This window comes from Epinephelus moara, chromosome 19 (assembly GCF_006386435.1).
Source record: "Epinephelus moara isolate mb chromosome 19, YSFRI_EMoa_1.0, whole genome shotgun sequence".
Lineage (NCBI taxonomy): Eukaryota > Metazoa > Chordata > Actinopteri > Perciformes > Serranidae > Epinephelus > Epinephelus moara.
In genome coordinates this window covers 13,416,615-13,558,942 of record NC_065524.1, presented here as the reverse complement: position 1 = coordinate 13,558,942, position 142,328 = coordinate 13,416,615, and the positions used below count along the sequence as shown (strand labels likewise).

General features: G+C 41.4%; 1 protein-coding gene across 2 annotated transcripts; it reads right to left on the bottom strand.

Moving 5' to 3' along the window:
* Positions 1–78,765: 78,765 nt before the first annotated feature.
* wdr11 (WD repeat domain 11) lies at positions 78,766–141,035 on the bottom strand. 2 transcript variants are annotated; one of them, XM_050070508.1, is made up of 29 exons: positions 140,840–141,035; positions 139,650–139,761; positions 136,236–136,389; positions 135,856–136,029; positions 135,306–135,507; positions 129,037–129,202; positions 124,937–125,039; positions 124,055–124,253; positions 122,898–122,998; positions 119,325–119,501; positions 111,912–111,996; positions 106,123–106,229; positions 102,228–102,303; positions 99,586–99,694; positions 98,687–98,808; positions 96,925–97,072; positions 94,462–94,568; positions 94,055–94,169; positions 92,572–92,743; positions 92,236–92,344; positions 89,854–89,916; positions 89,461–89,526; positions 87,968–88,157; positions 85,991–86,086; positions 84,455–84,620; positions 83,955–84,052; positions 83,467–83,612; positions 82,564–82,643; positions 78,766–80,897 (listed from the first exon to the last, which is right to left on the bottom strand). In XM_050070508.1, the coding sequence occupies exons 1-29, from the start codon at positions 140,923–140,925 to the stop codon at positions 80,695–80,697; spliced, it is 3,732 nt and encodes a 1,243-aa protein (XP_049926465.1). In that variant the 5' UTR covers positions 140,926–141,035; the 3' UTR covers positions 78,766–80,694. The 2 variants fall into 2 exon arrangements, with proteins under 2 accessions (XP_049926465.1, XP_049926466.1); XM_050070509.1 differs by lacking the exons at positions 78,766–80,897; positions 82,564–82,643 and adding an exon at positions 80,919–81,754.
* Between the last annotated feature and the right edge of the window lie 1,293 nt (positions 141,036–142,328).

Below are 142,328 nucleotides of genomic sequence, written 5' to 3'. Positions count from 1 at the left end.
TAGGAGAAAGAATTTTGCTTATATGCTTTGATAATACTTACTATATGAGGAAAGGGATTTTCCACCGTATCTGCAATTAATTCAGAGAGTGTACGACTCTGCAGGGGCTCGGAAAGTAGATAAAGAACTTTTTTTTTTCTGTATTTCAGTTGATTCTGATAGGAGTGGCATTTATATAAAAAAACTTCTTACCTACGTCAGTTGTCCTGATAGGCCAAGGTTTCATGAAAAACTGCAAAGATCAGCACAATGCAGAATAAATGTGATCAAGTTAGATACTGAGTTTATGTCACTGCCCAGAGCAATTTTGTTAATGAACAGGGAACTCATCATTGTCACGATAGTGTGGCTCTGTGTCTCGTCTGGCTGACTTTGATCAGAGTCTGTTAGCCTCCCGGCAGACTAATAGATGCTCTGATTAGCTGATTGATTTCCCTTTTTCTTTCTTATCAGAACAGATTTAATTCAACATAGTGGGTAGCTGATTTATCTGATTTGTTGTAAGTTAATCAGAGTTGATCTATGAGCGACGGTGACTGACAGTGGCAGCCATGGATGTGGTCTGTATGCAGTAATGGTTGTGGCTTATCAACCATGTGGCAATAATGTTCTCAGGGCTTAGTGCAACAAAGATAGAGCCACCCAATAGGTCACGGCATAGAGTGGTGCAGGGATGACGTTTAATTGTAGGCCAACCAGGAGGTTAACATCATCCTGGTTCCTTCGACATAAAGCCAATGGTACTTTTCCATTGGATTTTGGATTACTGCAGGAAATGAGTTCTGTGGTGAAGGAAACTTTGGAATACTTACACATTTTGTTAGGCAAGATCATTTTCAAAAATTAATGCCACGTTTATAATTTTTGAAGCGTAAATGCCATCGCTAATGTTAGGCTTTAAACAAACTACACCATGGTCACATAACTTCTATGTCACCACCACAAGGCTGTAATGATGTGTTTGGTGTGATGACACTCTGTAGTGTCATTTAGCCACTTGTTAGCAATTATCTTTTTTTTAACACATGTAAACTTCAAAATTCACGAGTGGGGTAATCATTGACATCAAAACATGAAAATCTCTTAAACTTGTGTTAACCACAGACCACATTTCAGGCACCTAACCAAAAACCCATAAAAAATCAGAAAAACACATTGACTTCAAGACATTGAAATTGTGAGTGCTAAAATGCTAAAAAAAAATTCGGGTTTTAGGACTCATTCCTGTAGCCCTCTATTAAGGAGAGCTTTTGAAGCAACACAATGATTTACATCAACTGTCATTATAAGGTTCATGTCATAAACGGAAATTTACAAATCTACAGTCATGCTAGCAGCGCTTTGAGGCAGCAGTGCTTTATGCTAAATGCTAATGTCTTGCTAACAGTGACAGTTGGTGACATTGGTCATCGTTTTGGTGCATAGGCATGTTAACATGTTTATTAACGCTAAACACAAGTTGGGGTTGATGGAAAAGTTATTAGCTTTGAAGGTATTTGGTCATAAACAAAAGTTCTGTATAAATTAAAATGTTGTGGTATCACCACAGTAATTGCAATTCCTCCCGTGGGGAACATGAATATCTATATCAAATTTTAATGGCAATCCATTCAACAGTTGTCAAGACATCTCAATCAAACCCACATATGTCTAAAGGTAAAGTCAAGGGATTCTCAAAACCATTACAATACATAATCTGGGAACATGAACTGCTGAGCGGGCCTACCAGGCACAGGCCTACGGGGCAAAGTGTTCGGGGCCATCTGCAAATGTCACTCAGATCACTGTAACACATGCCGACCAGGAAGAGAATCAAAACAACCACAAAGAGATGTGAAGGAACCATAGGAAGGAACTGCAAAGAAACACAAAACAGCCATAAAAGACACAGAATGATCTCAGAGAAACACTTAACCACAAAAATATGCATATTGACCACAAAGAGATGCAAAACAATAACAAAAGTGTCTTGGGAGAGGTGGTGGGGCCTTTTGCATATCTGTGCCCAGGGGCCGATTGGCTTATAATCCACCCATATCTGCCATGAATGTCTGTGGCAGTCTAGCACTATAGATGTTGAGATATTTCATTAGATAAGGAAGAAGCTTGACCTCCTGGTGGCATTAGATGAAGTCAGGGGACCACCAAAGTCAGCAGGGTTTATGCTCTGGGCACCATGACTCTACAATCCATCCTATAATAATTAAGATATCTGAGTCTGCACCAGAGTGATAGACAAACCGACAGGCCGACCAACGTTGCGAGCTAGCTTGGAGGAAAATAAACTGAAGATAAGAGCATGCTGTGGAATAACTGTTGAATGGATACTAAGAAATGATAATCTGGAGGTCAAACATTTGTGCTTAAATATAAACTTAAACCAGCAAAATGAGAGCAACAATAGTTGTTGGCAAGGTGAGGATGTTTTTTTAAAAAAGTGTTTTTAACGTAAATCTTGATCTCCTCCATTACCAGGTTTGAACTTGTTCTGAATAAACACACACACCAGTTCCAAGTCTTCTCCAATAGACGTGTCTCGTCATGTCTCCGGAACCTGAAAAGGGATTGGAGGGAAAAGTCAGTCAGAAAACATTCCTCTTTTTCCATAGAATAAGGGGGGCGGAGAGAAAACAGCTACAGCCCTGGAGGACTGGAGGGGGATTGGAAAGAAAGAGTGGCAGGATAAACCACAGCACCATACACCCTCATTAAAGCGGGGAGCGGAGAGAAAGGCGGCCGGATATCCACACTGGCTATTGCACACTTTTATCAGAACGCTTGTCTATTGTGCTGTCGTCCGATGGCACACACAGGCAGGCAGGGAGCAGGGAGGGGTAAACTCCTGGGAGACCAAATAGAGGATTAGTTTGTTCCATCTTGACAAAATGCCCACTGAGCTGCCATTGCATTTATGTGAGACGAATACATTTTATCTGATGTCAGTAATGTGACGCAATGGCTCCTAATTCAAAGCTCTTTCAAGAGGCACATTATCAGTTCTGTTTACATATTGATAATGATGGAGGGGTAAATAAATAGATGGGTTACCTATGACCTCAGTCATCAGTCAGTGACCATGTGAAGGCAACTAACAACTGATTTAAAACAGACAGCTCTGAGTAAAGCCCTCATTTTTGGTGTTTTTGCTCCAGCAAAACACAGCATGAATTCAGATCATAAACATTTAAATTACCCTATAAAGGTGGTTATACTGTATTGCACAATCCATGAATCCTCTTTATATGCTCCACAGTTCCCACATGTATTCAAATCTAATTTCTAAACATGTGATTATGCTCTTGCATCGTTTTTCATGACTTTTATTGCCAATAAATAAAAACTAATGCAACGTGAATGCATTCTGATGTATTTTTTTTTACCCCCTACACAAACGCCCTAAGGATTCATGGAGCAGTGACACTTTCTTGCCCTCTTCTGATAAACACGACCCACCACGCTCAGTCAAAGCCCTAAATGAGTTTTTCATTTGGAGGGGTTTTTACTCCATGGTTTCCTAATGCCCTCAAGATTAACCCAATGACCCTCAAATATTAGCTTTGACTGACTTTGGGGAGACAAGGCAGTAGCTGGAGGAGACAAGAGGAACGCTTTTTGGACAGTAGCGTATAAGTGACGGACGAGTATCAGCTTTTTGCTCAAGAAACTTTTGACAGATTTGTCAGAGGCTGGGAGGACATCTGGAAGTGTGACACGCTGATGAACTGCGAGGGTAACCTGACATTCTACTGCTAAAAGTGATTTTCATTCTGATCCGGCTGTTTCTTCCTGTCCTTTCTCGTCCTCCTCTGCGTCCTTGGTCCTAGCCCTGTCCTCCCTTGCCTAGCCATCTGGTGGGGCCTGGTGTGTTTGCACAAGGCTCGGTCCTCTGGAATGTCAACATGAGGCTTTGTGTGAAGCCAGAGGAGCCTACATCCACTGGAGATAAGACCCCACCAACCCCCAGGAGAGGAGGAGGGGTCAGAGGGTGGGAGGCTGGTGGGCGTAGTTAGAGGGTGACTTGAAGTTTAACAAAGCTGCCAAGTGACCGCTGTACCCATGGCTTAACCCTGAACATCTCCCCTCGCCGAACTTCGGCCTGGCCTAATAGGCGAAGCTGTTACCAAAATCTCATTTCTGGTTTAAAGACATCTGGGCCCCCCCTCCCCATGTTAATCTTATTTTCTTTCCTGCATTTGAAGCAGATATTTTTCTAAACTCTTTGCAAATGACCAATGGGGTCAGAGTATGCATCTGTCAAGACTGCGCTCCTCAACCTACCATTTGCATTGAGTAGCAGATAATGAATGGTTCATCGCTAGGTCAGTGCTCATGAGAAGGAGGGGTCTACTTGTGTTTGATTAAGGGCTTGCAAGGCACCGTGTCTGGTTGTGCATGGAAGGATAAACAACTCGAGTGTGTGTTTGCATGTGGGGCTGTTGTGCATGTGCGAGCGACGATGTGTGTGGTTTGTTGCCCCGTGGGATCTTCTAAACATTCGCTAATGGCGCAATTGTGTCTGAGCAATTGTAATTCACAGATTCCACTTCCAGTTCATTTATATGCTGACTTTGCAATGTCTGAAGGTCTGAGGTAACAGCTCTTGGCGTGTAATCAGTGGAAAGAGAGGAGCTGAAACTAAACTGTTTAGAGGAAGATAACAGGGTAGGATTGCCAGAACATCTTTAAGCAGAGTTTAGACTGCTTTTGTTTGTCGAAGCAAGGAGTCAGTGGAGTAATGTGCCCCATTTAATAGTGTTTAGTTCAATTTAAGTGGGTTAAATATTGAACACAAGAGCTAGTGTTGATCTGTGCACACAGAATTTGAGGTTGCAAAATGATGTAGCACTCTAAGCTGGTGAAGTTTGTTACATTGGGCTAATGCGGCATGTTTTACAGCTCTGGGTGTGTTATATAAATGAGCTTAGTCATAATGTTCCCTGCCCAGTTATGCCAATCACAACACTCACCCCATCGGTCAGCCCTATTCCCCCGAGTCTTGTCTCGCAAGTGATGATGTCACTGGTGACATCAAAAGCCATAAACCCTGACGCACGCTAATGATGTCCTGCCAAGGTGTCAAACTTGGGTTTTCCAATGGCAAGATTTCTTTTTTATTCACTGCACAAACAAGATGTCTCATGTCATAAAGATTTATTTGGGCTTGTGACCGAGCGTGTGACTGAGGCAAAGTTGTGTTTTATGAGAAACTGAGCTTAAAAGAGCAACTCTATATGGCACTTTCAAAAAATTAGAGACAGACTGAGCAGTCAGAGGTAATGCAGCAGAGGCCGAGATATCTACAATGGGTTAAAGCCCCCAAAACATGGGCTCCCACATTTCCCACAATGTCTATCATCCCTGCCTGGTATATTTGTAACAAATGTTTGCATGTGTACTTGTTTGTGTATAAGTATTGTTTAAAGGGACAGTTCACCCCAAAATCAAAAATATATATTTACCCTTGTTACCTGTAGTGCTGTTTATAAATTGTGCCTCTACTGCTAGCTCACCTGGCACCACTGAGCTATCTAACATTACAGCTCAGCCGAGGAGGACGCCATCAATGTTTACATCTCACACTGTCACGACACTTGCCACTCATCCTTGAGTAGATATGGTTAGCAGGCAGCGTTGAGAAGTAACTAGTTACATGTAATTTAATTACAAAATTGCTAAATTAAATTACTCTTTTTTAAGATTATTTTTGGGGCTTTTTCCCTTTAGGGACAGAGTGAAATGGGGTGAGAGAGAGAGAGAGTGGGGGTTGACATGCTGCAAAGGGTTGCAAGCTGGAGTCCAACCTGTGACCACTGCAGCGAGGCATCACCTCCGTACATGGGGCGCCGGCACTATCCACTACACTATGATGCCCCCGGTACACTACATTTTTAACAGGGTAACTAGTAATCTGTAGCCTTTTACATTGCAAAAGTAACTTTCCTAACACTGTTGGCAGGTGTAGTTTGGTAGAGAGAAAATAGTTCCTACATGAAACTACTCACAACAAGGTCTGTGGATTATCTTGAGTAACTGGGTCATGATTTCTGGAAAGAGACATTGTCGTTGAGTGTTTCAAATGTTTTTTTTTGTTTGTTTTTTTGGCTCGTTATGTGCCATCTAGTCATTTGACAGAAAGTGGAAATCTTAATATGGTTGATATCTCTAACTCTCTGCAACTCACACTGAAACAGTCTAGGCTGATAAATAGCACTACAGGTAATAGAAAAAATATGTATTATGGATTTGGGGGTGAACTGTCCCTTTAAATGTTAACTTTGTAACGCTGCAGAGCCTGTCAGGAAGAGATTACGGTCCCTCTTGTTTAAAAAAAGAATAAACTGAATAAATCAAACACCAATGTGTTTTGAACCTTTCCCGGCCATATAAATTTGCAGTCACAAGTGCAGACTAAGATACCATGTTGATGTCACTTGAGTAATTTTCTCAGACTATAGAAAGCTCCCTCTGGCTTTATACAGCTGTTTTCACAAGCTGATAACTACACCATGTGATTGTTAAAAAAATATATATGTATATATATATATATATATATATATATATATGTGTGCGTGTGTGTTTAAACTGGTGGAGTACCCCTTAAATTAAAAAAAAAAATCTGTTAGCTGCAGGGATTTACATTTGAATATTTGTTACTTTAAAATGACTTCATTTTTTATGCCTTAAAAATAGTGGTTTATTCCATGATAGCATGTATATTAACATACTTCAGGGCTTATTACATGATAGAAGTCATTTATTTATTGTGTTTTATGTTTTTCTCTCTTGCTTCACTGACAGCTGTGTTTGCAGGGACACCCGACCAAGCCAGAATCACAGCAGAGAGTCTCTGCAGTTTATTTTCATTATTATGTTCCTTGCAGTTACTGTACTTTGAAATCACATTTTAAATGTGAAAAAAGCAGATAATAGCAAACAACAATCAGAGACAAGGCTTAAAGACAAACTGCAGTTCTTCCCTCACACAAGTTCAGCTGAACTGAAGCAGTATATTACCGACAGGCTGACAGTAAGGTGGCTGTTAGTGCGTCGTTGACAGTAAAGAGTCTGTTGCCTCCTCTGGCCTCATGTCAGGAGACAGACTGGATGGAGATATATGGCACTGTACAGGCAGGACAGTTAACCACTCCAGCACTGTTACTGTCATGAGTAAACACAGTCCCAGGCCAATAAATAAACGCTTGTAAAAAAAAAAAAAAAAAAAAAAAAGAGTGCCCATAAATGATGTTTAATTGAAACTGTGCAGGAGGGCAGTTAGCCAGAGCTACAGCTCCCAGGAGTCCACATACACACACATACACACACACACACACACACACTGGTGCTGGGGGAAGGGGAGCAGGGGGAGGAAGAGCAGGAAGTGGAAGAAGGCAGGTTAGGATTGATTGAAAAGGGAGGTTAGGATTGTTTTGGTCTCCCAAAGTGAAAGCAGAGGAGAGAATTGTCAAATGCATGATTCGTGGCCAAAACTGCTTCCTGAGGAGGCATTCAGATTTTAATATTTAACTTCTTGTCATTCTGAACAAGATGGACAGTTTCCTGGTTACATACCATAACGCCATGTTCTCCCAACATTTCTAAGCAACGACAAAGTTAAACACACTAAATAAAATTTCCCACCAGAGTTCAGGAGAAAAGTTTATGCATGCTCAGTTGCAAATGTTGGCGCCTACCTTTGTCAGGTGGACTGTTTTCACAGTCTCAATGACGAATGATCACCATGACAATGCCATGGTGACAGACAGGGGGATATAAATCACATGGGAAATAAATCACCGCAAGACCCTCCTCCCCTTTTTCACCTGCATCACTCTTTCCAGCTAACAAGAAGTCCACTGTTTCTCTGAATGCCAACACAGCTCATTTCCCCTTCACCCCCCTCTACTCAATTTGTCAATTTCAAATATGCTTTCAGCATTTTGTTGGTTCTTTCTCTGCCTGTGTTTGTGTCTCCCCGCTTTTCCCCCATCACTCTTTTTTTCCCTGGTCAATCACACCGCCCCCCTTCCCCCTCTCTGACTTGAATGGCTGGAGTGATTGTGTGCTGCTGAAAGTTTGCAGGCAGGTAAAAGGAAACTTTTCTCCCTCTTTCTCATTCTCTACAGTAAGGAGGTCATTAAATAAAAGTGTGCAGTGAGTGACGTGCCTCTATACCTGCCTGCCCGCGCAGAAACAACAAGAGCCCGCTCTGTCCTGCCCAGGCAAGACAAGGTAATTATAGCTCCTGACTTAATCACTTACCTCAAAGCCTTTTTGGTTCTACAGCTTCTTGCCTCTGCGCCTCTCTTTTTCAGGTTTGCCGCCACCTGCTAATAGTGAAGTGTTGCAACATTATAGATTGTAACTTTATTTTTCACTCAGGGACAATGATGGGTGTGGGCAGAGTGTTGCAGTGGAGGTAGTTTGTACATGCACAGAGAGGGCCAAACAGTTCAAGGTGTGCTGCAGGCTTAGACTCAGACACACTGTGAGTTTTGGGTTCACTTGCAGGTTACCATCCATCTCCTCTAGGCTTGACACATTTGTCCATTTCTCACATTTTCCAGCAAAGAGTTTGAGCTCTTGAGTGAGTTAGAGCTGCTGCAGTAAGCCTCACTCTGTGTCCTGAATCAATGGGACTGAATCAATAAAACATTGCTGCTGTGCTTCTACCTTCTGCACACTAAACTTATCTATATTCTGATGTTATGTATACATAGGCTGTGAACTGACTGAAGTTTGTCTGGTCCTCTTCATCCATCCCAGCTGGGAACATATGAATCGTTAGGTTGAACCTCAGCCCATTTGTGCTGTGAATACACTCCCCCCCACGCTCCATGAGGTGGCTGGCCCCTGGCTAAGCAGTGAGAGGGAGGGGGGAGAAAAGGAGAGAAGGCCCCTGAAAAGGTGCTTTGTGCTGGTTAAGAAGGGCTTGAGCCTTTAGCCTGTCAGAGGTTGTGGTTCTAGGCCAGCAGCCAGGCCTTCAGACCCTCTCGCTGGCAGGGACTGAACTACCATCTGGAGTGACGGGCCCTTCCTGAACTGCTCCGTGAGCTGCACAGAGCCAGGCTGGGGGCTAAGCTGCTTCGGCCAGGCTGAGACACACCACAGAGGGCTGCAAAAATAAACCATTGGTGCTTCGCTGAAATTCCTTGGCTCCGAAGTCTTAACTCTGAAGATCATTCCCATGGGAGAGTAGCAGAGTGGCCTCACACTGAGCAGCACAGTACAGGACAAAACTTCTTTAGCAACCTCTCTGCATAGAACAAAATCCGTGAGTGTGATCTGGCATGTTGATGATTATATTGGATGATTATGATGAGGATAATGATGTTTGAAACCTGCTCAGGTTGCATTTGGCTGCTCGTGCAGAATGCCTTAACAATTGAAGAAAAAAAGGGGGGGATAAAAAGAATAAGTGGTGTGAGATGAGTCACTATCATCAAAAGTGATTTATTATGTTTATGGAAGTCTGTGCCCTGGCTGTCATCAGCAGAGGCAAGTGGGAATGATCAGCGCACTATGTGGTGCTGCAAACACAATTAGGTAAAGAGGCAGAGACAGGCAGGCTCCTGACTCACCCAGTTCTTTCAAGGGGTTTGTTTACATTTTGGATCCAGACCTATATAGTGCAGGAGAAGTATGTCTGCAGAGGGAGTGAGAAGTGTGGCAGAGTGAGTGGCCTGGCCGTCAGACTCATATAGAGTCAAATTTAGTCTTTGGAGTGCACATGCTGTAGAGCTCAGTGCTGCATTTCAGCCACACTGCTGCTACACATGACATGAAATCAAAGTTTTCCCCTTCAACTGGAAAGCGAGATAATTCATGGTACATTTAGTACGAGGGAGAAAAATGTGAACCATATTGTGTCGGGCGTTTTAGTGGGGCAGGTTTCTGCTCTCCCCATCCCCCAACTTCTGCAACAGAATAAAATTCCTCTGCCTTTCTGGAGCTGGCCCAAGCCAAGCAAATTATGGACCAAAATCTTTTTATATGAACCTCTGTCACGCAAAAAACATCACTAAGCCCCATCTCTAGCTCTCCTTCTCCTGGAATGGGCCTTGTTTTATCCCATTCCTCTGAGTGAGGCCATTATGTTGAATCCTTGAGGCCTCCCTAATCGAAAGGGAGAGAACACAAACAATAGAGCGAAAGCCCACTCCCTGCGAAGACCACTTCAGAGAATTTGATGCAAAACAACAAACAAGCAAGTCACATCGATAGGCCTGGATAATGTAGCCCAATGATTGATCAATATATCAAAAAACTCTCCATCATCTCTCTGAGGATTTGGAACTGAGTCACAAACCTCCCAGTAATCACAGCTGGGACCATCGTGGGGTCCAAAAAATGTCTTCTCTCATCCATTGGAGGCTCACACAAACCATTATTAAAGGAAAATTACATTTTATTTTATAACTTGGGCGTTGTTCTTGTCGTTATAGCCACCATTACTATAAATATGAATTACATTATAAAGAACTGGAAACAGGGCATCACTTAAAAGAATTGTGACTGGGCAAAAACACGAGAGGTCAGACGATCGGACGGGTTTTAGATGAACACTGTTGTTAGTTAACCAGTTTTGAAGGCGAAAAGGACGAATAAGGACATTTTACCCAAACTGCACATTGTAAATATCAATTACGGATTGGGACGCTTTCAAGGGACACCCACAACTTGCAAGTTTACAACTAAGATTCCCAAGCTTGCACCACTGCTAGTGAGCTAAAAGGCCTTTACACACCGGGATGTGATGAATAAACAACACAAAAATACAAAATACTCGCCTGGGAATTTTTCACATCAAAACTATTCACACCAGCAGTGATGCAAATGGCCGAATGTGCAGCAGTCATGTGATCCTCGCTATTCAGGTTGTAGCAGCTCCTCCCATCACAGTTTATGAACCAACTTCTTGCTTCAAGTTTGACCTTCTGTACTAACTGTAGTTTTGCGGTGTGGTTAAAGGTACTCATCTGTGGTTTGAAATGGTTCAGATAATTTATTGGCTGACTTGTTTACACCTCATCTGATCATCTGATTGTACCTTGTATCAGTGTCATTGTTTTTGCAGACCTCAGCAATTACTGTGGTGAGTATGATATTATCTGCAATACAAGACAAAAAAAATAAGACCTAAGCAATTATCCTTTAAAACAAGAAAAGCAGCAAAACAAAGTTACAGCATTCCGGAAAAAAAGGATACTCGTCCACCTCAACACCACTGATTTTCTATTTAGTTTTATATCAGTAATCTTCATGAGACCACCACAGGCCCCTCTTTGCAGTCAGATTGTGTCCCCCAGCTTTCACCTCTAAAGTTCAGCCTGGTGTGAACCACTCAAATGGCCCTGTTGTTTACAGTAGTGTTAAGTGCGTGCCCCTCCAGGATCAGTCAGAGCTATAATCCCCTCTTCATTCCCACTGAGGCCCAGAGTGTGTGTAAGTGGACATGGGTGATGGCAGACAAGGAACGGCTCACCAGCCCACCCATTCAAGCCAGCCACGCAGCCTCAAACACACACACGGAAAAACACACAAGTGAACACATGTATTCATTCACACACACAGACACAGACACACACACACTCGCACACAATGAGAGAGCACAAATAATAGAAAAAAAAAAGAGCAAATGAGAAAGGTTTTTGTCTTTTTTTTGTGTGTGTGTCCAAGATATTACCCCCTTCTTGCTCTGTTCTCTCTGCGTTTTTATGTCATCTCACCTTGTAAAAAGGCTTTATGGTCTTCCCAGGCCTCATGGCTATGAGTGTGGTGAGGTGGATTGTGGGAGCTTTAGAACTCCTCCAGGAACAGCACTTAGTGCGAGTGACAGGAGAGCATCTCCAGAGAGCTTTAGCTTGCGAACTGGGAAACTCTTTAATCTGACTTCCTTTCCTATTCTTGAATTTTTTTCTACTCTTTTTTTCCTCTTTTATGTAAGTATTGGCTCACAGAATGGCAAAGTCAAAGAACTTCAGTGGCTGTTAATCAGACATGTAAGGTAGAGCCTCTGGAGCAAAAAGTCACAGAAAGGTAATATTTTGTATTTAGCTGACACTAAAATTGAGAAGAAACAAATGTTCTAAGTGATATTTTTAATTCCTAGTGAGTCTGTTATCAACATCCCAATAAAACTGACTAATGGCTTCCCAGAAATAAAAGACTACCTTGAGGTTTTTGTCACAGTCGCACACTTGCCAGAGCAGAGGCAACGGTCCAGTCTTATCTGGTTTACACCACATGGATGAAAAGTGAATTCACCTGTGACTCTGAATTGGTTTCCACTTGCTCTGCAGGTCACACAACACAGGACAGCATGTGCTACTGCAGTCATTTATATGACGTGCAATATAATAAAACTGTTAAAAGAAATGGGCATGAGGGACTAAATGGGAAATCCACATGACATAGAGGAGAGAGAGGAGAGAGAGGAAAGGAGGGGCTTTGGTCGTATGTTAATCTAATCAAGTACGTGTTACCCATTAGCACTGAGGTCTCATATCAGCAACTGTAACTTCTTCACACCCCCACCTTCATCTCCTCTTTCCTCTCCCTCCCCTACTCTCTATCTTCCGGTCCCTGTGCAGGTCTGCCTGTATAATGTCCACACAAAGCCAGTGTGGGGCCTCTCAGAGGTGTTCAGCAGCTATGCTTTAAATCATGCAATTAGTGTTCAGCTGGGGGATTTATACTTTCTGGCAACAGCACCTCTTTAGCTTATATATGGCCGTGGGGAGATGACCCTATAACAAGAATGCAACAATAAAACTATTATAAATTAGATTTCATATCACATAACATACATTGCTTAAAGGTCCAGTGTGTAGAATTTAGCGAGATATACTGGCAGAAATGGAATATAATACAATAAGTATGTTTTCTTTACTGTATAGTCACCTGAATATAAGAATCATTGTGTTTTGGTTACATTAATATGAGCCATTAATATCTACATAGGGAGCAGGTCCTCTTCCACAGAATTCACCATGTTGCACTGCCATGTTTCTACAGTAGCCCAGAATGGACAAACAAAACACTGGCTCTTGATAGGGCCGTTTGCATTTTTGTGTCGGCCACCATAGTTAGAAGTTCCTCCATGACGAGCAGCAACAATAAAATACTGTTTCTTTAACATGAGAGCTTCATTCAGTGTTTTTACTGGTATAAATCAATGGGTCCATTTGTTTTGAAGAGGAAGAGACCTCTGTGGATAATTCGGCTCCCGGTCAAAACCTCCTGAATGTCCGGATCCTAAGTCATCAGAGAAAAAAGGTGAGCATATTAGCAGGTGCTGGGTGAACGTTCTGTCTCCCACAAGCCAAAACATGTAGGAGAAATAACTGATCTTTAACTTGCAACTGCTTTATTCAGTGTTTTTACTGGTTTAAATCACCAAGTCAGTTAGTTTTGGAGAGCAAGAGATCTCTGTAGATAATCTGGCTCCTGGTTAAAACCCCCTAAGAAATAAACACAGAAGGAATTCTAACTGAGAAGTATCAGGTGGTTGCAATCCTCACTGCTAGATGCCACTAAATCCCCCTAAATTTTTCACACTGCTCTTTGAAATAATTCAGCAAGCATATTATTGTATGTTTAGTCATGTATTTGTAGAGAACTATATTTGTATCAGTACATTTGCGTGCACACGTGGCATGCATATGCGTGGTGTACATTGTAGTTGCTGGATGAAAACCTTTTGCATCCAATTTTTGTCATTTTTATGTGTAAACTTGAGTTGAAGGATAGCATGCTTCTCTACCCAGTCTCCAAAAAGCGACTGGATAATCTCAAAATTGCAGGCAAGCTTAAAAAAGCTTGAAACATTTATGGAGATACAGGGTTTTTATGTAGTAATATTGGAATACATGCTGTAAGTCAAGTTTATGTATAGCTCTGTTTGTGTTTTGCACCCCCAGATTGTCTTTTGTCTGCACCCCCGCTCTGTGTCCCAGGCGTCAGTCTGACCAGTTTAATGTCTTTTCTCAGCACAAATAAACAAGCTAAAATGAACATAATGAAGAGCGAGCAATGACTCCACTGCTTTAACTGCCTTTCCCGACATGAATGTCGTCACAAAAGCAAACAGTGTGTTACTCAACTTTGGACAGACATCTAATTTTTCCCCCTGTACCCCTTGCATTTTAATCACGGATATATCTATATACACACTCAAAACAGAAACCAAATAAACACTGGGTAATACAAACACACGCTGCCCTGGCTCCTCATGGACGTCTTGGTGTGAGAAAGCTCCGAAAACTTGTACATGTAACAAAAGAGCTGACCACAAATTCCTGACAGTGTCCAGTTCTCGGCCACTGCCTCAAGCCCAAAACCAATACCACGAAACATGCAAGACCACAGAAAAGGGAGTCAGTTTCCTTAATGGCAAACACACACCACACATGATACTGATACTGCACGCATGTACACACCACCTACCTACAATAACAACTAATAACTCCACACATACAGGCGTATAAATGGATTCACAGTGCAGAGCCACAGTGCAGGAGACAGAGACCCTTTCGTGAAGACAAAGGCGGCTGTCATACGAACACATTTAGACCAAATGTAATCATCATAATGATCCTCATCAATCACAGTTGAGGTAAATATGAGTTTGTGTTGGGGATAAATCACATCTGATGAATTGGATCCATTTAATTGGGCAGGCGTCCTGAAGATGAGCAATGAGCTAAAGACATTCCCCAGATTTGATTTCCCATTAGCCTGGTGAAGTGAAGAGGGGCAGTTGCAAACACCACGCCATCCTCTGTGATTGATACCATGTTTATTCATGTGAGGGGTGATGGGCTAAAAAATGTGTTTTGTAAACAAAAAAGAAAGAAAGAAAGAAAGAAAAAGGTTATCAATTGAGTGTTTTACATACCGACCATTTCATGATAGGAATCCTTTCATTAGAGTGTTAAAGTGTTAAAATGGTAAATATTCTCTGTTGAAATGAAAATCTTCATTTGTGCTTGTGATATATGTTGCTCTCTTTCCCCTCCTTTTCCATCCCATCCTGTGTGTATGTGTGTGTGTGTGTGTGTGTGTGTGGTTTCCTGTGTGGCACACTCTCCAGGTTGTGCTCTGGGAAATTTACGATGGAGGATGTTTGGTCTTCCTCTCGCTCCAGGGCAGGAAAAGTTGTGAAATATGTGTAGGCAATAAAAGAGACCAGCATGTTGTGTTTAAACTGTGCAAATAGTAACACATAGGCACACACTGTATCCATACAGACAGGCAGACACACACACACACACACACACACACACACACACGCATGGCTTACGATTCTCAATGGTGAACCACAAAGTCAAGGACAAAGACTGATTGACTCAGATGTGAGATGAGGGAGAGAGAGGGTACTGCTCAGTGCGGAGAGAGGTGAGAAAGAGAGAGAGAGAGGTACTGGGAGATTGAGTCTGTGTAATTCTTGGCGCTGTCTTCGCACCCTGTTACATTCCTTCCATGAAAGAATGCACAGAGTATAAAAGCCATTAACTGTAGAGGCTGTCTAACAACAGCCTGGCCCATTTACTACGGTATAATTTACTGCCTTGTTAATTATCTGGCTGCATTAAAATACACCATTTTGACCAAAATTGGGACGTGTGTGCTCGAGTGTGGTTTTAGCTATGTCTGAAAGACTTATTGTGCAAAATAGCTTGTTTTCCATTGGTCAGATACACATTCCTCCTTTTGGGCGTCAGGTTGTGGGTTCTTTTACTTTTTGTCTGTGTTTTGCCAGACAAAGGAACAGTGGGAGAAATAAACTGCTGAGTAATGCAGACAAGATATGACCAAATGGCAGTTTTAGTGTGAATAGATAATGTTGCCCGATGTGTGAAAACGTACACGTGTGTGCAAACATTTATCACCCTGCTGCCCAAACTTTGACGAGGTAATGCCTGCACACTGGATATATTGTTTCTCTCAGTAATAAGCCAACTGGATGGGCTCCAGTGAAAATAGTATGAAGGACGAGATGGTAATCTATTTACCCATTTTCACATTCTTGAAGCAGTAGGGCTCACCTCAGTGGGGGGAAGCCATTAAGCACTTTCTACAAGCTGATGGCAAAACCATACTTTCGAATTACAAACTGCAGTCATTGGGGTGCTGCTCTCAAGCAGCTATTGATCTCAAACCACTGATCGTATTGAAGAATGCTGACCTGCACTGAAACACAGCATTTGTGGGTGAGTGAATGACAATGTGAGCCCAGAAAAGCTGCTGAAATCCTTTAATGGGACTTTTGGAACCACTGTTAAACCCCTGTTCACCCCTCCTGCCTCTCCCCACACAGGCAATATCTCCACACTGTGGCATACAGTAAAACTATGGCCTAATTAAGTCGGGGGGTGAGAGGAGGGGGTGCTGGTGGTTAGGTTTCAAGGCCTGACTACTGCTGCTCTTGGCGCGATGCTATCTGCTCAGGCTCAGGGGAGCACCAACAACTAGCCTTCACCCCCCCACCCCTCTTAGAAACCATGGGTGCAGACAGTTTGGTGCCATGAGGTCCGGAACCAGTAATGGACCAAGTGGTGGCTAATGAGCCACTGCTGCAAATGGTAGTATGTGGTGTGGGCCACATCCCCCTGCGCCTTCTGCAGGGCTCACTGAAGATCAGTCTGGGATCAGTTTCACATGATGCAGGAACTGGTGCTCAAACTTGTGAGGATACATAATCCATTTTTTATTTAACCAGTAATATATTTGAATCAGGAGAGACGGATTCTAAATGAAATAATATTATTTACATGTGCACAAAGGGATGAAAAATATGAATAGTCTTTGGTGATTAGACCCTATTGCATTGTTGCTTAAAGTGTAGCCCACGGGTCAGTGGCAGCCCTCAGAAACATTTTGTGCAGCCTCCAAACATGGCATGAAATGTATGCATAATCATTTGTAGTCCATTTCAATACCTTGACTTTCAATAGTCTACATTTAACCCATTGAAATCTGGAGCGACATTACTTTTCTTGTACTACTTTCAGAGACCCTTTGCAAGTATTTCTCAAGCAAATTGGTGGTATTTCTTTCAAAAACATGGGAATAAAGGCAATGAATAACTTAGTAAGAAATTTTTCACAAATTGCAGAAGAAAAAAAGATTTAATTTTTTTTTTTTTTTTAAAAATAGGGAAAAACTATATTAATAATAATTGTACACTTGCATTTTAAAATCTTGTTACAGAATTATTTCAATTTTTAAGCACTTTTTCCAAGTCACCTTTTCCTTGTTTTTTGTTTTTTTGTTGTTTTTTTTACAAAATTTCTGTTTTTTTTAATTTTCTCTTTTTGTTTATTTCAAACAATTGTCTGTCGGGTTAAGAATAAGAACTAGTAGAGAGCCACTGGTGACATGGCAACTGGTGGCACCTCATGAGTGTCACAGGAATTACATTCAGTGGTAGTGCTCTTAGCTAAAGTTAATGATTTCAGTAAACACCTCACAACTGTACTTTTTCTGTGTGATCCTCTGTCTCTCAGTCAGGCTTCCCAAATTGGCACCCAGTCATCCAAACTTTGAGCACCCCTGCTCCACATGATGTATTATATTCTAAATGGGGTGGTGAAGCCACAGCAGAATGAGGAACTCCCCGATGTAGTCCAGACGCTGCTGGTGGTGGTGGTGGTGATGATATAAAAAGCATGCGATGCTGAGTGGACTTTTTTAAGCTGGACGTGGGCAGTGGATATGAAGACTGGAGGTGATGGAGTGGAGGAGGGCATGAAGATTTCACCTAAAATGACAGCTGACAGCACCAAAGAGAAAAACAGATTGAGTTTGACAGCAGTGACGTGATCGGTTGATAGAGATTGTGACAAAATTTGATTTGGTTTAACTGGAAAAGCTGATTAGAAAGAAGCGAGAAAAGTGATATAGAGAGAGAATTGTGAATGAATGTTGCATAAAGATAGTCTTCTTGCCTGGACTGACACTGAGCTTCTTTTCTTGCTACATGGTGACGTTGCACTCCATGAGGATTATTTAACAAACAGTGGGGTTAGTGCCTTGGACATCTTCTTCCTTGGAATTTCTCTTCCTTTTTTATTGTTTCTGTTGCACAAACAAAATAAATCACGTTCTACTCACAGGATAAAGTTCTAAGAACCAAAGCAGACAATGTCAAACTTTCATGATAAGAGTATAGCTTGATCCACAGCTGTGTTACATAAGTCATAGAGCTGCAAAAATGACATTTATTTATATGAAAATGTTGTGCATCATTAAATGAGAGAGGTCATTTTCTTGCCAAATGCAAAGAAAAAAGTCCCTGATCCTCCGCTCCACCACTTCTTGGCACCCCTCGGGCCTGTGGTTGTTAGGGCTAACGTAAACCTAGTTACAAAGGGATGTGGACGTCATGTAAGTGTGTGTGAGCCATTTGTTTTATCAATGACACCCACAACAAACCCATGCCATCATCATCTCCTCCCTCTTAAATGGATGCTTTCCACAACCCCAAACACATCAGTTCATTTCTGACATAGTCATGACAAATTACAAACCGTTCCCGTGTTTGGGGTTTAGCCGGGCCGCGTTGGTGGGAGCGCCACATGCAGTGTGTTTGGAGATGAAGGGCTGATGAGAGCCAAGATGTTGTCAGAAACAGACTGCTCACACAACTAACAATGCAGCTCTGAGAACCACCATTGACCATATGGTGGCACTTAGCTGAACTCTTTGTCAGCATTATATTGTTTAATTTCATATATGCCTGCTTAAGAAAGAGAGAAATATGTTTATGTTTACTTCCCTAATGGAATTTGGATTTGTGCAATGGATAAATATTTACAGCCCAGATGAAAAGTCATTCATCAGGTTTATGATGGCTTCTCAGAGGATGAGGCGGCTTGGATCGGAGCAGTTGGTGGGATTTTGAAAAGAGAATGGTTTATGAAATAAAGTTTATCTAAAAGAAAGTGTTTCAACTTCTCTGTTTATTTTCAGGCGACGTCACCATGTCTTCATCGCTTTGGTGGGATGATGACCCAAAGTGCTGCCATACGGTATATACTGCTATACCTCTGAACTCAGGATATGCATCAACGCAACTCAAATGAAATGCAACATCCCATTTTAGTCTCAGTTGAACCAAATCCAGCAACAGGAGCAAACCAACAAGCGGAGGTTTATTGAACCTGAAGCAGTAATATATGAGGTTAGTTTTAGGTTACCGAGTGGATGATTGTCCACTCAAGTAACAGAGAGCTGATTCATTGAAAGGGTAAAAGGTGATCAATGGTCCATTGCATCAGATAAGCACCTGACTGGGTGGCTGGATGGATCCCGTCTCAGGAGTCGAGGGTAAACAGTGCAGTCCCAGAGTCACCCAAAGGCACCTGAAAATGAAGGGACAATTGGAGCTTTTCAGAGCGGGCAGCGAGGTGAGTGGGCAGGTTTGAGGAAAGCGGCAGAGGCAATAAAGGCTCTGTGATTAACATGAAAATAACTTGGTTGACGGATGTGGTGACAGTGATCGAGTCAATGTGTGTGTTTCTGTGTTTGTGCAGCGAGGATGTTGGAGCAGGAGTATTGCTAGGTTTGCATTAGAAGGCAAGAAGACAGGCACTGTTTGGAGTTATTGTTGATGGATGATGTGGTAATGGATAGAAGATGAGTTACAGATAGAACTCCAGATGGAGAAAGTGAAAGATAAAGGATGAGGAGGAGGAGTGTGGAAGAAAGACACCATCTTCGCTACTCAGTGCTGTAATGTCTCCCTCTGAAGCCATGATCTCACAAGCGTGAGCAGGAACACCTGTTCGGAGCTGGCTGTCTCTGTGGCATATTGATATGTAGCTGCAGAAAGAGACGGCAGGAATAGTTGTACCAAACATCTGCTAAGCCAGAGGCTGTTGAACCATAAAGCTCAGTGATGTGAAGTCACATTGAAATGGCATTGATTAAACACACGAATGTGATTGAGCTGACACGGCAAGTTGGGCGCATGCAATAAAAATAATTTAACATTTCAGGTTCATATAGTGAACTGAAAGAAAGAACATCATTCCTCCATATTAAAGAAATGCTTCTCTAAAAACTAGATATCTTTATGAAATCCTAACACTGTAGGCTTGATTGGTGGCTCTACAAAGTTTTTAGTATCCTTATAGCCACATGGATAAGGTGCATACCACACAAATGCAAGTACTCCTCTCTCTTCCCTTGTTTCCTGTCTCCCCTTTTCATTGTCCTATCTGATAAAGAAAAAAAGCTTGTTGCTTTGTGGAGGACAGGAGCTTGTAGTTCTAGGTTTGAAATCTCAGAAGTAACAGTGAAAAAAGTGACTCTGAGGATGTAGGCCACTTAGGAGGCCTTTGCATCAGGGCCACAAAGTCCATTTCATTTGAGTAGTGTGAACACTATGTACCATACATGAGCACAGAATGGTACATCGATCTGTGTCCGGGTAAGTGCGGGTCATGTGCATTCGGGTACAGTTATCATCAGGTGTGAAAACCACCTGTAACCACAGAAGTGGGCTCTGTTTAATGTGGGTAGCAGTTGGTGAGTAGAGTTGAAAAGCCAATTCTCAACACTGCTGGTGTCCCCTCTACATCTCCTTATGCAGGCAGCATGCTCTGATCTCTTCCTCAGAACTGCACAGCCACAGGTGATACAGTAGGGAGGCACGTTTGGGACATTGTCTCCAAAATATAAACCATAGGCATAATGTAAAGGTCGCTTCCATTGTATGGGCATGGAATCTTGTGATTAGCGCTGTCACAATGTAGCAACAACATAAACAAATGTCAAGTACATGATGGCGCAAGTGTACCCCGGTATGGAGTAATATTACTAATGTGAAAGCTGAGTGGTGGAGGAGTGGGGAGGGGGGCAATCATACTGAAGCACAGTACAAATCAAACATGTCTAATATGAAAATGTTTTCAGAGACAGCAATGCTTTGAGCTTACGGCTAACATCAGCATGCTAACATGCTCCCACCGACAATACAAACATGACACAGTGATACAAGTAAATACAAAGTTTTAGCATGGCAAAGTATTGGACAAAGTCAAATTTTGATCTGATAATGGCACTCAATGGAACGTTACAATAATGATTAATGAATAATTGAATAATGATTGTAAGAAAGGCATGAATGTCTGTACCAGATTTCAATGCATCCAGTAGAAACATTTCACTAAAGACACAAATGTCAACCTCATAGTGGCACTGGAGGAAAGGCCAGGGAATGACCAAAGTCAGTATGATATATCCTCTGGGTGCCATAAATGCCTGTGCAGAATTTCTCCATCCATACATCCATTTTCATCCGCTTATCCAGGGCCGGGTCGTGGGGGCAGCAGGCTGAGCAAAATACTCCAGACATCTCTCCTCCAAGCAAGGATTTCCAGCTCCTTCTGGAGGATCCTGAGTGGTTCCCAGGCCAGATGAAATATATAATCCCTTCAGCATGTTCTGGATTTGCCCTGCGGCTTTCTACCAACTGGATGTGCCCAGAAAACCTCTAATATAAGGGGGTTAGGAGGCATCCTGATCAGATGCCCAAAACACCTTAACTGGCCCCTTTCGACGCAAAGGAGCAGCTGCTTTACACTGACACCAAGACAATCCAGCGCAGTGCCCACATCACTTAGGACGCTGCACCAAACTGCCTGTCAATCTCATACTCCATTTTACCCCAACTTATGAACAAGACCATATGATACTTGAACTCTTTTGCTTGGGGTGTAACTCTCTCCCAACCAAGAGGGGGTAATCCACCATTTTGCGGCCTCAGACTTGGAGGTTCTCACTCTTATCCCGACCGTTTGACACTCAGCTCAGAGCCAAACACAATTCTGGTGGGTACAGAATTTCTGAAATGCTACAAATATGTGTCACAATGTATCAAAACATCCACAGAAAATATTTAAAACATTCTTGCTGCTCCCATGTTTAAATCTGTCTGTGTTTTTGCATTTGTATATAGTAAAGTGATGTGTGTATGTTTTCATAGCTATTCAGGAACTTCACTTTTTCTGTTTTTATTTTGACCCCTCATTACCTCATGCTGTGAGATCACACACATCATACAAACACTGTATTTAAAGCCTGCCACTAAAATGCTAACACCTGCTCTGTAGCCACTGCCACCCATCAACTGAATGAAATTAGCTCTCACTTGTCCTGTGCAGGATTTAGAAAAAAAAGTCTTAGTTCCTCTTGTTTTTGGATCAGACAGGAGCTCCGTCACCAGTTTCACCGCAAGGTGTTGGCAGGGTGAATGTGTGCACACTGCCCTGGGCTGGCCAGAAGACAGTAGTGTGTGTCATGGTGTGGCCTCAGTTTGCATTCCTTTGTATTATGTCCTCTTAGGCCTAAGGCAAACATCTCTGCACTCAGTGACACACAAAAGCACAATAACATGTCTTAGAGTGTCCCAGCTTGTGTTTTCAAGTGAACTTGAAATTTCGTGCCCTCGTGTGAGAAAACAAATCCAAGAACCTAGGCCATATGGGAGGGGTTAGAGGAGGAGGAAGTTCTTGGGTAGATGAAGAAGAAGAGGTCAAGCTGCTTGTGAACACGGAAACTTGATCTTTAATCTTGATAAAGGGGTGACGGCTGGATTGAGTTAAGTTAAACCAACAGCGGCCTGATTGGAGAACAGCTTTATTCACTTCACCACATCACTGCCTTCACGTTCCTGTAAAACTTGCATGTATTCCTTCCGTGCCGCTTCAATGAATGCCCTTTCACTTTCAGGACATGTTTTTGTTTTGTCTCCCAGAAGGCAGCCTCTCTGTGCCTCATGTAGCTCTGACCAGAGCCCTGATGTTTCCAGTTAACCCGCAGTGGAAGTCTCTCATTTGACAAACAGCAGTTTGCTCCGGGAGCTTTGGTATACCAAGAAGAGAGCCTATCCACATGAAGAATGATGCTGGCAAACAAAACTTTTACTGATCCCACAAAACACACGGACTCTCTCATACTTACAGGACTAGTGATTTATGCCTGCCTGCGTAGTCAAGATGCTCCAAACCAGCTGCACTAATTGATAACAGTGTAGTTTATAAATGCAGATCATCATTCATGCTTCTGCAAGTGGTTTAGCAACTCTCAGCAGGGGTGTGTGATGAACACACAGGCCTGCGTGTTTTCCCATTGTTTAATGTTATTGGGTTTTGTGTACTGGACCCCATAAATTTAAAGCCCTCTTCTCTGAGGGTGATTGAGGTCAGCAAGCCCTTTTCCCAGCACTCTGCCAGTTAAAATTTACAGTATGTTTGTAAATCACCAAATCCTGTGGCAATTGAAGGTATGTGGAAAATACAAGTAGTTGATGCTGTTTCCTGTCAGGATGCTGTGAGATCAGAAAGCAGGTGATGTGGGTAGATTACGAAGCCAAGAAGGCAAACAAGAGGAAAACAGAGCTTAGAGAAGACAGCCAAAATGATTTGTTTAACTTTGTGGCTCTGCAGCACAGTGATAGATGTGTTGCTAAATGGTTAGTCTCAGCTGTGCTGCAGTGTCCCAGACTGCAGTGGTGGGTTACATTATTTGGATGGTACACAGTCTCGTTGCTACTCAACTGCTGTGTCATGTGACAAAAAGTAACAGAGTTAGTCTTGATGCTTACATCCTTCACTTCCGACACCAGGCATCAGGATACAGCGTACTGCATTAAACACACGCGCTTATGCCAAGTGCTGTTGATGAAAGGTATGTCCCTCTGTATGAGTCAAAGGTACCTGGTTGATGATAATAACAGACAAGCGGAGGTGAGGGATGGAAAAAGAAAAGAAGAGAGTAAAGGGGACAGAAAAAAAAACATTTTTACAAGCTAACACAGTAGATCACTCTCACCCAGGGGTGTAGTCAGGAAAGGATGGGCTGTTTTATTGACTGCTTGGCAGCTCGGTGTGAGAGGAGGGGAGGGATGGAGGATTTGATGGTCCTCTTACCTGAAACAGATAGAATCCAGCAGGACTTAATGCAGCTGCCAGCCTCATAAGTGTAAGTGGCAGGTGAATTTCAACTGTGAGTCAGCGATTGGACCAGGTCATTCAAGTTAAAATGCCATGAAAATCAATTGGTTTGAAAGATAATCCTGGATGTCAGTGTTGTGTTGCATGAGAGTCTTGGTCTCGAGACCATATCTCAAAGCCTCAGTTCAGTCTTGTCTCCAACTGTATACTTAGAACTAGTGCTTGAATGCACCAACAAGTAGAGTTGCATCACTAAGCGACGACTGCATTCTGTGACAACACAAGAGAAAAATGATGTTCAGTGGTTTGCAACAATCATCTAAAGCAAGTTTCAAGTCTGCAAATTTATTTTCATGGTGATAATAAACATAATAAACGTAAGCTAATGGCTGCAATGTGTCAGCAGTAATGTAAATAATATTTTGCAGCTTATGGTATGAGGTGTGTAAAAAAGTCATCATGGTCATAGTATAACTGTTTGAAAGAGCAGTTGCTGTATGTTTTTCTTTTTGTCTAACATCTGTCATAATATTAACACTGGAATAACTGTCACTGAAACATAGAGTTAATTGCCCTTTTACCTCCTGCAGCCTGCTTTCAAAGTCATTTCATAACAGTTGATTTGTTAGAGTTACTTTAATGTCACTTTATTGCTTTTCCTTCTCACATTACCTCACAGCTTCCATATTGTTTCTCAACAAGTCGGCACATGACGGCTCACCTTCCCACCAGGAACAGCAGCAGTAATAAAATACTGCCACAAGACAAAACTGTAGCAAAAAGCTGCATAGTCTTTATTTTAAATGCTGGAAAACTAATAAAAAGGGGCAGCCTACAGCCTGGTTTTGAGCATGAGTCAGGACATTTTTACCACCTTCAGCTCAAAGATTACGGTGTTTCGAAACGAGAGGATTTATTTGTTACAATAAAACTGCTTCTTCAGCCGTTGGGTAGAGAAGAGGATTAGACGAGGAGTCGGTGGGAAGTATTCAACTCCACACCTGCTCACTGTGCATCTGGAGAGAGGCTCTGTTACTCAACTCCTTGGAACAAACCTCGTTAGCACCCAAAAGACACACACACGTACACACACGCTGAGGTGTTCCAACTTGTCGGAGGACAAACAGAAAAGATTAACACTGAATAGTTGCTGCACACAGTCACTGCAGGGTGGGATAATAACCCTGCCAGACGGGGACACTGCTAAAAAAAGAACTTGAGTGAAGCTCCTCCAACTTGTGTATTTATTGTCTTTAATTCTGCCCTGGAGCGAGTGTGTCTTCCTGAGAGCGGAGCCCTGTCTCTCTCCACTGTTTGGGACCTGCCAAGAAGTCCTAGAGCAAAGCAGAGACAATCTGAAAAGCCTGCCGGGCTTGCCAGCACCCAGGCATAATGAGAACAGCCACTGATGACATGAAGTCATCCTGCAAGACTACACATGCAGCCTCACCGGCAAACACTCAGAGAAGAGCAATACTTTCTCTTTCCCACTGATTAAAAATGCTGGAGGGGAACAGGGACACTTGGCAGAATTGACAGGAGAATTATCATCGTATTGAATTGTCACTGAATAGTTGTGTTTACTGTGTTAAAGGGTCTCTTCACCCAAACCAGGAACGCAGATTTTCCCACTCTGTTTTCTTCACAAGCATTTTCAGCTCTAACCTATGCTAATTTTATTTTTGGCAAAAGCTAGATGAGATTAATAGATACAAAAAGATAGCTTGGCTCTACCTGAAGTTAACAAAATAAGCCTAAAAGCACAGTTTGCACAATCCATACAAAAAACCCAAGTGTCTTTATGCTAAGCTACAGTAAGGTAACTGAATGCTGGATGTGGCTTTATGTTTAGTGTCCCTATATATATATGTATATATATATATATATATATATATATGTATCCTGAACTTTTGTTTAGTATTCATTTTACATTTTTTGTAGCTATTTGGGATCAGTAGGACCCAATGAATATAAATAAAAAACTTAACACATTGTCAACATTGTCAACGATAATTAAGTCCCAATTCCTCAAATGAGATGATAATTAAGTCAAAATGTCTTCAAACAAGTAGTTTCTAGGTAACATCTTAGCTTGTTACTGTTGCTAAAATTGGTTTAATTTGTTGCCATATCAAACTACAAACATTATTAATCATAAATAAACGAGCACGGACTATAAAGTTTGATCAGGTTTCAGACCATTTTTGTGCCAGGATTGGCTGCAGACTGACTTGGCAGAGATGACTGCCATTTTTTTTGGTTTAGTGTGATGTGGTCTGTTGGGGGGGGGGCGCGTGTTTGGCTTTTAGCAATGACACTGGAGTTGAACCCCATTTCACTAATGTGAAAGTACCACTACCAGTATGTTTTTGCTTTGTCATTGGGAAAAGTGTAAACCCAAATGGAACATCAGTCAACTGAGTGAACAGATATTGTGTGGAAATGTATGGGAAGGTATTTCCAAAGATGAAATTAATTAAAGTAAAAAGTGAAAAAGTGTGTGTCTTATAGACGACAACTCAGGCCTATGTTCTCAACTTATAAGAGCCGTGAAGTGCAATGTACTTTCTGCAACCAACACGAAGCTATCGTTAAAGCAGGTGAAGTTAGTGGACAGTTAGGTTTGGATGACTGACACTAAAAGCTTTAACGCAGGTTCCGATGACTGACGGTATAATGCTATGCGAGTGAGGGCAAGGCTCAGCAGGTTCCGTAATGCGTTGGCCTGTGGTTAATGAGAGTTACCTGGCAATGTCACGTATCCATGATCACGATCATTCGAGTGTGCATGGGTGTGCATATCCATGAGTGAGAATGTTCTTCCTCCTCTGCTGGTGAGAAGAGAGAACATCACGCCCTGCAAAATCCCGCGAGAGGGCGACAGGAGGGGACAGACACACACACAAACACACAGACAGAGAAATCGTGCTTTTATAGAGACATGTCTTTCAAAATATCAGTAATATCAGGTCTGGCTTCAGGAGGAGGCCCCAGTGTCCCCATACAGGGCGAGGTACTCTGCTCACGAAAAGGTCCATTTCATCGAGGTCTTTAAATTGCTCTTAGTCTGGTCCCTTGGATTTGTAAGTAGTTTGTCCTCAACAGCTTCCACTTCAGTTTGGTTTGTTGATACCGACATGAATACACAAGAGTGGCAAGGACACATGTAACAGTGTGACAGTGCAGACTGAATGAATGTGGAGAAACTCAGACATATTGTTGTTTCTTTTCCCTTATTTCACTTATTTTTCTTAATAAATCTCATGCTGTTCATTGTCTGTTTGTAAAATATATTTGTACTTATTTACACATATAAACACACACACACACACACACACACATACACACACAAAAACATCTGGAGGTATTGTTACTTATATGTACAAATGGTTTTGCCGGTCAGTTGAGATCAAATTAAGCTGTATGTGGCCCATGGACTAAAATAAGTTTGACACTTTGCTTCATATACATATATGTCTGTGCTTTCGACTTCTGAGGTAAACTAGGCTAATCCGTCTGCATGTGTGTGGGTGGAAATCACTTCACATGACAAGGAATCTCCAGTTTCTGCACTTTACTTTGGCAGGTGAGTAGTAAACATACAGCCATTTACATCAATGAAGGCTCTCGCTTGGGCACAGAACAGCAAGTTAGCGCTGTCCATGCCATGAGCCACGTGCACCATTCAACCTTTACTTACTGACTCCTGCTAAAACTTGCTGTCTTTATACGTAATCTTGTCACATCAGCTAACCAATTAAAACGTTACATCTAGCAATAAGGAAACATTTGTAAGGGAAGAGAGGGGGCACAAACTTAACAATTGTGAACTGCCTTACAATACCATACAATTATCGCCTACATCAGACCTAAATGACATGGCCAAGTTTCATGTCTTTAGTTGCTTTTTTTTTTCAAACAGCAGATAATGGCATGTTACAGGAATACTGTAGTCACAAGCCAACTTGACAGTCAGACACACCACAGAATGCGCTGCAGTGCTACATGAAATAATACACCATGTCATAACTACCTGGGTGCTGCAAAGCTATTACTGTACCACTTCAAACACAGTGGGTTTTTTTCATCTCCCTTCACACACTTCCTATTGTGTTGTAATAATCTGGCAAAATTTAAAAGCAATCTGATTCTATGTGTTTACCAAAATGCAGAAGGAGACAATGTTGAGAAAAGGGTGTGACGCCAGTGTGTGTGTGAGTGTGTGTGAGTGTGTGTGTGTGTGTGTGTGTGTGTGACAGTGTGTTGATCTGTATGGAAGGTGACCCGTGTTAATCACCTCTGCGGGTCTGTTTGGGTCACATGGGGGCAACAGGCGTCTGCTTTATGGCTGGGTGATGACAGTTTTTGTAGACTATGGAGTCGCAGGGGAAAAACTCTACACAAAGAAACAAGGACACACACACATACACACATTCACTCGCTCATGCACCTACATGAACAAACACTACATTTCCACTCAAAGAAACACATTTCACACCAATCTAGCACCCTGAGATTGCGAGAGACTGTGACAAGGTGGAGGGGAAGAGGAAGAGACGACAAAGACAGACACTTTTATTTTCAATGTCCTGTAATCAATAAGGTCATGGCAAACACCTTAAACACACAATGTACAACACAAACTGCACACATAGTACTTGCACACACACCTCCGTTACACAACTGCAGCCTCCTCACTGCAATAACAGATGAAGAGAGAAACCCCAGCAGGCCCAGTGTGCAGACATAACAGTAACAGTATACTAATACACAAACATGACAACATACCAGACCCACCAATGAAAGTCTGATTCAGCTGAAGGCTGACACCAGTGGTTGTGTGGAGATTTTAGCCCATTTACCCTGCTGCAGACCATTTTGCAAAGCATTCCACATGTTTTTAGGTTGATAACTTTTTATTCATTTCATGTAAATCACCAGGCTATCTCTCCTTATCTTAGCTGGATAATTCAATTCAAGTAGAGACTATTTTTGAAAGCTTTCTTCATGGTGCGTATAGTCAGCAGCTGAAAAGCCTCATATCTGTCAAGTAATGTTTTGAGAAAATCTTAATCCAGAAAAGCAATCAAGTATATTTCAATCTTCTTTTTTCATGGAAAGGGCGGCTAGAAGGATTCCAAAAAATGCAAACCAAAGGTGGAAATTCACAAAACAAGCAGAGCTGGCAGCTGCTAATGATGGGCACATTCACACTTCGAGCTAGCTCATAGTTCAGGTCACACAGACTAAAATGAGCTAGTTCTCGTTCATAGTTCAGAATTTGAATATTTGAACAAAGTTCACAATCACAGAAATGAAGTAGTTTAGATTCATGCATTCTATTTTTTTTTTAAGTAAAATAAAATCTTGTGATCATCATTCACTGGTCAGTTGCTTACACTCAATGTGTCGTTTCAAATTTGTCAACAATGTGGCTGATGTTCAGACTTGTTTTTGCAGAGCAGGTAGGCATATTGGCATTTAAATGTGAGATTTTTTTGGTAACACTTTCTATAAAGATCACATCTATAATGCATTATAAGGGCATTTGTGGTGAATTACAATGCATTTATAAAGCTCTATGACTACACTCAAAACCACTTAAGTAAAATGAAGTATGTATTGTATGGATGCAACTATAATAATGCATGCTTCATCACAAGGCTTCATTGTTGGTGCTAAGTAAAGTTTGATGCATATTCATGTGTTTAAAAGAATCTATGCTGCATCATAAGTGATTGATGTCTACCATACACTGAAATACTTTGAAAAGATTTTGAAAAGACTTAAGTCTGACACCCTCTCACACCTAAAGGCAATCGTCATGAGTCAGAGAGTTTTTAGTCACAGAGTGAAGCATCAGGAAGCATTATGTGTGTTTATGAGTGTAGTCGTAGAGCATAATAAATGCATTATAATTCACCATGAATGCTCTCATAATGTATTATAGATGTGGTCTTCATAGAAAGTGTTACCATTTTTTTCTGTTTGAATCTTTATCTTACTTCAAATATCTATATGATATATGGCTTCAGCAGTACCTGTACGTGCTTTGGATGCCAGTGTTTTGCTGTGCATTGCATAAGCATGACGGATGCTGTAAATCCTAGGCTGCTGTAAAACCAGCATCATTCCCCAACTGTTGCTAGATTGCTGACAGTCACGTTGAAGTTCATGACTCCAAAACTATAATGTTCAGTTCAGTGTTTACCAAAATGTATTAGGGCATTCGTGCACAATACTAGCGGCTGCAATTCAATATCATATCAAGTAATTTGCTCTACAAGTTAATTCTGAAAGTGATGATACAGTCAGTTGGCAAAATCAATGTAACTTTAAACCTATGATCGCCAATCATATGTATTTTATGGCTTACCATCATGCAAAAGCACCAATGATACACAGTCAAAGCTCTAAATGCAGCCTGTAGTAATAATCATTTTCAGTCCAACAGCACGAACACACATTAAAGACTAATGCTGAGCATAATAAGGAGAGGTGACACGGTTACATTAATCAAACACACAACCACCAGTCTCAGTTCATTCCAAATATAACCCCACGTCTGAGTCCACTTTACAGGCAGAAAAATGTCTGTTGCCCTGCACTGATCTTTTGGGTGGAGACAGCTTATAGAAAAACAGAGACATAAAGGAAGGGAGATGGACAAATGGCACGTCTGGCATGTATAGTGTTTCTGTAGTCTGCTCCAGCCAAATCACTGATGAGAAATCTCCCTCCGCTCAGCCACAAAGGGAGCTAAAGTTACCCCATGACTAATGCACTGTCCCTCTCGTTTCCTACACCTTTTCCAACCTCTTTCACTTCCTCTCATCTCATCTATTTTCCTGCTCATTTAATCTTCCTTTTGCTTTGGATCCTCGCCTCCTCCAAGTTTCTATCTCTGTCTTGTGGAGCTCTTTTCCTTATCTCTGTCCACCCTCTGGCTGGATTCAAGTAGACACCAAACTTTTACGTCATTGGCCACGACGCCACGCTTACAGATGGAAGTAAGCGGAGCTTTGCACCTGGTTGGCAATGAGCGACTGTGAGGCTCTCAGGAGTCACCGAGGGGGGTTCTCTGGAGTTCAAAGGTGAATGAGATCTCTGCGCTGTGGGACGGAGTGATGAGGTGAATGGGAGTGCTGAAACAGACTCCAGACAGAATCAAGTATCAGTCCAAATCCCTGCTTGTTCAGATCCATCAACTCTGGGTGTCTGGTGACGTCCAAAACATTTAGGGATAGTAAATCTTGCCGATGTTGTGCAATCTCTCTTTTCCCCCTCTCTTTAGTTTTGTCTGTCTCTTTAACACACACACGCATACACACATTTTTCTATGTATGTGAGGATCATTCAGTTGCTCACCTCAAAACCCTACCCAGAGCCCACTTCATAACTTTAAACAGATGATGAAGAACCATATACAGATACCAAAATGAATATTTTTTATTTAACACATCAAAAGAAATAATAATAAAAACATAACAGCTATGCATTTTGTTTAATTGCATTAAGTGTATGAAAAGGCCCTTTAGTGACTGTTCATTGTTTATCAGAGGAGGGAGTGGTGTGTGACTATTTTTTTTTATCTTGACTCTCCCTGAGGCTACAATATATTTCACTGAGCCTCCCTGGGTGATGGGGGAAAAATATATGACTCTTCCTCCACAATAACCACATTTTTTTAATATTCACATCAAATATAGATATTAGAGCCGACGCAACGAGCAAACAGCACGGAGGGAAGGAGAGTTATCACCAAAACAAACAGCCTTTTTCTTAAGCAAAATGCAAATTTTTCTTACAAATTGTATCATCACACAAGCTGTGTGTGCATGTTAGCAGTGAATGGGTGCAGTGTTTTCCATTTTGGCTGTTGTTCATCTGTCTCCATCTTGTTGTGTAGTAGAGGGTCTAATAGAACACCAGGGACCACGATGGAAATGATCATGAAATTTATCGTGTCCTGACAACGTCATGTACGCCTGTATTTTTTTTTTCTTGTCAACTAAACCAAACGAAAACAAAATAAAATAAAATGAAATAAAGTAAAATAAAATAAAATGAAATAAAGTAAAATAAAATAAAATAAAAATAAAAATAAAAATAAAAATAGAATAGAATAGAATAGAAGAGAATAGAATGAAATAAAATAAAATAAAATAAAATAAATGAGCAAAAATTAAATGAAATTAGTTTTTACAGTTTCTGGCTGTGATATTTTTAAAAAGAAACAATACCATACAATTATCCCCTTTAAAAAGAACATGCATTTGAAACCTGCTGGTTGGTTTAGGGATTCAGAGGGTATCTAAAATAAATACAAAATACAACCAACTAAAGTTATATGTCCCTTCCATAAAACAAAATTAAACAACTTAAGTCCCTACCCGATGCTTAAACAATTATGTAATGTGCCTCCCCTCTCATAAGTAACGAGTCCCTTAATTAAAGTTGTAATCATGCACACTGGCACTGAATTTGTCAGAAAGAGTTGCCATCTTTCTTTGTTCTGCAATTTCTTTAACACTATTAGTGCACAGTGAAGATATGAATATACTTTAAACATACAGTAGGTCCTTACCCAAACCAGACTGTAATTCTACAGTAAATTAAATTATATACTTCAGCCAAAATGACCTCACTTTACAAAAACATCCTTTTTCTGAAACTTAAAAGCTCAAACTGTTTCTCATCAGTACAGTAGCATGTGCACATACACACTCCCTTACTTTTGCTGAATCCGGCCAGGCACACAGATAGCAGCAGAAATTTGATTCATCACACTGTCTTTTAGTTTTTATGCCAGTTCAGACTGACAGTAAATCAGCACTCTTGGACGCTGTGTGCAGAACTTTGATACAAATCCCCTCATTTTCTATAAACTGGTCCACATGGTGGGGTATCTGGACTGTAATACCACTGATCCCTTTCTTTCTATTGGTATGTTTTACCAGTTGTATCCACTTTCACATAGCCTACTGCCTACTGGACTTTTTTGTTCAGTTATACATTAAAACATAAAATTGATTATGCATTATTCATTAAAATGCATTAGGGTTGAACCGAATATTTGGATGAAATTAGTATACAGTACAGATAATGTACTTTTTATGAGTATGAGTATAATCCCAGTAAAATGTGTCAGTATCTGTACTTGTGATGAAGGCAAATTCTCATTTAGGTAGCAGTGTTCAATCTCTTACCCTTGTGATAAAAATGCTCTGATACTCAATTCTGAGGCTGTTCTGCAAATATTTTTCTAATTGATACTAAATTTAGTAACTTCTTATAAACACATATCTCAGGCTTAAAATAAAAATGTCTTGTCAGGTTCCACCCACTTCCAGTGTAAGTCGCACCCACTCTAAATTTAATCCTTGCTTGTTGCGAGTACAAGGCTGCATTCAGCCCCAACAAATTGTAGCAAAACATTTATTCAAACAGAAACGGTGGTGCGTTGAATACCCTGTTGTGTTATGCAGGCGCACTGCCTTTTAATACATCAGAGTTCTATTCAGTTCAGTCAAAAGGGGCTTTGTTGGCATGGGAAACACATGTTTACATTGCCAAAGCAAATATGAAATAAAAGCAAAAGTTGTACCATTTCGAAGAACAACACAGAAACCACACACCGTTTGGAGACTGAACGTGCCCCGGATACCGATACAGGTTATTTAGTGCATTGAACAGATGAAGATACAGATACAAATCATGGTGCACTCTCTCATCCCTAATGCGGTATAATTCTGCTGCTGGAGTAAGATTTTATTCCAGCACAAACCAGCTTGTTTCGAGAGACCTACCTGCCTGAGAGTGAAAAGCAACTCCAAAGCAGCAGCAGCTTAGGTGACAGTGTACATTTCCCCTGGACACAGTTGAATGCACTGCTTCCATACGCTGAAAATGTGCTGCTAATGTCTGATAATTGCTTGCATGTGTATGAATGTATTCAACATTTTTTGGTCATGTCAGCAGTTCAAATACTATTTTATAAGCAGGGTATTTGTGCAATCACTTTAAAATGTACTTGAGAATGTGCCTGACCAGGCAGGAAGTTCAAAACAGTTTAACTACCTGATAAATTTCAGATAATCAAATCTTGTCCTCTTCTAAATTACTTCTTTAAGAAATATAATTGGACAGTTTGGGAAAGCTTATTCACTTTTTTTGCTGAGAGATAACTGAGAAGATCAACACCACTGTGCTATTTGCTTGTTAAATATGAAGCAGCTAGTTAGCTTAGCTTAACATGATGACTGAAAGTAGGAGTGAACAGTTTTGCTTAGTATTAATGTATAATGTAAAAACAAAGCCTTCCAGCACCTACAATATGTTTCTTCACATTATGTCATTTCATTCTAATTAAATGGCTGCAGGTAACGTAACTTGCTGACTTACCATTAGCATTAGAGGAGACAACTACCCATACAGCTGCTATAGCTCACGTTATGTGACAAATTCAATCATGGTGTAGCTTCGTGCTCAAAAAAACCTTACAAAAGATAACTTTATGAGTGTTGAACTCTGTTGCAACAGAGCATTACTGTATGCATTAGCTTGGTGACTGGCATGAGCCACTTCTGGCACACTGTAGTATCAATAAATATATCAATAAATTAAGTCTCTGGATTGGATTACTGTGTTGCAAAATGGCTTGCAAGTAAGGACAACACTATGCTGTGTGGCAGAAAAATGCTGTATTACTGTTATTGAGAAAAACTGTGATTTTTTAATGATTTACAATGTTGCCTTAAATAAAGTAACAGATTCCTAAAGGTTTGACCACTGTTGGAAACATTTGGTATAATGTAACTACAGAACTCAACAATATATAACCCAGGTTTTAGTTGTTTTTAACATTTCATCGGAGAAATATTTTGTATTGTATCTTTAAATTGTGCTCAGACCCTCCACAGTGACACATTTTTTCTTTTATCCCTTTCATTTCTATACATCTCTGTTCCTGGAGCCAGAGTGAGCAGTAAATCCCAGCTGGCAGAGACTCCGACAGTTCATCTCGTGTGGATCTGTGGATAATTATCTGTGTCTGTACATGAGGAAGACGTCTGTAAAGAACTGAGGTGATTCAGGCCAAAATAGACAGACCAAGCTAATAAAATCCCCCTACAATTATGTTTATAATGTATGGAGGGTACAAGTCCACGCTTCTTGCCTGGTCCTGATGTTAAACCAACAAAGGTTAGGGGAAGGCTAAGTGCTTGAATGGGCATGCTAACTGTCAGAGTCAAGAGTAATTACTGCAAACATTTGCCGGGTTGATGTGATGAAAAGCAGCACCACTTGTATTGAATATATTCCACTGCCACCGGGTGAAGAGGCCACATACAGAGCTAATAGTCAAGAAACACAATGTCGGAGCGTGCGTGTGTGCACTTGCGCGTTCCTGTGTAGGGTTTGGTGGTGTGGCCGTTTGCTGAAACCAGTGGAGTAACTTGATAACGAGTGTATGTGTGAGGTGTGTGTAGTGTTGGGTTGCCCTGTTGTCTTGGGAAAGCGTCGTGTTTCAATCTTCTCCAGGAATCCGAGAGTTTAGCTCGGTGAGCACGTGGAGGGTTTGCCGGGAGGGAAAGCCTGCGATTGGCTTGGAGAGTGAAACGCATCTCTACAGCAGCAGCTTGGGTGACAGTGTACAGTTCTCCCTTGACACAGTTGAATGCACTGCTTCCATGCACTGAAAGTGTGCTGCTAATGTCTGGTAATTGCTCGCATGTGTATGCATGTAAGAACGGGGTTTTCCAGTTAGCTTGAACACCGTTTTTATAGACAGTCACTCTCAGGTGTTTTGTCAATGTGTTTTTGCTTGTATTTATGTATCCATGCATCTGGGTCTGACTGTAACCCTCTCCGTGTGACTGGAGCAGGTTTAAGCTGCTGGGCCGGTCCTCAGGTGAGCCACCGAGGCAGTATGGGTAAGGCGATCCACCTGAGAACTGCCCAGGGAATTGTGGGCCATTGTGCTGAGGAGAAAGGCAGGGCCCTCCAGCGTGTGTCTGCTGAATAAGAGCCACTTGTGCCATTTTGCACAACATACAATAACACCACCACAGGATGGACCAATCGAATCAACAGGCCATTCTTTTCACTCTTTGCTGTTACCTTGTGTACAAATACCTGCAATTATCACCTCCCAACCCGACTTAACCACACACACTAAGCAATAAAACAGCATATGAACACCACATGCTATTGTTCCTCTCCATGAGAAGATGTGGCCTTGAAAATCTATATTCTGGCTCATTGTATAGTTTGTGTGTATGTGTATGTGGGGGACAGCACAATAGATTCTCATGCTTGTGTTAAAATACAGAGCCAAAGAGAAGATGCTGCTCCCTCAGAATAAATTGAATAACTTAGGAGAGATGCAATTAAGTTGTTTTCTCCAATTTACTTCCTTACCATAGAGACTACTTTTAATTTGTCTTATTTTCAGCTTTGCAAACTTAATGACCTGCTGCTGTGGGTGGCCCTGTTCAGTCCTCATAATGGCTTTAATTAAACTAATGTTTACCTTCACAGAAAGACAAAAAGACTGTGAGATTAAGCTAAAAAAAAGGAGAATGAGAGATGAATCGCTCAAGGTGGAGAATTTCTATATAAAGCTGGTTCTTCTCACGGTGTCTCTTTGGGAAATAAAACCAAGAGAAGCAGGGAGGGAGGCTGCACAGCCATAGGCAAGCACATTCTCTGCTATTGAATTTCACATGTTTCCATTTCACATTCATGCATACTCAAAAGTGCCTCAGATGCATTTTTGGTCCGTCTTGTTGAGACTCTTTCAGGTGTCAGGAGGAATGCTCGCTCTGATGATTTACAATCAGCTTAGAAATGACAGCTGGGATCTATGAGGGTCTTGGAGAAGAGTAGAGGGGCGTGGGGTGTGTATATATATATGTGTGTGTGTGTTTGTGTGTGTGTTGGGAGGGGGGGGTCTGCAGGCAAGACCAGGCAGATGTGGGCGGAGGTTGAGAAGAAGTCTTGGTAAAATACATCTTTGTGTAGGTGCCAAACACCCCACTGACGCCACCATCACACACCTCATGATGCTCTTGAGATCCTCTCTGGTCCATCCCACCTGCCTCTACAGCAACAGGGTAGAGTTGGTGGAGGGGGCACACCTTCTACATACAGACTGACCTTTGTTTCACGCTTATACCTGCGCAAAGTGCCTGTCACTCACATAAACACACAGCAGAAAGCGAAAAGATGGAGGGAGAAGGAGGGGGCGCGCCTTTAATACCTGCTGTCAATCTCCCCTCTGACCTCTCCTGCACATTCCTCCCCTTCTTTGCTTATTAGTCGTATATTAGCTTTTCCATTTGTCTCTGCTCACCCCTGACAGGCTGTGTGTTGTCATACGAGTGTTGTGGACGGCCACATGAAACCATTTGAGAGGTGGGCACAAAGGTAGCTCTGTTTTTCCAGACGTGAGGCAGCCGTGCAAATTGAAGCATCGGTTAAGACTGTGACAGCAAAAATGGGCTGAGAGCAGGATGTGTGTACGTCTGTGTATGTGTGTGTGTGTGTGAGTGCTTGTGTATGTATGTGCATGTGTGAAACAGTTACCCACTCCATTCCCCGCTAGCTATCCAACCCCCACTCCCTCCCTGCCCTCCCCAGCTCAAACCCAAGCCAGCCAACACCTGAAGCTTATTAAACATAAATCTCCACAGCGCCATAGATGTAACTTGAAACCCATATTGACTTTTAGGGGGAGCTTCATAAATCTTTTTGCTTCTCTCCTTCCTCTCTCGTCAACATTCCTTATATATCCCTCAGAATGTTGTTTCAAAATGAAAACATTTGCCACTCTGCTGTTGACAAAATATCTAAACTCTAGAGGCGTGCTAAACAAACGTAGCACATTCAGAGAAACAGGAAAATGCACAAATATTGATTCTGTGTTGAAACTGAATCTGTATTCATTGAAAGTGGAGGGGACAGATGTCATAAGTACTTTCATATGGAGAAAATATTAAACTCTTCATTTTGAAGGAATGCGTGAAATGTTTTTTGTAGTGATGACAGAAACAAGAGTTAAAGGGATATTACACCAAAACTAGTTGCTGTTTTGGCTGTTGCTCTGCAAGCTATGAAGTCGTTGCATTTTTGAAGTTGATGCTCTGCAGAAGTTTTTTTTTGGCTGTAGGTATCCATTTGAAAAAAGTTCCTTATGTTGTGGAAAAAAAGGGAAAATTAACCTTAACCTTCAATGCTGTTTTTTGTAGGCCACATGGAGGCAGTGGAAACCATTTGTGAACACAACGCTGACACATCATCACCTTTAAGTTATTGCAAACCTTTTAGCTGACTGTTCAAATTCACTTGGAGTTGTGTTTCTAACAGCCTGACGAACATTCGTGCAATATTCACTCTGTTTTTGGTCTACACTAACTTCTGAGGAAAATATTTGACTCATTAACTGCTAAATGTTCCACTATGTTCACCATGCAGGCAGTCACTAAGGTAAGGTAAGGTAAGGTAAAATAAGATAAGATAAGATAAGATGAGATGAGATGAGGTGAGGTGAGGTGAGGTGAGGTGAGGTGAGGTAAGGTATGGTATGGTGAGGTAATATAAGATAAGATAAGATAAGATAAGAATCAAAAGTGATATTGCACATGATTTCAATATATATGCACATGATATTATTGATCAATATCTAATAGTAATAAACTTGCTGCAAATTATAATGATAATTCTCTGCAGAGTCATGATATGAATGACTCCTAAGTGATGTTAAAGCAAGGTAAAGTAATTTTAAAATTCTTAGAAACATAAATGAAAAAATAAATAATAATCATCAGGTGACAAAATAGGTCCATGTGTGTTTATTTTTATAGTGAAAAAAATCACACAAAAAAACTCAGTTATACATTGGATAAAAATATAATTCATATACACCCTGCAACCTTATGTTTCTTTCGTTTTATAATATATTTTTAAATTATTTTGAGAGACCCTGGAACATAATCGTCGACTCATTTGAGATTGCTTTCAATTTTTCCCTTTTCTATTACCACAAGCATAATGCAGATCACCTCATTTATAGTGAACTGTCTTGTCTTGCTGCAGAAAATGTAACATTTAATGTGTGGGGACATAAAAAATGGGCAGAAAAGCAATCTGTTTAAACCAATGTGCTCTGAAAATTTTTATACTGTTGGTGAAAAGAAATTACAAGTATTACAGTAGCTGTACAGTCCTGTGCTGCAGGTTCTGCTCATCTGCTGAAATATAAGTGTGAAGCAGAAAGAGAAAACTTAATATAGTGACTGTTTGTATTTGTGGATTGAAGGCAAATAGAGAGAGTAATGAAGACAGACCATGGAGGTATTAAAAAAAAAACTGGATACCACTTTCCATTATGTTTACCCATTCATGCAATGAAAGTGGTGTGTATGCTTTTCAGGCTTCTGTGGTTTTGGGCATATGGAGCATGCAAGCCTTTCTCTGGCTGAGCCAGTTGAGAGCATGCATGTTTAAGACTTCCTCCTCTTGAGCTTGCTGACTTTCTGTGGCCACCATGCACACATGACTGTATTAAAGTGAATGGTGAACGCAAAGAATAAATGTGTTTATCATTGGTGTTAATGATGCTTAAAAAATGCATTTATTGTCTTCAGCTTTTTCCAGTGGTTGTGTATAGGAAAAAGTCTTTTTGGGCTGGTGCGCATCATGTGTGGCTGCTATGCCAAAATCACCTCATAGACTATTAAATATTATCCTTGGGGCTTGATATAAAAAACATAAACACAGTAATCATTTCTATGCAGTACTGTAACATAATATTTCCATGGTGTAACCCCCTTTGGCAACATCACCATTTCACACCAATGAAGTATCTTCACATTGAGTTGAAGTGAAAAAGAGGAGTATGAAAATAGTAGCAGGAAATACAAGAAGTGATGATTGGTGGGGGCCTGGAGGTGCATTTAGGTTACCTTTGAGATGAATATATCAGCAGGGAAAGGGAGAAAATCGATACCATGATTTGCAAGCGCACCAAAGCATTATAATAGATCCGAACATCTGGGTGCTATTCCCATCTAAGCAAGAGACACAGCAGCAGGATGTTCCAGACCAGGGGGACCCGGTTTGAATTTGTGGCTGCATCACAGGCCGCCACTGCCAGAGCCCTGGGCTTAGAGCCGCAGAGTTCACGACACGCTTCCCTCCCTGGAAAGAATGAGCGATCCCTGCCTACAATAAAAAACGGGCAGCGGTTTGATGTGTGTTTATATGTGTGTGTGTGTGTGTGTGTGTGTACTTGAAAGTGTCAGTGGGCAGGATTGGCAGCGGCTGCAGAGAAAGGGAATGGCGTAAAAGGAGAGCGGAGTAGAGAAGAGTGGAGGTGTTATAAACCAGGGACGTGCACAAAGGGCCCTCTGTGCAGGGGTGGCCGGTGGGTCACACACTCGCTTTCACACACACACACACACACACACACACACCTTCCTCAACCTGCCGCCACTACCTCCCCCAGGGGAACCTTCCATTCTGAAGCTGCCCAGCGTGAGCGGGGTGAGCTCATATAAATAACACGACAAATAAGGAAAAAGTGAGTGCAGAAAAAAGATGGAGAGAGTGGAGGAAAGACATGAGAGGGAAAGAGGGGAAAAATGCAGCGACAGCAGCAGCCTGTTGAATAGGGATTTCTTCTCTCTAGCGACAATGTCTCATTGTTTTTCAGAGGAGGGTGAGCAGGGAAAAACCACTGGAATTGTGGAATGTATGAGTCTCATTCATTACCCCCATTTTCTCCTGTTTAAAACATCCCCTGTAATAATAGCTGTGCTCACATACATAAATACAACAGTGATTTCCTTTGGCAAGCACAGCACTGATGACATCTACCCCCAACAGGGAAAAGAGACACTGAGACTGTGTATATGTCTGTGTGAGAGAGACGTGTGTGTTTATACGCTCTGGCATGCATGTGTGTATTTGTGTGTCTGTGGAGCGCTGACGGTTTATACAAGAAACTGTACTCTTAACCCCCTGCAGAGCACAGACCATCTGACAAGCTGGTTGGCACTCCATGCCTACTTCACTGCTCCTTGCCAAATCTGCTACCCCACAGTGCTGCTTAATGCTAATAAAAACCTGAAGCACTAAACAAACATTTTAAAGAGAAAATTGTAGTGGGGAGAAAAAAAACAACAAAGAATCCAGTGGAAAAAATGTATTTATCACCAGTTGCTTGTTGTTTTTTTCTTATTCTTGTGGGACTGGCAATGTCAGACTCCTTATAGCTGTGTTGTTTTTTTCTGTGGCATTGTTTTTGAGAGCAGAGCCCCTCCAGAAACCACACCAAAGTGAGACTCAGAATCCAAACATTATGGCTAGAGTTACACACCAAAGAGGACAAGCGTCCAGAAAGCAGTGTAGGCCAACTAAACAAACAAACAAAACACAGGATAAACCGCAGGAGAGTGGGAGGCAGGCGTGAAGTTGAAATGTCTTCTAACACTGCCTGTCAGGACAGGCAGAGCTGAGTCTTTTACTCTGCCAGACAATTTTCCATATGGAGCTCCGCTAACCCGTAAAGATTAACTATCTGATTCTCTCATGAGAATCCAGACAGAATGCTTTGTGATGGGAAACACACATGAGAGGTGAGATTAATGGAGCATTATCCAAGGACTGCAACAATCCAAATAGGACTCCATTTACGGGGCTCCTCCTCCCCCCACCTCATTTTCCTCTCTTCCGATACAGTAGGCCTCTATTCAAGAGAGGCGGACATAAATATTTACAGTAATTTGATGCATGCATGTAAGGACAAGACTTTCATCCCCAGAACTCAAAAACAACCACTATTAGGGGATAATGTACTGAGACAGTAATCGCTCTGGAAACTGGAAAATTCCAACCCCCCCCTCCATATCTCCATCTTAAACTTCAACCTGAAATATGTGAATCGATTGGATGAACTCATGTCATTCACATCCTCTTTTGTTTCCAGATTTATTTGTAGTGAAGGTTGTATTCTGCTCAGGAGTCCAAATAGATGCAGGTGTAAATTCCTGGCTTTGCAGGAGTCTCACGGGTAAAGACATGCGTTCGCTTTGGTTTAATCAGTTGTTTTTCTGGTTGAACACACCATAGACTTGTCGGGTATGTCTCTCTCCTGAGCTAAGAGGCAAATTGCTTCATTGAATTTTTAAATGAAAGTTAACCTTTGACCCTCAACCAAGATGTTGCCTCACATTCCCCTGCGGTGCTTGGACTCAGATTGCTCAAAGCAAGCTCTGGTGGAGCATGTAGAACCAAGTGCCTTGGCTTGATAAAAGGGTTGACATGTTACGAAACAGAGTGGTGAGACAAGAAGTAACTAGGCTCTGATGTCTTACTTCATATGAAAACTACCCCGGCTACAAATCAATGCTACATCTCATCACAGGGGTCCCTCAGGCTGCAGCTCAGGCCCACAAAGGTTGACATGAGCGGAGGAGACAGAGGGTATGTACTTTGCCTCTTGGGGAATGTTTCTCAGTGCTCCTGAATAGTCCAAAATACACTCAGCTGTGGTGGCGAAGCAGATGGCTGCCTGGGTTGATGATTGCTTTTGTGCCACGATTGATTTCCTGCTGCCAGCGCTGACAGGAAGTGATCTGGTGATGCCGCTCCAGGATAGAGTTCAGGGGCTCTAAATGAAGGATGGCTCTGGCTCTCATGTGGGAGACGATCGACTTTGACTAAAGATTCCCTTTTATTACAACTTGTTTCTTTTTGGTAATTTTGGCCATCACTTCTACTGGCTATAATGACTCCAAGTTAATTGGAAACACTGTGGCATGACTACAACAAAGCCCCAGGGGCAAGAAACAAGAGATCAGACAGTCGGACAGGTTGTTAACAAGTCTACACTTGAGTCACATCATCTAATACCACTTTGATGCTAAAAAAAAAAAATGAAATTGAGCTCACCTGAATTATTGGTAATAATGCCTCATTGCACAGGAAAACCCTGCATACACAATTACTTTCTAAGACAGTAGGGCAAAGTTGAACCAGAAAAATCCAACACAGGAATGCACAATGAAATGCAGCTGTAGATCCCTCCACGCCACACACATACCAAATATGTAAACAATGTACAAACAATGTATAAAATGTACAAAAACAATCGTTAACACTTTCTGTGAAGACCATATCTATAATACATTATGAGGGCATTTATAGTGAATTATAATGCATTTATAATGCTCTATACATACACATAATGCTTCCTGATGCACTATATCAACATAAAACACTATAGATGTGACTTAATTGCGGCCAGCAACGAACTCCACCCTATTTACTTTGTAAGCCAATAGGTGGGAGACTAGGGGAAGGACGAAGTAGCATGACGTTCAGGGTAGCCCCATGAGACCTAAACTTGCTTTCTGAGAATAGTGCGGTCCAGTCAAGCCACACAATGGGCTGGACGTAAAAAAAAACAAGGACTCTGCGACAGTGGAGTGAGATTTCTTAAACGGGCATGAGATAGTGACACTGATGGTGAAGGAGTGAGTTACGCCAGATGCGTGAGAGTTGGCAACCCTGCGTATGATGTGATGCATTTTCATTTATTTAAAAGACTCTATGCTGCTTCAGAAGTGATTAATGCCTACCATACTCTCGAATATTTTGAAAATAGAGTTTTTAGTCACAGCATAAGGTTTTGCAAAGTTTGGGGATCTTTCAGGGTCACTATTTGCAAGATAGTTAGCTTCAAAAGGAAAAAAAAAGTGGACAGAAGCTGTTGCAGCCCTCAAAATCCCCAGGGAGTATGCTATATGCTATTCACCTTATTTTTCACGGAAACACGGAGGCAAAACAGAACGCAGCCAGCTTCCGTTTTTTTGTGCGACACTTCCGGTCCAGCACTCTTGACCACTGTGTAAATGGGAATCGCCTTGTTGTGTACCTTGTTGAGTTATATATATATATATATATATATATCACATTTTTCACGTCACTACGTCACCGTTTAGACTAATCTGATGTTTGTAAAGTCTATAAACACAATGGGTCTCCTTCATGAAAAGTTAGTAAATCTGTGTGTAGATTTGCACATAAAAGCCTACGCTACTAAAAACCTACTCCGGATTCAGGCACGCTGCTGGAAACTCAGATTTGATCGTAAACATGTGTGTATGATCATGAATGCCAATCCATCGTAAAGTGACAGCGCGCTCCCTGTTCTCAGCAATTAGCATAAATCCCAGCCCATGAATAGCCAATGACCACCATATAAGGAGGTGTAGGTGCATCCAGTCAACCTGTCAGTCATGGCGCAAAGAAAGAAAGAGAGAGAAAGAAAAAAGAATTTTTCCGAAGCGGAGATCTAAATAATTTTGGGTGAAGTGGACTTAAGAAAAAACATTTTATTTTCTTCAGTTAGTTGTGGTGTGATAGGGACAGGCAAAGCGAAGGCCTGGAGGGAGGTAACAGATGCTGCTAATGTTGTCTCCGTGGTACAAAGAACCATGTCAGAGGTGAAGCGTAAATGGTTTGATATGAAACTGGAGGCAAAGAAACGCATAAGCACACACAAAAAAATACAGCGGTCACCAAACAAACAGAAGATTCATTTGTGGGGTTTTGAATGAAGTGGAAACGGGAAACCAGAGATGTTTTGTGCGTAATGGATAAACTCTAAATCAGTGATGGCTGTCGGAATGTAGAGTTATTTAACATTTATTTTAACAAATGATACCTATAACATATAGCCTACAGCAGTTTTGTATGCATCGTCTTCAAATTATTTGAATCTTAATAGCCTAAAGCTCTGTTTTATACGACGTAAATTAAACATTTTTCAAATCAGATTTATTCATTCAAATGATAAAAAAAAAACGTGTTGTCTCAAATAATTCTTTCAGCTGGCGCGTGCTCCTTCGTGGCTCCACCACCTGCTGCTCCTGCTGCCCCTGCTGAACCCAGGCACCGAGGCCGAAGCGGCTGTGATACGGCTGTCCTTAGGGATATTTTTATTATTATCATTCAACATGTAGAAAGAACATGTAATCTATTGAGTCGATTTACATAGATAATTCACAATCATGAACCTAATCTGGATCTTAAACCTGCTAATTGCCAACTAATTTAACTAAATGTGTTATATTTTTAATATTTTTGTCATGTTTAGATTACGTGTTTCAAAGGCATCTGTGTATTGTGTACATAACAGAACGCAATACGAATTAAAATTGTAATTTCCAATAGTGACAAGCAATATTTATGTGCTTTACTAAATTTACACAAGCACTACAAGTGGTCAGGAGCAAGAGTAGATTTTGTTAGTAGCTACAAAAAGATCGGAGCTACTAAAATATTGATGAATGTGGACATGCACGTAAATTTCCGTCTGCTAACAGTTTAAACACAAATTCCTTCTGCTCACGTTTCATGAATGAGACCCAATGATTGAACAAACATTACTATGTGTGTCAGTAAACCCGGAACTCCGTTAGCGCTTTTAGCACTTCCGGTTCTCTCGTCTAAAAGTCAATACGTTTTTTGAATGGGATTTTGGTAAAATGCCTCAAATAAGGTCTGTGGTTAATAAAAGCTTAAGCGAGTTTCAGGTTTTGTTCTACGACATAAAACACGTCAGTTAATACTCTACTTGTGAATGTTGAAGCTTTTACGTGTCGTAAAAAAGGCGGTTGCTAACAAGTTGCTCAATACGACTACAAACTCTGTCGGGGACATTAAACGTCATCACCCCCAAACAGGCAAGAGTGCTGGCAGTCTGCCATTACAGCTTCTTATTTAGCTTAAACAGTCCGATTTCCCCATTATACAATGTTTTTAAAATAAAGCGGCCGAAATCAGTTGAAAGCTTAGTGGCGGTGATGTCAAGAGTCATGCGACGTGGAGTAGTCAAGTAGTCCGTTAAAGCCTAACGTTAGCTTTTTAGTTCTGGCGATCGCATTTAAGCTTCAAATGCGGTATGAAAGGTGTTCATATGTGAAGATTATCTCGCTGAACAAAACCTGTAAGTATCATAAACTTGTGTTAGCCACGGAGCTTATTTTCTGACATAAACCAAAACGCAATGCAAAAATCACATTCACTTTCTCTTCCGGGAACCAGCGCGATGCTAAACTTCCGGGTTTTGACGTCAGCCCTGGCACACTCTTTTTCTGTGTGCACGTTTTGTAATTAATAACATGGTTATCGTAGATTAGCTGGGCTAAGCGTCAGGTTTGGCTGGCATGCAGAAGCACCGTCTGTGTGTCTGTGTCTGTGTGTCGAGGGTGCGAGCCGCAGCTTCAGCTGCTCAGGTAGAGAGGCTGTGTAGCGCGGTGTGTTTTTTCGCTGATTTGGTTCTGCAGGTTCTCTGCTGGTACACTGGAGACGGGGATCAAGCAGTTTGTCTCACTCGGGATAGACTGTGCTTTTTTGGTTCATAGTTTTTGATTGACGTGCGATTTATTTGTGTTTAGAGGGAATTATTTTTACCGGCAATTACCGGATAACGAAAACGTGGGCACAGTTATCTATATAAAATACACAGACTAACTAACTAACTAACTGATTGACTAACATAAACAATTGAAAACTGAAAAAAATTAGCTTGCACCGTTAGCTCCGGTAAGGGAAAGCGGCTGACCGGAAATCACACACAGAAACACAAAAGTTGATCACTATTTACTACCGAGTTTGAAAATAAGGTGAATAGCTAGTTAGCTACCTAACCAACGTCCCCATCCCAAACAAGGTAAGCCTACTTGTAAACTAATGTTAGCTACTGGAATGTTGGCAATTAGCCTACAAGGAAACCATATATTTCAGCTGAAGATTTCTAGCTTCACTCAAATACATGGTTACATGATGTGATTTTGAAGCTAGTACTTTAGTTGAAACCATTTTTATATAGTCTATGGTGGAACCTATGGTTAGCTTGTAGGCTAATAGCAAACACTTCAGTAGCTAACATTAGCTTGCAAAGCCTCTACGGTGGTTAGCTAGCTAGCTACAGCATGCAGCATTCTTCCAGGGGATTTCGAGGGCTACTCATTTTTTCCCTTCTCTTCTCTATCGTGGCACAAATGTGAGGACATAAAATTAGATAAATAGAAAAAAATCTACAAAAATAACATGCAAGTTATATGAAAATTTGGTTTACCTTAGTAAAGTTAGTTAAGTTAATTTGTAAAGATTCTGAATTTTGGTCAATGTCAACAAACTTTCTGACTTCCCTATTTTTTTTGCATTCAATCCCAAACCCACCCATTCCTACTGATGATGTATATCTTTAAAAACAGGTTGTGAATATATAGTTTCTGTTTTAAAAAAAAAGAAAAAAGGCTGCATTATTTTGTAAAACAGTTGAGCACGTTGAAGTAAATAATGTATTTGTTGGGGGACTACTTTCATCTGTAAATTTGGTCCCTCAGGGCGGCGAACGTGGGATTGATTTACACTGAACTACAGTCCTGACTGTGGTTAGTTTTTGCAAACACACAAAAATGAAGGTCTATGGCACAGAGACGGCTTCGGCTGCACAAGCAGTTGCTGTTTGTTGGATCAAGTCAATGTTGGTGCTGGTCTTTTTCTTGGATTTGTTAAGAAAAACAAAAATATAGAATATCACCAAAATTATCCTAAAATAATGTTTGTGTCTTTTTGATTACGCTGTCCCATCCATAGAAACTGCCAAATGCACTTCCAAAGCACAGAGAGTTATCTGTAAGCTGATAAATCAAGCTGTCTATCTGTATGTCATAAGTCATATGTCATTCCAAGAAGCCTGACTGGGTCGCTTAAAGAAGAGGCTCCTAATCAGACTCTGTGTGCTAAAGCTCTGCCTCTCTCTCACACCTGGACCACCTCCAGGGCCTAAGCTTTAAAGAGCTGTCAGTCAAAAGCTTAAGCTTCTGTGTGTTGGCTCGGGGCACCACTTAACCCGCCCTCCAACAACTGCACCTGACTGAGCTTGTGCTGGGATGTCACCTCACCTCAGGGGGAAACAACACTGCACCACCTCACCCTGTTCTTGCTGGCATGTGTGCCAGCCACTGTGTCACAGAGAGAGAGTGTGAGAGGAGGGAAAAATGAGTTTGCTCTCTGTCATTCTTGATGATTTGTGAGAGAAAGAGTTGGATGTTGGAGTGGGAAAATGCTTGGATACAGGAACGCCTCACACATATCTCCATGCACTCCCATTGCCCTCACAGATCTTGGCAGTCCATGGTGAAGTGAGATACCGAAAGAAAATAAAACATGGGCCTTACAGTGCTGGACCCGAGCCCCTCTCACACAGTCTGTACGCTGAGTGCTGCCAGAGCAAACATGGTGGCTGTTATTGTAGAGGACAATTACATACAGTTTTAAAAGTATACTGCTCAGCCAGGGCCAGCTTGTTTTAAAACCCACTGTGAATAGAAGAACAAACACTGGGAGGAGCACTCTCTCTCTCTCTCTCACACACACACACACACACACACACAGTACACACCAAGTGAAAACATGCAGCCACACATACACACACGTGTATCTGTGCATTTAGCTTCAGCCAACCGTGAACTCCCAGGCATCCACTTTCACCCAGCCTGACTGTTCGTCTAGCGACCCTGCTGTCCGGCATCCAAATGGCACAATTATCTGCAATTTATGCTCAGACAAAACGGATCACTTCCCCGGTAAATGAAATTCCCCATTAGGAAGAGCAACAAGGAGGAGGGGATAAGGTTAGTAATACTTTCTCTGGTATGGGACAAGAGAGGGCACAGTGTATGCCCAGAGCCACCCCATTCCCAAAAATACAGCTTTAGTGATGCATCAAGGATCAGGTGTTTTGGGGGGATACCTTAAATTCCTTAAAAAGAAAATTAAAAAAAAAGCATCCCCAGGATGAGTGTAGAGGTGGTTCTTCGATGAGAGGACAGAAAAGCTCATTAAGAAAACCTTTAACTCGCTCTCCCTCTAGGAGAGTCACAGCCATTACACTCAAGCTAATGCCTCAGCTAGAGACTTGAATGACTTTCTCTTAATGAGTGATGAGAAATTAAAAAGCTGTGGAAATCCAATGCTATGCTTGGATCCAACTGCATTTCCATTAGCTTCTCAGATATCCATTAATCATGTTAATGAGCCTGGAGAAGTCAGTGGCAAAAACAAGAGATCACTGAGACAATGTTTTGCAAATGTTGTTGCGGGTTATAAAGAGTTCTGGCTCGTCTCCAGCTCCATTCTGACCAGGAAACAATAACAAGTGTATCTAGTTGACTCAATCTGTTTCATGTTGACATTACAAACTGTGCTGAGACAATTGTTTCGAAAGACTACAAGTGAATGTGTATTGGATTTCTCCCAATGTCTTGTTAAAGTGTTATTTATGACAAATAAAACTGCTCCAACTTAAAAGTCATTTTTTACAAGGCAGAGCTAGTTGCTCAAGCCTCCTGGATGATTAACCAAATTCAAAGATTGTCATGATTTACCTTTCATCTTGCTCACTCTGTGCTTGTTGGGACACGTTAGGCTTTCAGCTTCTAAACTATATTCCTGGATGTATGAAAATGTACACAGACATGCATAGAGACGCACACCTAACAGGAAAATTCCATCCTTGGACTCTCTTGAAGTGTTGTAGGCAATCAATCTTTTTCTCAGCACAATGTGGGATGTGTTGCAATTAACTTTTCTAAGCGCTCCCACTTTCTTTCACCCTGCCTCATCATTATTACGTCTGCTGCTGGTTGTTATATACAAAGTTTCTGGGAATGAAAAACTGAGTAAGTCTCTGAAAAGGTTTAATTTATAAATGTAGGCAGAAATAGCAGTAGTGATGAAGCATAGCAGCAGTAAAAGGGTGAGCTTTCCCAGTTGAGAAAAAATTACAGTTGTGCCCATAACTTTAAAAACAAAACATACCGTGGCAGCGCTGCGTTCTGGTCTATTTCAACTGGTCTATTCCATTTTATTTTTGTATTTTTGCCAATAAAATTCTTTGTTATTGTTCAGCATTTGTGCAAAAAAATGTGAGTGGGTTTGGCCACTAGGGAGCAGCAGAAAGCTGTAAAAACAACATTGACCTATTATCACCTTATAAAGCTGATATGGCAAAAGTGGTAACAAACAATTGGCTACGGAGCAACATTAGCATTCATTTGGTCTTGTGTTGAATTTAATTTCCACTAAACACTTTCGGTATGGTACTTTTGGAACCAAAAGTAACCCTTCAGACATGGTACCTAGACCGGAGGTCTGCTTAGTGTTTCCACCACAAACAATACTCTTTCATGTGGTCGGGATTGTTGTCACTCACCGCTCCTTCGAGCACTCACTGTATTTCCTCCTTTGTCTGCAACTCATATATTGTCCACAGAATGAGGCCGCATGCCGGCATTTTCAGAACAAAATAAAAGAGGCTGCAGTGAGAGTCTCTCTCCACTTATAGATTTTGAAAATGGGCATAACTCCCCTTTAAACTTGTGGGCCGGAAAACCAAAACAAAACGCTGAAAGACATTAAAATACTCCGTAGAGCTAGAATGAATTAAGGAGTCAGGTGATTATATCTTCAAGGGTTTGTCACTACAAGTGACCATTCTCACGTTTGCGTAATCACTGGATCCATTGTATTATAAGAATATTGATTATGGCTGGTTTAGAGTTTGCAAAGTTGTAGCTGCTTTTAACCCTTGTGTTACCCTTCAAAAAAGTTACATCCATGACCCTTTAAGTGGACAAAAATGTCCATTTTCTAGAAACTTTTGTAGTGTCCAACAAAAGGTCACAGGGGGGTGATTTTTGGCAAGGGGGGGTTATTTTGGGTTAAATTTGAAAATCCCAACTTACAGCATGAAAATCCATTATTTGACCCTGTAATGCATTTTTATCCCATCCATGACCCTTCAAGTGGACAAAAATGTCCACCTGTCATTTAGCCATTTGTTATTGTTGCTGGGATAAAAATGCATTACATGGTCAAATAATGGATTTTCATGCTGAAAGTTGGGATTTTGAAATTTCACCCAGAATGACACCCCCATGCAAAAAATCACCCCCCTGTGACCTTTTAATTTGTCTGTGAGGGAGTTTTGAATTTTGGAAATGGACAAAAATGTCCAGGGGTGAATGACATGTTTTTTATGTTTGGTCAGTCATCCATAGAAATAAGAACTACACGGCATCAAAAACCGCAATGAACCCAGATATTCAACACATTGTTTTATTAACAGTGTTTGACAGTGAATTTTTTATTTATTTATATATTCATTTCTTTATCTATTTGTCTATTTATCTATTTACACCGTCTTGTCTTTCCAAGTCAAATAAAGGTTGATGAAGTATTTTCTTCAACCAGAGAATTCAAACGCACACATTCATAATTATGCCTTCAACAGCTCTACTGTGCAAACACACCTGTAAGGGCACCATCATACACACATACACGTGGATCCCAAGGTCACCTGTATATGACAGATAAAGAGTATAAATGACTGCGGTGTGCAGCACTAATGACTGATCTGTCATCAGTTTTCATTAAGTGCCCTGGGTTTACCAAGGTGAGACCGCTCTGTCTGCACAGTCTGGATGGAGACGCTGAGCTGCGGATTGTATACAAGAACAGAGAAAGTTGGAATGACAGAGTGACCCAAACTTCCAGTAAAATACTGGAGCTGCAAGGAAACTGGAGTTGCGTGTTTGGCATGTGCATACAGAGCCGGTGACTCGGGTCGCTGGCCCTGTGTCCTTAAAGGCAAATTCCAGCAAAGTCATCATTTGGAAGAAAAATAACACGCTTCATGAATTCCAGAGTAGTCTACAAGATGTGTTGCTTGGGCAATCATATGCTTGTCTAATCAGCAGGAGATAATCTCAGATATGAACCAAGATTCTGAATACCAAACTATAAAAACATGAGGAATTGAAAATGGAGAAACACATTTATTTTCCCAAATGAGCTACTTACTTCTTAGGTTCAGATTCGAAGTGGGACATGAGCAGCAGTGGTGCAGAGCCAGAGCCAGGGTTAAGGACAGGAACCAGAGCCCCCAGCGTGTCACCTCAGACAGAACACACAGCAACACGAGGAGATCTCTCTCTAAAGCCCAGGAACACTGCTGACAGTGTTTAGACAACTGCTTAAGTCTCTGTTTCCCGCTATAACTCACCCTGCCTCCTCTTTCCTCCTCCATCCTGCATCTCCAGGAGCACGGAAGGAAGATGCTGAGATGAGCGTCACAGACAGGGAAGAAGCAGTAAACACAGATGCATACACAGATTTTATTCTGTCACTAGATGGTGCTGGAATCTCCAGTGATTTTGTAAATAAGTGTCAGGAAATGTAATTTGTAAATATAATTTACAGTGAGCCAGAGGAAAGTTTCCTATACTTCCTGCACTTTTGAAAGAGAAAACCATGCAACAAGTCAAGGACATCTACAGATTATCTGATCTGCACAGAGGCAGAGATGTGTTTTTCCCACAGCAGTGCAAGATAACATTAGTTTCGATGAGATTAACAGAGATTTGAGGAGAGCCACTTCCTTTTTAATTAAACATTAATATCACAGGCAAATATTCAACATAAATGATTGATCTAGTTTATCACAGTTAAACAAACAGCACAGATAGCCATCTGGTGCAGGGACTATCCTAAAATGCCCTTTCATAACTGCACTTATAAATAGCTTTGAATCAAATCCCTGAAAGAGCCAGTAAAAAAAAGCAGGAAAAACAACCAGAGAGTTAACAGGCTACCACTTCCAAGAATAGGCTGTACCACAAGGTCCGGGATTGGATTTTGTGATAAGCCAGCCATATGAGCTGCATTCTCTATCTGCTCTGACCCGGCTGCATGTGAGCCGCAATAACAAAGGCGCTCAGCAGTGGGCCCCAGGGTCCGTTTACTCAGTGGTGTAATGTTTGTGCTCTCATGGCCCTCACAGCAGCCGAGCACAGCCCTTATCAGGGGCCCCGGCCTAGCTCGCCACAGCCCTCTGGAAGGCTGCGGCTACACCGCACTGTGTATTCTACCACTGCAAACAACCCCTTGCACAAAGGAGAGAAAAAAGCAAGCAAAGGGCGAGGAGGTAAAGAGAAGGATGAAAAACAGAGGGATCTGATGCCTGGGGTCTTGGTTGCTTTCCATAAAGGGGCCTCCATCCCTGCTCCTCTGGAGGGAGAGAGGAGAGGAGGGTGGAGAGTCGGAGTGCATTCCTCTCTCCTCATGCCCTGGAGGGGTGTCGACTTTGGCTGCAGAATGGGGAATGAAGGCAGGCCTAAGCCCCTGCAGACACGCAGGCCTCGGCTGGCTAATGCTCTGTTGGCCTAACAGTAAGCGGGACAGAGGGGTCTCTGGGTGCATCACTGCCTGACGAGAAGGCCCGTCTGGTCCGTCTCACTCATTATACATGCAAGTACTGTACAAAACCAATCTGAATTGTGAGAATAAAAGCGGTGTTGTAAGAAAACCAAAAAAACAAGAGGAAAGTGTTTATAGAAAACATGTCCTGCTGCGAACTGAGCTGAACTCATTTCAGTTGTTTGGTGAGTCACAGTGCCAGTCCAGCCAGGGGAGAAAAGGACTGTTCCATATTTTCCATCCTCGTTGCTGCTTTTTGGGTTTTTCTCCTTGACTGGCACGCAGGCAGGCAGCAGGCTGGCATGGCCATTGTAATTTCCAGCTCTGTCCTTTCTCAAAACGCCTCAGAGAATAGTGCTTAATGTCACTCCTAGGCCAATTCAGCGTAATTGGAAATATCACATCTATAAATACCTTCCAACCACAGCAGAAAGAAAAAAAAAGAATGGTTTTGTAGAAACTAATCCCAGTAGACATGAGGAGAAATCAATCATTCTGAAGTGATGATGATGCCACTTTGAAAAAGACTTCCACATCCAAAATGAAATCAAAATTTCCTCTGTAGAATTAGCTTCAGCTATGTGATGCCAGTGATTGATGCGGAAATCTTCCCAAAAGCCACCGAAAAAAACCTGTTACAGCTTAGTAGAAACCATCCCACACTGCGACCAAAAGAGGCCTTCCCTCTATCGAGCAGCCAACCCACAGCTCTCTCTGGTTTTCCCTAAAAACCAACAGCGAAATAGGATGCAGGCCTGTAGACTGTTTTGAATTGCACCCATAAAAAGGACAGACGGAGAGATGGAGCACTCTTTTTGGTCCCCGAAAGTAGAGGAATGTTAAGCATATCCCTAAGAAGATTAGGGGTCTCCTTGGTATAGCACACAGCTTTCCCTCGATGTGCCAAAGGACCCATGCAGATCAAAGCCACCTCGGACTTCCTCGTCATTAGCCATGGCTTATCCCCAAATGCTTTCACCCTCTGATACTGACCCCCCTCATTATCCCAGCACACCCATCACTTCTGCTGGCTTTGGAAACAGAGTGCAAGGCTCTGGCACAGGATGTGATCCCCCTCTTAAAGACCCCCTTCCTCTCTTATTGAAAAAGTTACACTCACTCAGTCAAATTCAGATGTAAACAGCACAGGAACAGAGCACTGCGCGCAGTTTGAGGGAACTGACACGCAACAACTTTAGTGTTTTGTGTGCACACATTTTAATGAGCAATATCTACTTTCTGAAAATCAGTAATGTATGCATACAGTTTAAAGGTACAGTGTGTCGGATATAGGGGGATACATTGGCAGAAATCTGATAAACTAAGTATGTTTTCTTTAGTATATAATTACCGGAAAATAAGAATAGCTGTGTATTTGTTGCATTAGAATGAGCTGAGGGAACTGGTCCTTGTCTACTTTGTCCATGTTACTTTTACAGTAGCCCAGAACAGACAAATCAACACTGGCTTTTGATAGGGCCATTTGCATTTTTGCATCTTCGCACCTTTGCTTCTTTACATCTTTGTGCTGGCCACCATAGTTTGCAGCCCGTCTGTAATGACACCATCAGAAAAACAAAAATTATTTGTTATATAGTTTGTTTCAGGGATCTCTGCAGATAAAGACACATTAAGTTATCAGAAAATATAAGTGATCACCTGGTCAATTTGATTTGAAAAGGAAGAGACCTATGTGGATAATTTGGCTCCTAGTAAAAACTTCCTGAACAATGAACACTGAAGAAATTCTAACCAGGAGAAATTTCAGCTGGTTGCAGCATGCAGTTGTCACCACTAGACGCCATTAAATCCCCTGAATCCTTCACACTGTTCCTTCAAAGGTCCAGTGTGTAGGATGTAGTAGCATCTAGCGGTAAGGTTACGGATCTGAAACTATTCCCGTCTGCCAAGTGTGCAGGAGAAGTACGGTGGCTGATGTGAAAACACAAATGGTCCCATTTAAGCCAGTGTTTGGTTTGTCCATTCTAGGCTACTGCAGGAACAACATGACGCAATCCAAGAAAGACATAAATGGCTCATTCTAAGGTAACGAAAAAACGGTGAACTATAGAAAACATAATTATGAATATTATAATCCCTTTCTGCCAGTAGATGCCCCTAAATCCTACACACTGGACCTTTAAGATGACTGATGGAAAAGTTGTTATGTGCTTAAGCAAACACAAAAATGAAGCCTACGAGTGAAACAAGTGAAGAAATGTTTGTTTTGATATTACTGCTTATTCTTTTTCCCTTTTCTCTTCCTTTGTTTACAATACTTAATGTGAATTTGTTAACATTCCTTCATTGGTCCTTTGCCGTCTGGAAGCCATTAATGTCAGCGGTTTGCTTGCCAAGAAGGTTATAGGCATATTTATACACTTATGGCTCCTAATCAAAACAAAGACTGGTTATCTGAGCCAAACATTTACAATATATATTGTTTGTGAAATAAAAATACTTGCTTCAGCAGAGGCTGTGCGGGTAGAGGGGATTTGTAATTAGTAGTCGGAGCAGTCACAGGAAAGAAGAAAATACTATTCACTAGCTGCCACTTTGTAGGTAAAAAAAAAAGAAGTATTAATATATTGCACTGCACTCGGTTCAACCCTCCAACATCCGTCTAACCAGCCCCCTATCACTAAAGTCAATACAGCTCGATTAGGCGTGAAGGAAACAGGTTAAGAGTGCCTTTGTTCCAACAGTTATGAATACATTCCTCCGTACTGTAGATTATCCAGCTACAGCATGAAAAACAAGCCTGTCACACAGAGATGGATTTTCTCCTCAAAGTATAAAAGCATATAGTGTAAAGCAATCCAAGCGTTCAGTGTGTTTGCCCAGGGTGTGTGAGGCCCAGCCGTGGCGTAGCTTGTTCAGGGGTTGCTGGGAAGGCCACCTGAGCGGCCGAGAGCCTGCACACCTGTTCTCTGTTTGGTCAACAGAGCAATCATAGCCCGGTCACACAGCACAATGCTATCGCTGCCGATCTGGAGAGCAATCCAGCGCTTATCTCTTATTGGCTCTGATTGCAGCCATTCAGGCCAATTAGGAGCTCTCCCTCCTGTTCGGCGAGTTCCTGCCCTCCAGCAGCGTGGCCCTGCTGCACGGCTGCTGCAGTTCCTGGACCGGGCCGGGCCAGCTGGGGCACTGAGGGAATTAAGATTTAAGCAAACATCACAGGACGTCAATTCCCACATATGGATGTGTTTGTAGAAAGGGAAAAAAAAAAGGTGGAGCAGCCGCTGTCGTGACAGTGCAAACCTTGTCACAGCAATTAAGTAAAACTGTTTTCACAATAATAAAGTTCCCGCTGAGTGGTTTGCACTTTTTCATGGATGGTTGGTTTCAATTCACTGTAAGGCCCAGAGGCAACAAAAAAGGATTCTGGATCTTGTTTGGACTGAACTTGCAACCTTTCAGTCGCAAAATTGTCCAGCAGGCAGCCGTGTCTCGTCAACATTATACTGTCTCTGAAATCTGTGTTGTGCCCACACAGCACCAGTCACACAATGATTAAATTAAGCTCTCTCATTGCCCTGGTGAGGATCAGTCCTGCTAAATGAGGTTGTGCCAGTACGATTAAGAGAAGACAGGGTGCTGGGCTCAACAAGAGCTGCGAGGTGCCAAGGTTTGCCCCACCAAAGCCCTCCAGTGTGGATGAAGAAAACAGAATCTGGCACTGACCCTTGGTTCACACCGCTGCCCACTTCTCAGGGACCAGAAAGAAGGGAGGGCGAGAGAACTTTGAACACACCTCAAAATACACACACACACACACACACACACAATTGCTATTTCCCTTGGATGGACTCACCGGTGTACGTCACCAACCTGGCCACATTTGACCATTGCCATGGTGACGATTCACAGCCCAGCCATTAACACCGCGGGAGCACTGGAAATCTTGACATAAACCTGGCAACATGCGCAGATTGTCCACGCACATATCCCGCCTGAAAATCCCAAATTAGATGTAGAAAATAGAATCATGCCTGAGAGCTGAGACTGTGCCAGTGTGTGACGCCGGCAACATGCCTGTTCACTGTGTGTGTGTGAGTGCATATGCAGGTGAGAATATGTGAATCAGACCAGTATCAGAAATTACCCAAGTGGGCATGGTTCACTGAATCAGGTTAATGATTATTGTTTTGTCAAATAGCTTCGTTTAGACTTTGACGCTCGCTGTGCTGACACATCCAATATTGGCTAAACCAAACACAGAAGATTTACTAGTAAAAACTATGGAAACAATGGGGAAAAAAAAGAAAACTAAAATGAATAGGACAGATATTATGTCATAGGATATACAAGGTAACGTGTCAGTAAGATCTGAGCCACAGAGTCCATGAATGGAAGCAGAACAGTGCCTACACAGGATGCAGATGCAGCACCACATATATCAGCAGAGGTGTTGATGAAGAGGAAGGAGATTCATCTCACTTCTCGATCTTCACCTCTGCCTGGCAGAGCTGCGCAGCGTCATTCCCTGACAGCTCAGAGTGCTAACAGAGAGCTCTGGAAAAACAAGACGCTAGCCAGAGACAGAGAGGATACTGGATATGAAGAGGGGATTTAGAGAGAAAGGAGACAAAACTCGATATAACTCCTAATAATGACTGTGCGCACCACAAAGGGTATGTGTATGTGAGAGCATGCACAGCAGAACAAATGTTTCAGCTCATTGGACAGAAATCCTGCCTAATGGCTAACAGCGCTTTTCCTTGGCATGACTCTTCCCAATATGAGGAGATTAGCCTAGCGTAGCATAAAGACAGGAAGCAGGGGGAAACAGCTAGCCTGGCTCTCTAATTAACACGTTGCAGGCTATTTATTGAATCTGTACACAAACAGAAGTGTAAAAACAACTGATGCTAACACTGCCGGAATATTTTTAACCAACAATGACTATAAGTTGACTTTATCAGCACAACTGCCAGTACGAAAGCACCAATTAAACGTCCTGCAAAGACCGGAGAAAGTGCCATTAACAGGTCATTAAATACAGAGTTCTGGGACTTTGTTGGACCTCTGTATGACTTTCTGTAATCATCATGGTGACAGAAAACCAAGTGTCTTTCAGCGCTGCAGTTTAAAGGATCTAGACAATGGAAATGGAAAATGCAGAACAATAACTTAGAAAAAGTTCTGGCAGACTTATTGTATGTTAAAAACACAGATAACACTAGCATCAACGGTTAAGATATATAAACAGTTTGTTGGCTGGTAGTGCTACAGATGCCCGGATAAAGCGATCTAGATGCCATTTCAAGTATTTTTTTTTTTTTTTTTACTTTTTATTTAATTTTCCATTTTTTNGTTCTGGCAGACTTATTGTATGTTAAAAACACAGATAACACTAGCATCAACGGTTAAGATATAACTTACTTTTTATTTAATTTTCCATTTTTTCTAACAGAGCGGAGCCTTCTCTGACATAAGATCTCACAAAAATAGAAACAAATAATAATTTTGGGGTTAGGGGTTTAGAGTTAATAGCATAATAATAATAGTACTACTACTACTACTACTACTCATAATAATAATAATAATAAAATAATTAGAAGGAGGAAATAAATACAAAATTAAAACATAAAACAAACTGAATCAAATAAATAGAGAAATAAAGACATGTATAGAAAGGAGGCATTTGCAGAAGAGCAGGATTAGTCACAGATAACAATAAAAATAGCATTTCGGCAGTTCTCCATTGTAATACCAGTCAATATAAGTACATCAATAAAGTTTTCTTACAAGAGCCCATCACTTGGTTAAACTCTGAGGTAAGTGTAACACCCTCGTATTCACCTTTTCTAAAAAATTCCCCCTTTCAGTCTCTGCATCCACTGAGTTACGGTTGGTGGTTTTTCATAATTCCGGTTCACATTTATCACTTTCATGGCAATCAATAAAAGTATCAACAATACTTCTGATCTGTGCCATATATCACTGAAGAAAAAGAATAATAATAATGGATCCAGGGGGACATCCACTTGTATAATTTTGTCGATTTCTCCCTAAATCCTTTTCCAGAACCCTTAAGTATCGGGCAATCCCAGATGATATGTGTGTGGTCCCTATTTTTCCACGGTGTATCCAACATAAGGCTACAGAAGGTTCTTTCACATATGTAGAAATAATGAGGGGTGTATTAAAATATCTAATTTTGATTTGTAGTCAAATTCTTTCCATAACTGACTATCCTTTATGACAGCTTGGACACAGGCCTCCCTGTGTATTATGTGTAATTATAATATTTAATTCCAGTTTTTTCTTGATGTTGCAGGTATTTTGTGAGATGTCAGTTAAGCATTTATATGAGAAAATGTGGTTTTTGGATGGAAATACTAATAATGGAGTCTATTTTATATGGGTTTTAACTACCATCTTTCTTTCTTTATCCTTTGTATAGTGACTAAATTGGAGATACCTATAAAAGTCAATCTAAGGTGAGTTTAAAAATATGTCAAACATTTCTTATTTCACCTATGACTATCAAATATGTTTTCATATTTTAGGGTCTTTTTTATTAATAGTCAGGTTGTTTGAGATTTCAATAAAAATACTAAAGTTTTGAAATTGATTTGACTGACAGGGTTGTATATTTAGGTCAGTTACAGCCATGATACTGAACCTTTCACTGAAACACTCAAATAACAGGGAAGAAACGTTTGAATCAATGAGATACATATGACTAACAGAGTGCTATGATCTGTAGAGTCATAGATCTACTCCTCTACCCGTGGAAATGATTCCTGGATTGCCTTGAGAGGCAGCCAAACCATGCCGCAGTCACTGAAAATCAAACATGCAGGGCACGGGACATATGAAAGTCTTTATGGGAACCTATAGTGTGCCTCATTCTTTGCTTGGCTCACCCCTTCCCTTTCGTTTCTCCCTGTCTTGTCATCCTCAGGGCTGTGTAAGCTCTGTGGTTTTGGCAAGCCAGTGCAGAGATCCCAGTAGTTCCTGTTGTGGGGAGAGCGACTATTACAGCCCCAAACTGCTACAGTTCACAGAACAATTATCATAATTATCATTTCACCAAATAGAGCTATGATATCCAGTGATGCGGCTGCCGTGGGTTTTGAATGTCAGCTTGATGTCCCTGATACTTTCCTATTTTGTAGCCTGCTTTTAATTTAGTCTCTTTTGTGTATTCAGTCGTGGGAAGTAGTGACACAGAAAGAATACTGTGTGTCATTGGATGTGGCCACTGTGAGAAATTTATGAACCAACCACTTTCTAATCTGATATAAAAAACATCATGAAAAGCATAATAAAAAAACAACCAGTGAATTTTGAGTTGTCAAATGCCAATTCTTTTTTCCTTCCTTTTCCCTTAACACATCTGGTAGTGCAGGCTCACCAAAGCCACTCCATGCAAAGAGAAAAATAAAGAATAGGAGAGTAATGAGCAGGAGCAAAGAGCAGGAAGAGATGAGGCGTCCGCTGGTCTCCCAAGCAGAGGGAGGACAGGGAAAAAGTGAAGTCAATAATAGTTTGTATGGGGCCAAGACAATGCTCGCATCCATCCTCCATCTCCATCTCCATCTCCATCCCACTCCTCTTTTCTCTCAGCCACAGTGACGGTTGGAAACGACCGCGTCTTAAACTGATATGTGGAGCGGTGAGTGTTAGACACCAGCATGTCTGCCATTGAGGAGTCAGTATGCCGCCAGGGGTGAAAGGTCACATCTGAGCACAGGGATGGGAAACCGCTGCAGCCAAAGGAAGGGGGATAAAGGAAAGACCAATGCGGGGTGGTTATGTGTTCACTGGCAAAATGAAATGAGAAGCTGTGGTTAGAGAGAGAAAAAAGGGATGAGATTGTAAGTAGAGGTTTAGACTCTGTGTATGTTCATATTTCCTCTATGATTTTTGGCCTGCAATCTGAGCCAAATCACATTTAATTCTTTGGAGGGATCAGCCTTCCTGTTTAGATATAAATCCAAAAACCTCAGATTCACTTTGTATGGGATCTCTCTACGATGATGAGTGGAAATCAAGTGATGCAGTCTAAGGCAAAGAGGTACAACACAGGAGCTTTGTGTGGAGTCAGTCAGCTCTCTGTGATGTAAACATAAAGAAACACATATATTTGTAAACTGATATCTGAATCATAAATGTTAACCCAAAAACTGTACGCAGGAAACTGCAACGAAGCTGCAGTCATGGTATCAGTGATACTCTAACAAAGGTATCTCACTCCTGAGCCTATTTTGATGAGGACCCCAGTGATGATAACAGCTGATAGACCCATCTCATCTCTTAATGAGTTCAGTAATGAGTCTGACTAAAACATTAACTGAGATGTGCAACAACCAACAACAAACAGAAACGGCTTACCAACATTTTCATGACTTAACACCTGACGAGGGACTGTTAGCTCAGTAAAATGGCCAACACTGTAGCCTGAAGAAGTGCAGCTAGCCAGAAAATGCTAACATGAGCTAATGTCCGCGGACGTTGCCCAGTGTTTCTTCTTAAACAACTTCAAAGGTAAGTAAACACTGATTCATTTGTAAAATTTTCTGTTTGTTGCTCATGTTATTACAAGAGGGAATGGGAATTTCAAGTATTCTGGAGCGGTGCCGCCATCTTTTTAGGATAACGTAGCTACCAGGCCCTCAGGAAGTGCACTGGGCCTTGAAGCCAAATTTCATAGTGCCAAAGGTAGAATTATTTCCATCTTGTAATGTCATGAGGCCCAATAAGACTTTTCCCATTGACTTACATGGTGAAAGAGATGTTTGAAAATCAGTGGATAATTTTATTTAGCATCATAACTCCAGTGAAACGACTTGTTTCTATATCAGAATTTGATTTGTTTGGTCCGATAACATTTGGAACGTCGAGAAGAGCTGCACGATTGAATCAAATTATACCTATTCAAGTTAGCACAACGCCAAACTGGAAGTAGCCAGCTTGGCTGGTGGAGGCCTGCTCTATGGGCCACACAGTGCAGAAGCAGTGCCAGTAATTCTACAAGCAATAGTTGAACTTTTCTGGCTGCATGCACAACTGAGCAACTTTCACAGGAATGAACAGGGCCCCGCCTCCAACACTGTATTCAGTTCTTGTTTTACATCCATGGTAGCTACAGTAGCTGTCATTATTTGTCACTGGTTCAGAAATGAATTAAGTATGCGCAAAGGACAAATGTCCATATAAAGAAAAGCCCTCAGCAGAGGCAAAGCAGCATTATATTACCAAACTGAACTTAGCCAATGGTATCGATCCTCAAGCTTTGAGAGATTTAAAGTAGTCAAAGGACTACCTTGACATCTTGTCACCTATTACAGTCACCGATGTTGGCTTCTATCTGGTGTTTGGCATTATGGCGCCTAAACCTGTCAGCAATTCAGCCATTGGAGGCCTAAGTCGACTTTACAAACCCATGGGTACAGAACACAGCTTAAAAACATCTGTAGATAAGATATCTGCAGGATTTTTTTTAATGAGTTAGCAACCTAAAGAATTAAAAATGTAATAATAATCTCCAACAAGTACAAGACCTTAATATTACATCATGGACCCAGCCACTTCAGGTGTTCATCATGCTGTCACTTAACTGAGTCCAAAAATGAAAGGAGCCAAGTTTATGGCTGAGATACAGTATTTAAATATATAGCTTTTCACATTTGCATTCCTGTGAGCTTAATGTGACATCATAGCCGTGGCCTACACCACTTAGGAAAATAAAAAGTGCAGAGGAAAAGCACAGTCAAGGAAGATTTATACATAGATGCACACACACACAAACACTTGCTACTCAACATTAACACAAATCTAACGTCACGCTCACTACCCTCTTCCATTCTAAACTCTTCCATTCACTCACACTACATTTAACAGCGTGCACTTACATTCTTGTGGCAGCTGCAAGTCCCAGTGAAGCCACATTCCCTTCATTAAGATATATTTCACTGGCACTCACTTCTGGGTTCAGCCTGTTTCAGTAAGACCCCAGCAGACTCAACCTGGCTCATTTATCACCATTAAGGAAGTGCAAGGAGCCTGGGACAGGTGCTAAAACCTGCTTCCAGAAAATGCCCTGTATTTTGACACAAAACACCATCACTATCAGTGTTTAGCACAGTGGCTGAAGTATTTACAGCGATTAGAAGAACCAGTAATGAAGTAAACAGCAGCAGCATGGAGCATGATTATCCTTAAGCTAGTTTCATTTAGTTAAAGACCTTTAAACTGCACCAAATTACCAGTGGAAACTATTTTAATATCAGCTTAAGTGGCCTACATAACTCTATTTTAATGATGTTGCTAAATTCCTAAAAAGCTAATCCTTTAAAGATTATGAATCATGTGTAAACATTGTTTGACCAAAGTCTTTACTTTATTTAGAGCTGTTACCCGATCTCTACCCTCAAATCTTTCAAAAACGACTGGCAACCTGGTCTCCATTTAACCACTTAATTTAACTACATAATGGTTCCTCGATGCCTTAATCACCGCAGATACGTTTCTCAGTTGCTCCCCAAGAAAACAAAATGACATTTGTTGCCAGGCGTTAAACTCAAATCCAACTGCAGAACAATCGGCTCTGACTTTTCAAGTCTCGACGACTGACAGGATTCATAGGCGTGGTACAGTTCAAGGAGAAACATCTAATGCGAGGAGCTCATGTCACGACTTGTGCCTTGTCTTAATTCTCATTATTCAAGCTTGGAAAAGTAATTTCACTCTTTGCTCTGTTTTCTTTTAGGTGAGTAGACCTGTTGAAAAGTCTAAACTTGCTGTAACACCATTGGCAGACAGGGTGTGTGTGTGTGTGTGTGTGTGTGTGTGTGTGGATATATGTATGTGCATGTCAATGTATTATGCATTGTGTGTGTGTATGAAGCAGTGCCTCAGGGTTACCTCCTGGGCTGAATGTAAGGAATCCGCCCCCGCTCTCTCTGGAGACTGCACCCAGTGCCCTTCCTCATGGCAAAGCTCACCTGGCCCAGGTGCGCTTTCCACCCCAGGGGCCATCTATGAAGCTGAAGCTGCAGACCTGCTGGGGTCGCCCGGCCAGCCAGTCCTGCTTTATAGCTCATCTCCTGGGCCTCTCTCCTCCTCCTGTCCAAGCAGCCATGTAATGAAGCCCTAATGAGCCTGTCACTCCAACTGTCACTTACTCTCACCTGACAGACACAGGGGGAAAAACCAGGGTAAGGAGGCGAGACAGGCTGAAAGCAGCAGGAAATGAAAGGAAAATTCATCAGGGAAAGGATTAAAGTGAAGACAAGAAAATTAAGATTGTAGAGCAAGCCAAATTGGTAAAGATGGAATTTGTAATATGATATCATAAAAACGATTATTACAAATGGATCACTTTACAGAAATAAGAGAACATGTTTTACTAGTTTCACACAGTCATTGCATTAGAGGGTGGTTTTCCATTAAATTTTGAAACTATTCATTTCCATTTTTTCCAAGATGAAACATAACAAGAGCAAATTAGTTTTTAGGTCCTGGGAGTGATCTAAGTTTTTAATTCAAGAAAGAAAGAAAGAAGTAAGACAGCCATTACATTTGAATAACAGCAGAGGAAGTACTCATTTATAATCTTAAAAACAAACTACTAAACAAAAAAACCAACAACAATGTATAAACTCGTACACGTATGACCAATTAGAAGTGTGTGGCGCGTTATTGATCTGCAGTGACTCTGCCTTCTGTCCAGATTTTCTCGTTTTCTTCTTAACTTGCTTTGGTTGAGACATTCCTGGCCACAGTGCACAGGTGAAGTTGGGACCCATAAAATGGTAGCCACCAGGCGCCAAACGGCAAGCAGCACCCATCCCAGAGGAAGCCATGAAAACAAGGACACCAAAAAACAAACAAAAAAAACAAACCACAAATATAGCGAGGTGAAACACCAAATGGATAAATCTGGGATTGTTTTTGTTTTTTTTTCACTGTCACTACCTTTATAGTATTACAAGTACTTTTTCTGTTGAAAAATGGCCCATGTGACTGACATTTTATGGCCCTGATAGATTGTTAATACCGATGCCTCAGTGTATAAGCAGCATATCATTGTTGCAATCAAGGAGTAGCTACTTTTATATCGTTATAGTCTAGTGTTTCCAATCAGAGGGGTCAAACCTGAGGGGTAATGAGGTGATTAATTGGGTAGAGAAGAAAATGATTTTATAGAATTTACTTTTGGAATTTTATCAAATCTTTGCTTCTTATGTGAAATAATGGAAAGTTTGACCTCAGTGAGCCTCACACAGTCATTTAAATGAAACCATCTGAGAAATTCAGAGGGGGATCATCCCTTGGTGGAACTACTAACAACTTCTAGACATCTGAAATGCGTCAAGGAGCCCCAACCATACATTGCTTATTTGTAAAGGGTTACAAGCCAAAAAGGTTGGGAACCACTGGTTTAATCTTTAATATTGTTACATTGTTGATGCTGCACTGATCTGAAAAGTTCTGGGGAGTAAATGCTGTAGAGTGAAAGGTACAATATCTCCCCCTGAACAGTAGTGGAGCCAAACTATGAAGCAGCAAGAAATGAAAACTAGTCAAGTAACATGAAATTACCTCAAAACTGTACATAAGCACTTGAGTAAGTGTGTTAAGTAGTATTCCAGTAAAACAAATGAAAATATACTGAGTTCTGTGACTTGTATGAGCTTCATCTCCACCACTGTGTGGAGCCAGTGAGCCATCTCCCCTGCAGCACTGAGAGAAAATGTTAGAGAGGAGAAAGGGAAGGACTGAGGGAGAAACAGAGGTGGGGGAACAGTGTACAGTCGTCTGGCAAAGCCAGAGGTTGCCTGATTAAAAGCATGTGCTGACCCCCGATTCCCAAGCTATGACAGACAGACCGCAGCAGATACACAGACATGAACAAAGAAGCAAAGACCTCCACGTTCGAACACGTTCATGCTATAGATGCACACGTTTGCAGAAACACATTTGGCAATAATATAGGTGGTGGTGGCGGGGGACATTCACGGGTGAGGTGTTAAAATATATTATACAACGAATTTCCAATTTAGAATAACAAGGTATGAAATGCTGCTAAATAAGTGACACAAAGAGAAGCTCACAAAGGATCGTGTCCTCCTGTTTGGAAGGTTAGTTAATGATAACAAACACCCTCTTGAGAATCAAGAGAGAAGTTAAGACGACGAAAAGTGGGTGTGTGTCCCATGTAAGAGCATCACTGGCCCATGACGCGAGGAACTGAAGCGAGCCAGGGGAAAGCAAACAGGAGCAGGGAGCAGAAGAGCGGCTCAAGATCCAGGAAGAACAGCAAGGTTTGAGCCCAGAGAGAAAATATACACTGCGCAGGCTTTCAAATAAAATAATAATATCTCTAAAAACACAAGAGCTGGGCAGCGAACTCAGCTCTAAAATGACAACATGCAGAGCCTCTTTTGTTCTCCAAGTGGTTGGTTGCGATGCCAAGGCTTTGAAGTTGACAACTGACGAATCCAAACCCAAGGAACAAATTGGGGGAAAAAATCACGACCTTAATAAAATAAATGTAGATATTTTGTCTTTATTTAGACTTTGTGTGCATTGCTGTTTCATTGTGATCTTTCAGCATGGTCGTTGTGATCTTTTGGTGTGGCCTGGCTTTGGAATATTAAATATTTATCCAGTCCTTTGGAACACATAGCTCAGTCTTTTCTCACTGGTGTGGGTTTCAAAAACACACATGCTGACTAGTTTACCTCTAACAAAACATTTTCAGGGGAGGTTTGGGGCTGGTGGTATATGAGTGTAAAAATACATCCATCTTTGTATGTCAGCACTGCCTTGGCACAATGGGGACTTCAAATGGCGCGAAGCATTAGCCGGCAGAAAAAATGAGAGCGGTGATCATATAGGAGATGTTAGTAGGTCTGTACCCAGAAGAAGTGGTCACGTCTGGGACTGCCATGTTTGTCTGGTTCCCCCTCTTATCATTTGTTTATCTGGCTCTCAGAACTCGCTGCCAGCACTCACGCAGACCATTCCACTTCCCGCCATCACAACTTATTTATGTTAGCTTTGATTAATAGCCTGTACGTTCGCAAGGAGACACACACGTTGATTGAGAAGTGGAAAAGGATGACTTGTTTAATTTGAAAAGGAGCGTAATCCGTCCCAACTCTTCTTGTGACATTTCAGTTGTGCACCGCATGGACGGCAGAGAAGGCCATGGAGTGCAGCCTGCATGCTACATCTGCAAACAAGCCCAACCAGCTGTGTAGTGTATAGATCCTAAGACTCTTTAAACCTTCACGTCTCTGTTCATTTGTCAAAATTTACATGGCAACACATTAGACATGTATTTCTGAGAGCTGGTTTCCAAGATGGGGATGATTTTTTTTTTTCCAAAACCTTATTTTTTCCGCCAATGGAGCAAAATACTGCAGTTGTTTTGAGCACTCTGTAATTTTGAAATGTTTTCCAGAAATTAACATGATGCATTAAGAAGAATCATTTTTCACCATGATGAAAAGAAGCACAAAAAAATGTATACAAAGTGACTTTATGTCTATTTATGGTTTATTTCTTTCCTTTTTCTTGTCCAGTAAAGGCTTAAAAACAAAACCAGAGAGACATCTGCAAAAAATAATTTTATTGGCATCGTGAAGCAAAGTGTGAAATCACGACAGCTCGTTTCAACAGAAGCCTTGCTCAATCCCTTATGTAAACCCATCGTTCCCACAATTATGTTGCCCCACAATGGCATGGGCTCACCTGTCCCCGCATGAAATGTGCTGAGAACAGCATTCGCCTGTAAACAATGTGGCATTTAAACCTAGCTTTGGGGTTGCTATAAATATTTTACCAATACACTGCGTTACTATGGCTTTGAGCAAGGAGCTACCAGAAGCATACAGTAAAATTAATTGCCAGGTAGGGCTGTTACTGTAGCGTGTACCGTGCTCCAACACGCAAAGAGTAAAAGCCTCCAATACACTGTTGCATAAGAGAATTCTCAGTTGTTGTCCCTGCTGCTGCTGCTGCTGCTGCTGCTGCAGAGTCGGAGCAGCAGTGGCTGTGTGTGTAATGCTGTGGCTGTACTGGTCAGTGCAGCTGCACACTGCTCCCCCCTCACATGGCTGCTTCGCATTATGGTATTCCCTCATTCCCCATTGTGAAATTTGTTATCTATCATGCAACTGCCTGGGTTCCATTAAAGCTCACACCTCCCTCCATCCTTCCTCCTCTCCCTTCCTCTCTACCTCCTTCTGTGATGGGAGGTGATGCAGTATGGTGACAGATGGTGTTTCTCCCCACCTTTACAGATCTGGACTGATGTTTATTTGTGCAGCAGCAAGCTCAGTGGGAGTCTGTCCTTTCCCTGTTAGCGCTCCCATATATAAGAGTAGCTGCATGTGACCCAGGTATCCATCCATGCGTTTGCACTGTATGTTATTCCTATCAACAGTGGGTGGAAAGCTGATAAACATTAAAAAACGTCAGCTTATAGCCTAGCCTTATCTGTGGAGCCCAGTGGAGTCATACAGTAGGTATGTAGTAATGCACATTAATGATAGCCCAAATGTGCACAAACCTATCGGCCTCTGTGGGCCTGATAACAAGTTGGCGCCACAGCAGAACTGATATCACATGACAGGGTGAGTGATTGTGAGAGACAGAAAGACTCTGTCAAACTTATGACCAAACAGATAACTCTCAGCTAGACCTCTATCATTCACTCTATTTATCAATCCCCCCACTCCCACCCTGCTGCCCTGCATTTCTGCCCTTGCTCTCCAACTCCCTCCTCCTCCAGCTCCTAGCTGGGGGTGACCACTCCGCTGGGCCACAGCTCTATCCAGAGACTGCACTGCTCTTTTCCCAGTGTCAAAGTGATGGAGAGGGGTTATCATCCCAAACACCTCCCTTTTCTTCCCCTCCTCCAAAAAAAAGGCCTGGGAAAAGACGCAAGGCTGAACAGATTGAGCTGTTACCCTGGTTTGAATAAAGTGGAGCTGTTAGCCTGATGGAGAAGGTTTCTCTGTGAACGTCAAAAGTGTTAGACTGAGACAGGGTCGAACATAGATATCAGTCAAGCGAATACTGTGCAAAAGGCTCTTTAACAGTGATGCATTGTGCTTGTTCAATATGGTATTAGTAGGCTTTAACAGTAGTGTTAAAGCACACCCAATCCATCTGATGACAGTTGCATCGCACAGACTTGCTGTGACAAATGTTGAGATTATAGCATTTCAAGATAAAATACTTTTTCACATAGATTCTGATGCAAGACTCTGCCTAGAGCAGAAAACAAGACAAATAGCAAGCTATTATGAAATACTAGCGACCTCAGAGAAAAAGTGAAATACTACACCACTAATCGTTTCAATTGACAGCATATACTTTTCTGCTGAGAGAGAGATGAAAAGAACCAGTGCCAGACCTGGCACATTCAGCTTCCCCTTATACCACCCACCCAACAACCACCACCGCTAAAATGATTATTATAATTATCTCCTCATTAACAATAATAACAAAAAAACGGACAGTAATAGAATATAGTTTGTGCAAATTGGCAAACTTCATCTTTTTTTTGTACCGCACCTTTCCTTGCCTTTTTATTTTTTTCTTGCTCTACATACCCTACGTACACTCCCTTATGTTTGTACTCCCTATGTAATCTCAGCATCCCCCGCCCCCCCACCAGGTGGCCACCTATGTCGCCTACAGGAGGACACACCACTGTAAAAACAATGTGCAAGTGTTTCTAAAGTTAAATTTCCAAGTAATTCGCTTTTTTTTTGTCACGTCGCTCAACATGTAAGGGTCAGAGCTCTGGAAAAGCTAAAGTGAAGTCCAAGAATAACCACCTCTGCATTTCACACACACACACACACACCCACACACACACACAAAGGTCGCCCAGCTGTGAAAAGGAGCCAAAATACACTTAACTAATCTGCTTGATCTAGCAATTTATTGACGATGAAAATTTCAAAGGGGTTGAAACTTGAGCCGCATGCGTCTCTTAAACCATAGCCAATGCAATTTCCACTGGCAGGCAGGGGGGGTAATGGTGGGAATGGCCTGACCACTGGATGGTGCTTTATTGGTTGCATTCGCCTCGGCGTAAAACTAATTCACCCTCGATGACAACCCACGGCGAAGGGGTCGAAAGACGAGAAGCATTCTTTTTACCCCCCTCCCTCAACTACCTACTTTATTAGCTGGCCTTTCTGTGACAGAGCTATTCATTCTCTGCCCTGCACTACCCTTTTTCTCTCTGACACACACTACGCACATGCCCTCTTTTCCTCCTCACACACACTTCTGCACACACCAACCAACCCAAACATGTTATATTACCGGCTGGGAATTTATATCGCTTTCAGAATGAAAAAGCAACTACGCCTCAGTCTGAGGCAGCGGGGCTCCATCGCTCATGTGCACAGGCTACCCTTTATGGCCGCACAGTAGTGAGGCCCCTCATATACACTGGGCTCAGGATACACGCAAAGCTGTGACACACACAGGGAATTACAACAGGCAGTTATGTCTACAAAGTTAAAAAAGGGGGCTCTTTATTTGGTTTTCCTGTATATTAATGAATGAAGAGACAGACAGGGGAATGAGGATTCTGAGCAGGAAGACAGCAGGATATTTGTCTTGGTTTAGTCATTTATTCATCCCGTCTGGAACAATAACTTACCAGAGATCAAAGCTAAACAGCTTGTCATTAGTTAGCTCTACCTCTAACTCCCATCACTTAACTTTTGATAGGACCATAACTCTTTGTCCCAGGAATAAAAATAAAGAGATAGCAAAAGCCACGCCAAGGATTTCACTTTCAGCAACACCTTGTCTGACATGCAGCCCGACCATCTCTCCTAGGGTCCGTCTGAAGGCCAGGAATGTGACCCTCCTCAGATCTCCCAGGGCTCCAATGAGCTCCACATTGTACAATGGTTAGGTACCCGCAGGTCCAGCTGGGCTTTACTAGCAAGTCCTGCCTCCAGCAGCTCTGGAGGCCTATCGAGTTACCGTGATTTTGGGTCAGCGAAGCCCTCCTGGTTCCACTTATAGCCCTGTTTCATTATTTCAGATTTATCACTGCCATGTTTGCCAGTTGCCATGTTTTCCCTCCATACGTCCCTATAAGTGTAATTCATAGCATCTCATAATGCACAAACCAAGACATTTTAAGGGACTGCATGTTGGAGTTGTTCCCAGGCTGGAGGGATTAGGGGCTCTCTAGGGGCCGCTGGGTAAAGCGGTGAAGTGTTGCCCAAAGAAGAGAGAAGCCAGTCCCAGTGGAGTGAACATTACTGGATATTTACAGAGTCACTGCATGCCCCAAGGGTCTGCTGTGACAGCCACCCGCATTCTCCTCCCTGCATGGCATCATGCAAGGCACACCAAGTCCCAGAGGATGGCACAATGGCAAAGTAGTGTCATGGATGATTTCCAAATCTTTCCAAATCTCTCATGCTATTTTCTCCCTATTGTTTACCTTACTAAAGCAGAACATCATTATTGTATCATTATGTCATCTGCTGTTGATTTGCAAACAATGACCTTTAGATAAATGTGAAGCAAAGAAGCTCACAATGGTGTCATGATACTTTTAAATTACTTGTGACAAAGATAATATTAGTGACAGAGGAAATAAAAAGAGCTATTGCACATCTCACTACATCTACGCAACAGTAGGACTAATCTCTCAGGGGCCTCTAGGGGCCATTTAACTGTTGTGTTCTTGTGCCGGAAGCTCTCTGGTGGGGGTGTGGGGACAGGAGACTTGGAACTGGGATGGAGCAAGAAGGGCAAGAAAGCTGGGATTCATCCCCCATTACCATAATAGAATTACCGTGGCGAACAAAGCAGGCATTAGTGCGCCCATGGTGGCATTTGGAGAAGATCCATCTCTCTTTCCTCTTCGGCCGGCCCTCGCCACTTAAAGAAAAAGAAAATCTACCCTTTGTTCCCCCCTTTCATGGGCCTTGCCAGATTGCAACAAGAGGGCTCAACGGACACACACGCACACAGACCTGCACAAACACACACAGCATGCTTCTTGCACTCGTGTGTGTGACTGCATGTGCACGCTCCCTCAGGGCTGGCCGGTGCCTCTGCATTCGGCAGGCGGCTTGACCTGCCCATCAGAAGGGATTACATCTACATAACTCCAACAAAACACTGTCAGCACCCTGCCCCTCCCTCATCCACCCTTCCTTCAATTTCTTCTGTCATCCTGCTTTTCTCCGCACTCTCTCCTCATCACTTTAACCTTTCAATCCTTCCCGTCTGCCTCTCTTTCTTCTCCCTGTCTGCTACACTTCTGTCTAGTCTGATGTAATACAGTTCCAGTGTGCCAGCATTTCTCCCAGCTGTGTTGCATCAAATATCACTCAAAGTCTCCTCAGAGAGATCAAGAAGGAGCGTCAGTGAACGGTGACCTCCAAATATTTATCACAAGTGTTAGCTTGGCACATCCGAGAGGAGGTTTCCCCGCACAGAGAACTAAGTGAGCAGAGGCTATAAGGAATAGCTGCAACGCTGATTCCCAGATTAGGCAACAGGCAGCAGCGCTGGTGTCAGATTGTCTCGGTGATAGAGGGAACATGGCGCCGTCATGCACAAACACAGTGAGCTGTTATGAAATGGACCTGCGACTTCTGGTTGGCTCACTCAATGCATGACCCACTAACACACACCTCAGCCACAGATAAACGCACAGCAGACACACTGGAATGTGACTCTGTTCAATGGGACGCAGACAAAGATTCTGAGGCCTTGTTAGTTTCCTGGGGAAAAACAAAAATCACACATGGACTGACTGAATTAATGAGATGAATTATAGAGTTTACTGAAATTCATGCAGAATTCATATCAATAAGGAGGATGCTGTGAAATAAATTGCCACTAAACTGCAGAGTAGATAACAAGTAGTTTGAATCGGATCATTAAGAAGATACATTATTTCATCTTAATTAGTTGCATCTACAGAACAAGCTATTCCAATGTCTAATCTATCTGTGAACTGGTGCGGAATATCTTGGTCCCCAAACCTTAAACTGGGAGTTGGACTTGAGGAGGAAGACACTCACCATCAGACACGTCACACCTCTGTTCTCCAGACCTCTGCCGCCCCCTAGTGGAATTATAATAAAGATATCAGTCTCATACTAATGCTAAAGTACACAATATACCAGAGGTGAAGGTGAGGTGAAGTCATTGTTTGCAAATCACAAGTCTCAAGTCTTAGCACTCATTTCCTGAGTCAGGTCCCAAGTCAGGACAGGCAAGTCCCATATTAAGTCCAAAGTCAAGACTGACAAGTGCCAAATCCTAAACTATGAGTTTTGTGTCCTAAAAAAGGTCATTTAGTGTATAGGATGTTGTTGCATCGCCATTTGTTATGTTTGACCTGCACATTTACACATACTGCAGTTTTATTTATTTATTTATTTTAATTTCTTTTGTTGACCACCATGTAGTCCTACATGAAAAAAACAACAACTATCTTTTGTATCATTTCTTCCAACTTGTTCTGGATGCTGTCAGATTAGTTTAAACAAAGCAGATCTTGGGAATTAAGTTCAACTTGCAGGATATAAATAGCGTAATGTTAGTTGATTCAGGAAATAAATTGTTTCGTGAGTCATTGGAGTTTAAGTCCAAGTAAAGTTGCAATTCTTCTTTGACCTAGTCAAGTTCAATCCAAATTCATCAAATTTGTGACTCGCATCCACACTATGTCCACACTATGTGATTTTCAGAGATGTGAACTTAAGTGACATGACTTGGACTTGAGTCAGACTTGTGTCACAGATTCAATGACTTCAGACTTGACTTGACAAAACCAAAATAGAATGACTCGTGACTTCACTTGAACTTGAACCTTTTTATGTGAAAATACTTGATACCTTTGCCAAAGCCCAACCATTAAAGAGTGCCACAAATCCCTTCATTTTCTGAATCAAAGGATGGCTTTGTTTCTTTTTATTTTTATTAGACATAAAAAATGCAACAGCATACAATATCTAAAGGAAGAATAGGCTGACAGAAAATGTCTTACTGTTCAAATTTGGAAAGAGAAAATTTCAACATGGACATTTTTTCAATATGAGATGTGATAAACACAAAAAGGCAGGACAAAAACATACAAAATTCATTCTGTTGTGGTTAATAGTGACATATGCCATGAAAGTGCAATGCAAGCACTTTCAACATTTTCATGATTAAGTTCAGTTGCATTTGTTGTAACAAATAAATAAATGAAGCATTATTATTACTCTGTTGTTAAAATGGCATTACATTCTATAAAAAACAGACTTTGAATGTAGGACTTGGGACTTGATTTAAGAGTTGTCAGTCTTGACTTTGGACTTGACTTGGCCCATGAGTGCAAAGACTTGTTACTTACTTATGACTTGTAAAAAATGACTTGGTCCCACCTCTGCTAATGTTGGCAGTGCATCACTTTGGTAGGTCTGTAGAGAACAGTAAAAGTCTGCTTTTGCACCAACAAACTTTAATCAAACATCTGTGAACCAGTGCATTGTTTATTTCAAATATGATAAACATCAGCTAGTATGTGGTTTTCTGTAGATTTAATTCTTGTGTCTTGTGCAGTTACTGAAATTATGACACCTCTTCCACATTTTTACTTCCAGCAGCTCGAAACAACCCTCCCTTTCTGTGGTATGTTGCATTGTGGGATACCATTGTCCATCAACACCACACACACTCAAAAATTCTTTGTCCTTCCTCTATACACTCCTGGCATGGTTAGAATTTCTAAAATACAACTGGGACACAGAGCTTGTCTCAATAGCAAAAGTCAGGAACCGCAGCCATAAAACAAAGCTTATGGCTTTGCACCCCACACTGCAGATATGACTATTGTGTGATTGATTGTCATCTCAGCTTAACAGCGTAGCGGATGTTTTCCTTTGAAAATCACTGGAGAGAGACTGAGCCTGGACCGGGTTCTCTCTTGGCAGAGTAGCACGTGCTTATCCCCAGGAGTGAAGGCCTGCACGGGCCGCAGCAAAACAGCCTGCCGCTCCTGAGCCTCCAGCGTCCCCCCGCGGCCCCGCTCTCACACACAGGCCTAGTGTGTCCGGTTGGACTACACAGAGAGGAAACACACATACTCCGCTTGACTAGAAACGAAAACACGCTGCTCTGCGAGAGACCCAGGCTCAGCAGGATAGTCTCTCTGCGCTCACAGGAAAGAGGCCAGGGCAGTTAAACTGGGACATATATTCATGGATACACAGGCACATATACAGGCCTCAGACAAACACACATACAGTACATGCACAAGCAACAATACAGGAAATGGGTCAGCTGCAGCACAGGTATCCTTTACATCCTCTGCTGGCTCCCACTGTCCGCCGATGAAAGGGAATACCCCTCGTCTGTGCAGCCCTGGGCCCGGCTGGCCAAGCGTACAGCGACTTATAAGAGGCCATTTCCTTCATAATCATCCCTGCCTTCCCCTGCTCTAATCTCCCAAAGGACAGTGGCAATTAGCCCGGGGAGGGCCTCACTGTAGTAAGGGCATCTGTGGCATCTCTGTTACCTCATGGCCCGCCATTGAAACACATAAAACACACACATTTTGGGATAGAACAGAGGCATAGCTTGGATTTCTGGGTCCCTTGGCGTCCTCTCGTGTCTGAATACAATAGACCTGGTTTAACGTTATCTCTTGCCTTGTATGTGGGCTGTTTGGTTATGCATTTCTTCCTTCTTCATCTCTCGCCACCTTATTGTTTAGATAATTGTAAGTTTATTAACAGGATCTCCCTGCAGTGTCTGCTGTCTACACGTAAAAACAGTCACCAGAGGGTCTGGATGTGGTTTAAGCTTTGTCAACAACAGTTTGGGAAGAGATCTTTCAGCTGTGTCTTTTACACGTTGTTGACATAGCAGTGAGGATTTCCTATTATACGTGGCATTAATATCATCAGATAAACTTCCTGCTCCCAGTTTGGAAATTTCCCCCTAGAGCAATAAGTCTGTCAGTCTAATAAAGTCTGGACATGCAACTGTCTGTGCGAGTCTTACCCTTTAAGCAAATCATTTGTCTCTTTCTCACTCGAATAACCCTGATCATTCTCTGAGGATTAGTAGAGTAGAATCATGTAAAAGCCTGTGCAGGAGCTGAAGACCACACTGCAGTAATTGACAGAGGCAGCCCCACGCTCCTGACACAATGCACTCATTGATTCCACTTTGCTTTTGTAAATAACAAGCCCTGGCCGCAACATGCACGCGTGGAAGCCACAAAAGAGTTGTTTTAGAGATAGCCGGAGCTTTTTAAAAGCTTATCCTGTCCGCAAGTCATTACCGGGGCTCGATAAGAGTTTGTCATCGCGTGGTAATGTTCCATAGATCCTGTTGTTACCCCTATGCTGCCCCCCGCCTAGCCCCTCGACCCACACTTTCCTCTCTCGCGCTCCTGCCACTCGTAAATGGGAGCAGTGTGGTGTTGTGGCGAGGCGAGGCCATGGTCTGCTGAACACTGTGACATTCATCTAAATGGAATCAGATAAAGCTGGGGGCCTGAATACCTTTAAAATAAACATCACCTGGAGCCTCCAGCCTGGGCCCCAGCGGCACTGCTCCATACAACCAAGAGTCTGCAAGCATCAGGGGGGACAGGGAGCTTGACCAATAGCAGAGGAAGAAAGGAGGGAGGGAAATCATATCTAACCAATGTGAGGAGTGGCTGGCTGCGCATATCAGATGAGATCAGGCCTGTGGGTTACTTCCACAGCAGGCGACACTCCTAGATGCGGGTGAGGGGAGGTGATGTGGGGGTGAGAGGAACAGATATGACCTTTACATGTGTAGATCAGATTCCCTGTTGAGCGAACTGGGAGTAGGAAACTGTAACAGTGTGGAGAAAGGTGAGAAAAGTGAGCCACACATACAGCGATGTGGAGAAGATACCCTAGCTATACGGGCAGGAAACATTAAATATGATGCAGTTCAGGTTTACCTTATTTTCAACACGGGTCAAAAGGACAAGAGTGAAACAGCAATCAACATACCAAGACAAATAATTATCCTCATAAATGCTGCAGGCACCCAACCCAAAATAATTCCACTACCTGGGGTGTGAGCTGCCTAAAGAATGCTCCAAATGTCTGGGGAGGGTGTTGAGAAAACAATGGAAGGTGGGATAATTACAGAGAAAATGAGGAATGAACTCAGTGGTAACCCTCAGTGAGGAGCAGAAAAACAAAGTGGAAAACAACACAAAGGCAGAGGAAGACACGGTGGGTTTTCAGTAAGTAGTGCAAGCAGGCACGGACCTGCCCATCCTGGATAAAGCTATCTGTCAGCACCAGAGGAGAACATGCTCATGGGAACTGGATGACCTGCTGTACTTCACCGTCTCTACCACACAGACTGTGCAGCGTTGGCCCTGCCTCTGCTTGCTGCACATGAAGGCCTGCTTCGATGGCTTCTTACATGGATGATTGAGAATGCGTGGCAGCGAGACTACCGTGTACGATTGATTTGGAGCCGGCTGTTAATTCTCGACCGTATGCAGCGTGAAACAGTGAAGGCCAGTGATTTCCATCTGTGAAATGAACATAAGTGCTCCTCACAGCTCTGGATCCAAGTTCACTTAATCTTGTGTTTCTGACACCACTTTGAATCTTTATTTCAGGAGGGGGAGAGGTGAAAGCCAAGCAGCAGATGGAAACAGGGCTTCCAGGAAATCAGAGGAGGTGGGGCGCAGCAAGAACATGAGTTGGCATGGTGTTTGTCTGCTTTCTTTAGGTGGAAGGAAAGCAAAGACATAGAAAAAAGAGGGATAAAGTACATATAAGGTGGAGAAGGGGAGTGACAACTAAGGATGGCTAGATGGGAGTTGTTATCAGAGCCATTTGGCTAGCTGGGTGGTAGCCTAAAGTATAAGCAGTGAGACAGAATAGAAATCCCGCAGTGAGGCCCTGCATACTGATGGCCTGGCTGTAACGGCTGGATCGGCTCTCCGGCAGTTATTCATTAAGCCATTAAAGCAACACAATCAAGTCATTTGTGTGGCCTTCTGTTTCAGACTCTTTTTCTTCTCTTTGTGCTCTGCTTTTTGCAGGAGAGAGAGAGAGAGAGGGAAAGGAGAAACAGAACACACATCAATGAATAAATCCGAGGCGAAGAAAAGAGTGAGAACGGTTAGACCTGGGCAGCGAGCTGGAGCCAGCTGTTGGCCCTCCTTCTGAGCAGAAAAGAAGTAATTAATGGCGGAAGCGACTCATGCAAGAACCAATTCACTTTCAAGACAGTTTGATAAATGGACGAACATTCAAATTCAATCTACCTGGGTTGAAATTAAAAGAGGATAATTGCAAAGAGCACTTGCTATAACAGGTCTTTTCTCACAAAGTGGCGGCCATTAAAACATATAAGTGCCACAGCCACTTTGCTGACTATTGAGGGCTGAGAGCGCCCTCTTGTGTCAACATCTTTAGACAGGAAACAACACACTGAGATGTTTTAAAGTTAATAATGTTGATTTTATTGCCATCCATATATACATATATCTTTTTTCTCTTGTAATATAGCTTAAAGCATCAGGATCACTGTATAAACAAGTAACACAGAACAATGAAAAAAGGCTAAACTTTGTTTAGTTCGAAGTACAAAGGAAAGCAGCGAGTGTTAATCACACTGGTGCCTAAAGATAAAGAGGCAGTACAGTACATGTTGCTTCCACAATACTGCATGACACGATTGGAGGAAGATACACAGCATCAGGTAAACTACAGCTGATTATCTGCTGGGTTGTGTGACTCAGTGCTGACTCTATGAGATCCTACAGTATGTTAGCGGAGCATAGTGAAATGGATCTACAGGAACAACATCTAGCCCCCTAAAATAGGCCTGGGTTGCCATAGTGACACCGCCTAGGGGTTAACTGTAACACAGAAGAGAAACAGCACTGACGTGTTTATGAAACACAATAGCACACTAAAAGGTCCTGTGGATGGAGTTACAGTCTCGTTTCAGGACAACTAAACACGTCACGAGGCAATCAAACGCACAATCACGAAAGTCTTTGCATTGTCACACAGATGATTTTGACGATCAGTAGGTATTTACTATGTAAACGTGAGACAGAAGCCAAGCAGAGCGGAGGAGATATGGCAGAACTGTCTGAACTGTTTCCTAAACTGTGTGTCAGGCTTTGTGATTGTGATGAGCAACAGCGGGAGCAGCACAGATTATTGTTTGTGTATAAATGATCCATCAAAAGTCTGATTAAAATGAGTTACGACACGTTTTGACAGCTCTTCCTGTAATACACACACACCAGAGAACACCCTCATTATGCAAACATCAAAGTATACAGGGAGCAGCATATCCTCTCATCTCCACAAAAGTAGGAAATTAAAAATTCCATTTGGATCAATGGAACGGATTAACAAGCGACCAGCATCTATTTAACTGAACTGAACTTTAAACAAGCTAATTAAATTGTATCACTCAGGTGGCAGCGGTCAGATTCCTCTTCCCTCTGTGTGTGCAGGGAGATAATACACTAATAAGTGTCTAATAAGTGCAGGGCAGCCTGGCTAACTAATTTTTACAGCGATCATCCAACACTTACAGCTGCAGAGGCTGGTGCAGTAGCTTTGGTCAGTCAATTACACAGTACCACCTGCTGTGGATATTACACCCAGTCTGCTATGTGTCTGTCTACAGCAAGGTTTTGTCCCTGTTACAAGGAGGGTCAATTATTGTTAAAACAATGTGGTGATTTTTGGTGAAATCAAGAGTGCAAAAATACAATTTTGGAATTTACTTGTGGGATATGAATCGGGTCTTTTATAAGAGCAGTGCATTTTCAAAACCAAATAGGGAACATGTTATTTTTGGGATAAATTAATTGTGTTACATTTAATCTCAGCAGCAAAAAGGCATATTAAACCTGTAGCGCTACAACAGTACTTTGAAGTTATTAATACAGGCACACAAAATAAAGCTTAACAAGAAACCATAAAAAAAAAGAAAAAAAGAAAAAAAAAAGATCTAATGAGTTAAATTCATCAACCGACAAAAACAATGTATCACTTCACTTGTTGAGGGAGTCGGGACAAAGTGTGTTTCTTCTGGGGCTGTTACATGCATACACATATGCACACAAACACACACTGGTCATACCAAACATTAAGAAATGTTAAACTCGTTACAGTCACAAACACAGGTGGACTCCAGTGACGGACTGACAGCTTCACATGGAGGAAACTCCTCATATCTCCTCTTCTCATGATGTGGAGATGATGACCATGATTCCCCTGGACGCCGACACAAAGTTAATTCACAATGGTCACTTTATTGAAGTTAGAACGAGTGGCCAACTCCTTGATTTGCACCAAAGAGCATGTCACCTGTTCCCTTCCAAACCTCCCGTCTTCTGAGGTCACTCGGTGCTCTCCTGGCCCAGCTCCACTTCATCCTCGCCAAGAATGGCTTCTGAAGCATTTCCTTCTCCCTGGAACAGCTCCTCCATCAGCTGCTCGCCAGCGCTGCCGGCCCGTGATGCCCACAGAGCGGCGCCTTCCCGCAGGCCCAGTGAGCGCAGCAGCCGTGCATAATCCAGAAATGCAGCCTTGATGAGTTTATGTGCAAACACAGGTCAAGGAGAACTTAAAACTGTTCATGGGACATAAAAAATACAGTGAGTCAATGAAAGCTGTCATCACTCAAAAGTGTCACTCTTCAACTGTCAGTGCAGTGATCTGAAAGTACCGCACACTAGATGATCACATCCTAAAACATTAAAAGGTGCAACACAATCATTTTTAAAGTGACAGCTAGTGTTAATCCAATCACAACATGATTACCATCACCAGAGCAGGTGACAAATTAAAGGAGATACCTGAATAACTGAGTGAGGAAACATGATGAATGCAGGTGTTTCCATGTAGGATAAAAGGGATCACTGAGTGGTTTGGTGAAAAAAAATGATATGACGTAAATACAGTGATGTTTGCACTCACCAGATCTGACACTCTGAGCCCTATTTTCCTGCCAGTTCAGTACCAACAGTACCATATAATCAGTTGCAATAAGTTCTGGCAGTGCTTGTGTGGCACTTTCCTGGCTCCAAATAGACCTGCTTGGATTGAGCTGAAAGGGGTGGCTCAATCCTACAAACACTTTGCAGTATAAAGCAATACTATTAGATATATTACAAACTACAGACTCCAAAATGACTTTAACATTGGATCGACACCTCTCTAAATCAACTTTGAAACAAACTGGACATCATCACCTTCATCAGGGGAGGATTTATTGCAGGACTGTTGGGTAAATCTTCGCTGGAGCACCTGAGTGTTTTCAGCCTCGTGATCGATGGTCAGCAAAATTGCAGAGATTAGTTGGACAAACACAGGAGCGCTGGAGCCCACAGATTGCACTTGAGTTTGTGTTTGGTCCCTATTTGTGCTGGTTTTGCGATAAATCGGTCACCTGTATTTCTGGAAACATACATGTATGACAAAAAGAAAAAAAAAGTGGATATGACGTTTTACGCTCACTAAACTGAAAATGAGATATTTTGACTTCTTGAAGGACGGCTCAGCCCCACACAAGTTTAGTCTGCTCCCTCCTGGTCTGGACTCCATATATCATAAATCACTAAGTGGCAACAAGCCAGTTCAAACCAATGAACCAGCCAAAGGGGGATGCCTTCGGTTTGCTGTACTCATAATAATTACAGTCTGGATTAAATATTATTTTATACTGAACATCATTCTTTCTTTTGTTTTTCTCTGTTGACTTTTTTGTGTTTATTGCTAAATGAGGGGTTATACAAGATAAAAATGAAGAAACACATTCTCTACAAGTCATGTGCAATAACAATGTGGCTAATGAAAAGGTGACTTGCTGGTAAAAGTGATGTATCTGCTGCCCATAAAGTTAATTCCTTATTCTGTGGAGGAGTCACAAGTTCATCTCAGTTGTGTCACAGTGACAGTGGGACACTATGCCCTGTCCTTTCAGTTACACAGCAAACACACTGACAACCGTGACAAAAAAACCCAAAATGGAGTACTTTTTTCAAAGTCTGGGTCCTAAAAGTTCGTTATGAGTCTGCGGCATCACTAACTCTGATCAAAGTGTGATAGGATGTGCTCCGTGGAGCATTTAAATTGTCCTTCATTGTGAAAAAGCTCTCTGCTACCCAGTGCGTGTCTGTAGTAGAGATGGACAGGGTTAGCAGGGGGAGCTAACTCTAGTTCTAAATGGCCCCCAGAGTGCAGTAATGGGTTTTCAAAAAGGATATTGGAAGAGTCGTTGGCCTCCATCACCCCATACTTCAGACAGGCTTCGATGAAGAGGGCGGCGCGATCAAAGTGCCTCATACTGCCCAGGAGATAGAGGAGGGAAGAGAAAGACACAGGCAGAAGGAGGTGAGAGCTATTGTCAGAAACCAGCCTCATCCCCGCCTTGATGTCTGTGATCCTAAAGCATACATCAGCCCTGTTGTCCCGATGTCGCTCTAATTCTCTGCAAGAGCTTCTACTGCCAGAGGCATCTCATAACATGAGCTGTCAAAGAAGAGAGCGAGTAGACTAACAGCGAATCAATGATGAGGTAAAAGATATGGGGTCAGACCATACCATGCAATGTGCCATACACTCAGGTTTTTATAATGGGGAATGAAAGGGCAAGGGGGGAGGATCGTGCAGAAAAAAGTCACAAGGGTAATACATTTTATAAAGAGTTAAAGTTAAAATGAGAATCTTCAATTTGGGAGTTTTTTTTTTTTTTTTACCGTTTTTTACTGTGAGCTAAATTATCAGCAGAGGTCTCCTCCACTCCAAAACAAATGGACCTGGTGATTTAACCCTGTAAAAACACTGAGTAAATCAATGTTTTTCTGAAGCTACTCATTGCGGATGGCCTTCCAACTACGTCGGCTATGGTATGAATGGCCTGATCTGGAGCCAGTTTTTGGTCTGCTTGTTCTGGACTACTGTAGAAACATGGCAGTGCGCAAAGGCAATCTCCATAAATGCAGACCCGATGCCTATGTAGATAGAAATGGCTCATTTTAAAGTAACAAAAACACTAAGACTCTTATTTTCAGGTGATTACATACACAAAAACATACTAATTATACTATATTCCATTTCAACATATACTCCTAAATCCTCATAACATCAGCATCAATCCTGGCTCTTACTTGTGAAGCATCTCTCCCACTTTGTAAAAGCAGCCCAGGGAAAGCAGCACCAGGATGGCTTTGGACTTCTGGTTGACCTGTGGGGAGCACAGGTGCTCTGCCCAGCGCTTCAGCACATCTGAGCTCTCCGCTGGGTTCAGACGCACCTGGAGACACACACAGCACACAAGACACTGAAACTCCGACCGCTTCGAAGGGGCTTTCCTTGAAAATCTGAAGTGTAAGAACATAGTGTTGTGTTTCCTAGATAAAAATGTTAGTAACAAATATTCAAAATGATTTTCATTTAAAAAAATTAAGAGAGAGAATAAGTAAAAAGCATAAAAAGTATCATCTACTTACACTTAGCAATAGAAAATATGAAAACTACACATACACACACACACACAGTCCACACACCCACCCACAAGCCCACACATTCACAAACTATCCAAATATTACATGGAATCTGATGTTTCCTGTTGATGGACGCCGTCATGCTGAGTTACCTTAGCTAGCCAGGCGGCCCGGTTCCACTCCCCGTAGGTCTGCAAGTATCGGCAAGCATCCGCCGCCTTGTCAATCAAACACAGCAGCTGTACTCCCTCTGACAGACAGCAAAAGGAGAGAAATTGTACATGGAAAAATGATAGCCTATCGCTAGCAAACTCTGCCCAGGCACCAGTGTGATGATTTCTTTACACACTGGGAATCCGCGGGCAGAAACCCCACTCATTATGGAATGTGTGGTTCGAGTCCACTTCTGAATTTTAATCTTTAAAGACTCTACAGCTAAGAAGTTTCAACCTTTGCAAAACCTTTATAAAACATCACATTTAAAGGTGTCTAGTTCAGGGAAAGGCCTTAAGAACAGATGAATTATTTAAAGATATATTAAGACCCTTTCAAGGCTGCAGACACCCACACTCAACGAATGCTGCTCATACTTATTAAAACAAGACTGGAGATGATCGCTAACTGCTATCCGACCGACACACAGCAACAATACCTGCTAGCTTGCCGTTGGCGATCATGTTGGTGGCCACTAGTTTGATGGTGGACTGTGAGGGGCCTGAGGAGGTGATGGTGGTCACTAGGCAGGCCTTGAGCGAATCGCAGTAGTAGCTGCTGTTGTCTGCGCTCGTCTCCAACAGTAACTGCACCGCTCGGTCCGTCTGAGAACGACAACAGAGAGATGAGAATGTAATGACTGAAGTAGAGGAGAGAAACAAGGCATCGGCAGCTCAGTTGAGTAACCACCGTGCGAGCTGGACAAGACAGAGTAACAAGGGGAAATTATGTTTATTATCTGGCTTTTCATCTGGTGTAGATGAAGGCTCAAGCTCACGCTGGGGTCGGCCCAAGCTGGCCTCTGCCTGTCTGCCTATTGGCGGATTGCACCTCCAACACAGCCTGCTGATTGCAGCCTGTGATTAGAGGGAGAGTGGTGACATTGAGAGGGGAGAGAGGTGACTTCAGTCCCCACAGGCTGAGATGCCAGGGAAGAGAGAGGCAGCACTTACCGTCCATCTTGCTTCATTAGGCTCCACAGCACCAATATGACCTATTTACCATTATGGCAATATGCACGTATGACCGCTACGGAGTGTGAAGGTGTTAGCGAGCATGTGAGAGAAAAGGGTAGTATATGGTCTGAGAGCTGTAAGTAAGACAGAGGGAAAGAGATTGCCTGGGTGTATACAGGAATCAGGCATGTAAAGTTAATGCTTTATATGACCTTTTGAAGATATTTAAGACTGATTTTTGGACAAATTCTATTTTTATTATTCAAGGATTGCAGCTAAGTATAAAGATTAGTATATATGTGGTCCCATGTGGAGGTATGTTTTATGTAGGATCATGGTTATTAGAGTGACTTAGGTTAATCTAAATTTTGCCAACAGGTAAGTACAAGTATAAAGTAGGAAGACAGCGTTGTGTTCAGTGGTTGGTTAAAAGATTTGAAACATCAGAAACGCAGAGGAGCTTGACTCATTCTGACAAAAACAAATTAAAAGATGGATGAATGGAATTAGATGTTTAAAGCAAATAAGACCTATTATCAAAATCACAATATGGCCAAGTGCGATATCTAAATCACAGGAGCTGCAGTTTTTGTGATAAAGGTAAAATGTGTCACAACAAAACATTATAAATGAAGCACTGTGGTTCTACGGAGATGCCTCTGCCTACAAATCAGATTCCAGACTTAAGGGAACATAGTTGTTTGGTACAAACTCAACAAAAATTATACCATTATTATTTCCATTATTTTTTTTTTAAGTGAAAATTGCAAAAATGACCATTCCTGTTAAAACCGCAACCACTATCGAAAATATGACTGCAATATGATTTTTTTGTTTGTTTTGCCTATCATGCAGCTGTAGAGTTTGTGTCACATTTATTTTTTGAACTTCCTAGGTCATTCTGTATCTCTAAATACATATACATCGGAGGAGGAACTCTTATCTTTATGTTCTTGAATGCAACATGTCTGCAGCCTCTTTACAGACAGTGTCAGCAGTATGAGTAGTGTAATACCTACCTGACCCAGCAGGAGGAGCTGGTCAGCACATTTCTTGGTGTGTTCATAACTGGAGCGCTTCAACTCCTGCAGGTGAACCCGATCCAACTGGAACTTCTGTTGAGTAGTGAAGGTAAAGCCACATGTTAGCTTATTTCTAATTTATTTCTTTTTATAGACTGCTTCCATAGATTCATGTTCAAACCGTGTGCATGTGTCTGGGAGAGAGACAACGATGGATAGATTATTGAACATGATTAACGATGAGCAAAAACTATATGGAGGACAATTATAGAAATGCAGAGTGCAGAGATGGAGAGCGTAATTATAAAGTCCTTAAAATATTCAGGAGTTTTCACAGTGTTTCTGGTGCCACAGCCTCACATACTTATTATTGGTGCCTTTTCCCTCATTATTTCATTGCATGTTCCCTGATGGGAGATCAGATCTTTTTTTTTCCACAGTGAGCAAATGATAGGCATGAATCATGAAACCCGCAACCGATATTTCAAAGTATGAGGGCTCATCAGTTTTATATGAGGTCTACAGGGGGAGAACGACACAATGAGGGGAGAGATAACAGCATAGTAGAAAATTAGTTACATGGTCTGTGTGTGTGTCTATATCTAACGCTTTTTTCTTGCACTTTCTTATGATGAATTCTTCCATGTGAGTCACAGCCGTGGGCATAAATCCTCACAGAGTTAGCAAATGAGTTTTGTAACTGTATGCTCTGTATTGGAGCCCTGGATATTAGTAATTACAGTCAGGCTGCTACCACTGAAGCTGTATTATGACAACAGGATCCAAATGTATCCGCAGACCGTCTGGGCAGCACTTTGGAAGTCTTAACTTTGTGATCACTGTGTGGCCCCTCATTAACAGGGAGGAGAACTTTTACAAAAACAGAATAGTGCATAATGCATTAAAAAAAAGAAAAAAAATTACAGGCTTATTTGAGACTTTTCATTGGGACATGTACCGACTGAAATTAAACAGTCCATTTACATTCTGCTACTTCAAGCCTTAATGCTAGCTAAAAGCTACTTGACATTTTTCTAATCATCTTTCATCAGAGAAGGTACTCATTCTCGCCTCTCCTCTGCCTCCCTGGTTATATTGATGTAGCCTCGTAGGGGAAGAAGACCAAACCCACCAACGAATCTCTGTCTTCACTTGCACAGTGTGCCAACTTTTTAATTACTTTACTTTTTCAAACTTTTCCTAAAGTCCACAAAAGTATTTTTTTGCAGCCTGGACACAAAAACAATGTGTGGGTGCATCACGACTGCAAAACAAAGAAATAAACCTTGAAAGAAACACCTTCACATTTGCTGTGGCAACATAAAGGTGGATGTCTTTTTTTTTTTTAAATGGGCTGCGTGGCCGCCATGTTGACCAACATAGTGATGCGAATAGACACAGCAGAGAAGGACCAATCAATGGGTATCTTCAGAAGAAACTTTTCTAACACTCTTCAGAGCAAACTGGGTCGATAATTAAAGTTGGAGATTCAAGGTATTGTTTATAAGAGCCATCAGCAAGACGCATTGATCTGAGCAATGACACGGTGCAAACAAGAGGGTTTTTTTTTTTAATTGAGCGTGTCCTAGTGTGGGCTAGAATCATTGGAGGAAATGTTGGGGGAATTAAATGCAGTGAAGGCGAAGTGAAAGATAGGTTTGACCTCAAAGGCTTTAAAGTGTGAGTTGCTTCCCTTTAAGACTGCAGCTTAGTGAGACAACAGATAGGATACACAATGTCATTGACAATGGAATGTACTGTGTGACCGGGTGATGTTGTAGACACTGTAGATGACAAGGAGCAGCCTGGCAGGAGTTTGTTTGTGCGTGGCCTGTTAGTAAATGTCTCTGGATGACTCCTAAGGGAGTTTTGAAATGCTGACTGCTGGGATCATGTATTTGTCTCTGTTGTCTCTTTTCACCAAAGACAGAAAAAGCAACAAAAACAGGCAAACACTCCTGTTGTTTCACTGACCTGGAAGTAAGAGCTCTCACACAGGACGTCATGGCAGATGTCCAGGTGGTTCTGAGGTGACTGCTGGGTTCCTTCACTTTGGGCCTGACCCTCTGTAGTGGACACACTCAGCTGACGAGCCTGGGCGAACGATTGGAGGTAGTGGGACGCCACTGTCCAGAAGTGAAGATCTGACTCATCCCCGAACAGCCTGCGGTTTACCACAACGCATCAGCTGGGCCCAGAGTGGATAATGTTCTGTCTGGAGGTTAGTCAGGTTCTGCAGTCTGAACCAACACGCTGCGTGGTTCTTCTAGTAGTTTGCTCACTAATGACCATAGTTCCTGTATCTTCCAGCCCACGCCTCGCTCTCCCAGCTCCCCTCCACCCCCTCTCCACATCCTTCTGCCTTTTCTTCCACCGTTTACTTCCCTCAGCCTCCTTTAAACATATCTGCACAGGCACACAGCTGTTGCTAGGTTACCTTGCCACATTAACAATGGCATGGAAACTTGGCCGGCCGGATGTGGAGACATAATGCGAGCTCTCAGTGTGAGCACAGTCATAGTACTCGTGGTAAATAAAGGGTCTTGGGGACTTTCCAGGTAAATCACGGTTTTAATAACAGGATGCAAACTGTGGGATGATATTGCATTTCCACTCAGACTGGCTGCTCTAGATTTGTCAGATGCTCGAGGGAAATGAGAACTGGAGCAGAGATGCGATCAGAGTTGCTGACACCAGCTCTCATGTCATGCTTTAATCGTGGATAAATCACGGCTGTACAGTTACAGCAAAAACACATCCTGATATTTACGCAGATAATTTGTCATAAAAACAAAATGATTTCACTTGTCTCATAATATTACATCATCTTGTTTATCTTTTCCAAGTACATTATTTATTTCTGAATTCAGCAAAATGTAAAAAATAAATAATTAAGTAATATTCCACACATAACGACTGTGAAAATGTAGCCAGTCTAACACTGAGCACAGACTTGTGTAGAGAAATCACTCCTGATCCATCTAATTACGTCTTGCTCGGTTTAATTACATTGGGATCAATCAGTGAACAACAACGAGACTAACAAGTAGCTTGATTGCAAACTCAGTTCGGCTTCAGATCACTGGAACAAATAGACCCACTCTAAACCCTAGACTTAACGTTCATACAAACAGACTGGAAAACATTAGCGGAAAGAAACACTTATTGACTCAACGTTTAACATGTGCTCTGTGTGTACAGTTTCAGTATTCTCTTATGATGATAGAGGGAAAGAGTGTCATCTCACTTCCAGAATAGTTTGTTTGCTATTTGCTATTTTACTGCTAACAGAAACTAGACTTCTGTTAGAGCTCCATCACTTAGAATTCCATGTGTTCATGTTCAGTCTTTGACATAGGTACGCAGTCTGAATGTTAAATAATCACGTTACTGGTACACCTTAACGGACACAGTACAATATGTGCAGACAACAAACAGTGGTAACTCCATGCTGAGTTTTGACTCACCGTGACACCAGGAGGCAGCGCTGCAGCAGGCTGAGCTCCGGGTCCTGTAGCACACTCTTCATATCGCTGGGGAGCCAATCAGAGACAGACAATCAGAACACAGCGAGAGCCAATTACACTTCTCAAACACAGCAGGCCCAGTGTGGCAGCTATGGGAGATTCCTCTTATCTGTCAACCCACAGACTACATGCTCTTTGGGCCTGCTGTCTAAACACAAAGATCCTGGGACTCTGACTGCAGGGCAAAACAGCGTAAACAAAAACTGATACTTGGCGCATACACGTACATTCACATGCATCTGATTGTTGCCGTTTGCATCATGACATAAATATAATTATTCTATTTTGAGCTACAGTGTGTAAACATTCTCATTAGGCAGTGTAATAACTCACTTAGACAGGGAGTTGAGCTGCTCCTGGATCAGGCCTTTTATCTCATCTTTCTCATTGTAGTCTCTGAAAGAGAGGGATCAAACTCAGTCAAACAGCTCCCTGAAATAAAACCTGTCCTGATATTAAAATGGGAAGGTGAGATCCTGCTTGGTAAGAGCAGTCGATCTTTGGTGTCAGGCAATAACATATAACTCTATTCGAACATTTATGCTGAGGTCAGGTAGCACACTGCGAGCGCTGCTAATATATCTGCCTGACTTATGATAAGGCAGCTGTGTGTGTTTAATGGGAAAAAGCAGTGTCACACTGAGGTTCTCAGTTAAACGGGGCATAATTACATCAGGCGATAGCTGAACACAGATGTAGCTCTTTAAAAAAACACAAGTAATACTCCTCTCTAAGGGAGGCCTCCACTGGCTCCCATGTTGACTTGTTTACAAAGAAAAGTTGCTTACACTGGCAAATTGGCTGTGTTTTTTTATGAAGGTAATAAAGTGAACGCTTGGGTGGTTGGAGGATGACATGGTGGTAAAGAAAAATGCATCAAGGCAAGTCTTATTGTTTTATTGATCCTGACTTTTAAGAACAACTCAATCTTTCAAATCTCATTACTTACAAATAACTTTCTATTTCATATACTGATAAACACAAACAGCTTTAGACCATTCCTGCTCACAACTAAATCTAGTTTGTAACTTTAAATTTAACTAAAATCAGCCTCAAATTCAAATAGAACTATATTCAAGGGAGATGGGACTATCGAGTTTTGATCAAGAGCAAGACTTATGTTTCTGATGAAACAAATCTTGAAAATAGGTTCACATTAGATTTGTGGGGTGGCACGTGGTGTGGTAGTAAACATTGTCGCCTCACAGCAACAGGGTTCCTGGTTCGAACCCAGGATGGGGGACCCCTACTGAGTTTACATGTTCTCGCCGTGGCAGTGTGAGTTTTCTCCTGGTACTCCGGCTTCCTCCCACAGTCCAAAGACATTCAGGTTAAATGGTGACTCTAAATTGTCCGTAGGTGTGAATAGTTGTCTGTTCATGTGTCAGCCCAGTGATAGTCTGGTGACCTGTCCAGGGTGTACCCTGCCTCTCGCCCAATGTCAGCTGAGATAGGCTACAGCCCCCACCGCCACCCATAACAGGATAGGCGACTACAGAAAATGTTTCTCTGTCTTCCTTAAAAGAAAACCTTGTAAAAAGTACATAACAACAAAATCAAACAAAAAGAACATTAGTGTCAATTAAAACCAATAGAGCAAAACATATATAGATAAAGATATATTGGCAGCTTTATTGAGATTTGATGACATACTGTATGTAGTGAGAGGAGGTCAGTCTGTAACTGTTGTTGTAAGTATGTTTAACAATTGATTCACAGCCAGTCTTCATCCCCATGTTTAACAAAGCATAGGACGCAAGTTCAAATGCAGTTAAACCTAAAGCAGCTCTGCTCAATCATTGATGCAGGCTGTGTGGATATCAATAAGTGAAATTACTGGCCCCTTTCAATGTGCTGCTCTGCATACTTGCTTGCAACAGCTTGCTTTAGGGATACACACACTCTATGTGCCAGTATTTTTTTTGTGTTTGTTTTTATAGCTGGTGTACCGAACTACAATTTGCTACAATAAACTGAGGATTGGAATTGGATATGACTTTATGAGGCTGTTACAAATAATTTTAAAAAACGCATTGGTCAGCCCTGACACTGATTTTGAAGACCTGCTCAGGGGCATCTCGAGCAGTAAAAAAGTTTGGTGATGCAGTGATTTTTATAATAATTTTATAAACACCTTAACAAGGTCATGATTCAGATTTTTGACTTTGGTCCTTGAGTGTGGTATTGCATTTTCTCTGGGTATTCAGTTTTCATGTGAGTTTTTGACTGGTAGTTCTATGCAGGTCAGGTGAAGCTGAAAATTTGAAATTGACCTTAGCAGAAATGGGTATTTCAAGCAAAAATACTATTCAGTATTAGCAGGGAAATATTTGATGATTCTTTGATGATTCCCCCCAGCCCCCGCACGCACACAAAGACCCTAAATGACTCTGATTCAAACTTCAACAAATAAATTTGACTGGTTTCTTATTTCCATCAAAGCACAACCGCACTGCAACTCAGTTCTTTTTTTGGGAAGTTCCATGCAAAACTTTTTGACTGCAGTAGTCACGTTTGCATGTTCCTCCTGTTTGTACAGTAGCATCTAGCCCATCTCATAGCAAATGCTGTACTGCCATTGTGTGGGAAAGAACAGAATGCTGCTCACATGTTTTACAGGTGCAGAGCAGTGACGCTTCACTACCATGCACCAACAACAGGGGATTATTTTAGAGCGGACACATTAACATCAGCTTAATCAGAGTTGAGACTTACACTTGAGTGATGTCCATGGTGAAGGTTCCTGACCAGGGCTGCAGCAGAAGGAAAGCCTTGAGAGTGAGGGCAGCTCGGGGAACCAGCAGGTAGGGACACCATACTGGATCTGAACATATTCCCCACACGTCAGACACAACACAATATTAGGCCATGGCTGTTAATGCCACTGTGAGTAGTATCACATTACATGTCATTGTGTCCATTGTTGTGTTACTGGATAGATTTTTAAAGTGCATATAACTTCTTAAGCATAAAGCCTTTATCAAATCCATTTCCCTTCTACAGCATCCTAAAATATGCAAGCTGCCCCTCACTCTTCGTTCCCTGGCTCACCAGTCAGGTCTTGCTCATCCATGCGGTAGCTGGCAGATTTCATGGCCATCTCCAGCACTCGGATACAGCCGTCGTCAGAGGCCAACACAACCTTGTCTGACGTGCACCAGTCAATGTCTAGAATGCGGTAGTTCACATTGCGGCCAATCCGCATGCTGCTCACCATTTGGACCTGCAAGAGAGGAGGGCAGTTCATCTATAACTGTCACCTAAATACTTCTTTTAAAGCATCTGCAAATACTCAAAGGAGATGATGAGAAAACAACTTCTCTGCAAAAGTCAAAGGGACAAAGTCACAAGACGGGATGAACTTTGGATTCAATAAAAAGCCTGTTGGCTCGGAAACAGGAGGATGGGTGCTACTGTAAACTAATTTATGTTGAGTACAGCAGGATACAGAATGGAAGACTCAGTGGAAAAACAGCCTTTTCAGAAGGTGTTCTACAAAAACATTTTCTCTCTGGCTTTTTATGGGGCTGTATGGGAGTCCGTGCAACCCAGCTGTCAGCAGAGCGCTGAAGCATTTCGGAGATCTCTCCTGCTCTTCCTTCCCTCCCTCATTCTCTCCTGCTCCTCCCTCCCTCTCTCTCTCTCTCCTTCTCTTTTCAGCCCCATAGCCGTTGCTTGCCTCCCTCAGCAGCTTAATCCATCTGTTGTCTCGCTTTTACGATTGGGGACTGAAAACTGTGTCTTATCTCAGCTCCCCTCAAGAAAACACCTTTCTCTACCCAGACAATAGTGCTCCATTGGGACCCTCTCCCTCTGCCCCATGCTGCGTAATACACCACAGCATCTATCGGTGTCCAAATCCATCTGCTTTTCAATTTTTAACACACTGCTGCTGGGTAAGCTAACAAACATTATGGTGTGGATACAGATAAACAAAAAAAGTCCAGTCTATGAGATTAGATCAAATGATGAATTGGAGCGCAAACTAGCCCGAAGGATTCTTAGATGAGGTGAAATGAAGACAGCGCAGAGAGAGGACCTTCTGGATGATGACGATGACTTCAGTAAACAAAGTTAAAGAGGAAGCAAGGATGCATGTCGCTTACAGGAATGAGGATCATCCATCCTGCTATGGTTGTGCTTATGTATGCCAGTGGAAAGCTTTTAGGGCTTCTGTATGTGTACACTGCACTGTAATGATTCTTTAATATAACAGGACAATTACAGCGGATATGCTATTACCACAGCGTTAGTTTGAGAGAGGACATTAGTTAAATATACCCCGCCACAATATTGTAGTGCTTCAGTGATTACAGTGCTGTGGAGACACATTAATTCTGCCACAGTAAATCTGTTTAAATGTAAACCACTGCTACGAACTTGCAGACCATTGCAGATTCTTTACTTTTATATGACTTATGCAGCCCAGTCAGGTGATGCGTGCTGGAGTTTATAATGTGTTAAAACAAACTAATCAAGTTTGCCACATGTATAATATCAACGGTGACTGCCAAGGGCTGGTGTGGAGCCTCACCTCTTTGGTGTCCCAGACTTCTGCTCCATCTGTGTACATGACCAGCAGCTTTTGGTTGCCCTTCCCCGGAGCAAAGCGGATCTTCTTCACCCAGCCTCGATGTGTCGGTATTCCCCTGAAAGCATCAACAGCATTAGCCATTTATTTTTTCTTTGCTACCCCACAGTCATTTCTTTACCGTTGATTTTAACAAATGAGAAACACCAGCAGAGACAATCAATCCATGACCATTCTGGGCAGGGTTTCTTTTGGTCTCAAAAAAATGTATTTAAAATAAGAATCAATATGGAACGAATATGTAAAAACCCAAAAGGAGCACAAAGAAATGCTTTGGAGAACTGAAGGTAGTGATGTAGTATACTGTAGGTACAGTGTAGTAAGTGGCCTAAAACTTGTGTATTTTTTACCTGGACAAACGAGCTTTGAGGTCCCAGAAGTTGAGATTGCCATCAACGTCTCCAAGCACCAGGGTGTCACCTTTCCAGGCAATGCAGGCAATACTACCCATACTGCCCTGCAACACAGGACGAATGCACATATTCAGTGAGAGGAGCGAAACAAAAAATATGGAGAGAGAGCTGCGTATTTGTCCCCTGCCTAAGAATTCCGAATTAAGTCATGTATATGAAAACTGTTACTTATGTTAACCTAAACATGTAACTAACAGTTTAGGCTGTATGGCTTGATTTTTTTTGACTTTTTTTGACTTTGTGGATTATTTTCCAATATTTAAAAACACAAAATTTTAGAATTTCATTACTATTACCAGCGTCACCTATGAGCATCGTTGCACTCTTCAAGTACCTAATTAAAAATCATCACAAGTCCATGATCACTCTCCACATAATTAGAGGATAGACATAAAATAAATGATGTCGTGAATGATGGTAACAAGGCTCCTCTTTAATACAGCGTTCCAACGTGTAGTTAAAAATTGTAATCCCAACAACATAAAAATGCCTTTCCCTCAACTATAAAACATCATATTATCTGGCCGAGTGGTAAACAAGCACATCAGCTGAGTTAAAGTAAGGCTGCGCCACAAGACAGAGTGCTGCTGGGAAGACATTTACTGTCGGCTCACCTTCAGTGTGCATGCAGTGGGGATGATAGGACAAAACTTTATTTAGGAGAGTTTCTGTCAGTTTCCTGACAGAGATTTGAAGATCTTCTATCATCCTGAAAGGACTGTAAAACCTTTGGGGTATGCAAATCTTCGAGCAATGAATCTGTAGCTGCCACGAAGATAAGGCTTTAAAATCCCCAGGTAAACCTCCAGTTTCTGTCTGCGTGTTGTGAATAGATCCAAGGAGTGAGCGGGCAAAACACAGGCTGTCTAACAATCCAATCTGCTACTCAGGAATGGACTTGAGAATCTGATATACTATGGGGGCTTTCCTTTAGAAATGCTGTATGGAGCAAGATGAATTTTGCCATCTCAAATGACGAGAAAGTGTTAGTGATAATGAGTGAAATCGCTTTGTGTTTACTGACAGAAGATGTGGGCAATCAAAGACAAACAACAGAAGGTGCTATCTACTCTATAGCTTGACTCAGCTCAACAAAATTAGGAGTCACAACTAGATAATGAGTCGAAGAAAGTTCCTGAAGAGAAAGTCTTCCAGAAGACTTCTCAAACAATAGCTTCAATTTCATGTTACTTTGGGGAAAACAGATGCTCGGGCAACTAAACACCTTTCTTAAATCAACTATCAAACGGTTCTTTGTTGGTGGTGACATGTTGACTCATGAAGTAACCAAAACATCCTGCTGCTATTTTATCACCGCATCCTGCAGTATCCAGCGGAAAAGAAATCCTGTCTAAAGTAATGGCTTGTTTCTGTGTATCATGTTGCTGTCACAGTGAATTAATAGCTGGGTTAACATCAGATGGTTTACAGGTTTATACAGTAACTCTTCTCCTGAGCCTGAGTCACACTCTGAACCAGTGAAGAGAACACGTGCAATACACTATCTGGGACAAACTGATGACACACTGATGACACACTCAAAATCACACACATTCACTTGGCTGTTGTTCTCTAGCAAAAAAAATGGGTTTAATCTGGCAACAAAAACATAAAGCTTTAAAAGCCGTAGCACATTAGGTTGAACACTTCTTGATGTGGAGCCAGCATGTATATCATCTGGCACACAAGCTCCACGAAAAAAAAGCCCTGAAGGACGTAAGACATAGAAGGGGAGTAATAGCTTTTACTAAACAAAAGAGGATTTTGTGCAGACACTGGCTAACCACCATGTTTCTTTTGAGCTCCAAAACGAGGTAAAATGTTGACACAATGCAGATGTTTGATCACAAAAACAGGGAAGTAATTGATGTGAAACACTTTGCTCTCGTCTTTTCATTCTCTTTGACACTGAGAAAGAATAGCACAGGTTGCACAGAAAGATTTAACCTTTAAACATAAGAGAGACGAAGCCAGAGCAACAACAAAAGAACCGACAGACCGAAAAAGGAAGCTTATCAGTTTTCTATCTAAAAAAAAAAAGTGACTGCACAATGATGGCTGTGATGAATAAAAGTGAAATCCAGTGTAAGGGACAGTGTAGGTTACAATACTGAGAGAAAGTATTGATTAATAGATTTGACAGATAACTAAATTTGCAGAGAGAGGAAAGGAGAAAGTCAGAGGTAGAGGTAGTGATAGGAGGCACACTGATGTGCACAGAAAGTAAACAGGGTAATGAAAAGACAGATTTAGATCTTTGTATACAGGAAGATTTAACAAAACATGAACCTGAATGGAGAGTAAAATATATGAAATGAGTGGGAATAACTCTGTACAAGGATCAGTGAGGATGACCTTGATGTAGTGAAGACATAAAAAAGACACAGTCTCTGGACTCACATCAGGGGGAATTCGTGCACCATCTTTGACTGTGTTGCCCTCTACGGTGATGTGGTAGACCTGCCCGTCTGTGTCAGTGAATACAAAATGCTCCCTGGCTGAGATGGCCTGGCTGGTCTCTGACTTGCTCTCTGCATCCTGGAGGAGACTGTAGTAGAGAAATATGTCATGTTTGCACTCTTTCCAATGTGACATTTTTTAGCTGGACTAGGATATCTTGGTATTCTGCAGCTCTTCTAAGCCAGTTATTCCCAAATTGGAGTACTTATACGTTAGGGGGGAATTGCAAAGAAGTTTGAGTAATTTAAAAACCAAAACCAAACAAAAAAAAACAAACAAAAAAACAAAACAGAAATTATCATTTCATTTAAAAAATACAACCATATTAAGTCAGCTAGTCAGCTTTACTTTACTTTAAAGAGTAACTAAACCCTAAAACCATTTTTTTCAGCTGATAATCATTGTTTTTGGTTGTATAGTAGTGTTACTGACTGATCCTGCTCAAAATCTTGACAGTTTAGTGCAAACTGTTGAAAATCTACATTTTATTTTAAAAATGTGCTATGGAGTGCCCTCTACAGCTTGAAACCTGGTTACTACATTTACATTTACATTGAGGGATGTGGAGGGCCGCTGTGCGGTGAGAGAGAGCTGAGCCTCGGGGGTATATGTGCGGGGCCGCGAGGGAGGGAGGGGTGGATGGATGGATGGATGGATGCGGTGAGCTGCTGCGCGGTGAGCCCAGGCTCCCAGAGAGGGAGAAATAGAACCAAGTAGGATAAAATAAGTCAAAGTGTGGAGAAGGGGACTGGCTGAGCTCCGGCCGCCTTCCCTTCTGCCCGTGTGACACAGTTAGGGGCGGTTTTCCAAGCCACCATCGGCACAATGAAAATAAGTCTAAGTGTGGAGGAGAGGGACCGGGTAAAGAGGCCGACCTCTGGGGAAGCCCTCTCCCCTCAGCGAGGGACCGCTCTCTAAGGTACCAGTGCTGGGCTGGGTGAAAATAAGCCAAAGTGTGGAGGAGAGGGACTGGGTAAAGAGGCCTGACCTCCGGGGAAGCCCTCTCCTCTCTCCCCGCAGCGAGGGACAATGTTCACTCCGCCCCCTTCCTCAGCCGCTCGCCTGCCCCCCCACCCCTTCCTCCCTCCCTCAGCTCCGCCTATCTTTTCTGAATTTTTTTAAATCAAGCTGTGGGCAGAGTAATGCCCAGAGAGGGGGGTTTAGTTCCCCTTTAAAGCTTTACTTTTTTTCATTATGTGTTGCAATTGAATGTGTTAGAACAAGTTAGCAAGTGACAAGAGAGGTCTTCACATTAAGCTCAAAGAATGGATAAATGGCTAAAATAGCTAGCTTGAAACAATGGCCAAAAGGTTGAAATAGTTAGATTAAAGAAATGGACAAAAGGTTATGTTAGATGGTTTCCTAGGGTTACTTGAGTTTATCTGACAGGAGTGTGGAGGTATGTCAGTCAAGGCGCGCTGATCTAGGTTTTTCTGTGGCTGAAAATTAATACTGGACTGTTACCTTATGCAATCAGATAATCAATTATACATGATAAGGGACAGAGAAATAGTTTTGTATTTGGAATGATTAACTGTTAAATTAAAAACATTTGAATTATAGTGTCATAATTGCGGTCTCCCACAGTGTCTTTTTTTATCTGATTTCAGTTCCTCTCATAAGAGCTCTAGCTCTGCCTCAGGGCTTTCTATCCTGGCAAACAGATTCCAGGAACAAAATTCTGAAGTTTTATAACGCTGACCTGATGACAGAAGATTCAACACTACTCTGCTCGGCATCTGACACTGTTTGGCGAGCTATGGCCTCCCTCGCTGCCATCTGCTTCTTCTTCAGACTCTTCAAGTTGTGGGACGGGGACCACTCCTGTATACACACACAAACACACAGAGTTTCAGCTACAGCAGCAGCCCTAGACTAAGACCCAGATATAAACACATTTGCCCGCATAACAGCAAAAAGCAGAAAGACAAAGACAGGAGAAAAGGGAAGAGACAGTTTGCACATATAGTAGATGCTCACATAAATGAAACTAAGGCACGCAGGAGAGATGTTTTCCCCCCAGCCTCCCTATCTAACTGCTGGAGCGCTGTGGCTGCAGTCTGGTTGACTCAAGGTTGTAATCAATATGGAAATGAGACAGCAATATGGGGCTGGGGGAGGCCAGCATGTATTATTAAGGATACTGGCGTTTTTTATTTGCGCTGTGGAGGATTTTACAGCCCCACTGTAAAGTTTGTCCAGCATAACTCTTCTTTTATGAGCATTGCTCTGGCCTAATGAAGCCACTGTTCTTTGCTGAGCTTGGGGAAAAATTTCAGACTAATCTTTCAAATGGCCCACACAAACACAAGAAGGGAAAGGGGTCAAAAAGTAGAGACTATTAACGCAGGGAAGAGTCAACAATCGGTGCTACTACAGCACTGACAGTGTTTTGTTAAAGTAAATACTTAAACTGGAGATGTTTAGATATACAGCTGTGAATTAACATGAACATACCTTAACAGCTTTTGGGGAACACATGTCATTTCTGTTACATTTCCACATTATTTGTTGTATCTTTTTCCTCGTGTTTCACTAGTACTTTAGAATTAATGATCAGTAAAGATGTGTTTTTTATTAGTATGTAGTTTTTTTCAGTACCAATGCAGTCACAGTGGGAAAGTTCTTAGCCATCTCCCTGAGAAGCGTCCCTGTCCTGATGTCCCACAGCTCCAGGGGTTTGTCTCTGAACACCACCACCAGGTACTGTCTGAGGATGGACACCAAACACACACACATACACATTACATCTCATAACATACACTGCCCAAAACCCCACTGTAAGGTTTGTTGTTGTTGTTGTTGTTGTTGTTGTTATGTCTTAAACCTTACTGTGGTGTATCTTTGGCACACAACTGTTTACAGCGAGATATAAATAACAAATACAGTCAGTACAGTTGTCTCTCTTTTCGGCTTTAAGCTAGACTAGTTAGACAGGTACAGATCTGCTCAAAGACTGAGGGGTTAAATGTTTGAGACAGGGTTTCAAACTGAATATACTAAAAGAAAGTATTCTCACACATTGTCACGTTTTATTTGAGGAACATCAGTGCCACCACACAGACTATTTAGAGTCCCACAGGCTCGATTGAACAGGTTGAGGAAGAGGCATAGATTTCAGGGGGGACACAGGAGACACATTCACCACAATATTTACAGCATTGTGCATTTGTACCGCTCAATAAAAACATGAAAGTAGCAGGGAAAATTTATTTTGACAAAATAAAAGAAATTTCCCTCTGAAAATGATGCAGAAAAGGCACAAATTGGTGCATTTACATAAACCAGAATGCAGTAAATTGAGTGTTTGACATTCAAAATTTGCTGAGATTAAACCTATCAAACTATTTGGGATGCTTGGGTCAAACACTGAATAGGGAATGATTCAACAGTTTGTGCTGCATCCACTCTTCGTAATGTCTGATGTGATATGTAGTGTCTGTAATTTGGTTTTGTTGTTTTGTATTTTTCTATTTGTGTATTTCAGTGAAACAGTGTACGTCCTGGAAAGAGAAAACATTCTGATAAAGTGAAATTATATCAAATCAAATCAAAATTAGCAGTGTTTACATGCATTTTCTTGCACGTATGAACTAAATATTTAGTTAGTATGAATGTGTTTAATGAATCTCCAAACACCTGGGAAAAAGATCTGGCCAAGTGAGAAGCTTCCCTTCTTAAAAAGCTACCACGTGATTGCTCAGTAACAAATATCTTAACCTTCAGCTGCTGTAGAGGAGAAACAGAATTCAACAGAGCAAACATAAACACTGCAGCACTGGGCAGCTTCTCAGTGTATGTGTGTGAAAGCATGTTACCCTCTCTCTCCCTGATCCTACAACCTCCCCAGGCCTATGCTATCATAAGATTATGATCTGTGGCAGCCTGGTTGAAATAAATAAGATGATATAGATTTTAAAAAAAAAAAGAAAAAAAGACAGATATGATGCACTGTCCAGTACCTCCTTATTTTTTCACCTCCTTTTACCCCATGATGTGTTGTGTGTGGAGTGTAGCACATAATATATTTTACTGCTCATCTTACAACACTAAAGCAATACTATGCAACTTTCACTGCAGCCACAAGTGACAGTTTCTAGAATAATACTAAAAGCTAAAATACTAAACCTACTGTCGAGCATTTCACTAAAACGCTCAGATAGCTCAAGTGGAGAAGAGTCAGCAAACTGACACACTAATGTCTTATACACAGCAATATTTACTTCGGGTTTGCAAACATTAGCTCACACTGTACAAGACCAAGCAAGGCTGTAGCAGCAAGACCCCTGAGTGCAATGAATTGGCTAACAGTGCCATTTATCACTGATGAATTCTACGTTTCATTTGTGAGGGTAGTTAATTATCTGCACTTAAGCAGCTTGTATGCGATATCATACATTATATTTTCATGACCATGGCTCCTGTACTGACCCTTGTATTTATTGCCTCCAGAGCAGCCCACGCTTTTCACTCTGGAGGGAACACTTGTTGCTATCAGCAAAAGAACAAAAATGCAGGACTACCCAACGTAGGCAGAATAATCAAAGGTGTCCCTTTCCAGTATAATACATCTTTAAATTAATAATATAATCATAATGTATACACAAGGCTAGGACTCTGCAAGGTAGCTTGGCATTGTCAAAGTACGGTGCCCTTGAAATGAAAGCAGAATTTCCCGTCACGTCAAGCGGAGCGGGGTGTGCAGACGACAGCTGCTGTCTGATAACCTTATGCATAGTTTCATTTCTCAAAAAAAAAAAAAAAAAGTGTGATGACTATAAATGCATGCTCTTTTATTTTTCTGAATATCACAATCCTGTTACCAGATGCAGCAATGATAAATCATGGATAATCCAAAACACTGCACAACATGACTTTGTAACGGTTTTAGGGGACAATAATATTGAAAAAATGACACAATTGATGGTAGATCTGTGCTTTTCAGGTCTTACTGAAGATGTGCTTTGGGATTCAGGTCTGGTTATTACAACACCTTAGAAAAAGGAAGCAAAAGACACCCACCTTTTCAATAAATATGGAATTATATGTTCACTGACAGAAGGAGATAGAGAAAGGTGAGATTGCTCCAGGCAGGTAAGGTGAAGGCATGTGCGCTGGTGTAAATTGTTTCTATGTAAATGTGCAGCTCATGTTTAAGTGTGTGTGTCTCAGGTAAAAGCATGAGAGACTATGGTGATGTTGGTATTTGGTTTTGTTGGTGGTGGGGAGAGCAGACTACTCACTTGAGATGAGACACTTTAATCATCTCAATGGGAGGCTCATCGTTTCCTCGCTCGCCTCTGAATGCAAAGCATCTGCCTGGAAAACACAACAGACACAGAGAGAGAAAAGTGAGTTTGTGAGGGAGACGAGGTGATGATGGAAAGCAGAAGACGCTATCTTTCCTTACACCTGTGTCGAGACTGATTGCTCTCATTTCACTTTACAGACAGGGTGTCCTGGTTTCATCTCTTTCGCCGGAGCAGGGAGAGCAAACTGCCGACAACTTACTCTTACCACCTGCTCTAATCTCTGCCTTTCATTCGTAAACTTTCCACCCACCGTAGGCGACATTATGCAGAGCATCAAGGTGCCCCTTTAAACAAAACAAGAATACCCTTCAGGTGTATCCTATCATATTTGCCTGAGGAAGTGCTGATCTGATTTTTGCTGAGGACACTTCAGACGGTGGCCTGCTTAAAATGTACAAGTGACAGAGCTGTCTGTAGTGGTTTGGGGCGAAGGGGGGTGACCTCCAATAGTTTTGTTGAGATGACAGTTGGTGTGTACCAGAGGGAATAAAATAGCTATGCATATGGTGTAGAGAAAACTCGGGTGACCTGTGGTGCACTAGAGGCTAATTGTGCCCCCTTCATCATTTCCTCTTTTGTTTCCAGAGTGTCAATTATCCCCCTCTTCAGATCATCAGCCTACAGGCTCTAATCATATGTGTCATCACACACACACGTCTCAACGTCCTGAATACAGCAATAAAGATACAAATGGGGTCACGTTTTCTTCAACTGCTGTGGCGGCAGTAGCTCAGTCCATAGGGACTTGGGTTGGGAACCGGAGGGTCGCCGGTTCGAGTCCCCATCTGGACCAAAATATGGAGCGTGGACTGGTGGCTGGAGAGGTGCCAGTTCACCTCGTGGGCACTGCCGAGGTGCCCTTGAGCAAGGCACCGAACCCCCCAACCGCTCGGGGCGCCTCACCAAGGGCAGCATCTCTCCAATTTGTGCATGTATAGGTCCTGTTTGTGCATGTGTGTGTTCGGACCTGTGTGTAATTGACAAGCAAGAGTGAAAACATTGAATTTCCCCTCAGGGGGATTAATAAAGGAAATAAACTTAAACTTAAAACTTCAAAGTGGTGTGCTTCCTCATGGCAATGTCAGAATCTCATGATCTGGAAAGATGCCTCAAAGTGCAATACTAATAACACCTACCAGGATCATGCATGTATAAATAGAAATGTAATTATCATCTGTACATCATCTGCATGTGAGGCAATGCAAACTGAGTTGACCACTTCTCAACACCAAATTCCCCCAGTTATTGCAGCACACAAAAAGTCATCTCATAAATAAAGAATATGTCCATTCAGAGCAGCTGCTATCATTTCTGCAGAGACCAGGTATCACCACAATTGAGAAAGATGAGCGAGAAAGATGATTTTTCATCCTAGAGTCTCAAATCTTACCAGAAAATGCTCCAGATGTAAAGGGCAGAAGGTGCCTGCCTTGGTGGATTAGCCTGTCAGCTGAAGTACAGAATATTTAAGTACAGAACTTACTTTGGTGCTGTTCTATTTAAGGACTTGTTTATGCAAAAATAGGCTCGCTTACCCTGAATAAGTGAGATAAATGAGACTAAGCTCAAGTAACAGGCACAAAATTATGCAAATCTGCCTGCAGACTGAATCTGGTCCAGGATGTCCAGGTGTAGCAGCATTAAAATGCTGGATGGTAGAATTGTCATTTTAATATCTAACATTAAAACAATACATGAAATACACTGTAAGATCAAACCTGCAGCTGAAGTAAGCAGGCTGAAAATCTACACCTCACAGCTGATTTCCTCTGTAAAGCATTATATGATATTAAATGACAAAACATTTTCTTTTTCTGTCTAAATGTAGCACAAGTTGCAAACTATAAATAAGACATCTTGAGAGTTCCTGAAAGGCATATTTTTTTTGATGGTGCTTAGCAAGCTGTTTCCCCTAACTTCTCTTTTCATCTCGGTGATATGCTAGGCTAAACATGTCCCAGACCTATTGTATCTCTGTGCAGAACACACACAGATTAAATTGATATTGATCTTTTTCATCTAACTCCTTGTAGGGACGGCTAAAGAAAGCGTATTTCCGAAAATGCTGTGATGAAGCAAACACACACACAGAAACGTGGGTGGATCATTGTTGTGAGGCATGACATTGAGATCCCCACCATCCTGTGCACAGTACTTGCAGCTACTTTTTTGCAGTCAAGGACACCTTGGAGAACTCACAAGAAAAACAATTAAAGGGGATCTCTTATGGGACCTCTTATGCTAATTTTCAGGTTCATACTTGTATTCTGGGTTGCTACTAGAACTATTAACATGCTTTAATAGTCAAAAAACACTTTATTTTCCCCTCTACCTAAAACACTTTATTTTCCCTAAACTGTCTGTTCTGAAACACCTGTGTTCACCCTCTACCTAAAATACTTGGTTTTAGTACCTGCCTCTTTAAGCCCTCCTCCTGAAAAAGCCCAGTCTGCTGTGATTGGTACGTGTTTCTGGGTCTTCTGTACCTCAGTATCTCTGCACTGTCATTGCAGCCAGGGCAATGACTGTAACAGAGTATAGCTGCACTTTCTACTGTGACAAATCACCAATAAAAGCTTCTAAATGTGATCTGAAATCAGGGAAAATTAACAACGTCGGCAACCAAGATTACATGTTTCTCTGACGTTAGCATGGCAAGGCTACATAAAACACTTGCAGTGGTGTACCAAGAGCAGATGATCATATAAAGACATCCATCATAAGCTTATGTCATCTTGTAGCCAAAATAGAAAGAACATTGGAAACAGAGTGTTCAGAACAGTCTGTAGCATGAGGTTACTTTACATACATTAAACGTATTATTTCAAACTTTGGCCACACTTGAAGTGAACATCCAACATTGTAAAATTCTTTATGACTAAAAATAAGGAAAAGCATAATAGCCTTCCTTTGAGACTATGTGTGTTGGAAAGTGTACTGGCCTGTAACCAAAGCTAATGCCGTGCACTGTTAACTTTGACGACTGCAGTGCTTTAGAGAGAGCCATTAAAGAAGTGACTTACCCTCGTCGTTGTTTTGAATGAATCCAGGATACGAGCTCTGTGACTCAACCAATTATAGTGACCATATTTTTTCATGTGCCCATGCAAATTTCTAAAGCCAATGTTTAAAATCTAAGAAGCAGACACACATGACAAAAACAGGAAAGACTTCTGCAAATGATTAAGGAAGTGCTCATCAATTATTTATGTCCAAGATTGAACACATATTAGTACTCATATACTGTTAATCTAAAGTAAAAGACAATGTTTTTTTCCCACTGAAACCATCTCTTCCTAACCACTCATTACTTCACCATCAGAATGCTTTTGAATTCTTTCACTCTTTCCACCCCCTGGAGGAGGTCAAAACACACAATGGACACTGCTGGTGCAGTAATTCCATAGACCCTTCAATGGGCTCAGGCAGGGATATAAGTTGCTCTGCAGGAACTCGTGATAGGATCTCATTTTCTCTCAAAGCTAAGCATCCCTTGGTGTTACCCTTACACTGTTTAGTTCGGACCTAATTTGGAGGAGTGTGTTAGTATCCCCTGGAGGAGAACAAGAAGAGTCTCTTAGAGGATCACATAGACACAGAGAGACAAATATACAGAGAGTCACAGAGCGAGAGTCTGAAGTGTCTATTTTCTTTGTTGTTAAGGCTGCAGGAACCTCGAACAAAATAGAAACCTCAACAATAAAGGACAATATAAAAGTGCTGGTTGGTAGCCTTAGGTACAGGTCATAATGTGTGTGTGTGTGTGTGTGTGTGTGTGTGTGTGTGTGTGTGTGTGTGTGTGTGTGTGTTTGTGCAAGCTTCTTACCTGTCGGCAGATCCACATGCTGCAGTTCATTTCGCACCAGGCCCATGTTGTTGGGAGAAGAAGTGGCAAAAGATAGGAAACTGGAAAGACTCACCCACTCAATCCCCCTATGGAAGAAGCACACACACACAAGTTTTAGTTAGATTAATAGTATTGCTAATAGTTGCAGTGTCGCTGTCAAATCTTAGTAAGGTAAATGAGATGCCTGCAACTTCTACAAAATCCATTCGGAAGGTGTAAAAAATTCACAGCAAATCAAGCCAGCGAGTGTGAGATATGAATATTTTTTGAGAAGTGGGCCCAGCTCAGGGAGCACCAACTCCACGGTAATGAGATGGTAAATAGCCACATGATTAATTAGTCGATTTCCCCACTAAATGTAAATGAGATGCTAAGTAGCAAGGCCTCGTTTGGCATGGCTGTGCTCGGGCAAGGACTGCTGGGCTCATTTCCATAAAGCACCTCTGCTCTCTCCACCACGGAAAATACACAGCTTTGATCTTAATGTTGTACGTCACAGCACTGGAAATAACAGCGGTGCTCTATAGGAGCCCTTACAGGAAGAGAGGAAATCTCGTGGTGGTGTTTTCAAGAGAAAGCCCTGATGTGATGGCACTTCTGGGATGTGAATGTCTGTTTGTATGGGTTTATGCATGACTGTGTTATCGTTTTTATTTTTTGTACATTTTTGTCCATTCTGTACATTTAATGATGGACTATTAAAAAACATGAGAGGTTCCCTGAGTGCATTTGTCTGACATAAACCCAACACATACATACACACAGACATATTCTCATTCCCTAACAATCTTCCTCTATTGTCAGTGACATCATTGCCCCCAACACCATATCACTTAAACCACTAAATAGACAGCCCTCAAGCCCTGCCAGGACCTTATTCATTTATTTATTTTACTACTCACTTATTATCAGCTACCAACTACTTATCTTTAAATGTTTGTATGTATGTATATATCTACGTATGTATGTATTATTATAATTTATTTTTTCTCCTTTTTTCCTTTCTTTTTTCCATATTTAATCTGGAAACTGTATTCATTTAGATGACAGGAAGTGCAAAAATGTTAATTCAAATTATTATGACTATTATCTTATCTTTGTTTGGTATGCTATTTTATATATACACTGCTAAAAAAAAAATAACGGTACACTTAAATCACACATCAGATCTTGATAAAAAAGTTGGAAACCAGAATCATCAAGCCACTGAAGGCTGGACTGAAAATCACACTGAAAATCAAAGTTAAAAAATGAAATCACAGGCTTATCCAATTTGCGTGAATTCTATAACGGCAACTCATAATGTGACTCAGTAGTGTGCATGGCTCCAGTGTGCCTCTTTGCACTCCTGACAACGTCTGGGCATGCTCCTGATGAGTCGGCAGATAGTGTCCTGTGGGATCTCCCCCTAGACCTGTATCAGGGCATCAGTGAGCTCCTGGACAGTCTGTGGTGGTTTTTGGTGGCGTTGGATGCACCGATACATGACATCCAGTAGGTGCTTAATTGGATTTAGGTCAAGGGAAGGAGATGACCACTCAATGGCATCAATGCCGTCCTCATCCAGGAACTGCCTACACACCCTGGTCACATGAGAATGGGCATTGTCCTGCACCAGGAGGAACCCAGGGCCCACTGCACCAGCATAAGGTCTGACAATTGCTCTGAGGAGTTCATCCCGCTACCTAACAGCAGTCAGGGTACCGTTGGCTATGACATGGAAGTCTGTTCGACCCTCCAAGGGTTTGTCTCTCCAGACCATCACTAACCCACCGCCAAACTGGTCATGCTGGATGATGTTACAGGCAGCATAATGTTCATCACGGCGTCTCCAGACTCTTCATGCCTGTCACATGTACTCAATGTGAACCTGCTCTCATCTGTGAAGAGAACAGGGTGCCAATGGTGACCTGCAAGCTCTGGTGTTCTCTCTCACAGTGCTGGGCCCTAAACACAGGTCCCACTCAAAGATGTCGGGCCCTCATGCCACCCTATGGAGTCTGTTTCTGGTACTTTGGTCAGAAACATGCACACCAGTAGATGTGCCATCCTGGAGGAGCTGGACTACCTGTGCAACTTGACTGGGCTGCAGGTACCGCCTCATGCAACCAGTAGTGACAGGAACACTAGCAGGACACTAGAGAAGAATCAGTCAGGAAGGATAAGGAGAGAGCAACTATCTGTGACCACCACATGCAAAACCATTCCCTTTTGCCCCTTCATTGCACCTGTTGTCACTTTCATTTGCACCAAAGCAGGTGGAACTGATTCACAATCACTTGTGCTTCCTAAACTGACAGACTGATACTCCTGTTTATTGTCCTGTAACTGACTTGGTGTTATACTGTGTACATATATATATCTGCTTTGTACCTTAAAAGTCAGTATGGTCTTGATTTTGCACCAATAACACACCAAAGCAGTGTGTGCGTGTAAGTGTGTTAAATGTTGTTATGCAGTGTGTGAGCACAAAGTGCAGTAGTGTTAAGTAGGAGCTGACAAGCAGATCAAGAGTCAGCTGCTGAGTGTCATGAGTAAATTCACAGCGACAAACTGACACCAGAAACCAGGCAGAAAAAAACACTAATACCTCATCTCATCATTTACTTTAATCAACACATATTCACAGGCAGCGTTAGCTACAGAAATGTCAAGATGCTTATGCTTGTGTTGCATAGCTCATTAAAGTTTGTTGGTGTATTGCATTTGTGGACACCAACTTCTCTCATTAAAGAGAGCCTGGCTCTGCTTGAACGGATGGTGTTTGCTCCCAATCAATCTTTTAACAGCATTAATTGATTCAATCTCTTGCTTAATTAATCCTGGTGAAATAGTTTTGCTGCTCATTAGAGAATACTAACTAATGAAGCGCAGCCTGCTCTTTGTTGGTGTTTGGGTGTTGCAGTGCAGGGCACTCAGAAGGTGGTGCGGCGTACTGACGTTCGTCACTTTTCAGTGCAGACTGCCTCACAGACCATAATTAACCCATAAACTGTGCAGAAACACAGCGGGACAAACAAGTTTAATGTGTAACAAAACCACACTGCAACGACACTAGATTCAAGTTGAGCACATCACTACAATTTATCTTGAATAGACCAGTTTTACTCCTAATTAGAATAAATAGCCTAAATTCCGACTTGATGTTAATGTTGTATACTAAATGAGTAAAATACTGAATGGTGTTCTTCTATAAAAAGAGCAGCTGGATATGGGATGCTGAGTAAGGCTATCTCAAAGTTCTAAAAATCAAATTATCCATAAATATAGACGCCAAAACCAAATGAATGCACAATAACAAAATTAAATTAACTGCTGTTTTTTTAATAGCTTTTTCTGAGCACATACAGAGACATAGGAGACTGCATACCCTCCCTTGGATTTCCCTGTTATGCCTATGGTAACACTTGTTCAAAACCTTTAGTGATCCCAGGGAATTAAGATATTCTTCTCACAATCACAATCACTCTTGCCAGCTGGCATCAAGGGCAACAACAGAAACAAATACTTAAAAATGAATCATCGACTGAGTATGGGGTGTTTACGCACAAGGCCATGGCATTTAGGCAGGACATGATGCATCACAACAGGTATTCAATAGAATCTCTGCAATATATCTTTTTAATGGCCTAAATCTGTATCAGATTGAAATGTATGAGTGTTTTCTAACCAAATAGCTCTTAAAGAGATAGTCCAGATTTTTTTGAAGTAGGGTTGTATGAGATACTTATTCAAAGTCGGTGTATTACATACAGCAGATGGCAGTCGGCACTCTCCTAATTTGGAGAATCACATGGGAGTACCGCCACAGAAGCTCAGCAATGCACTGCTGTGGATTTGAGTTTTCAGCAAAACATATTTTAGCCACTTAAAAAAAGGCCTACCTCAAACAAAAAATCAATACCAGCTTAAGTGGATGCTATCTTGACAATATTTCCACTGCTTTACCTTGCCGTCAGACAGCCCATTTCATTAGCTCTACACTTTCTCTACCATAGCTGTCTGAAGCAAGGTTAAGCGGTGTAAATATATATAGCTTAGTATAGAATATAGCTTCCACTTAGACAGAAACTGATTTTCTTTAGGTCGTGGCTAAAATACATTTTGCTGCCAAGGCCCTTCCACATCAGTACATTGCTTAGCTTCTGTGGCAGTACTCCTGTCTGCTTCTCTCAAGTGGGAGCATGCCAACCACCATCTACTGTATGTAACACACTGACTATGGATAAGTGACCAATAAAGCCCCACTTCAAACAAAGTAAACTATCCCTTTAATTGTGTTGGTATTCATGTCATCAGCTCTAATAATGACAATAATAATCATCAACAACTCTTAAATGCTTTCCCACTACTCCTGTTTTTAATTTCTATTTTTAAATGCTTGGTTATGAGCTGAAAAAGAAAGTTTCCTAATATAGAATTCTGCCCTTCCCTTAATGACCCCTCTGATGTGTTATTGACAGGTTCATTAATTAGCTACATAGACTTGAGGGAATAGTGTTTAAAGGTTAAAGGAACATTGAAGGAGAAGTCTGAACATTTGGCTCCTTTTCCACCACAAAAAAAAAAAATATAATAATAATCCAGAAATTTATTCGAAGTGACAATGGAAAGTGATATTAATATGCAGCATGCATTTCAGCCTGAAATCAATAGACCTTGCTCCCAGCAGACATTTTGACTTGTCATAGCAGGAAAAACACAGGTGTAACTAATATCATAATGATGGCTCTGTTATGCTCAGGTGTTCCAGTGAGCCAGCATGCACAATACCAGAGCCCGACATTAATGTTATTAGTTACACGTGTTTGACAAGTCAAAATGTCTCCTGTGAGAAAAGTGTATCACTGAGCTCGGTAAACAAGATCTTGAAGTTCTGTTGCTGCCCTTGTGGAGGTCAGAAACAAGTGATTTCTTCTATTTGTCCCTGTTAACTAGACAAATACAACACTTGACTTACTCACTTACTGCGTCTAAGTGTTACATCAGCAGCTTTGGGTAGATATGCAACATTGGACTTCACTGATTTAACACAGTCTTCTTCTCTGTACCCCAAATAAACACACACACACATACAGAGGGAAATATAGGCCTTGTAATGCCATTTATTGGGTTGCTGTGAGAAATTGATTTGCATGCAACGTAAAGCTGTTCCCATTTTTCAAGTGCATCTAAGCTCCCTCTGCGATCACCCACACTTCAGGAAACAAACTCACCATTCAGTTACTTGGTGGGATAAATGTACCAAGGCAGCTCTGCAGTATTTTTGTCAGCTCCTCGAGACTGTCATCTTATAAATACATGCTCTGGCTTGATTACATAGTTTGTGATGCCAGGATTTTTCTGTTACCTTCACAACTGTACATCATAGGTAACCAGAATGTCACTTAGCAACATAAAGCGTTTGTGGCCTTCATGATTTCATTTGTGTATAATAGCAAAGCGACTACCATCGTTTGAGTCCAGACTACCATACTCAGCTGATGTTGAGATAAGCCCCCATAAAGCAAGCTAAGGAACACAAGCTGACAAGGCACTCTAATTATGTGATTGCCAATTGCCTCTGCAGACTGTAATGAGCCTGAAAACAATCAAGAGAAAATCAATCCGCCTCGAGCTGATTTGACCGGCCACTGGGGTTCATCCAGCGCATCATTTTACAGATATTTCATCCAAAGTGCATGAGTGCATATTCTTGCTCACCAGTGGGAACTGAATCCTGATCATGGAAACGTTCTGCTCTGTTGTATGAAGATAAGAAATCTTACCTGACTTCACAAGAGTGGACACTGAGTTCTTTGTGGAGAAGACCACTGGTCAGGTTATAGACCAGTACAGACCCATTACTGGTGCCTGAGAAGAAAAAAAAAAGAGCAGCACATAAGAAATACGAGACAGGCTGACACAAGAAGACGAGAGGTCACAAGGCGTACACTTACTTATCTTAGCACCATCTACCCTCCAGCAGGATCAGAGAGACGGTGTGTCAGTGTGACACCCCTGTGTGTTCCCTGTCACTGCAGTGGGTGTGGATCCAGGCAGCACATCAAACCTTGTGTCACTCAGCTCACTGCCTGAGAACATTGCACTGTTTCATCTGCTGCTGGGAAAATAGCGCAACAGCTCCATCTCTCCCCAAACATCACCTGATTAAATACAGCAGGTGACATTTGACACCCTGATCAGAAACTCTGAGGTTTGTTTTCTTCACGTTTGTTCAAACTGTAACGGAGAAAATCAAACCAAAATCTACTTTAAAGTTATTTTTTATGTTTACCAATTGGGGGAAAGTTTCTAACTAATAATAAGTTCAAATCAGCTCAAAAGTCAACTTTTTTAGTATATGCAGGGGGCGTTTTTAGCGAGAGCCTGGTTGAAATTCATCTTTGTGCTTTACTCAAGAGTATCCTGGTAATTAAGATTTTGCATAATTTCACATCTGAGGATTTGAGCGAGTGATAACACATTTTAGCTCTCAGGTATTTATATAATGTGTATTGTGCATTGATTTGTATTGGTGATTATGTCTAATGTATATTCTAATATTTTAACAAAACAAGCAGAAAAATCCCTTATTTGCACTTTCAGCTTTAAACCATAAAAAGCTGACATTCTATTTACATTATGGTAAATGATTACAGCAGCCTTTTCATGGTTTTATAGAATGCCATGGGCTAATTTTATATTAGTGGAGGAAACAAGCAGTTGTAAAAAGCACAAAGCAATTGAGGTTATAACCTAAGTAAGGAAGCTGAAAGATGCAGCAATTAAAATAATTACTCAATTCTGAAGCATTGCAAAGAAGAAAAAAAAAACTGCAACAGATGTGAAAGCAAATCAAAAGTCTATTCTCACGAAGTCTGGAATGTGTTTAACACTTTAATTTTGTTTTATTTTTGTGGTGAACACAAGCAGGTGCAGGAACACATTAACTTCTTTAATTATCCTGAGTGTGATGGAGCTATGCTGATGTGCCCAGTCTCTATGGAAAGGACCACTCAGTCTGCACTGGCCTTTAGCGAGACGACCACATGCTGACACAACATCTGGAGGTGGTGATAGGCAGTGTCGCATAGGCATCTGTGTGCATGTCCTCCCCTCCTGCTCCCTGTGCAGCTGATAGATGGCGTGTGGTGTAGGACTGCAGGATGTTTCAACAGGAAGTCAGGCAAACGGGATGTGGGTGGATGGAGATAAACATAGATACGCCTATCCCTGAGTTGCCTCACAGTCAACATTTGTTTACTTTAATCAAGATGATCAAGAAGACGCTGCCCCTCCATATGGTCTGGAAAATGTTGCAGAGCCTTGATTGCCTTGAGTCTGGGACAGATACCTCAAATATGGTAGCAAATAGAAAACTGCCTTTTAACCCACAACATAGGATGTAAGAATCAAAAGCCTAATTCAGGGGAGATGGTGTGACTCAGACAGACCAGTGGAAAAGACACAGTCTTTAAGTGTGTTGTTGTGGATGTTAATCAGTGGTTGGCAGTTAATTAGTTTTCCCTGAATCAGTTCTTTTCAAAGAAAAAACAGTTATCCGTCACTTTGATCATTCAGCTCATTCAGCAAGTGTTGAAACATTTTTGCTGTTTTGAGTTAGCAAAACTGGTTTGATGATAAATCAGGTTCTAAAACAACTGCATTTATCTTTCACTTTCTTTCTTGCCAAAAGTCAGACAAGAATAATGATACCACTCTCATATCTAGCTGATAAATGTGATACTACAGTCTGCAGCTCATTGCTTTTCTTTTAGCTTAGCTTAGCTTAGCTTAGCATTAAGAGTCAAAACAAGGGAAAACAGCTAGCCTGGTTTGTCCAAAAGATACAAAACCTGCCTACCTATAAAGCTCACAAATTAAAATGTTATAGACTAAGTATAAAAGCTATGGTTTCACGAGGGGTTTTGTGCTTGAGTATTTCTTTACCTATCCCGAGTTTCTGCTGGTTGTTTGGCAAAATCACAGTAGTGACAAGACTGAAGGAAGTGACGACTTTCAGCCAAAAAATCTATTAGTGAGCATATAGATGCTAGTAGGTGACATTGTTATCTTATGACAGATTAGCTGTGTCCTACTGTTTCCAGACTTTATGCAAAGCTAAGCTAACCAGCTTAGCTTACCTTAAGATTGTTGCTTTATATTTACCATACACACATGACAGTGGTGTCAGTCCTCCCATCCAACTCTTGGCAAGACAGTAAATAAGTGTATTTCTACAAAACCTCAAACTTGTCTTTTGACCAGTACTATCAACACACTTTAGCAAACATGCTTGAAATTGAATCATGCTAACCTTCCATACCATAATAAAAACTCTGCTTCATCATAATACCCTGAGAAGATGATTTGATTGTTTCTATAATTCCAATATATTCAACAACTTACTGCACACCTGGTGAGGCATTATGATTCTCTATCTCTGCAGTACTTGTTCAATAGTAATAAAGCACATAAAAGTCTGCAACTGATTGCAATACTGTTTGTTTCCTATACATGCCATCTGATGTACCATCTCATATCCCCAATCATATGACTGTCTTGTCCAAATGGTAGGAATCTTTCTGTCACATTAAAATTAAATTTGATACCAATCCTAAATCTAATATTTTTCAACAGCATGCACAGCTGAGTGATGGCAGAGCTGAACTATCCTGAGTTGAACCTAACTTAACAAATAACTGGTGGCTTGAAAAAGCTCTTTCATAAACTGCAACTATACCTGTTTCTTCCTTTGACAGACCACTAGAGCTGAGAATGAAAATCAGTCCATCTGATAATTGTTTTGCTTTGCGAGGTGCATGCCTCAGTGGCTGCCTTCATATCTGCACCTAGGTCTTACATTTTGCAATTCACAAATTTATGTTTTTGCTGTGTTGATACTTTATTTTACCCTTAATGCTGCTTCATTTTGCAGATCCAAACAATGTAGCAAAGAATAGCTGTCAGGCAAGTACGGATTAATAAATTAGGCACGCCGCCCGCAGATGATTAGGAATGGATGTCAGCTTGTCAGTGTTTGTGTATGTGTCACTGAAAGGAAGGCTCTGGGCCTTGTACCTATCTGTAATGGAGCTGTCAGGTCTCACAAAGATTACAGCTTTTTAGACAGGAGACCAGACAGCATTGCTTGTGGGTAGCTAGGTCAGCTGCACAGCTTCGGTAACCTTCCCTTTGGAGGCAAGGAGCACGAAAGACTGACAGAGTGGGGAAGTGAGAGATGAAATAGAGAAAACAGAGACGGGAAACTCTGCCTTCTGTCTAACTGTAATGAAACTGGCTGGCAATTTCAACCCCCAGTGCTTTCACACCATCAGCAGTGAGCTCATCGCTTGCTTTATTTGCACCTAGTGGAAGGTGTAAAAAACGGTTTCCCTTGGCTGTTCCTCTGACTGGTGTCGCATCACTGAGACTCAATGAGTCCCCCTTTTAACTCAACTACACGTTAGGGAGGAAACCTAATGCACACTGGAACAGAGGCCAAGAAAAGGGACTGAGCTGTATCTGCCAAGCACTCATCCACGGATCGCTCTGGATTTAGCGATCAGGTGTATTCTCTGGCTCTTGGTAAACAAGAGAGGTGACAGATGCCAACGCCTGCCAGAACACCTGTCCCAGTCCCAACCTTGGCATCATTACTGAGGAGGTGACAATTGCAATTGGAAGCCAGGAATGTATTCAATTTATATAGCATGACAGTGAGGCCAAGTACCAGATTTAAAGGTATACTACTGTATGAAGGAACTGACGGCTACTGTCTGAAAACAATATCGCCAGCTGAAATGAAAGTGAAAACCAACGCTGCATGGCATTTTGCCTGGCTATATTTGCGTTTTTCAGGGCTATGTATGCAATTTTTGTGTCTTCCTCTTGGATGCATGCTGTGTACAGTCTTCCAACTGGTCCTTGCCTTTCCTGTGTGTGCTGTGCCTAGGAACGTGGGAAAACCTGTTAAAAATAGGCAATAGCCTACTTCCCCATTGCCAGTAGACCAGAGCTGTGTACAAGGCTCTGCAGTAGACGAGTACACCTTCCTGTTTTTGTGTTTGTTTTTTGTGTTGTTACGTTCAATGTTAAAAACGGGCTGGAAAACAGGTTAGCAAACAGTAGAAAGCTGTGTGGAGACCAGTGAAATGTTATGATGGTTATTTATTTTCACATGTTTTTCTTTGTATTGAAAATCTCTCTCAATCTTGATGCCAACTACATTTTCAAGGGTGTTTGAGCGCTGCTTACACCGAGAAAGGCACTACTTTGTGTGGCTAAAATTAGAGCAGCGACTCAGATGTTGTATTGTCATCACTGCCATACAGAGGTTAAGCCAATGAAAACCCCTGACTACTGCAGAGTCATTTGTCCTGCGAGTGAATGCCAATTGTGACCTTTCCCATTAGATACAAAACCTAGATGCTGGTGGGTGCTATTGGTTTTTTATCTGGTGGGAAAGGGTCTTAACACAGCAAAATTAAAAGCAAATACAAAAATACAGGCAGAGGGCAGGGTCTCTAAAGATATTTTTTTAAGGAAAATCCCACATAGTGTACCTTTAAAGACTCCAAATGTAGCAATTTCTGTCACTGAAAACATCTACCTTGTTGCAATAGCATATGTATCATTCATAATTGTGCTAGTACAAGAAATTGGCTATAAATGATATATCAATTAAACATACTTTAGCGCTGAATTGCCTGGACATTGCCTCCACCTTTCAGCAGAGATGTGCCCTCTATCTAAATCCCAAATGCAATTATCCAGTCCCTGAAACTTACTATTCACAAGCCAGCTCACAGGAAGTGGAACAAAAGGCACATTTCAATAATGCAGCTAGAGACTGTTTAACTACTTGACTCTGCAAGCTGGCTATGGGGACCTGACAAATGATGTGCATAGAAAACTCAATCGCCCTGCTCTAGTTTTAGATTCAGAACGCCACTGGGAACCAGCTGTGCCAAGTCAACCCCACACCATCTGCGGCATGATGGGCTCCTACTGCAGCCGCTCCAGAACTCATGCACCGATTGGAAAAAAAATGACAGGTCTCTGACTGAGAAGTGTTTTTGAAATGGCTGCTTTTGAAAGAATAGTGGTTGTTGTTGGGCTTTTTTTTACCTACAGATGCCCTTTCACTTTAAACAAACACACCATGGACAATCCAATAAATAACAGATGGTGAACAGCAGTGGTCAGCCCTTTAGGCCTTTTAGAACTATTGCAGTCATTAAGTCTTAATGTGTCGTGAACTTAAGAGATCTCTGGGTCCCACCACTGTGGACGTGACACACATATGAAAGTGACAAAGACACCCAGTGCAAATGGCTGTAAGATGTGTAGGTTGAAGGTGTTATTATTCATCTGCTTGTCTGCGGGTCTGTGGGAGGCAATGTATCTTTGAGGTATGATTAATTTATGTGGGCTATGTCAGGGGACTGAACGTAGCCTATTTTTCAGCTTGACAACTAAACTGAAGGTTTGCTGCGTTGGGCAGAGAACAGCAGTACGCCAGGGCTTTAAATGGAATTTGGTGCTCAGGCAGGAGTCTGTGCGCGCACAGACAGACACGCACAAAGGCATCGACAGACAGACAACAACAGAGACACATTACAAACACGATTCTGCTCTTAATTTCCCATTCAAATTGAGACTCTCATAATTTTATGCATCATTACTGTGGGGAAGATAGGGTAGCTTTTGAATAAAATGGCTGATCTAAAACAAATAAATCCAAACTTTCTCTCTCTCTCCTGCTCATCTATTAGCTGTCTTTGGGGAGTAATAACAGAGGCTGATATTTCAGATTAAGCGTATGCATTTTGCATCATTTGCCGAGCCCGCACAGTCAGATTCGATGGACTGCTACTCACTCACTTTCTGTCTCAAACAAGTCAAATCCACAGCAATGATTTGTGTAATCAGACATACTGATGTGCGCAATTCATTTGAGAAATTGCTTCATTTTTTTAACTCAAAGATTAGGTTGGGTTCAACAAAAGTGTCAGCAAGTTTAAGAACACTTTGCTTAACTTAAAAAAATGTTTTGCAGCAACCTAAATTACAGTAAATGGCCTACAAAGAGAATATTAAAACAACATTTCAATTAAAACCTAGTTGGAGTAATACTGGGAATTGCTGACATGGAGATGCTGCAAAGATTCATCTGACAGGTCCCTTAGGCAGAGCAAATTAATGAAAATATTTGATAATTGTGTTGCTGTTCTGAGGTAAAGATCTGCTGGCCTTCATGTCAGTAGCTGTTAATTTCCTGTTTTGTGATGAACCAATGTTTAAGGTCTTGCTCTCCTGCTATTCATTTTCAGTGCTTATTATGTCTTATTTTTCAGACCCAAACCACAGATGGAAGTTGATAAAGGCCCTGGACACACAAGCAATTAAAATGTGTAGCTGCAGCTGCATAATCATCCAGCCCTATGCCCTCTAAAGCACTCCTCACTCAATGGATGTTTTTTGCTCTCATCACTGGGCAGCAACATTTCATAAATCAAACCAGACAAGTTTCTTCTTCTCAAGCCCTAAATCTGTAGTTGTTGCAGTGATGACATGATGAATGACGACCACTGAGACAGAGCGCATGCTTCAGTGTGAACAAACAGATGATTTACAACATGACGGATACACAGAAATACACCCCACAATCAGAACACAAAGAAACACTCATATGATAGTATGTAATATCTGAGTGAGCAGGGCATAGCATCCAAGAAACTTTACTAATATTCAGTAAAACTACTCCTTGACAAGACTGTGACACAAAAAAAAGTTGCAAAAACATAAAAGCAGTTCATTTTTGGGTGTCTCTATGAACTGCAGCACTGATGCAACTGGTTTTAATCTGAACAGGAACAAGTCGTGATGAAACAAAATAACATAGTGTTACCTCCAGATTACACGGAAACTAATTTAAAAGCAGATCTTGGTTCAGACTCTGAGAAGCCCCGATGTGAAATAATGATGCTGCGCTTCTTATCATTTGTTACATTTCAGAATACTCTACAGTATTTTCTCTGTGGTACAGATCACAGCTGCTTTACACAGATCAGAACTTGTAGAATTTAGTGGAGAAGATCTTTCATTTGGGAATAAAACCCTCCACCCTATCAGTGAACTTTGTATAGAGTTTTGTGTGTTCACATGTGTTAATGGTGTATTATTACTGCACCTACCCGTAGCCAGCAGGGGTTGGTAGTGGTTGATGTTCTTGGTGGTCAGAGGTGGACACATGCGGATGGAAAATGGTGGCAGCGGCAGACCAGACAGCAAGCCAGTGAGCAAGAACTTCAACTGGACCTCTTGCTGGTTGGATGAGGGAGGAGGAGCCTCGCCAGCTATCAAGGTCTCACCTGGAGATGAAACCAAAACAGTTGCCACTTAATTAATGGAGAAATTTTATAATTTTAAACATGATAAATCTAGCATTGCTACAAGAACACGAGAAATGACGATGCCCCCTTTCTTTCCATTTTTTCTGCATCTTAACCCAGGGCATACAATCTGCAATAAATCAAAATTACGACCTGATGAAAATTAGGAGACTGAAGCTCCAATTAGAAATTTCCCTGATTCAAGTCATTTAATATTGTGTGTGTGTTGATACAAGTGTGTCCAATATAGCATTAAGGCATACACAAAATTAGTCAAGCTGATCCAATTTAGACGATAAGTCTGGCAGCTGAGTAAGTCTGCATGAAGAAAATATGGCCTGCATCACAGCTTTACTTTAATGATTCTCTATAACTTTTCATACAGTGCTCTACTTTATTTTTTTTAATAATATTTTTGAAGTAGTTTCGGTCTGTAAATGTTTGCAGAAGAGGGTTTGGACAGGATTTAGACAGCTACTCTGAAGCAACCACCGGCATGGATATCTCATTAAAACCACTGGCAGCAGTTTATTTGTCTGTGACAGGACGTGTTCACTTGTTTGCAAAAATGTGCATTAGGAATGGGTTACATTATTTCAACAGAGAACAATCAGACAATTTATTTAAAAGCTGGCATACCTGCAGCGCTATGCCTTACAATAAACAAAGGTGTCAGACAAAATCAAACGCAAGCAAATGAAGCAATGCTTAAGACACAAACAAACAAACTGCCAACTGAAGCTATCCGACGTACCGACAGCAACATCAACTATTGAACGGCATCCCAAAGTAGCTCCTGCTGCAGCTCAAGATGAGGCTGCATATACATGAGACAGACAGTGTCCTGATTTTGTGCAGGTGTGAGTCATCCTACATCGAGTGGCTCAGTGTCATTTGTGCGCTGACAGAGGCGTAAGTCGGAACGTGCTGGAATAAATCTAATCTTTGGAGCTTGGAGAGAACTGAGAGGTTATCTCTACTTTTTTTTCCCACAATTCTAGACAGCAATTTGTAACAGAGCTCATTAGCACAAATAAAACTTTCAACTTGGCTTTACCGATCTAATCCAAAGCTGTTCTTTGGCTGAAGTGAAAAAGCTCATGCAATTTGCTTGCAGCTGTAGCAGGAAGAAAACAACCAATATTGTTTGTTTCATTAAGGTCAGTCGGGCAGTTTTAACGATTGAGAGGATTTAGTGGTGAGGTGAGACAATTAAGCCACAGAACCATGTTTTACACCGGATTATCTACATGCTTCCTCGACATAAATCTATTTTGCTGATTTCATTATATTTCCCGAACCAGACAGTCGTAAAATGCAATGCCAGTTTTCACCATAAATATAAGCTGCAGGTACTTTAATATTTTCAAAGACCTAAACACATTATTTCTTACTGAGGCATGGATTTTGATGGCAATGCTTTTCACAATCAGAGAGTTAATGACTACATTTTATATGTTCTAAATGGGCAATCATTTCCTTTTGTGTATTTGCTGCAGAGCTATATGCAATAGCCTTGGAGTTATAATTGGCAATGGTTGAAAAATCCATTTGGTTTTCATCTCATGCACCATATGAGCCTTCTATACATTGGAAATTTAATGTCTCTCTAAATGAGCATCATTGCAGCTTGAAGACATAATAAAATAGGAGCATGAGGGCATAACTCCAAACAAACCAATACATCAATAAAAACAAACCATACATACAGCAGATTTCTAAATGCAGCAAATAAAAATATGCAATCAAGGCGATTGCTGTTTTCTAGGTGGCAGCTTTTGCCCATAGAGACGATAGATGATCAGTTTGCCGTTATCCCTCTGATGCCCTTCTTTTGTCAGCTAATCAGCATCAGATTTTAACAACAAGCTTGCTTTTCACAAAATTTTAGCAACCTGCAGGCCAGTGACGTTCCCTCATAACAAGAGCTTTAGTCAGCAACTGTCAGACAGAGCTATTCCTCTAGGCAGTAGCTAGCTCCAATCTGTGTGTGTGTGTGTGTGTGTGTGTAAGAGTTTGAGGGGAAAGACAGCAAAATCCTCCCCTCTTATGCCAGCATAACTACTACTGCTCCACCTCCCTAAGGCCCTCCGCTCTCTGGCAGTTTGACTCTCACCGAATACAACTGACAAACATGAAAAAAAACAAAAAGAACAAAAGAAAAAAAAAGAGTCCTGCATCTCATTACTATTTTATACCCATATTCATCTTTTGACAGGCAGCTCTGTTCTAAATCAACAGGGAGGAGAGAAAGAGAGGGTGAGTGGAGAAGACCAGAGAGATACAGAGAGATAGAAATACATCATAAGCAAAACGATGAGATGGTAAAGTCACAGAAGTGAAAGAGAGGAAGGACCAAGCACCCACGGGACTCCACTCAGACTGGGGAGTAACGATGGCCTGTGTTGTGCGCGGAGGAGAAACCAGCAGTCACACATTAAGGCAGAAAGTGAAGGGGTGCCCTGAGGCCCACACAACTAACCAAGGTACAATAAAAGATATAATAGGGCCCGGTGCACACAAACACTCACACACAGAACATGTACACACACAGACACACATAACTAAATCTCCTTCATTCTTTTTAGTTTTCACATTTTCTGTCAAAAATGAAAGTCGTCCTTCTTCAGAGGATGAAAAAAGTGAAAATTATATACAGTGGATAGAAAATTAATACACTCCCTTGAACAATTTTCACATTATGTTGACCTACACCTTGAAATTAAAATGCAATAAATTCATTAATTTTTCCTACTAATCTACACACACTCAGCCATTTCAAAGTGAAAAACTCATTATGAAAATCTTCTAACATTAATAAAAAATAAACAACTGCAACAACCTAAAGAGATCTGCAAAAACAACAAAATCAAAAAAAAAAGGGTTGAAGCTAGGAGTGGATATTGTTTAAAAAAAATATGCTACTTGTGTCAATACCAGTACGCTGAAAGACATACCAATAGCAATGGAGTACCTAATTTGATACCTTTTTTATCTACTCTAATCAATAACCTTCATGTGAATGGAGCCATTCAGTTGCACAAAAGGCCTCCAGATGTCACAGGTGCGTAGTACCGTAATACTCTGGATCGTTTTGGCGGTCAGACATTGCTCTCTTGCACTCTTCTTCTAATTAAAAGGATTCCACTGCATTTATAGGGCATGTTGTCCATTTGGATCAAGACAAAACAAGTCCCAACATAACATATGATATTTAAAACACTGCAACACGGCAACATGTAAAATCTTTGAAGGTGATTGTAATTATTTTCTATCCACTGTATGTGACATTTAGCCTCGGAAACACCAGACTTGGTGATGTTGTAGACCCCAGCGTGTCTGGTGCTTGCTAGATGGTGTTGTGTGCAGTCGTACCAATCATGCTGTTAAGTGAGAGATCTTGAATCCTTTTCTGGTTTGGACCCAGAGGCGCTCCACAAAATGACACTGGGGAGTAGAGCGGCGAAAGACCCGAGCTGACACAGAAGGGGAGAGAGATTATTAATTAAATTCATTTTGAAAACACGGCACACATCCGTTATTGAAACCAAGTGAATGGGGAGTAATAAATGAATACTGCTTATTCAAATGATGAATGTGATCCGCCTTTTAATAAATTACTTGACCAGAGGGAGACAGCGGAATTCAGAGGGGATGACATGTCTACTGATTCCTCGTATTGATTAGATGCCGCTCAATACAAAATAGAGATGATTCAGAGAAAATTCATTTTCATGACTGCTGCAAACTGTGATGGAGTTAATACACTCGGGGCTTGACCTATAATTGAACAGGTACAGCAGAGTGAAATGTTCTACTCTAAATAACTCATTTTAATTTATCTCTACAAGCTTGGCACGTCGTGACACAACCTCACAGTGAAAATGTAATAATTCATGTCAGTATATCAAACCTGGGCCAATCCATCTTTTCAGGATTTGTTTGAAAACACTCAGCACAGGAATGTTAAAACAACCACAAAGAAGCATCGGATTATCAATTTACTGTAGCTCGAAAGATAATTGTCAACATTTCAAAAGTCCCAAAATAGAAAGCAAGCTGTCTGAATCTACAGAGCAAATAAATTCAAACAAGACTAGAATAAGAAAATTCATCACAAAGAAGCAAAAAGCAAAAGCATGCCATCCCTGTTTAATTCAGTGCTGCAGATTTATCTTGTTTGCCCAAAATAAATTTTGGTTTTGGCTGCTCACAGGCAGACAAACCTCTCTCTGCCTCACACAGGAAGCCAACTTAAGAGAGAAATACAAAACTGTCTCCTCGACAGCAGCAAGGGAGTGCTCCATCAAAGGGAAGCAGTGCTCATCAATGATAGCTTAACTCTGTGCGCCCCCCACCTGCGCTACTCACTAAGAAGACTAAATTTAGGTCAGAGGATTATGTCGTTTAAAGTCAGTTTAAGTCACTTTACAAAGTATTCAAACTTTTAACCGTTACCTCTCCCTGCTATTTCAGCCACCACCTAAAAAAACTGTGGCTTTGCAGAATTATCTGTGTGTCTCTGTGTGTACCTTGGATTGATAGCAGCCCTGCCTGTGTGGGCTTTGAGCTCCCACAGCATGACTCTCCCATCGCTGACCATTAGCCCAGCGTTGTTTTCATTGACAGGGCAGATGACCATGCGATATGGCCGAACTGTCTTGGTGACTCGGATGGCATCACACTGAGAACGCAGGTCGTACATGAGCTCGTAGACATTCTGCTCTGGGTCTGAGGGAGAAAGAAAGTTAAGAAATCGAAGGAGATAAGGGTGGTGAAAAGGTAGGGAGAGACAGCATGAGAGGGTGGGGGAGTGGATAAAAAAGAACAGTTGTGGGAGATAAAAACGAATGCAGTGGAGTCGGAGCAAAATGGTGAACACGGAAGAAGAAAAGGGAGATAATATGGAAAAGGACACTGATTAAATGTTAATAATAAAGGGAGTAGAAGCAAAAAGAAGAAGGGAAGAGGATAATAAAAGGAGAAAGTGTGATTGAGAGGCCGGTGAAGACAATTTTTGAGTAAGCGTGAGAGAACAGAAGAGAAGCAGAGTAGAGAGATATGAGGAAGGATTTAAGGAGATAAGAAAAGAAGACAGGAAATAAGCGAATAAATGACTCACAAAAGGAAATGGTAGGAAAAAAGAAAAATGAGAAGCATGGAAGAGATAGCAAGAAGTGAGGAAGAGAGATTCTGCAACAATGGACTCCCACTGGCCTATAACACTAAGCCAAAGATAAATGAGACAGCAAGGGGCTAAATGCCCATTGGTGCATAGAGGAAGGCTACAGGCTGACTGCAGTGCAGTTTGGCTGAATAGATGATGACTGGGAGATACCACAGGAGTGAGAGTGGTTTTTACAATACAGCTAGCATGTACTGTACGAGTGTGTGTCTCTGAAGAGGTTTCATACCTGCTGCTTCCTCTGGAGTGGTAGTGGAGCGACACACTCGGAGTGTGATACACCCATTCTCATGGAGACAGTAGAGGGCATCCCGCTGAGCACAGGGAATCACCTACACAGAGAGAGAGTGAGGGAAACAAGTGACTATCTGTGTCAGTCTTTTGAAGACTTGGTGTTAAACAGCTGGTACTGATGTTTTCTCTTAGCTCTGCATCAATGTGTATGAGTGTAATTTTGTAACAAAGTACAAACACATATGTAAACAAAAGATGAATCAAGCTATAAGCCCTTATGTCAGTTTGAAAAAGACTAGTAGACTTTTATTTGTTGCTCATCACACATAATTACAATTAGAGTTGCAACCATTGACTGTATAATAAAGATGGATGACATGACAGCTCCGCAAAAGGGAAGCCAAAACACCTCAATTGCCCCCTGGTGGCTGGCTGCAGTATAGGTCATAAACCCTGCCCCCTTAATGTTAGTGGATGGTACATGGGCCACATTTTTCCCAACAATACTTTCTGTTATTTTAGGTAATTCTTATTTATCACACTGTTCATTTATCTGATATGTTTGGTTTTATTTTGTTATTTGATGCTACAATAAGGGGGTCTGACATCATGACTGACAGCTGTGTATACCAATTAGTACTCGATACCACGGCTTCACTTTCTGATCTCTGCTGTGCAAACTCTGGCTCCAAAAGCACAAGATGGCAGCATCTGTATTCAGGATGTTTTGGTCTCATTTTTGTACAGTAAAATGAAGCAGAGACGCATTGTTCATCTTAATATACAATCTATGGCTGCGACTAACACCTATTTTGATCATTGATTAATCTTCTGATTATCTGTTTTAAACGATAATTTAATTGTTCGGTGAGAACTTCCCAATGCCCAAGGTGACATATTCATACTGCATCTTTTGTCCAACAAACAGTCCAAAACCAGAAGAGATTAAATTTCCAGTAAGGATATAAAAAATGCTCAAAATGGAGAAGCTGGGTCCTGGGAACCTTTGGTAATTTAACTTGAAAAGTTGACTTTTTATTGTTGACGACTAATCAATTAAGTGTTTCAGCTTTAGACAGAATAAAAAACAATATTATTCATTATGCGCGCGTGATAATGAAAGTATTCTGGCTCAGTGCACTCTCAATGGATGAAACAAGCATAGGGCATCCATTCTGAGATGCCTGTGTGTACAAGATCGATTACACTGAGCAACATTATTAAGGTGAAAAAAGTTCAGTATATTATCAGATTTCAGTGAAACAGATTTTGAGTTAAAGAGGGAGTTGCAGCGTATAGTTTTATTGATTATATGGCATTTTCCGTTTATCATTTTTTAATCTTAAGCATTTATGAGAATTATTCTGTGTTTCTTTTTTAACTAATCATTTTAAATCCCGATCGGCACCCCATAACTGCATTAGATGTACAGCCACTGACTGTGTACCTGATTAATTGGCAACTCTGTGTACACTGTGTATGTGCCAAGTCTGACCATGTGTAGTATAAATGTATCTATATTTCCCTGTCTTTCCTTGGCTCTTGGAGCTTCTACACTCCATCCTGGACTTTTGCTGAAGCCGTGTCATCAGTCATGCAAATTGGCTGTGTGACAAGCACTTTATAACACTTAGAGAAGGGAGGCGTTGGCTGGACAGAGCCTGGGCGGCTGAGTAATACCCCCCCCTACTGCTGCTCTGTGACTTTAGGACTTACTCCTTGACTACAAAGACTTGTTCTCCACCTTTGTTCTGTTTAACCATGGATACATTTATTAGAACAAGATCACTGACAACCCAAAATAAGTATGATTTATGGAAGTTCAATAAAATATAGAACAGACCACAATTATACATGCACGGAAAATGTCAACTGACTGTAGTCATAAACTGAGGAACATTTCACTGGTCCATGCATGTGCATACAGGCACATTTCAAGGTTATATATATATATTCAAAGGGCATATCATGGTTCAAATAGAGTAGAAACACCACTGTGAAAATCATGAGAACTACTCAGTGTAATGACAAGCCTCCACAATGGTCATTCGTTCACAGACAGACACAGAGCTGGGAGTGAGAGCAGAGTGAACAGAGCGGCATTAAGAGACAGTTTCTGTTCCATTACTGGCTCTGCAGCCGTGACAAATCCTCTATCTAATACCCCCACAGCATTCATCAATTTCCAATTAGAAATCCAGACTCCAAAAGAAGGGAATTGGCACCTAAAGGTCAACGGTGCTGCTGAAAGTGACGACAGAAAGGAACAATAAGTCACACAATATGTAGGCTGGTGAGATTTCTTTGCTGTAGCTAAGGACTGCACAGCTCTGTTGTGCAGTCGTAAGACCTTGATGAGGTGAGTGCTGAGAGGGAGGAAGAAAAGTAGAGAACTTTATCATTCCCGGCAGGGGGAATTGGCTTCCTGGAAGAATCATCCATATAAAAAGTAGAATTACCGCCTTGTGGTTATAAACCCTCACCTACCTGTCTAACAGTTTACATTCATGTCTGTCAGGACTCGTATAATAAAAGTATTGAAGACTTTAATTTAAAGAAAATTATGACTATATTAACATGTACAATTCCACAGAATAATTTCAAGTGAGAAACATGCTGTCCTTACTGAGAGACTACATTTACATAGTAGTAGAGAGGACTGAGAGAGCTTTGTCATATGGTGCAACAACAATCACCCAAAGTTCAATATCAGCAAAACCAATGAGCTTGTGGTGAAGAACCAGAGGAACAGCACAGAACACAGTTGTAGCCATGATAGTTGACAATACTTCCAATATGGCTGTTTTTGCGAAGACACTACAAATTCTAAAACATGGATGCTTCACACATATCTTCAACAAAGCAGCGCAGAAGATCTATAAATTCAGCACAGTTTAAAGGTGGACACCCAAGATTAGTGTCACCAATTCAGCATCTGACTAAAATACTACGTTGATGTTGAATAAAAAAGAACATTATAATGTCACAGTGAAATTGACTAAGGACTAAGGTAACAATACTCATGTTAGCTGAGGCGAGCTAGCTTTACATTCATGAGGATAGGCCAGTATGAAATTACTATGATTTCAAAAGCATTGCATATATCCCAGCAGAACAGATGAGAGAAACGTATACATTCCTTTATTTACGGTGCTACATTTTCAATAAAGACAGAAACCGTCTTCTTCTTCTGGTGGCAGCCCAACTCTAGGCTTCCTGTAACAATAGCTCTTACAGGTACATCAAGTGTGTGTGCGTGGGATCACACTGTAAGTGACCAATCACAAGAGGGCTAGCACCTCCCTTGGTTTGATTGATTCGTGCGTACAAATCTTTGAGAGCAGAAATGAACCTGTAGGAGTGTGTATGCCAGCCAGCACTCGCCAAGGAGACACTCTTGCGCGCCTGATGGCTCTGTGCTCTTGCTACATTCCCTCTCCTGATGTTTTGTTTCTCGCTCGCAGCTATCTGTACAACTCTCAGCTGTTGAATTGGTGCACGAGTGCTTATATCGTGCAAGTGTTCATCCTTGAGTCCAAATGGATGTTCATGCCAAATCTGAAGAAATTCCCTCCAGGCGTTCCTTAGATATCGCTTTCCCAATACAACATACTCATGGACAGGAGGACATTAAAACAAATTGACTCTGACTACAGCTGTCACCTGCACTGAGGCCTAAAATTTCAAGTTTTTGTGGAGCCCTTCAATTAGTGCAATAAATGTAGAGACTGCACTGGGTTTGTTTGAGTGGAGGGAAAGATGGAGCATGTTAGAGCAAGACAGAGCAGCTAACCTTCATTTATCTCACCCAGACAAATCTAGATGTCAGTGCAAACATTTTGTCTTAATATGTACTTTCCAAATGTGAGCGGAAATGTCTCTCCATCACACGCCAACCTGTTCCAAAAAAGGACAGAGAGCTGACAGAATTCTGACCTTGAAAAATTCATGCAATTTTAAATTTAGCCACCTTCTTTCCACCAAAAAACTAGGTGAACTCTTTTCAGGTTTGAGATTTAGACAAACTTTGATTCCGTCAAGCTTCACAGAGTTCCCTATTTCACAGGTTTTGCTCTAAATGTATGCCGGTCTCACCTGAATAAACGGCACCCCAGAGCGCTCAATGGCCACCACACCCACTGTCTGACTAAGCTCCAGATCCAGGATGAGGATCTCTCGGGGATAAAGCAGCAGCATGTGGTTCCTCTTGGATGGCAGGTAGGACAGCTGCAGACAGTCGTTCAACGTCACCGCCTCCGCACTACAGCGCCACAAAGAAGAGGAAGGACAGGAATGCACACAGAGTAGAAAAAGGAAATGAATATCAATGTCAGGATTTGAACTTGAATATTTTTGGCATGTGCCCAAAAAAAAAAGCCAGGGCACATTTATTTATTTATTCATTGATAAATTCATGTATTCCTACATTTGCCCACTGTTTGCATATTGTTTTAAACTCAATACACTGCAAAGTAGACATGTCTGAAGATGCAAAATCTACATTTTAATGACTAGAAATGAAGCTCTAGTTTACAGAATGTATTGGAATCATATTCAGCAGACACATCACCAAAGATATAATAAGACTCTGCTGTAACAACACACACATATGAAATATGCAAATACACCAATGTGATGATGGATGAGGAGGTCTTAAAACAAGTTTAATAAAAACTGTCTCATTTCTAAGATCAACTTGATCTTTATTCATGTCTTCCCATACAGAAGGCTGAATAAATTAGTTATTACTGGTGTGGCCTCTGTGAGTCAAAAGCAAATGAGGGAGAACTTAAAAGTGAATTTGGCCTAATGATGGGAGGCTGATGAATTAAGCAGCTATTGGCAGCGTCAGACAAAAATCCCTTCCATTATTCTGAGTGTGCTAAAAATGTACAACTAAGTTTGTTTGCTTCAAGTTCTTTCATGTGTGTTTAAATTAATTACAAACACTATAATCCATGGCAGCAGCCAGGTTAGATCTCTCCACATGACAACAAAGCAGTCACAAATACCTAGCGGTTCCATCAGGAAGAAACCGAGGGCTGATTTTCACAGAATTTATGAGCAGACCCATGACCATATCTCATTCCTACAGCTTCATCCCATTAGGTCACCGTGAAATCAAATAAAGGGGAGACAAACTTTATAACACAATGGAGATCATTATCGTCTTGGGGAAAGCGCAACAGATAAAATGGACCCTATGGGGGAACCTTTAGGAGCTGCTGAGCTAAATCACAGTTACCAGCTTACTGAAGTCAGGCGAGGCAGAGATAGAGGCTGAACTGTCTGAGTCACCAAAGGCAAAACATCAGAAAGAAACAGTGAAAGAGAATTCTGTGTCTTAGATGCAAAAGAAAGAAAGCGACGGAGCTTCAGAGAGAAAAAGGGAAAAACAGAAGAAAAAGAAGAAAAAGTCCTGTAACCTCAAACCCTCACAAAATATTCAGCTGTACAATCTCCAAAACATCACTCGTTCCTTACATCTCTCTTTCTCTTTGCTGTGAATTAGGCATGAAGGTTGCAGCCATCTGTGCATAATGCATAGTTATACATTGCTTCGTACACATATGTGCACACACACAAAGTGTGAATCGGACAAAGTGTATTTGATAGCACAGGAAGCATCAGAGGACTGAGGTTTTTGCAGAACTTCCAATCTCCTATTGTTTAATCATGTTGAATAAACATAAATGACCCAGAGGATATTAAAATCAAATACGGTGTTTATACATTATGTAGTGACTTCAGCTTCAGCTTCAGCTTCTGATTTCTAGACAATACAGAATAAATTCACTTGAATCAACTTGATACTGGCAGGCAGGGGTGCATAAATCATGACTCTGGCTTGGATTTGCACATGAGCACCAAATGTGTGCATAATGAGGTTTTATAACTGAGGCCCACCAGACTTGGCTAAGAGGAGACCATCAGCAGCTGGAAATGGCAGTGGGGACAAAAAAAGAGATGAAACTTAACATCTTAATCTCAAAAATCAACCCAACATCCAAAAACTCAGTAAACTTTGCCTACTTCAGTTGGTCGTGCCCTTCTTGAACTCCAGATCGCTGAAAATCTGCCAACATCTCAAAAATGACATTGGAGACAGTTCCTGGCAATGAAATGAACATTCAATGCACGGGCGACAACTCTAGTGGACATTCTTGCAGTCAGCATGCCAATGGCACGCTCCCTCAAAACATGTGACATGGGTGGAACTGTGTTACGTGATAAAAATTGTGACCATCCCAGGGCACACCTGTGTAGTCATGATGCTGTTTAGTTGCTGATATGCCACACGTCAGGTGAGAGAGGTGCTCACTCACATGGATTTCAACAAATTTGTGACCAAAACGTGAGAGAAATACACTCACCAGCCACTTTATTAGGTACACCTGTTCAACTGCTCGTCAATACAAATAGTGAATCAGCCAATCACATGGCAGCAACTCAATGCATTTAGGCATGTAGACATGGTCAAGATGACCTGCTGAAGTTCAAACCGAGAACTAGAATGGGGAAGAAAGGTGATTTAAGTGACTTTGAAGGTGGCATGGTTGTTGGTGCCAGACGGGCAATGCCAGATGGTCTGAGTGTTTCAGAAACTTTCACGTACAACCATCTCTAGGGTTTACAGAGGATGGTCCGAAAAAAGGCAAAAGTGACTTGTTGAAGATGATAAAAAGGTCACAAGTACTCAAATAGCCACTCGTTACAACCAAGGTATGCAGAAGAACATCTCTGAACAAGCAATACGTCGAACCCAAGAAGCAGATGTGCTACAGCAGCTGAAGACACACCAGGTGCCACCGTATACCTTTTGAGTGCATAAAAAAGTCTTAGATTTTAAACTTAACCCCGTGAAAAATAGGAGCAATACAAAAGCGTTGCGCTTAAAGTTTTGTTCAGTGTTATTAAAGTTCTTTTAAAGTCTTTGATATTATCTATGGCCTGATTGAACCTCTATATATAGTGGCTTCATCATTATAGCCAGAGTCCATAATTACCACACTAGCTTCAAATTGCCTACACACGCACACGCACACACGCACACACGCACACACACACATACACAAGATTCACAGGAAACAATGCATGTTGTTAACAAGGTTATAATGACTTATTCACTCTTTAGTGTTAACTCTCTCAACACCATGTCAGAGGTGTATGAGATTTGTGCTAATGCAAACAGAACATCCTACTGCGGCTTCACATTAAAGGTGTTCGACTGGCGAAACACAAGTTGGCTTTTTTAAGACGCAATCACAGGAAATACAGTGTATTTGTCACTGTGGTTAGTACATTTTTATGCGAGCAAAAAACATGACCTCTGTCATTTTCTGCAGTTTCTTGTCAGCAGATTAAACTAGATCAGCTACAGTGAGCAGTTAGATGGGAGAGTTAGAGGCAACGTGATGCACACCTATAACTGCTCAACAGAGTAAACAACTTGATTGTGCCCTGCTGTGTGGAAAACTACTCTTGCTGCGTGCGGCAGGAATTGATGAAAAAATGTTGATTATTGTTTGACTGACTTCTTTATTGAAGCAACATGAGTTTGTTTGGTTACACTGCAGACAGGTTCAACAGCAGCTCTTCTGTTGAACAAACAGCTAACTAGCTGCTAAAGGAGTGTTTGCTGCCCCCTGAGACCTTTAGAATTAAACCTGACGTGCTGTTACCACGGTAACCAAGGGCGACTGAAATTTTAAGGATAAACGTTAATAAATAAACAGATAATACATATCTGACAATTCAAAAATATCAATAGTTTGTCCATGTGTGTTTGTTTATTAACAGGCGTGCTTGAGTGTGAGTGTGAAGCCAATGTCTATTACCGTGATGAAGGGGCCAAATCTCTGCTGGCTAGCAAACAGATTAATGGATGCCTGATGAGACACTAATGTTCATGATATATTACTATATTCAACATGCTTCTGATAACAGTCTGAGAGAGCAGACTCGTGTTTAAACCCCCCATCTATCAACCAAAGGCAGACAGAGCCAGAGAGGAGAGATACTGTTACACTGAACATGATAAACATCCAAAAACCGACACGCAGACAAAAGCAGACTGATGGAATACAGCATTTTCCAGAGCAATTACAAGTGGCGTGAAAGGTGAGTGAAGAAGGTGTCAAACACCAACAGAAGACACAAAGACTGAAACGGACACAATGACAGAGTCGAGAGAGAGACAGAGAATAAAGACGAGTAAGATTAATGGAGTGTTTGTTATTAGAGCTGGTTGAGTAGGTGGACAGAGGCCGGGGTGCTGCAGCTATAAATAAGCCCATCTGACAGTCACAACCGCTCAGGCAGGAAGCTGCCAGCACATCAAACAAGCCTTTGGTTCCTGATCCGCTGCAACTTTTTTGAAAAGTAATGTCTCGCACAATTTCACAAGTTTGTCACTTAATGGCATAAAAATGAGGATAGTCGATACTTCTTGTGAGCTGCAGTGTTAAAAAGATGTGGGGTCACAAAACATATTAAAGAGGCTAAATCCTTCCCTCCCTTAATGTGAGGCTCTGTACTGACTGTGGCAACAAATTTCCTGGACAAGGACAATAACAAAATCTATCCTTCTATCTTTTGGGGACTATCCCGAGACACTCATACAGAAAGAGATTTTTATTTTTTTTTAATCCTCTTATTTTTGTTTGTATCCAGGATTTGTTCTTATTTTGTTAATACCCATTGATTTCTGTGACTCAAAAACATTTTTTTCTTCTCTTCAGTCAGAGAAAATTCAAGAGAAGATTCAAGAGCACTCTTACCAAGATTACAAGACATCTTGTTGTCACAGTGCACAGATTGTTTGTCCAATGCAAGGAAACACAAGTTTAAACTCTAAATATGCATGCACATCATAGAATCAAATTCAGATTACTATATGTTTTAGAGTAATTATCATAATTGGATTATTAAATCTGTGGGCTATAGAAATACTTTTGGTCCATTTCTCCCAATAACCTGTGTTGAGTTCCTGAATGGCATTGCTGTGTTTTTGATTTTCCTGTAACTCCGGGACTGACACGAGAAAATTCCGTTTACTTAGCGTTTATTTTGATTAACCATTTGGTGCATCTGTAGTTTAGTTATCTTATTTTTCTCTGAACTGAAAATTGAGAGAACGTATAAGAGAAATTTAGGACAATGTTGCTGCATGAGGCCTCAATTTTGGAAAAAAAATGTATATATATACACGGTAGTCACAGCAAGAGAAAAAGTATATTTTGACCCCATTTGAATTACACATATAATGTCTTGATGATCTTTTAAATTGACATACACTATATGGCACAATTCAAACAGAATAACAAAATGATATGTCTCTTGCTGTTGACTACTGCAAACAATTGAAATGAGGTCAAACAGAAGACACTGGACAGGGAGGAACTTTGCCTCTCTATAAATCTGTCAAACTGCCTTAATTTATCAGCAGACCTTTAGATAGTTGACGTGACAATTTCAGCCCCAAAGAGCTATAATCTTAACCTGGTCAAATCGATCACTCTAAAATCTTGATGGAAAAAAAGCAAGCTGAACACAAAACTCTACACTAAGATGAAACGACCAAAACAGCTCTTCTATTCAAAAGGCACAAAATAAAAACATGATCCAAAATATTATTATTTTCTCACATTGGTGCCTGCTATAAAAACATAATTTCCAATAGATACCTCGGGTGTGATAAATAGTTTTGTATTTCTGTCATATCTATCTCCTCGCAAACAGACAAGCTTTCATGATTCACTTTCAACAGGTCAGTTAAGTTGCTGAAAAAATGACAAGAGCAGCACGAGTTACAGGGAGAGAAGAGGACTGTATAATTGGCATTTCAACAAACCGAGATGCGGACAGGCTGACTCAACCTGTTGAAAACTAATTCAAAACAAATGCCATGGCATTGTGTTCCCTAGACTGCATCTTTTATACACACAAACAGGACATGTTTTGTGCCTGAATATGTTGTCCAGCAGCAGAGGACATAACATCATTAACACATGCTGACAGGTGCAGATTCACTACAGGTCGAAGGGAACATAAATACACTTTGTATCTGAAGATGCCCTAAGCCTAAAATACTGTTTGACAAAATGATCACTTGAAACTGTCTGAATAAAACTCCACTGAGGTGACCCTGAGCAATGCCTTTCAATACCAGCTGCTGGAGCAGAACTTTAAGGGACCTTACTTATAATGCAGACCAGGTTGTGAGAGATTGACTGATACTTGGGCAAGAGTCTGACAGACAGATTTTTTTTTTTTTTTAAAAAAAGGTTTAAAATATGAAATAGATTCATTTAAACATTCTAAACCACAGTTTTGAAAGTTAATTCTAATTTGGTGGCTCTTACGTGGGTTTTTCATTGGTGATGAGCACTTTGACCTTGTTGAGGGCCTTCTTGGCACCAGTAGGTGCTGGAGCAGCAGCAGGGGCAGGTTTGGTGTGGGCAGGGCTTGCATGGGGGCTGGCAATGTAGACCTTCTTGCCAGCGCTGCCTGGTGGTTTGGAGTGGGTAAAGTCTGTGATAAAGACTATTCCTTCGCTGGTCAGCACTGCCAAGAAAGATAAAAAAATAAATAAAAAAAAACATTATAAAGATGCATAAGCTTGTCAGAGTGTCAGGTTTGTGTTAACAGTGCATCTGTCACTTGAGAAAATATACATTTCCCATTATCTCTGCTTTTTCAATAAAAGTACAGCATGGGAAACAAGATGTTACCAACAGTCAGCAAGACTAGAAGCCACGCCAATCTCTAAAGGTGGCACAGTGGTGAATCGTAAATTCAGTAGCTGCAGTGCAATATAGAGACGTGTATGTGTGGGCAAGAAAATGAAAAAAATGAACTGGTGAATAAACTTAGGCTGAGTCAGATTTTTTGGACAAGATGTTGTTCACCTACACGCCATGTTGGAGGGGTCAAAGGGGTCAAAAGAAAAGGAGAGGATGTTCTCAGCATAGCTCTTCTTCCACAGCTTGGTTCCTGTGTCTCCGTTCCACAGAACAATGTAGTTGGGAGGGTGGACGGCTAGCAGCAGATCACGAGACGCATCCTGATTCCATAACCACTCCAAGTCTGGCAGAGAAAGAGCAAGACAGAGAGGAGAATGTGGGAATGGAGAGAATGGAGGCGTAGTAAGTGCCAGAAGGAAAGACAGAGAATGATGGTAAGAGCATCTTAATGAAAACAAATAGCGAACAACGGAGCAACAGTTCCAAGTTTCTCCTTGGCAGTGCTGCTCAGTGCGTACATGAGGAGGGGGGTCTTGGAAGATCTCTTACCCTGGATAGGTTTGGAATGCTCCTGGATCTCACAATGGGCAGTGCCACTGACCACATCCCACACTATGATCTTCCCTGAGGCATCTCCTGAAGCCAGCCGCAGACAGTAGGGAGAACTCACGTTGTGGTAGTAGTTTTCCCTCGACCATTTCACCTACAAAACACAAAACACATGATGACTGAGTATCCTGACTGTAAACATTACAAAGTGGCATAGTTTGTGCACGGTCCAGTACAGGAGGTCTCTGCCCAGAACATCACTGCTGACCATTGGCGAGGTGAGGTGCCTGCAGAGAGCCCAAAGGATATTAAGAGACAAACAGTCTGTTCACTAGGGCTGTCCCCTGAAAGTCAAAAGCCCTTTTTACACAGAGATCGCACCACATGGCTGCAACAAAGTCCCTTCTTCATGCCGCCTTTGCATTTTTAAACAGAACAGCGTGATATTCCCACCTTCAAGAGGTAGCATAAAAGGGGCTAAAGATTTAAGACCCCTTGGTAGTCTGGGATTCTTTAAGGTGAACAGTCTTTTTTGGTGGGGGGTTGTCAGTGTGCAGTGTACTTCTGGGGACATTTCGGCCCCCAGAAGTCAGCAAAGTCAACACTCCTCACTTTCAAGCTGCTCAAGGTAAAATCATTACACGACGTCAATTCGTCCAGCCCGCTCGATAAAGATGTCTGCGACAGGTAGAGACAGCTGCGGACCCAGACCCAGGGTGAGTCTGAGTGAAATGGAGGCAGCTGCCTGGAGGAAGAGAGGCTTTGCCTGGCCAGGTTCCGAGATAACGTTACCTACTACGGAGAAGATCTCTATCCTCCACTTAAAAGTCGAGGAGGATCATCACTGCAACATAATACAATACAGTATTTGCCTTTAGTTTGATATCTAACGTCGACAAAAACTACTGTAGCACGTTTCCGACCCCTCTTTAGCGTAGTTAGCACACATTAACTTGGAGGGCTAACTTGGCTTGGCGTGGAGGGATAACTTGGCTCGCAGTCACCCTGAACGTCCTGCCAAACCCCGTTTAAAAAACTGGCAGTTCAATAAAGTGCTGCTTGATAGTCTGTATGAGAAAAGGAACGAATAGTCAAATGTTCGCATTAAACAGCCAAATCCATTTCAACTGACAAAATTCTGAGTTGGGCACAGTCCTACTGTTCACACTGCTGCAGTCTGGCAGGCTAAGCACAAGTTCAGCTGCTGTACCAAGAGACTTCAGAGGGATTGTTTTGCTGAGGCTGTAAGACTGCTCCACTCATCCTCTGTACTCCACCATTAAAAATAGTTGTTTTATTTTCCCTGTGTCGCACAAAGGGACAACTTGCATTTCGTTGTGCAACCCTGTGTTGTTGAATTACAATGAATAAACCTTGAGTATCTGGCAGTCGCTATGGAAACATTGCACGACTTTCACATCTTGCCATCTGAAACAGAAGAAAACTGGAGAAAAAAAGATGCAGAGCCAACAGGAAACACACGACACTGAAATGCAGCCAATGCAGGCTCTATACTTAAGACAAATGATTCTATGAACAAGCTGGTGTTTAAATAATTGATTATGTATGTGTATTTGTTCCCGAATAGACACACTCTTTATTGTGGCTACTTCTTTCTTTTCTTTTTATTCTATTCAGCTAGCTTTCTTGTGTGGCGCTGGGTGGTGAGGGATGGCATGCTGCTGTGGCTGTGGTGCTTTACAAGATTAAAGTGTGCTTTGGAGTGAGGAATGAAAGCTTCGGATTGAGCCCAGGCACTGATAATCACCGCAGAATTTATTGGCCATTATTTACCCTTCTACAAAACACACAAACATATCTATATATACACACACATACGCTAACGCACATGCACAATAGGACTATCCGTCAATGCAGAAGCAACCTTTATCAGTGTAGCTGGTGTTGGCTTACACAGCTGAATGTGTCTGCCAGGGAGGGATGAAAACAACTTAGCTCAAGGTTACAAAATGCTAACATCAATAGTGGGTGATGAAACATTACTCAATCAGCAGGTTTGAGTTTGTGGTTCACCTGGGAAGCAAACAGTCTGCACGAAACTGGCAGGTATGCAAAGGACATAGAGTGACAAACAGTAGGTGCATTGCTAAAAATACTTCACATACGCTGGCTTGTAAGTTTAAAGAGGGAGTTAGAGTTTACTGGTATCATGCAATACACAGTAATATTTGCTTACTTAAACATTTGCACGTTTACATTATTGTCAATAAAATATATAGTGCCAATGTCTTTATTTTTAAACCTAATCACCTTTTTTGCCATTATCTGTCAAACTAATTGTCTTTCATTGTTAGAGAATAAGTAGATTTTTTCATCACAAACATTTCCTGTTCTATATCTAACCATTATTTGGGTGGTTTCTTGTAATGGCCTTCCTTCCGGCCTTGAGCAGGATTCTGACCAAGTAATTATCTTCCAGGTATAAAAAAGAACACTTCTTGGAGATTACACATCCTAGTACCGCATTCAATATTGAATTCACTCTATCCTAGAATGGATCTATTTTTGGGGCCACTCCAGCAGATAAGTGCATGATTTGCATCTATGATCACACTGCCTTCAGCATGCCTGTTGCCTTAAAAGTTGCTTGCTTTTTATGTAAGGTGTAATAAAAGAATTAGATTTTTCCAATTAATTTCTCTCCATTTATGCAAATTTTTAGATGCCCGCAGTGCTACATGATGATAAGATTCTTCTTCTGAAATCATGATGAAAGACTTGTGTTTTTGCTTCCAAGAATCAGGAGAAATAAAAAAGTTAAAGTGTTTTTGCTTCCAAGAATCAGGAGAAATAAAAAAGTTAAAAGGAAGTGAAACAACATAGTTTCTTTATCAAATGTATTACTGTTTACTTTAATCAGACCAAACCGTCGCATTAATTCTTTAACTTAAAAACAAAATAATCCACACTAAGTAGACAGTAATTTCTCTGTGGCCTTTTTATTCTTACAGACTTATTTATAAACAAGTATCATATTCTATTTTGCAGTCTGCGGAGCACAGCTGCAAACATTAGTCAATTCATTGATTAGTCATTCAAAAGAAAATTACTTGGCACCAGTTTTTTTGGCAATTTATTGATTGTTCCACCCATTTATTTACGCAAACATGCCAAACATTTCCTATTTCAGCTTCTCAAATGGGAAAATTTGCTTTTCGTGTTTCTTTGACAGTCAATGAGATTCCTTTTAGTTTGGATGGTTAGAAATCATTTTGGGCTGTGGGAGATTGTGGTGGCATTTTTCACAAGTTTTGACATTTTAAAGACTAAAAAAATAAGATTTTAATTAAGAAAATAACAACAGAGCAATCAAAAAAATGAAAATAGTCGCAGCCCTACTATGAGACATAAACAATCAACCGGATGTAAAACAAGTTGACTTAGGACACTCACCTTGACCACATTGGCTTTGTGCCTCTCCAACACCTGGATAGTCTGAGCAGTCTTTGGATCGATGATGAGAATACTGGAGTGACATCCCTGAGCTATCAGCCCCTGCCAACCCCTACAGTAAATGACAGCCAGAGAGAATGATAGCGTGAGGAGGATAACAGATAAAGAGGAAAGTGAACGATGAGACAAGTGTGAGGGAGCAGAAAGTTCTTTCCACTTCGGATTAAAAGAGATGGTTTGTAAGTGGGACATTGAGACCACATAAAGCACATTTTGACATGTGAATTTCACATTTTATTTTACGAGCCAACATCAGTGATCATCGATCTACTCCATGTCTACATCTATCTTCATCTTTCATTGAGCATACAACGTCTGCATGCATCTTGGCCAGAAGAAATCCAGACTGCACAAAAATCACAACTCAATTCCACATCAAAATTTACAACTGAAATATAAACTGAAGCGTTTTTTTGTAAACACAGATTTTCAATTAGTTACTCCTGATCCAACAGGGTGATACAACTCACAGTCAGCTTTAGGAAGTGTGTAACTGCAAACCAAAACAGGGGAATATTGGCAGGGGAAAAATAAAGAGTAGCTGTCAAATAAAGACTGCACTAACAAATATAATAACTTATCTAACACATAAGTAACATGCTGTCTGTTTGAGGTAAATAATACGCAGAATGTTTAAACTCACGCAGTGAAGTCTTGGATATCCGATTATCAATCATTGCAAAATGTAATAAATGAATGACTGCCAGCTTCCTGGACGTTAGGTGGAATTAAACTTGACAATTGTCCAACCATTGTTGAAAATAGTCATATTTCTATTTATCACAGACCAGGCAATGCATTAACTTAAAGTAGGTAACGTTGCAGCTCTAGTCTCTGCAGGACTATTATGGGAAGAAAAGGGTTAATGAACATCAGGCCCAGCCAACTGTCACATCACATCACATCACATCACATGACACAAGACACCAAATATGTTTCTTTGTTTTGTTGAGACAAATCTACATTAACAGCATCAATTGTCGCCGCCATCTTTCAGGCAGCAATGAAAGAGAACAATATAATAAAACGCGGACACAATGCAACATAAACATCGTCTGTCATTCGTGTATAGACTGACGATAAATAAACAAGCTACAAAATGATGCTAACGGCAGAGGTGCAGTACTCACCAATCTACTGCGGTTTTATTCTGCAAATTGAGAGTGCCAGTCAAAGTCCGAGCCGCGAGCTTGATGTTAACAGTGTACGGAATCATTATTGTTGGTCGGTATTTATGCTACATTAACATTTGTTGACGAAAAGCTGCTACAGTTATTTAGCTTCGGTGATACGGCTCTGTGGACAATTCTAACAGGAAGTAAAACGGTGCTTGTAAATGGGACGCCGTGTGGGAACAAAACCTAGCGAAATAAGGTTCCACAAACGAAGCTCCACATCTTTTAACAGATGCTGCACACGTTTTATTTCCTTTTGTTTTTTTAGAAGACACCTGAAAATAAAGGGTTATCATATCATTTTATATGAATTTAATATTTCTTTAACACTCATTAGTGCCATAACAGTTTGACCACTGTAAAAGTAAAAAATGGTATTGGATTTTGATATTTTGCTGTGCTTGTTTTTGGTAATATAGACTTCAATAAGGGACGAGAGAGTACACATATATTCTTATTTAAGATCTTGGGAACTGTTATTGTTCCATCCTTAAAGGTCCATTGTTTAAGATTTAGGAGGGTATACTAACAGAAATGGAATATAATCTAACTTTGGAGTATACTATGCTGACCAGTATGGAGGACCAGAACTGTCAGAACTAAAAATAAATATATAAATAAATAAACAAGTCAATAAATAAATTTATATGCCATTAAATAGCACTAAAAATGCATAAAAAATAAATTTAGGCATTAATTAACTAATAAAATGCGTGTTTTCTTTTTACATGTACATTCCCTCACACATTCTTTGTACATTTACATTCCTACATACATTTTAACATTTACATTCCTTCACTCATTCTTTATACATTTACACTTCTTCATACATTTACACTCCTTCACACATTCTTTGTACATTTACATTCCTTCAGACATTTAATACAATTTATACATTTACATTCCTTCCTGAATTCTTTTCACATTTACATTTCTTCATGCATGCAGAAAGGCATGAAGAAATGTAAATGCAAATGAGGGGGCTGTCCAAAGTGTGTCATGGGGGTGACACACTTTGGACAGCCCCAAAGTTTTGGGAGTTCCAGTCCAACATAGACGAGGTCCTCGTCCATGGAGATCACTATATTGCACCATCATGTTTCTAAAATGGCCCAGATTGAACAAACCAAACACTGGCTCTAGATAGGGCCATTCACATTTTTGCATTGGCCACCATAGTTATTAGCCCCACCATGAGGAAAGCGTCGAAGAAACTTAAAAAAAAATTTCAAATCAACATAAAACTGCTTTATTCAGTAATTTTACTGGTTTGAATAACCAGGTTTGTTTATTTTGTAGAGGGGGAGACCTCTGCAGATAATTTAGTAATTTAGTAAAACCTTCAGAACCTCTTCTCATCTTAAGTTATCTGACAAAAAAAGCTAGCTTACATTAGCAGGTGCTGGATAGCGGCTTGTCTCCAATATGCCAAACAGCATTGGAG

What these genes read in the sequence shown, in the direction of transcription:
- wdr11 (XM_050070508.1), bottom strand. Translation starts at nt 140,925, where the DNA reads ATGATTCCGTACACTGTTAACATCAAGCTCGCGGCTCGGACTTTGACT. An exon ending in CACTCCAGAGGAAGCAGCAG is followed by an intron (nt 124,254 to 124,936) that starts GTATGAAACCTC and finishes TTTCTCCCTCAG; the next exon opens with ACCCAGAGCAGAATGTCTAC. An exon ending in ATTAAAGTGTCTCATCTCAA is followed by an intron (nt 99,695 to 102,227) that starts GTGAGTAGTCTG and finishes GTCCATCCTCAG; the next exon opens with ACAGTACCTGGTGGTGGTGT.